The sequence below is a fragment of the Xenopus tropicalis genome, chromosome 2 (assembly GCF_000004195.4).
Source record: "Xenopus tropicalis strain Nigerian chromosome 2, UCB_Xtro_10.0, whole genome shotgun sequence".
NCBI lineage: Eukaryota > Metazoa > Chordata > Amphibia > Anura > Pipidae > Xenopus > Xenopus tropicalis.
Window position 1 is genome coordinate 159,257,884 of NC_030678.2, and position 144,179 is coordinate 159,402,062.

The 144,179-nt window shown below is 42.4% G+C and overlaps 2 protein-coding genes and 1 long non-coding RNA gene across 3 annotated transcripts; all 3 read right to left on the minus strand.

The window, feature by feature from the left end:
• Window positions 1–18,892: 18,892 nt before the first annotated feature.
• LOC116408715 lies at window positions 18,893–26,932 on the minus strand. The gene is made up of 2 exons (XR_004221174.1): window positions 26,892–26,932; window positions 18,893–19,210 (listed from the first exon to the last, which is right to left on the minus strand). It is a non-coding gene; the product is annotated as an uncharacterized LOC116408715 (long non-coding RNA).
• Window positions 26,933–38,265: 11,333 nt separating this feature from the next.
• On the minus strand, window positions 38,266–71,247 carry ouro1 (ouroboros 1). The gene is made up of 10 exons (XM_031897310.1): window positions 70,521–71,247; window positions 68,806–69,017; window positions 68,642–68,702; window positions 66,503–66,598; window positions 64,777–64,953; window positions 63,182–63,307; window positions 62,020–62,133; window positions 60,907–61,013; window positions 40,012–40,340; window positions 38,266–38,910 (listed from the first exon to the last, which is right to left on the minus strand). The coding sequence occupies exons 1-10, from the start codon at window positions 71,151–71,153 to the stop codon at window positions 38,888–38,890; spliced, it is 1,878 nt and encodes a 625-aa protein (XP_031753170.1). The 5' UTR covers window positions 71,154–71,247; the 3' UTR covers window positions 38,266–38,887.
• Window positions 71,248–95,852: 24,605 nt separating this feature from the next.
• On the minus strand, window positions 95,853–98,370 carry c11orf87 (chromosome 11 open reading frame 87). The gene is given in 2 exon segments (NM_001079309.1): window positions 95,853–97,433; window positions 98,319–98,370. A coding segment is annotated over 1 exon segment (462 nt). The 5' UTR covers window positions 97,335–97,433; window positions 98,319–98,370; the 3' UTR covers window positions 95,853–96,872.
• Window positions 98,371–144,179: the final 45,809 nt, after the last annotated feature.

Here is a 144,179-nt window from a genome sequence, read left to right on the forward strand (position 1 = left end):
CCCGCGATTTTTTCGTCACCATTACGACTTTAGCGTATATTTTCCGCAACCTTTTCCGTCGCCGCCGCGAAAAAATCAGATTAGTTTTTCCGCCGTTTACAATTGCTCAATACGAAAAAAACCCAACTACGACGAAAAAGTCGCAAAATTTTTGTTTCCAATCCGTTTTTTTCCCATTCGGGATTCGGATTCGTGGATTAGTAAATGTGCCCCAAAATCTCAAGTCAGCTATAACACAGTGAAAGTATAAAAAATAGCATTATATATATATGTATATATGTATGTATGTATGTATGTATATATGTGTGTTCATTGGATTCAAACCAATGGCAAATGTTCCCCTGCTGATCTGGCTGACTACTTTGTGACTCAAATAAAATGTAACAGTAGTCAACTGTCCTCAGCCTGCCTTCAGCCTGCATCCTCCCAATCCCACAATTCCCTGCACACGTGATGTCAATAAGGAAAGGAACATCACACTGCAATGCATTGTGGGTTATGTAGTTCCTGCATGCTGTCTGTAAGCTGTGGAGAAATTGTTACAATTTGTAACATCAATGTTTTAGTCCCTCCTCCCCTGCCAGGATTTCAAATGATACAGAAAGAAAAGAACTGTTTTGCAGCTGGATTTCAGCATATAAAACTGAACACTGGTATTTATTCATACAGATTACAGGGATAGGTATATTAGGGGTTTCTGTGTGTGTGGGGCTCTTTAACAAATTTTGATTCAAAAGTCAAAATCCTCCTTTAATGACAAATGGGATTACAAGGATACATAGGATACAAAGGGTGAACGTTATATTTTCCCATAGCACTTTCACGCAGCTGCTTACACTTATTCTGGATTTCTACACTTGATACACCGTTTTTCTTTACGTGGTGATGTATAGCAAATTTAAACACTGTTTTTTTACACAGCATAATAAATATGCCCCTATATATATATACAGTGGTGTGAAAAACTATTTGCCCCCTTCCTGATTTCTTATTCTTTTGCATGTTTGTCACACAAAATGTTTCTGATCATCAAACACATTTAACTATTAGTCAAAGATAACACAAGTAAACACAAAATGCAGTTTTTAAATGAGGGTTTTTATTATTTAGGGAGAAAAAAAATCCAAACCCACATGGTCCTGTGGGAAAAAGTAATTGCCCCCTGAACCTAATAACTGGTTGGGCCACCCTTAGCAGCAATAACTGCAATCAAGCGTTTGCGATAACTTGCAACGAGTCTTTTACAGCGCTCTGGAGGAATTTTGGCCCACTCATCGTTGCTGAATTGTTGTAATTCAGCTTTATTTGAGGGTTTTCTAGCATGAATCGCCTTTTTAAGGTCATGCCACAACATCTCAATAGGATTCAGGTCAGGACTTTGACTAGGCCACTCCAAAGTCTTCATTTTGTTTTTCTTCAGCCATTCAGAGGTGGATTTGCTGGTGTGTTTTGGGTCATTGTCCTGCTGCAGCACCCAAGATCGCTTCAGCTTGAGTTGACGAACAAATGGCCGGACATTCTCCTTCAGGATTTTTTGGTAGTCCGTAGAATTCATGGTTCCATCTATCACAGCAAGCCTTCCAGGTCCTGAAGCAGCAAAACAACCCCAGACCATCACACTACCACCACCATATTTTACTGTTGGTATGATGTTCTTTTTCTGAAATGCTGTGTTACTTTTACGCCAGATGTAACGGGACACGCACCTTCCAAAAAGTTCAACTTTTGTCTTGTCGGTCCACAAGGTATTTTCCCAAAAGTCTTGGCAATCATTGAGATGTTTTTTAGCAAAATTGAGACGAGCCATAATGTTCTTTTTGCTTAAAAGTGGTTTGCGCCTTGGAAATCTGCCATGCAGGCCATTTTTGCCCATTCTCTTTCTTATGGTGGAGTCGTGAACACTGACCTTAATTGAGGCAAGTGAGGCCTGCAGTTCTTTAGATGTTGTCCTGGGGTCTTTTGTGGCCTCTCGGATGAGTTGTCTCTGCGCTCTTGGGGTAATTTTGGTCGGCCGGCCACTCCTGGGAGGGTTCACCACTGTTCCATGTTTTTGCCATTTGTGGATAATGGCTCTCACTGTGGTTCGCTGGAGTCCCAAAGCTTTAGAAATGGCTTTATAACCTTTACCAGACTGATAGATCTCAATTACTTTTGTTCTCATTTGTTCCTCAATTTCTTTGGATCTTGGCATGATGTCTAGCTTTTTAGGTGCTTTTGGTCTACTTCTCTGTGTCAGGTAGCTCCTATTTAAGTGATTTCTTGATTGAAACAGGTGTGGCAGTAATCAGGCCTGGGGGTGACTACAGAAATTGATATTGAAATTGAAAATTGAAATTGATAAACCACAGTTAAGTTATTTTTTAACAAGGGGGGCAATCACTTTTTCACACAGGGCCATGTAGATTTGGAGTTTTTTTTCTCCCTTGATAACTTGAACCTTCATTTAAAAACTGCATTTTGTGTTCAATTATGTTATCTTTGACTAATAGTTAACGGTTTTTGATGAGCAGAAACATTTAAGTGTGACAAACATGCAAAAGAATAAGAAATCAGGAAGGGGGCAAATAGTTTTTCACACCACTGTATATGTATGTATGTAGACTAAGAAGTTAGTATGTATCTCAGAAATAAACTTTTTTTATTGAGAAAGGTTCCATAAGAGATTCCCATAAGAGGCAGTTTGACATCCCCTGAGAAACTCTTTCCACCTCCGGGTTACATGAGTTGTATAAAACCCATGGTGGTGTCAAGTGGTACTACATGTTTTGCTTATGTTTTTAATACAGGTATGGGATCCCTTATCCGGAAAACCTGTTATCCAGAAAGTTCCGAATTACGGAAAGGCCATCTCCCATAGACTCCATTATAAGCAAATAATTAAAATTTTTGAAAATAATTTCCTTTCTCCAGATGGAGAGGAGTTTGCACTTGGATCTCTTGCCTTGAACACAAAATAGCTTCTATTGCATGTATTCATGTATGTGAATACAATCACTGTACATTTTGGCACCCCCCCCCCCCCCCCGTAATGATTAGACCTTTGTTATAATGTTATATTATCTATTTATTCCAATGCATTGACCCTCTGCTGTGCCATTAATGTACTGTGACAATGTACAGGGCTGAATATACAATTACAGGTATGGGACCTGTTATCCAGAAAGCTTTGGACCTGGGGTTTTCCGGATAGTGTCTTTCTGTACTTTGGATCCCCATACCTTAAGTCTACTAAAAATAATTAAACATTAACTAAATTAAGTAGGATTTTCTTGGCTCCAATAAGGATTAATGATATTTTAGTTGGGATCAAGTACAGGTACTGTTTTATTATTACAGAGAAAAGGGAATCATTTAACCATTAAATAAACCCAATAGGACTGTTCTGCCCCCAATAAGGGGTAATTATATCTTAGTTGGGATCAAGTACAGGTACTGTTTTATTATTACAGAGAAAAGGGAATCATTTAACCATTAAATAAACCCAATAGGGCTGTTCTGCCCCAATAAGGGGTAATTATATCTTAGTTGGGATCAAGTACAGGTACTGTTTTATTATTACAGAGAAAAGGGAATCATTTAACCATTAAATAAACCCAATAGGGCTGTTCTGCCCCAATAAGGGGTAATTATATCTTAGTTGGGATCAAGTACAGGTACTGTTTTATTATTACACAGAAAAGGGAATCATTTAACCATTAAATAAACCCAATAGGGCTGTTCTGCCCCAATAAGGGGTAATTATATCTTAGTTGGGATCAAGTACAGGTACTGTTTTATTATTACAGAGAAAAGGGAATCATTTAACCATTAAATAAACCCAATAGGGCTGTTCTGCCCCAATAAGGGGTAATTATATCTTAGTTGGGATCAAGTATAGGTACTAAGTTATTATTAAAGAGAAAAAATCAATTTTAAAAATTAGAATTATTTGCTTATTATGGAGTCTATGGGAGATGGTCTTCCCGTAATTTGGAACTTTCTAGATAATGGGTTTCTGGACACGGATCCCATATCTGTGTCACTAAATTAATTAAATTAAAGATATACCTACATATCCTACCCAGTAGTTAATAATTATGTCTAAGCTTTTGCAATGCAATTAAAAAGTTTATTGCTCTAACTTCTCTGGAAACATATTTCTATTGAAAGAAAGTGGGGAAGCAAGAATTAGCAAATGGAACGGTGAGCGAAATAATACTTTTTCCTGTTGGATACTGAGTTATTTGCACATTCTTAATATTTTGGCACTTCAGGTTTTGAGTAATAAATGTATAACCTTGATGGATTCGATAGACAAAGGAGGAAGGCATCATTAATGCGAATGTGGGAATGATGGAGGGCATCTAGATCAGTAAATTACAGTGCAATGACATAAAAGACTTTGAAGCACCAAGAAAGCATTTCTTATGGGACATTCTGTACAGTCTTGTTCATCAAAGAATGCATCATCTCTCCTCTCGGCTCTCCGAATTACTCAAGGTGCCAAAAGAAGACATAAAAGAAGTACAGATTTACAGAATATTAGTTCTTTTATTTTGAACCACTGCATTTTTAGGCTTACAAATATGCTAAGGGGAAAAATGTTCCCTATTGATTAGCAGGGTTTGAAATGTTTTTATCAGAAATGTTTTTAGCAGTAGGTAGTGAGGGGAATCCCAACAAGGGGCACAGTGAGCTCTGCACTTCATAAATGACTATGTTCCAAATGCAATTTTTGTTTTTTTTGACAATGATAAATGTCATTTTGTGGAATGTTTAGACAGTGACCATTCTCTTAAAAAGTCCCAAATTACAATGTTAGGATGTGTCATGGCATTTCCACAGCATATTGCTGAGATTAGCCAGACTGAAGGTTCAGTACAACACCTTGGAGGAGTGAAGGCATCACAGCTCTGAGCTGAGGATCCATTTCTATTGCATATATTATACATATATAGGTTTTGTATTCTGATGCCTGTTCTGTAACGTGTATATAAACCAGCCTTTAGCACATTTTGTCTCTGATTCCACAAACTGCGGGACAACACATAAACATGGAGGGTGCATTTCCCTACCCATAAAGCTGATTTAGCCGTTTGGTGTGTGTGAGGGCCAACTTTGGGCAATGAGATTAATGTGTGAGCACAGGGGTCAAAGCCAAAACAGACTTGACACAGTGGTTAGTCTTGAATGTCTTATATTGAATGTCAAGGCTGGTGGTACAGGGGCAAGATCTGTGGTTTGTGGCACCACCCTAGAAGTAGTGCCTGAGATCTTCCACCATATGAGCTGTGTATGTTTGGGCACTGGTGCCACGGCCTGCAGGTAGTGGGTCAGATTTATATTAACAGTATAAAAATGTTCAACTAGAAACTTTAGCCTCTGTACAACCCTACAACATCCCCCAAGTATCAGGCTAGAAAACTATATATATGTGTTATTATACTACCACAGGCCATAGAATTTCAAAGGCCAAGTGCTTTTATATTGGTAATGGAACTCTGATACACAGGGTCAGACCGGGCCCCCGGGCTGGTGGCTGGGGCCCCTGCAGGGGGTTAGGGGGGGGGCGCTGTGGGGGGGGTGTGGGTAATGCAGCCGGCGGGGCACCTTGCAGTCCGCCCCTGCTGATATGAATTCTAATATTCTCATATTTTTCAACAGGGGTACTTTATTTATTATAATATACAAGTTTAAAGCAAATGTCCTTAGGAACCAGGTCAGAAAGAATGCTGGGACAAAAGTAGGTAATTCTGGGGACTGTTTAGAGTAATTTTACTCATAGAAAAAAAAAAGGTTTACTTATTCTTTAAGAGCAGTGTTTGCCAGTCCTTTTCTATTCTCTGCCCTGGGGGCTCTGGCATATGAAACAATGTAACACAAGGCAGGAGACTGACAGACCTGTATTGCTGGAGGAGACTGACCTTTGCAACATTTAAAAAGTAACAACCAGGGGTTCAGCAAATGCTGCTTTCAATAGCAATTACATTTACTTTTAAAGTACTTTTAAAGCACTAGTAATGAATGTAATGAATTCATATTGGAAAAATGTCAGCATTCACAGGATTTTCAAATGCAAAATTAATTAAAGAAACTTGATGTTTTGGTCCCTCACAGGGATCTTTGTCAGGCAATCGGCAGGATATGGCCACACCCACGCCGTACAGCTCATCTAAATACCCTATACAGTGAGATTTGGCGCCAAAGTTTACGTTGCTTAGTAACCCAGTGTAAACAACACATAGGCACAATACACTGATCAGATAAATGTCTGGGCAAAAGAATTTTATCTGATCAGTGAAATGTGTTTCACTCATCACTATTCAGAATACAAGAATGATATAAAGACTATGGAAATTGGGTTTTCACATTATTTTGACAGCACCAACCTACTAATATATCTGGCACAGAAGTTATTTTTACTCTGATTAGCCCAGCGCCGATGTCCTCTCCTCTCCTAGGGTTGGGAAACTAAAATGGGCTTGCATGGACAGTAACACCACAATCTACACGTGTATGGGGTTTGATGTAGAGAGTGCTACTCTGAGACAATTTGCATTTGGTTTTCATTTTTTATCTGAAGGTTTTTGATTATTTAGCTTTTTGTTAATTGGAATTTCAGCTGCTATCTGGTTGCTAGGATCTAATTTAACCTAGTAACCAGGCAGTGGTTTGAAAAAGAGACAGCGATATGAATAGAGGAGGGTCTAAACAGAAAGATACATAATAAAAAGCAACAGTAGCAACTAGTAGTAACTAAAGGAATACATTTTTGGCTGTTGGGGTCAGTGACCCCCCATTTGAAAGCTGGAAAGTGTCAGAAAAAAAGGCAAATAACTTACAAACTATAAAAAATGAAAACTTGCAAAGAACAGGCCATTCTATAACATAAAAACTAACTAAAAGTTAACCTGAAGGTGAACCAAAACTTTAAGGAACAGCTAAATCCTAAATCTGAATGGGTGCCCAGTCAATGTGTAAATATGCGCTGAAACCAATCCATTACTTTGAAAACAGTTCTTTTCTCTTAATTAAATGCAGGGCATAATGATAGCCATCTTGTATTTCCTATAATGCCCCACCCTGCTTCATCCATTCCTTTCCTTTAGACTTATCATTATTATTATTAACATTTATTTATAAAGCGCCAACATATCCCGCAGCGCTGTACAATAAGTGGGTTTCATACATTGGACATACAGAGTAACATATAAAGCAACCAATAACCGAAACAAGAGGGGAAGAGGGCCCTGCCCAAAAGAGCTTACAATCTACAAGGAGAAAGGGTTGAGACATTATCGCAGCCATCTTGTATTTCCTATAATGCCTCACCCTGCTTCATCCATTCCTTTCCTTTAGACTTATCGCAGCCATCTTGTATTTCCTATAATGCCTCACCCTGCTTCATCCATTCCTTTCCTTTAGACGTATCGCAGCCATCTTGTATTTCCTATAATGCCTCACCCTGCTTCATCCATTCCTTTCCTTTAGACGTATCGCAGCCATCTTGTATTTCCTATAATGCCTCACCCTGCTTTATCCATTCCTTTCCTTTAGACGTATCGCAGCCATCTTGTATTTCCTATAATGCCTCACCCTGCTTTATCCATTCCTTTCCTTTAGACGTATCGCAGCCATCTTGTATTTCCTATAATGCCTCACCCTGCTTTATCCATTCCTTTCCTTTAGACGTATCGCAGCCATCTTGTATTTCCTATAATGCCTCACCCTGCTTTATCCATTCCTTTCCTTTAGACGTATCGCAGCCATCTTGTATTTCCTATAATGCCTCACCCTGCTTTATCCATTCCTTTCCTTTAGACGTATCGCAGCCATCTTGTATTTCCTATAATGCCTCACCCTGCTTTATCCATTCCTTTCCTTTAGACTTATCACTTAACAAGGCCCAAGTAAGACTTAGGACACTAATTCGCACACAAACACAGTAGGATGACTTAACCAGAGCCATTTAATACCTATTTTAGGGTGGGAGAAAAGCAAAGACCTCAGGGCTGCAAAGCAACATATATAAATTGTGCCTTTTAGATCACAACTATGACTATGACTATGGCTGTACCACACCACTCTGCAATGCCAGGCAAAAATCCTAGGAGAAACCCCCGAGTGCCATGGTTTTAATCCACTTAGTTATCTAGCTTAGACAGTGTTAAACCCTACTAAGTCAGCATATAGCTACAAAAAAGTCATTTTTTTACTCTACATGCCCTCACAATAATGTATATGTTATTTTAAAACAACTTTTTTTGTTCATCTAATGACTGCAGAAGGATAGAGAAGAGCATATCAGCATCCGCTCATTATGTTCTTATTCTGCAAGACAATGGAACAATAGTTATATATTCATTTTCTGCAAGCGGAATAAGGTCTGACTCATGCACTGAATTATGCAGCATTAGAGAATGCCATTGAAGTCGGCCAAGGGGAATTTTAGACTTGCTTTTAGGACACTGAATTCTAAGTATAAAATTGGGCTTTTTGGTTAGTGCCACTGCAAAACACCAAATGCTGGTACAATATATAGAGTATAGTCATTTAGTAAGTCACACTATGTGACAGGAAGGGACTTTTTGGTCCATAATAATTGTATACATATGCTTTCCTCCAGCAACAGAGAAGCTGTTGCAGGAAGTTTGGTGAATGTAGGAGGAGGAAAGGGGGTCAGGTGACAGAAGGTCACTTCTTCCTTCCTCCTGTCCTGGAATAGCAACATTTGGCTGGGGCCGGCTCTGTTGCTATGTGGACAGATAGGGACAGTTTTAAAAGGCGGAGACACTTGCTGGGGGCAATTTTCCATGGGGACAGGGAATCTGAAACAGGGCCATAAAGGTGGCCATACATGCTACGACGGGTATAGGCATCCGTCATTCAGGGACTGCATCAACGAGCCAATGCAACTAAATTTTTAAACCTGCCTGATCAAGATCTGGCCAATTTCAGGCCAGATGTTGGTCGGGCAGGCTCGTCATTCCTGCCCATACACAGGCTGATAAGCTGCCGAATCGGTCAGGGACAGATATCGGCAGCTAGAATCAGCACGTATATGGGGACCTTTACTAGGGGTATGCAGCAGAGGTGGCTGCCCATGGTGCAACAGTGTCAGGAGTTACCTCAAAGGGGGCAGTGAGACAATGACTGGCAGCTGGTGTGAAAATGAGCAAGTGACCAATGAGTAGGCGTGGGCATAGGTAGGGGGTTGTTTCAAGCAATTGCCAGCTGATGCCAGTTTGCAAGCAAGCTATGGTCTGGCACTACACATAAAACAAAAGACAGGAACACTAACAGCTAATTTACAAACTGCAGGCTGGGGTGCAAAGTGCAAGAAAGTGAAACAAACTGTTTTGCACACTTGTACTCTGCCCTACACTTTTTTGAATGGCTGCCGGTGTCTTAGTTCCAAAACAGAGAGCTGTGTCTGCCCCATGAATACAATAGGGTGGTTATATAGGCCTGCATTGGTGCCACCCTCACTCCACCCAGTACCTCACAGTGGGGCAGAGCCCAGATATACTGCAACAAATGCTTTGTGAATGTGCACTGGGGGAGATTTTAGTCCCCTTAGTTCTCCAGCAAAGACTTAAGTATAGGACCCGTCTAGTTACAAAGGATTACAATTAAAATTAAAACTCAAAATCTATTACAGAAAAGTAAAAAAAAAATCACAATTATTCCTACATAGTAGTAAAAATGCTGCTACAATTTGCTTTAATCAAATTTCAGTTTATTAGTACCACCCTAAAATATATGTGCAAAAAGTTACCCCCAAACATTATAAGAATCTGTCCTTCATCATGGTTCATGGGCAATATAAGTGCATTTGCACTGCTGAGTCCCCCCTAATCATGGATCGGTGTTTCCTTATTGGACAGGTGGTCAAGCCTGTGGTTTTGGGGTAAACAGGTAGCAGCCTGAAGCTTAGCACCCAGGAAAAGCCATAGGTACATATTTTGTTGCATTGGCTGTACCCTGCAGATTGGCAAAATCTGGTTGGTTGCTGATTTGCTCTTGAAAGGTTTTGTATACTGTATAGGAAAGTTGCTTTCATTCTGAAAAAAAATGTTTTTGGGTGGAGAAGACCCTTTAGTGTGTGACTATGTTGAATATATTATATGCTATGAATTGTTCCCAGTATTATTGGAAAACCTAGTCTTCCAACCCCTGAAAATGTCACCCTTCAGTTATGCTGACCATGAAGAAAACACTAATTGGCTCGACTGTGGTCAAAGGGCATTCCCCCCTCTTCAGGGCTGTTCCCCTCTCTCCGATCTTCCCATACCCCACCCTGATCTGCCTATACCCCATCCCAGATCCACCCATACCCCGGCCCCTATCTGCTCATACCCCACCTCTGTTATGTCACCCCTGGCCTTCCTGGACCACAGGCCGGAAAGATTTTGGGGAAAAAGGTGGTAACCCTACCCCTCTCCATTCCTCCATATTTTATCCCACGTCACTGCTGCTCTTACCAATTCCTTTTCCCTACACTAACTATACATTTCTGTAATGGGTTTATTTTTTAAACCAAATCTTCATGCGGTCAGATATAATTTTTGATATTGAAACATAAAAGGAGACCATGTCTGTGATGATTACATATAAAAATATTTATTACACGATATCATTTTATTGCAACCATTACACAGAGTTATAGATGTAATTCCTGGCTTTGGGAAGAGTAAGTTCTTTATTCTTCGTAATTTAGTAATAAGAGTTTTAAGCTTTATGTCTGCATATTTGATTTGGCAGCTTACCAGTAATTGGCAAAAATAAAAGAAACATTAACCTATGAGGCCACCAGGAGGTGCCAGAACACCCCAAGAGGGCGTTGGGGCACATACTATAAGTAGAACCCTGCTGTAGGTAGGACATGACATTACCTTAAGTGGCTGACGTTTTTCTCACTTGAGGTTTTGTTGATGGTGGTAGAAAAGCAGAAAATACCTTTTTGGGTGTCACTTATTAATGTTTCGTCAGATGATCATGAATGTCTTCTTATAACTGAATCTGTTAAAACTAAAACAGAGAAGTTTTAACTCTTACTCAAAGTATAATGAGAGGACAAATGAAAATGTCTCTGTTGTTTCTCCCTGACCAGTTATGCACTCAAAACCACTTATTTATTAACAAAGATACAACCTACCAGCATCCAAGCCCACTGCTTTACTGCATCATACAGTACAGTCTCCCCATCATACAGTACTGTCTCCCCACCATACAGTACAGTCTCCCCACCATACAGTACAGTCTCCCCACCATACAGTATAGTCTCCCCATCATACAGTATAGTCTCCCCATCATACAGTATAGTCTCCCCATCATACAGTATAGTCTCCCCATCATACAGTGCAGTCTCCCCATCATACAGTGCAGTCTCCCCACCATACAGTACAGTCTCCCCATCATACAGTGCAGTCTCCCCATCATACAGTGCAGTCTCCCCACCATACAGTACAGTCTCCCCACCATACAGTACAGTCTCCCCATCATACAGTACAGTCTTCCCATCATACAGTACAGTCTCCCCATCATACAGTACAGTCTCCCCATCATACAGTACTGTCTCCCCATCATACAGTACAGTCTCTCCACCATACAGTACAGTCTCCCCACCATACAGTATAGTCTCCCCATCATACAGTATAGTCTCCCCATCATACAGTATAGTCTCCCCATCATACAGTGCAGTCTCCCCATCATACAGTATAGTCTCCCCATCATACAGTGCAGTCTCCCCATCATACAGTGCAGTCTCCCCACCATACAGTATAGTCTCCCCATCATACAGTATAGTCTCCCCATCATACAGTATAGTCTCCCCACCATACAGTACAGTCTCCCCACCATACAGTATAGTCTCCCCATCATACAGTATAGTCTCCCCATCATACAGTATAGTCTCCCCATCATACAGTGCAGTCTCCCCACCATACAGTATAGTCTCCCCATCATACAGTATAGTCTCCCCATCATACAGTATAGTCTCTCCACCATACAGTACAGTCTCCCCACCATACAGTATAGTCTCTCCACCATACAGTACAGTCTCCCCACCATACAGTATAGTCTCCCCATCATACAGTATAGTCTCCCCATCATACAGTATAGTCTCCCCACCATACAGTACAGTCTCCCCACCATACAGTATAGTCTCCCCATCATACAGTATAGTCTCCCCATCATACAGTATAGTCTCCCCATCATACAGTGCAGTCTCCCCATCATACAGTGCAGTCTCCCCACCATACAGTACAGTCTCCCCATCATACAGTGCAGTCTCCCCATCATACAGTGCAGTCTCCCCACCATACAGTACAGTCTCCCCACCATACAGTACAGTCTTCCCATCATACAGTACAGTCTCCCCATCATACAGTACAGTCTCCCCATCATACAGTGCAGTCTCCCCATCATACAGTGCAGTCTCCCCATCATACAGTACAGTCTCCCCATCATACAGTACAGTCTCCCCATCATACAGTACAGTCTCCCCATCATACAGTACAGTCTCCCCACCATACAGTACAGTCTCCCCATCATACAGCACAGTCTCCCCACCATACAGTACAGTCTCCCCACCATACAGTACAGTCTCCCCATCATACAGCACAGTCTCCCCATCATACAGCACAGTCTCCCCATCATACAGTACAGTCTCCCCATCATACAGTACAGTCTCCCCATCATACAGTACAGTCTCCCCATCATACAGTACAGTCTCCCCATCATACAGTACAGTCTCCCCATCATACAGTACAGACCCCCCATCTTACAGTACAGTCTCCCCATCATACAGTACAGTCTCCCCACCATACAGTACAGTCTCCCCATCATACAGTACTGTCTCCCCATCATACAGTACAGTCTCCCCATCATACAGTACAGTCTCCCCATCATACAGTACAGTCTCCCCATCATACAGTACAGTCTCCCCACCATACAGTACAGTCTCCCCATCATACAGTACAGTCTCCCCACCATACAGTACAGTCTCCCCATCATACAGTACAGTCTCCCCACCATACAGTACAGTCTCCCCCTCATACAGTACAGACCCCCCATCTTACAGTATAGTCTCCAGAACCATTTGCCATGGGGAACGAGCTCTGTCTGACCCACATATAGATCCCCAGGGAACCCTAGCCCATGTTCTCGACTCCTTATCAGGCTGCTAATTTGTTTCTTATTTGCAAATGTTCACTTTAAAAGGCAGCAGATCTGAGGGCTGAATACAGTATCCCTCCCTGTGAGGCTCTCTGTAGAGGATAGTTAATACCATGCCCCTTTACCAATAATCCGCAGCAATGCTTTTATTCTTTTAACGCTAGGCCAGTAAAAGTTGAGTGGCCTTTAGTGGCCAATTATAGTGAAAGGATTGCAGAAGCACTTCATGGTTTGCTGAACATTGGCTTTTGTACTAAGCTTGTCTCAGGCATGAGAGAAACCTAATTCATATATCTTTCTCTAAATGTTAAATTGTTCCACACCGCACTTCTTTATTAGTATGGGTAACGTCATGGCTCTCTGTGTTATATCATTTGCCTATACCCCCACCCACAACTGTAATAACTTAGGGAATAGAGTAGTAACATAGGCAACAGTTTCCCCAATTATTCTATAGCAACCAATCAGGAGTTACATTTTACTGCAGATGCACAAAAGCCCAAAATCTAAACCTACAGTTTAATTTCTGTATTAACTTAAAACTGTAGAAAGCCGTAAAGAAACATGATGTTACAGGTAATATCCTTTATTTATATTGATGTAAAATAGCTCAGAGTGCTCTTCTAAGCCATCTACTTATTTTCCTTTTGCTTTTTGAGATATGTGTAGTCTATGCACTTCTTATATAATGTATTTTAGACAACAGCGCCACCTGCTGTACATCTTGGCTGACAGATTACAGTCAGCTGACGTTTTCCAGGACAGTTCTAAGCAAAACAGCATCCGCAGATGTTTCTTTTTTAATTTTTTAACCAAAATGAACTGCAGGTGTCACTGTTGTTTCAAATTTAATATATTACCAGGGTAAAACTGCTAATATATTGAAAACAAGAAAAAAAAATAATGAAAATTACAAAAGTGCTGATAGATCAACTATCTGTTAGCTAAATATTCATTCTGGGGGTATAGGTTTCCTTTAACAATACAGTAGAATAACATACTTGTTCTTTCAAAATGACAACCTACCTCCTAGGGGGAGATTTATTAAGACACAAATGTGTTTTCGCCGATTCGGAAAGGTTCTGCCGCTGTTTACAATCGTTCGGTACGAAAATTTTGTGACTTTGGGATCGCCAATACGATATTATCGTGACTAATGCGATTTTTTCTTAAGCTTTTTTGTGATATTTGCGATCTTCAGAAATTATTGTATCCAATCCGAATTTTTCCCATTCGGGATTCGAACTCGTGTTTTAATGAATTGGCCCCCTACTGTATTGATGTCTCTTTACTTTGACATGACGCAGAGAATAAAAAACTCATGAGAAGGCAATTAAAACACCCCCCTTATACCCCACTATTTGGAATTTTAAGACAGATATCACAAACTTTAGGTATAGTTATATATTTTTTACTGCTGAAAATGGTTTGAAATGTTTGCAGAGAGAGCGTGGGATAATCAGAGGGAAGGGAAAGGATTACCCAGCTACAGCATTTTCAGACAGCAATTGCCCTGGCTATTGTAGTTCTATGTTGGCATATTATTGTCACAGCTGTGTGCCCGTGCTAGTCATGCTTTTTGCGGGCTCTGCTATATACTTAAGATAGCCAGTTTATATTGTCTCCAAAATTGTTGCAGCTGCTTTAGACTTTGGAAGAGCTACATAAGTGATGCTGATTTCCCATTCCGTGTGATGCACAGAGATTGTTGCTAAAATTGGACTCTAATTGTGCACCGTCACTTTGTCAAACATGACCTTTTTTGTTTGCAAGCTATTTTTGAATGTCACTAAAACAGATTTTATTTTTTCTTTTCCATTTTTCTGTAAACAGAATACAGTATATGGTAAAGTCGCTGTACCAGTGTGCAATGCAGGCCCAGACTGGGATTCAGAATAGGCCCTGGTATTTCCAGTACACAGAGGCCCAAACAGCCCCCCACCAGCCCAATAAATAGTGACTATGGCACCTTACAGCAGCCCCTCTGGCATTTACCTGAACCCACAGATTGCCAGTCTGAGCCTGGGGGAATGTACGGCACAGGTGCAACGGCTGTCAGGAACTAGACATTGTACCCATGCACTAAGGTATTTATGAATAGAGGTTCAGTGGAGGAAAGATGGTTTGTAATAGTAGCAGTGCTGTTTTTTATTTATTTCAACATAAAACATCTTGGTTTATCTAGCTAATGCTATGCTGCAGATGAAGGTGATTACATGCATTTATTAAGTGCAGGGCAGGGTGCAAAGTACAAAAAACAGGGGCAATTTATAATGGTTTTTGCACATGGTTTTGCTCTGCCCTTTGCTGTGTCCCCCACCCCATGAATACTCCATATACTCCCATCAATGGCGTAACTAGACATTCCCGGGGGCATGCAGCCGGGCAACCCAACCACTCCCCCCCTCTGACACCAGTGCGAGCATCAAGGGGCCCCGAGGGGGCACCCTCTGCACCCCTGGTATTTACGCCACTGACTCCCATGAAGGGAGTGTATGGAGGTATATAGGGGTCCCCATCCATATCCAGTGGTATAACTATAGAGGAAGCTCCCTGTATTATTATATTATAGCTTTAGCGAATCCGCCTCCCCACTACTACCTGAGAGCTGTTAGATGAGGAGAGGGGATGTGAGGCAGGGGTGAGTTGGAACGTGAGGGTTGGGTGAGGAGAGGAGAGGGGATGTGAGGCAGGGGTGAGTTGGAACGTGAGGGTTGGGTGAGGAGAGGAGAGGGGATGTGAGGATCAGGTGGGTGCAGAATGGGGTGGGTAACGATTGCGTTGCGTGCCAGGCTCCTCCAAAGATGCCACCGTCCCTATCCCTATAGAGTACTTATGCCCAGGGTCTGCAAGTAGGGGTACCCCTAAATATATATGGCTAAATATATATGGCTCAGTGTCAGGAAATAAGCAGAGAGTTTTTTTCCCATTTGTAACAGCAGCGAAGAAAAAAGAAACCCCCAAAAAACACAGGAGTACATTAAATAAATGTTAACAAGACTAGAACTTTGTGCAGGCAACAGAACTGAGTTACAAAAGTGGAATATATATGGAAAATTACAATCCTTTAGCACAAATGCATCTATTCATCTATCTCCCAAACAAACACAGAGAGAGGAAAGCGAGCTTGAGAGTTGGAAATGAAATCCAAAGAATAGACACAATGAATATGTCGTATTATTCCTGTGAGAGTTACGCAGCTTCCACTATCACAAAAACACCGAGATATTTAAATGCATTAACTGAATTATTTATAAATTCATATACAAGATACCTGATCATTCTTTTATGAGTTTGCCAAATCAAAGGCAAGGGATCTGCAGTGCGAAGCCTGATTTGTGAGAACAGCGGGCGCATCAGAATCAAGAGTTTAATGTAACTATTGTGGTTTCGAGAGAACAAAATCTCAACTGAACCAGGTTCCTTAACTCTAAAAGTTCATTTTATATCAATGCTGCATGGCAATTCAATGGCTTAATGAAGTTTAAACTTCGGCAGCCCCCTACCATTAGATATTGCAGGTTACATAGGGGATGGTGGGAGTGCTCCAAGGCTAATTATAATTAAGCAGTAAAGAATAATGGAAAAGGGGATTGATCAATGCACATACCCTGGCCCCATGTTTTATCAGTAATTTATTCTGTGCAAGTGCATACATTCTCAGAAACAGGGTTTTTTAATTACAAGATTATGATCTTAGACTAAGGGAATCCTGTAATGGGTTAATGTAGTATGTTATATCAGTTGTTATTATTACTACCAGTCACTAGGTTCCCCTTGAGTGTCACTAGAAAGGCAAGGGCATTGGTAGGCTATATATGGGGGAAAGCAGTTGGTCACTTTCCCTCTGGCTAGTGTAAGAATATAAGAGTGGATGAGGTCAGAAAGCCCAAAGACATGTAAAGCTGATCCATATAGTCAGGTTAGCTAGTGATAGGTCAGTAGGGTTGCCACCTCACCCATGTAACACTAGCAACATATTAAAACCATAGGGGGTAAGGTGGCAACCCTATAGGCCAGATATGTGGAGCTTACTATAGATGGTGGGAGATAGATGAGCAGCTGAGGCTTCACCATGATGGAAGGAAGGGGGCAGCACCCTTGTGGTACCTTGCCAGTCATTAACTCTGTGTATTGTACAGCCCTGCGGAATATGTTGGCGCTTTATAAATAAATGTTAATAATAAAAACAATAATAATAATAATAATAATAGTACATTGTGTATAATACATTGGGAACTGAGTGCATAACTGAGAACTGGAGAATCTGTGCTAGTGACTGTAAATAAAGATGTAATTGAAGTTTCTGTAAGCCATGTAGGCCTACAGTGTCTTCCAGTTTGTTTAACTATGTTCAGCTGCATCTGCCCCCCCCCCCCCCCCATAATGAAGATGTGTTCCATAAAGCATATTTTGGCCATTCACTGCCTTACAAACCACCATATGGTGGGCCCAACTATTTACCTCTGGTCATATTTTTAAGGGGCCCCATTGCAGGTCACCCCCCACACCGTGGCGCATGTGTTTGAGAATGAAAGTTGAGCCCAAATACCTTGACCCACTGATGATATTATTAAGAGAATGGGGCACAAGGTAAAGGGTGAGGGGCAGGCACAGCACTAAGGCAGCTGTTCCAACCATAAAGACAACTTTTATTACATTCTCCCTCGCTTCGTAATTTCTGTTCCATTTATACATCATTGACCTTGAAAGGGGGGGGATGAAATGCTGATCCTTTTAACTTTTGCTGAAATTTATGTTCATTTGCCCCAACACATTCTGTGTATGGGGCATTATTAATTCCTCCTTTTTTCCCTGTTTATCAGGCACCATAATGTGCTTCAGTATTTATTAGCCATTCCTCTAGTTTATGACAGACCCAAGGGACACTGCTAAAAATTTACTATTTATGAACCTGTCTCCAGCAACTCTCTAAAAAGTGCTAGCAGAATTAAATAGCGGATTGGGAGAGATAAGAAATGTTAAAAAATGCAAAGCAAACGGGAAGCCAATGCGAGGAAGTCTTCATAAATCATATTGGGCAGGTTACCAGATTCTGCATTTTAATTCTGGCAGCCATCATAATGCCGACGCTTGCCCCATAGTTTTCCATTCACTTGGTTAAATGATGCTAACCATAGATTTTATCTACAACAAAAATATTGGAAAAGGCAAGGCCATCTCCCATAATAAAACAGTACCTGTACTTGATCCCAACTAAGATATAATTACCCCTTATTGGGGCAGAACAGCCCTATTGAGTTTATTTAATGGTTAAATGATTCCCTTTTCTCTGTAATAATAAAACAGTACCTGTACTTGATCCCAACTAAGATATAATTACCCCTTATTGGGGGCAGAACAGCCCTATTGGGTTTATTTAATGGTTAAATGATTCCCTTTTCTCTGTAATAATAAAACAGTACCTGTACTTGATCCCAACTAAGATATAATTACCCCTTATTGGGGGCAGAACAGCCCTATTGGGTTTATTTAATGGTTAAATGATTCCCTTTTCCCTGTAATAATAAAACAGTACCTTGTACTTGATCCCAACTAAGATATAATTACCCCTTATTGGGGGCAGAACAGTCCTATTGGGTTTATTTAATGGTTAAATGATTCACTTTTGATAATAATGCCGACGCTTGCCCCATAGTTTTCCATTCACTTGGTTAAGTAATGTTAACCATAGATTTTATCTACAACAAAAATATTTGGAAAAGGCAATGCATTTGGTTTCATCAAAGCTTATTTTTATGATAAGGAATAAACATAGTGCATTATTTGGAAAGCAGGCCATCTTATTGAGCACTAACAGCAAGGAGGAAAGATGCTCTACATGCTTGCCCCGATCTCCATCTGGTAAATTAAAAATGCATTTCACCAATTCCTGGCTTCCCGGTCCTTCGGCGCTTCTCCATCTGTCAAGGCGGCTCGTCATTTTTCACATTCTGTCACTCTCCTAATGGCTTCCTCCGATAAGTGTCTGTTGTACTTAAATAAAGATCCTGGGTACAGCGCAGGCAAGTCATCTGACAGACTGTAAGATCTATAACACAATAAATATAGCTATCATTAACAACAACACATTGAATTAGATGTGACACAGCGCTGAGCTGCAGCTGACAAAAGGTGGAAAAGAGAGGAAAGAGGACCAAAGAAGACAAAGACATTAATTAATGGTCATACCTGTACATATATATCCTGTTTTGGGGGTCTTTGAAATTATAATGAATCATTTGTGGTTTATCTAGTGCCAGTGTATTCTGCAGCACAAATTCCCTATCACGCATATAAACACATAGGTATGGGATCCCTTATCCAGGAACCCAACAGTCAAAGCTCCAAATTATGGCAAGGCCATCTCCCATATTAAACCAGTACCTGTACTTGATTTCAACTAAGATATAATTACCCCTTATTGGGGCAGAACAGCCCTATTGGGTTTATTTAATGGTTAAATGATTCCCTTTTCTCTGTAATAATAAAACAGTACCTGTACTTGATCCCAACTAAGATATAATTACCCCTTATTGGGGCAGAACAGCCCTATTGGGTTTATTTAATGGTTAAATGATTCCCTTTTCTCTGTAATTATAAAACAGTATCTGTACTTGATCCCAACTAAGATATAATTACCCCTTATTGGGGGCAGAACAGCCCTATTGGGTTTATTTCATGGTTAAATGATTCCCTTTTCTCTGTAATAATAAAACAGTACCTGTACTTTATCCCAACTAAGATATAATTACCCCTTATTGGGGGCAGAACAGCCCTATTGGGTTTATTTCATGGTTAAATTATTCCCTTTTCTCTGTAATAATAAAACAGTACCTGTACTTGATCCCAACTAAGATATAATTACCCCTTATTGGGGCAGAACAGCCCTATTGGGTTTATTTCATGGTTAAATGATTCCCTTTTCTCTGTAATAATAAAACAGTACCTGTACTTGATCCCAACTAAGATATAATTACCCCTTATTGGAGGCAGAACAGCCCTATTGGGTTTATTTAATGGTTAAATGATTCCCTTTTCTCTGTAATAATAAAACAGTACCTGTACTTGATCCCAACTAAGATATAATTACCCCTTATTGGGGGCAGAACAGCCCTATTGGGTTTATTTAATGGTTAAATGATTCCCTTTTCTCTGTAATAATAAAACAGTACCTGTACTTGATCCCAACTAAGATATAATTACCCCTTATTGGAGGCAAAACAATCCTATTGAGTTTATTTAAGGTTTAAATGATTTGAATCAAATTATAAAAAGATCCCTTATTTGGAAAACCCTAGGTCCCGAGCATTCTGGATAATAGATCACATACCTATATAAACCATATGTCAGTTTTAGTCAGTTTTACCTGGAACTAATTGATCTGGTGTTTCTTTATTTTGTTGACAAGGATTTTGCCACAAGATCACAATAAGGGCTATGCACAGAAATCTGTCCCATTTGGGGTGTTTTAATGTCAACTGGTTGATAAGATTCTCAAATATGATCCCAACATTTTTAATAAATAAATTAGACTCTTAAGTGGTTGGTTTACCATTAAGTTTATTTAACAGGTTCATTAATCAGCCTTTGTACAGGATCCGTATTTGGCTAAAACAATTGGATTCAGTGCATCCCTAATACTGACCCCATAGCTAAGATTTTGTTTTATGAATTCAGGATCTGCAGTGAACTGAATCAATGTGTGGATGTCTCTCTTTAGAGACATTCTATTTCTGTGCTCCTATGGCCACAGGGCCAATGGGAAGCTTTGTGTCAGATTCTCTCCTAACAACTAAAAAGAGATGTTACCATCAACAACCTTTTGCAAAGGGAAGCTTATAATGGAGTCCCAATACATACTGTAGATGTCAACACCGAACATTCCAAGTGTTCTCTATTAAAGGTTTTCCCTGATTTTAACTCAACCCTAATCATGACCCCTAACAGTAACTCAGCTTTACCTTTAATCAAATATAAACCATGCCAGTTGTCCAAGGCCCAAGCAAGGGTCATTCTAGAGCAGATAACTTTCTAGATGAGGCCACGAAAGGCAATAATATTTAATGCCGCAACTGCAGGTTTTTGCAGTCTATCACAAAGGTGGCTGTTTCAGTTATTTATATCATAGCAAATGCTTTGAGAGGGATCTGGGGAGAACAGCAAGACAGCTCAAAGGTTTTCTTCAACATATAACAAAAGTGGGGTATTATTCTTTCTCATAAAACCCACTGGTGCCACTTACTGCACAATAACAAACAGAAGGGTTAGACCTTATGGACACATAATGTGGGGAGTCCGTTGAGCTATGAGGGTGGTTGCTGGATTCCCAGGACGCATAACATGTTCTATACCAGTGCTGTCCAACTGGCGGCCCGCGGGCCGCATGCGGCCCGCGACCCCCCTCTGTGCGGCCCCCCACCTGTCTGGCTGCTTTGATGGCTTACTCTTGTGTAAGCTTTAAATGGTATCAGTACTGTGATTAACTGCCCCCCCTGCATGGTTCTCACCTCAGATTCAGGCTGTAATCAGGCTGTATTGTTTATACATGTAATCCCCTGTGTTGTTCACACCTTTAATCTCTGTATTGTTAACCCCCTGCAGTGTTCACACCTCAGGCTCAGGCTGTAATCACCCCCATTGTTCCCCTGTTCACACCTCAGGAGCAGTAGAAACCCACAAATAATCCCTGCATACTACAAAAAGAACATATACTGAGGTGGTACTGCAATTAAAAAGTTTTTTAATATATAGTTATTGTGCAGACTGTAGGAGCAGTGCCAGCATTGTGTCACTGTATGTTGCCTGTGTGTGCCATACACACCTGCAGCATAGGGCAAGCAGAGTATGGCACACACAGGCAGGGTAGGGAAGGCAGAGTTTGGCACAAACCAGCCAAGAATGGCACACACAGTGAAAGTATGGCACACGCAGGCAGGGTAGGGAAGGCAGAGTATGGCACACGCAGGCAGGGTAGGGAAGGCAGAGTATGGCACACACAGGCAGGGTAGGGCAGGCAGAGTATGGCACACACAGGTCAAGTATGGCACAAACCAGCCAAGAATGGCACACACAGTGAAAGTATGGCACGCAGGCAGGCAGGGTAGGGCAGGCAGAGTATGGCACACACAGGCAGGGTAGGGAAGGCAGAGTATGGCACACACAAAGACAGGGTAGGGCAGGCAGAGTATGACACACAGGCAGGGTAGGGCAGGCAGAGTATGGCAGGTTTTTGCTGTACTACAACCATTAATATGGGTATGGTCATGTGATAACATGGGTGTGGTTTCAAGTGGGTGCGGTTTCAAAAAGGGGAGTGGTCAAAACTGGCTTCCATTATCGGCCCTCCACCACATAGGTCGGAAAAATTCCGGCCCTCGGTACCACAGAAGTTGGACAGCACTGTTCTATACAATGTAATTCAGCACATATATACAGGTATGGGACCTTTTAGCCAGAATGCTCAGGACCTGGGGTTTTCCAGATAAAGGATCTTTTCATAATTTGGATCACCATACATTGTCTGCTTAAAAATAATCATTAAATAAATCATATTGGATTGTTTTGAGAAAAGGGAATCATTTAACCATTAAATAAACCCAATAGGGCTTTTCTGCCCTCAATAAGGGGTAATTATATCTTAGTTGGGATCAAGTACAGGTACTGTTTTATTATTACAGAGAAAAGGGAATCATTTAACCATTAAATAAACCCAATAGGGCTGTTCTGCCCCCAATAAGGGGTAATTATATCTTAGTTGGGATCAAGTACAGGTACTGTTTTCTTATTACAGAGAAAAGGGAATCATTTAACCATTAAATAAACCCAATAGGGCTGTTCTGCCCCAATAAGGGGTAATTATATCTTAGTTGGGATCAAGTACAGGTACTGTTTTATTATTACAGAGAAAAGGGAATCATTTAACCATTAAATAAACCCAATAGGGCTGTTCTGCCCCCAATAAGGGGTAATTATATCTTAGTTGGGATCAAGTACAGGTACTGTTTTATTATTACAGAGAAAATGGAATCATTTAACCATTAAATAAACCCACTGACCACCATAAAACAGGAAGTTTTGATGCTGCAAACCGGAAGTGACATCATCAGAAGTGGGCAGGGGTAGAAGAAAAAATTTAAATATGTTTAAAGAATAAATCATAGATAATATAGAGTAGAAATATAGATAAGACCTGCAATCTGACCTGAAACCCTCAGACCTATATCTGAAAATCCTACCCGTAACCTACAAGTTGCGGGTACATGTCCCAGTGGCTACATGTTGACTATAATGAAGTACACATAGGCTGTGTCTTTTCAATATAGGTGGCATGTCCAAGCAGGTCTTTGCATATGGTACCAAAGAGCCAATGTGGGCATCTGGAGAATGAGGAATGATCTGTAACATATATGTAGTTTAGCCAATAGCCTGCCAGTTACATATTTAGATGATGTATTTCATCACCTTTGCTTTATAGGAAGCCTACATTGCCCTACTTTCTGGTACAACATTATTCTTAGTAGCTTTCTCACCATGCTATCAGCTCCTAAATATCAACGTTTCTATTTTTGGATAACTAATACCAGTATAGAATGTGAATATATTCTATTTTTGGAATTCCTGCATACTTTTAATCTTCGGTACATATTTTCCAAAGAATTAGCATCCTGTTATTCCTCAGTCTAAAAATATTGTCAACCGGGTCAGTGCTTGGCTTGATGAATGCTACCTGTTGTCGCTGCTCTCCAGGGAAAGCTGCATTGGCAGAAGACTAATAGCTACATACATGCCTAGGTTTATACTTATTTTAGCTGCTTATTATAGGTTTGCTTTCCAGAGGCAGAAACATTGAAACTGGGTTGCATCAAGCATAAAAATATAGAGCAAACTCTGGTTCTGTGTATTCTCCCTCTAGAAAAAGATTTTACATGAAAATATTGCTCACTCCGTCCAGCGAATCATTTGTCAGAGATAAGCTTCATGGATCATGCCAGCCGGTCGTGAATCCCTCGAAAGGGCAGTTGTTTTGTTCAATTAGTTATAGACGTGCTAGTGTCTCCATGGGGGAACCCAAGGTGCTGGAATTCATAGAAAGGGATCCCTCTGAACTGATTATAGGAAGGGGGGAGGAAAAATCTAACCTTAGCCCCAACACATAATGGGGCACAACAAAGCAGCAGTTGCAAGTAGGCATGGGGGCACATTTACTAAGCCTCGAATCCAAATCCCGAATGGGGAAAAAACGGATTGGAAACGAAAATTTCGCATTCGGATGCTTTTGGACGTTCGTGGATTAGTATATGTGCCCCATGGTGTAAGATAGAAATTTAAAATGACTAGAAACAGTATTTTGGTTCAGAAGAGACTTCAATATATTGAAATTGCAGCACTCCCATTTCATATTCATAAAACCGACTTTATTTTACATATGGCACAGGCACAGCAAGTTTTGGACCTCCTGGTCTTTTCTCAAGCTAACAAAGAATCATCTTGAGAAAGGACCTGGAGGTCCCGAAACATTGTTGTGCCTGTGCCACATGTAAAATAAAGGTGGTTTTATCAATATGAAATGGGAGTGCTGCAATTTTAATAGATATCAGTTTGAAAGTATGTGGAGGTAAAGATATGATGCTGCGTGCACCCCTCTGATAAACCTCTCACAAGTGTGCGGGAAACCCATTGTATTCAGAAGTGACTTAAGGTCCCCATACACGGCCAGCAACCTATGGGTGGGTGATATCGGGAGAATCCAGGGTAATTCAATCGTTTGGCTCTGGGGCCAAACGATCTAATTATAACGACGGGCATAGGAAAAGTCGGTCCGACTAGATTTTCTAACCTGCCCGATCGAGATCTCGCTGATTTCAGGCCAGAGTGCACATACACGGGCCGATGCGACTATCGGCCCATGTATGGGGACCTTTACTCATTTGTTTTATGCAAAGCATGAGGAATACTGGAGAGGAAGCCCACGATTGCTCCTAAAATTTCCATTTATATGGAATACACTAGAGACTAAGCCTGTGCAGTTTCAACCACAGCTAAGGCAGTATGCTGTATGGACTATCAAATGCAGACCATTTTCACCCTTGTTGGGGTTAGGGTTGCAACCTGCCCAGTATTTCACTGGTCTAGCCGGTAAAATACCAGCTAAGGCTGGTTTTACAAATTTAGCAGTAAGTAAATTAATAATAACTAGTCCTTCGGCCCTGGCATGTCTCTTATCTGCCCCAAATCCCCTCCTGATCCACCCCAAATTCCCCTATGATAGTGATATTATTGGAATCTCCGTATATGTCATTACCATGCCCCTTACATTGCAGTCAAACTGGAGTGTTGGGGCCCACCAGGGCTGGAACCTCAGGGCCTCCTTCTGACATTGGCGTACTTCACACCACATTTCTTTTGCCTTCTGGGGAGCAGGCTTGGACAAAGGATCTGGAAAGTGGGGGAGAGGGGGCACCCGGGGCGGGGGAGCTGGGGTAGCCTGCGCAGGGGAGCAGGCTTGGGTCAGCAGAGCCAGGGCCCATGAGGGTTAGACCCACTAATTTTTTTCCTGGTGTCCCTCCAGCGCAATCTGACCCTGGACCCACCCCCACCCAGGCGGGTCCAGGGTCAGATTGGGCTGGAGGGACAGTCCAATGTGTTGGCTGAAAGGTAGCAACCCCAGCTGGGGCTCATCAGAGAAATAAATAGTATTTCCGGTGGGTAAGCATCAGCTAGGCCATTGGTAGAACAGCCATTCTTTTTGAAGCCCAGTTGACAATAGCAGACTTACAAGTGGTTGTAAAGCATACAAGGATGGTTCTGTAAGGAAGGAGTAAACAAGGAAATATATTCAATAACATTTGTCATGAACACAAATATATATTTAATATATATTTTTTATGTGTTTATGTATTTATTTTTACATATAAAGGTTGTAACTGTTCACACAGCACCTGAAAAAAAATTATTTCTTGGCAGCCAATGCTAGAAAGCCTTGAATCTATTTTGACCCCTATATAACAACCCATCTTACCTGTATGTGCTTAGTAGACATGGGACTTTTAGCCCTATCGTATTTATATATTCTGCAGTAGAACTTCCAAAGCAAACACGTTTTCTCCAGCGCAGGGTAACTGAATATTACATTTAAATCAATACAAAAAACTTTTTTTTTTTGTTACTTGCCCGGTAATCCACTTTGTGCAGAGGTGTATTCTATTCTTCCAATTACAAAACAAAAGCTATGGTTTTCATAGTTATTATGAAAAGATTGATTTTTAGATGTACGCCATGGCTCTGGAGTCAGTTGGGGGGGGGGAGTCAGGTTGTCAGGTGGGTTCTGTCCCCACTCTATTCTTTAAATAACAAGCTCCTCTGTTTCTATTATTTCTGGGACATAGTACAGGGGGGCTCATTATACAAAGCTTATTAGGTGTCCTTGCTTTGCAGGGGGGATTACAGCCAATAAAAAGCCTTCTTTGAAACTGCAGACCAGTAAATGCTCCCTGTTTGTTGGTGACTAGGAAAACTGGAGCAATTCCTAGATTTCCAGACATTGTGAGGGAAGAATTTGGGGCAAAGTTTAGCATTACACTTGAGGGACACCCCCAAAACATGGTTATGTGTAGACTTGGGGTGAGTCCCACTCTTTACTACACGGTGTTTAAAAAAACGATACCCCCAGAATGAATACTTAACCAACAGATAGTTTATATCATATTAAGTGACCTATTAAAGAATCTTACCAAACTGGAATATACAGTATATATCAGTTAATATTGCCCTTTTACATCCTTTCCCTTGAGCCACCATTTAGTGATGGGCTGGGTGCTCCCTCAGAGATCAGCTGACAGGAAATAATGCAGCTCTGACTGTAACAGGAAGTAGTGTGGGAGGAAAAGGCAGAACTTTGCCCAATCATTGGCTGATGGGGCCTAGCATGTATGTGTGCCTTGGTGGCGAAAAAAGTATATTTTTAGGAAAATGGCTTATTTAGATGAAGCAGGGTTTTACATATGAGCTGTTTTATCCAATACATTGGTGGGGGGTATAATTTTCTCTTTTACTAGAGCAGCAGTAGCAATAAACCAATGGTTGCTAAGCCAGAACAAGACCGGTTGCTTGGGTAAGGGAGGGTGTTGTTGATGAAGGAATATTTTCAAGTCACAATAATGTTCTGTAATATCAACAATCAAAGCTGAGACATTCACTCTCTGGGGAGCCCACGGAGCTCATACCGCTTCATTTGCCACAAATAACTTTTATCTAATCATGCAGCGGCTGAAGCCTTTTCCCCATAAAATAGTGCAGAGAAAGGGCAGTGTTTAACAGATTAACGGTACATCAGGTACCGACAGTGAAAAACAAAATGTGCCATAAACAACATACCAAAAAATACAAAATAAAGCCAGAAACGAGAGTGGGAAGAGACAGTTTTCATCACATGAATAAAACGTTTTTGAAGTTGAAAAGAATTTCAACAACATTTTGCAATGAAAGGGGTTGGTCACCATTTTACCATGATGTAGAGCAGTGCTGTCCAACTGTCGACCCCCCTCTGTGTGGCCCCCCACCTGTCTGGCTGCTTTGATGGCTTACCTTTGTGTAAGCATTAAATGGTATCAGTACTGAGATTAACTGCCCCCCCCCTGCATGGCTCTCACCTCAGATTCAGGCTGTAATCCCCCTGTATTGTTTAAATATGTAATCCCCTGTGTTTTTCACACCTTTTAATACCTGCATTGTTCACCCCCTGCAGTGTTCACACCTCAGGCTCAGGCTGTAATCACTCCCATTGTTCACTTCTTCACACCTCAGACATAGGTACTGTAGGCAGAGTATGGCACATACAGCCAGCATAGGGCAGGTAGAGTATGGCACACACAGGCAGCATTGGTCAGGGAGGGTATGGCACACACAGGAAGGGTAGGGCAGGCAGAGTATGGCACACACAGTCAGGGTAGGGCAGGCAGAGTATGGCACACAGAGGCAGTGTAGGGCAGGCAGAATATGGCACACACAGTCAGGGTAGGGCAGGCAGAGTATGGCACACAGAGGCAGTGTAGGGCAGGCAGAGTATGGCACACACAGGCAGGGTAGGGCAGGCAGAGTATGGCACACAGAGGCAGCATAGGGAAGGCAGAATATGGCACACACAGTCAGGGTAGGGCAGGCAGAGTATGGCACACAGAGGCAGTGTAGGGCAGGCAGAGTATGGCACACACAGGCAGGGTAGGACAGGCAGAGTATGGCACACACAGACAGCATAGGACAGGCAGAGTGCTGCCTGTGTGAGCCATACACTGCCTACCCTATGCTGCTTGTGGGAGGTGAACCTGGCAGGGGTTTGTTGTGGGAGTTTGTTAGCAGTTGGAAATAGCCATTAAATGGTCCGTAAGGTGTGTAATTATGTACTGGGGGTTGCTCTGCTATCCACAGGGGATGAGGAGGCATATGGAATTTAAGGGTATATCTTAATATGATATAATTCTTTCACATATGAATGATGGTTGATATCCCCACAGTAAGGACCAAGCATTTGGGATTTTGCTGTGCTACCAACATTGTGATAAAATAGGTGTGGTTTGAAGTGAATGTGGTTTCAAAAAGGGGAGTGGTCAAAACTGGCTTCCATTAGCGGCCCTCCACCATGTATGCTAGAGAAATTCCGGCCCTCGGCACCGTAGAAGTTGGACAGCACTGATGTAGAGAATAAAATTCTGAGACAATATGCAATTGGTCTTCGTGTTTTATTGTGTTTTCTTTTTAATTATTTCATTTGTTCAACAACTCAAGTTTATCTGGTTGCTAGGGTTCAAATTATCTTAGCAACATGGGAGTGGTTTAAATAAGAGTCTGGTATAATTATAGGAGAGAACCTGGATAGAAAAATAAGTAATAAAAAGTAACAAGAAAACGAGTTTTTTTGGTGTTTTGAAAGTTGAAAAGAAAAGAAGATGGCAAATAATTCAAAAACTGTAAAAAATAAATAATGAATGTGCTGCCCCAGCAGTTAGTTATTGTATTATGTTTAATGGTTTATATGCATAGAAATTGTTTTGCTTCCACCTAGTGACCAAAGTTATATTGCAACATGTTTATTTGCTTGTCTGTAAACCCTCCCATCCCTGATGCGTGACATCAGTTCCTCCCATCATACTTTTCATCTTCCCGCTTTCCATGTGTGAAGAGCTACTCCGGAGGTTAGGGGAGCAATATTCATTTTGACCTCCAGCATTTGTTTATCCGCTCCAACTAGGGTTGGCATCTCTCCTGCCTGGAAACTCGAGGCAGGGAGGCGGGTGTGGCGGCCCGCTGCCGCCATGGGGGCAGAGCTATAATGCGGCAAGTGTCCGATCGCCACATCAATCTTAGAGAATCCTGTTTGGTTTTCCAAACTGGGAAAACAGAGCAGGCAGTTTTTACCCGGACAGCCTGGTTTTCGGTAGGTCAAAACTGGACTGGTGGCAACCCTAGCTCCAACATTTGTTCTTCCACCCCAAAATTAAGAACCTTTGTGGATTCCAAATGTCTGGTGAGTTCTGCTATCTGGCAAAGATTGCCTGCAATGGTTGCATCAAGCTCTTTATAGATATAGGCCCAGGGAGAGAGGGCCCAGGGGAAACCAGGGTCGGACTGGGCCCGGCGGGCCCCAGCTGCCCAGACCCGACCCTGCTGCCGATTCCCTGTTGCCGACGCTTTTCACATACACGCATTCAGGGGAGGACGTCCGGCGGTGGCACCTGCGGGGGGTTAGGGGGTGCGTGGCAGGGGCCCCTGTGGGGGACGCAGCTGGCGGAGGCACCTTGGGGGGGTGCAGAGCCCCTGGGGCAGTAGCCCCAGTGGGCCCTGCACCCCCCAGTCCGACCCTGGGGGACTATCACAGCAAGTGGAGTCAGAATAATAAGGGCAAATGAAAAGTTGCTTAGAACTGGCCATTCTATAACATACTAAAATTTTATTTAAAGGCAAACCACCCCATTAAAAAGTGCAAAAAATTAACAACAATTTATCATATGATCTTTAGATTTTAATAAATACTCTGTGAGACAGTCCACTGGGACTTACTGACTGCCGGCCTATAGCACTTACACCCCATAATCATCTCAAAGTGTTTAGACTGAGTGGCGCCTAGCGCAACTATGCAGAGGTGCAAAGAACGCATTTTGATGCAAGTACCTTTAATGAATGGGGTTTTATGTGCAATTCACTGCAAGAGAAGCGCAAGTTTCTCACTGTGCTTGCAGACGTGAATGCGGGTTATTATGCGGGAAAAGTACAAAAATCCCCATGTTTTTGCATGCTTTTTTGCTGGCATCGCTAAACTAGCTAACCCACACATGAACTGCTGAACTACAAACCCCAACATCTTGCAACAACTACATCTTCACTGGACTGTGTTGTGCGGAGCCCACTGGGTTTTTTCCCAGTGTCCCACTGGCCCTGAGTTTAGCTACATCCACTGTTGCATATGATAATAAAGGGAACGTAAATGGTAGAAAGCAGCGTTATGTTAAGCAACCCTATGGCTGCGCTTGTTGCCCCTGTATGTGCCCTTATTTCACGTTGCTGTTCTCTGACTTTATTAGCTTCATCTCTTAATTTCACTGATATGAGTCTCTAAATAGAAACAAATTGCGTATTAAAATAAAAGGCAGTTACTGGAAATATTCCTTAAGCAAACGTCCCACAAAAGCACTGACGCTGCTATAATCATCACAGAATGGGTTTTCAGGGCCTTGCTTAATGGTCGCAGCCGGTACAATTCTGAATTATTTGTTATATGTTACATAAGCAGAGCTAATGGATATAAACAAGGTCTCGAATGCTTTCAAAGTGATTAAAAAACGGTTTTAAGCCAGAAATCTGTAGCATCTGTTGGAGAGTTCATGGTAAAAAACAAAGTAATTGAAAGTAACCTACCGGGACCAGTAACTAGGGTTGCCACCCAGCCGGTGTTTTACTGGCCTATTGGGTAAAACACCTGCCAAGGCCAGTATTACAGACTTACTGGAGACACATATGCCCACCCGAAACTTACCCTTTCTCTTCCTTCTCTTTCCCTCATTCTTCACGAGACACTAGTGATGTCATAGCTCCGCCTCCCTAACAGCATCACTCCACCCCTCCTACATCATGGGCCGACCCTTTTGTCGCGACCCCCCCTGCTGGATGCAAAGTTCATTTTAAGGAGGCAACCATACCAGCGCTGGGCCAAATGCTTAAGGTCCCCATACAAGTGAAAATCCACTCGCTTGGCGAGGTCGCCAAGCGAGCAGATCTTCACCCGATATCCCAGCCTATGGGTGGGCGATATCAGGGAACATGTAGGCCAAACAATTGAATTATAATGGCTGCAATGGGGCAGTCGGTTCGGGGACCACATCAATGAGCCTATGCGGTCCCCGATCCAACTAAATCTTTTAACCTGCCAGCTCAATATCTGGCCAATTTCAGGCCGATATCGGTCGGGCAGGCCCCTCGTTCCTGCCCCTAAACAGGCCGATAAGCTGCCGAATCGGTCTAAGGGACATGTATTGGCAGGTACAATCGGCCCGTGTATGGCCACCTTTACTGTGCCTAAGGAAGAACACATTGCTCATCGCCCCTCCCTCCAGCTCCTCCCCCTCCACTATAAATTGCCTAGCAACAGCTCTGCTCAATGAATGGCAGGAGAGGGTCAGGGAAAGTGTGGGTGAGAGTGGTGACAAGCGGATTGGGGAAAAAGCGGGACCAATGGTGGCAATCGGTTGTGGCATGCCGCCCAAGCCCAATCATTTAAAAATGATTTATTTTTCTCTGTAATAAAACAGTAGTTTGTACTTGATGGTAACTTCATGAATCCATATTGGAGGCAGAACAGTCCTATTGGGTTTATTTAATGGTTAAATGATTCCCTTTTCTCTGTAATAATAAAACAGTATTAAGATATAACTAAGATATAATTACCCCTTATTGGGGGCAGAACAGCCCTATTGGGTTTATTTCATGGTTAAATGATTCCCTTTTCTCTGTAATAATAAAACAGTACCTGTACTTGATCCCAACTAAGATATAATTACCCCTTATTGGGGGCAGAACAGTCCTATTGGGTTTATTTAATGGTTAAATGATTCCCTTTTCTCTGTAATAATAAAACAGTACCTGTACTTGATCCCAACTAAGATATAATTACCCCTTATTGGGGGCAGAACAGCCCTATTGGGTTTATTTCATGGTTAAATGATTCCCTTTTCTCTGTAATAATAAAACAGTACCTGTACTTGATCCCAACTAAGATATAATTACCCCTTATTGGGGGCAGAACAGCCCTATTGGGTTTATTTCATGGTTAAATGATTCCCTTTTCTCTGTAATAATAAAACAGTACCTGTACTTGATCCCAACTAAGATATAATTACCCCTTATTGTTGGCAGAACAGCCCTATTGGGTTTATTTCATGGTTAAATGATTCCCTTTTCTCTGTAATAATAAAACAGTACCTGTACTTGATCCCAACTAAGATATAATTACCCCTTATTGGGGGCAGAACAGCCCTATTGGTTTTATTTCATGTTTAAATGATTCCCCTTTCTCTGTAATAATAAAACAATAATAATGCCCAAAGCATTCTGGATCACAGGTCCCATACCTGTACTGTTATCCTGCACTGCACACAAAAAACCCATCTGCAGTCGGCCATTTTTGTTGCAATGTGTATATTGCTTTTCTCAAAGGGGCATTTCCCCACACAGGTTGGAGCGGCAGAGCAGTTGGTCGGTGCAAGCAGGAGGGGGGGGGGGCGGCTCGCTTTGCTGGGGAATTGTTTCTCCCAGTTGTTCCACGTTGCTTTGATAATGCAGACCGTGCCATCAGTGCATACATTATTGATAAGACAAATGTATGTCTGAAATGTCCAGTTGACCATGAACCTCAGTTATGACACATACTAAGTGCCCTGGGATCCTCAGCCAATGAGAAGCACACGGGGCTAAAAGTAACTGTTTTTTCACATATATCACAGATTCCTATGTTAAAGGGATTCCCGGGTGGTTATGGAGTCATCAAAACACAGCGGCTGGGAATCAGGGCCTGTGCTTTAGGCATGAGCAGCTTTATCTGCCATAACCTTCCTGTACCAACGTAGTACCGCAAGTCTTTACAATTAGATTTTTTCTTTTTGCAATTTTGTAAAAACATGAAAGCAAATTTTTTATCACTTTATTTTGCAATTTAGTAACTGCCACTCTGTAAAGACTTGGGGGCTTTCTATGGCTGCACGTTACCTTTTGTGTAAGATACACCCTTTTTTATGATTGTGCTCCATTATACCCATGGCAGGGCAGGCAGTGTCCTGTTACTGCAATTAAATGGAACCTCACTCTTCTAGTACTACTTTATAGAGATGGCATTCATTTGTACCAAAGAGGGGACTGGTTAACCAATTGCTGATTGGTTGCAAGGCATGAAGTTGACAGTCAATGTAGTGGTCGGTCTTTAGCTTTTGCCTACTGTAATGTGAGCCATAGTTTCACTAACACAACTACAGAGTGCGAAATGTGCTCCAGCCCCCCTGTGCCAGTGCCTGTACCCACCCTCCTACTTACATAATTGTATAGATTGCACCACCGTATTGTCAGTGAGCCCCATGGGGGGGACATTGCAAGAGAACATTGTCTAATGTCTCATTTTATTCTTTTTTTTTATAATAGTTTTTATTTATGCTTTTGAACATTAAACATAATACAGAAAGTTAAATTATACAGTTACAGTGTCATGCAGCGATCATTTCTAGCAAATATGTTTTGCATCAAAAAGAGTGATAACAAGAGAACCCAGCAGGTGTTTGATAAAGGTAATTGTATGAGGTGCATTACAGTAACAAGGTACAGTGCTTTGCTAAAGTATTCATGTTTTGTTGCCTCACAACCTGGAATTAAAATGGATTGTTTTGAGAGTTTGCACCATTTCATTTACAGAACAAGCCTACAACTTTGAAGAAGTATTTTTTTTATTGTGAAGCAAATAGGACAAAGTAACAGAAAACGTCAGCGTGCATAACTGTTCAACCCATTAGTCAGTACTAATAGTCACTACTTTATAGAGCCCCCTTTTGCGGCAATTACAGCTACAAGTCGCTTTAGATAAGTCTCTATGAGCTGGCCACATCTGGCCACTGGGATTTTTGCCCGTTCCTCAAGGCAAAACTGCTCCAGCTCCTTCATGTTGGATGGTTTTCGCTTGTGAACAGCAATCTTCAAGTCTGACCACAGATTCTTAATTGGATTGAGCTCTGGACTTTGACTAGGCCATTCCAACACATTTATATGTTTCCCCTTAAACCCCTCTAGTGTTGTTTTAGCTGTATGCTTTGGGCCATTGTCCTGCTGGAAGGTGAACCTCCGTCCCAGTCCCAAATCACAGACAGACTGACACAAGTTTTGCTCAAGAATATCCCTGTATTTAGCACCATCCATCTTTCCCTTGACTTGGAGCAGTTTCCCAGTTCCTGCTGCTGAAAAACATCCCCACAGCATGATGCTGCCACCCCATGTTTCACTGTGGCAATGGTCAGGCCCGGATTTGCGGAGAGGCCGCAAAGGCCCGGGCCTAGGGCGGCACAAATTTGGGGGCGGCATGCCGCCCCGCCATCTAAAGCTTTTTCGCCCATACGGAGCAGTGGGGACCTCTCCCCAACTGCTCCGTATGCGAATGCTTACACGCTGTATCGATCGCGCATGCGTGCGGGGAATGCCGATGGTGCGTTTGCGCATGCGTGGGGGTGCCGATGGTGCGTTTGCGCATGCGCGGAGCAAGACGGACTGGGGCGGCCTTGGGGCGGCGGGATTACAAATCCGGCCCTGGCAATGGTGTGGGGTGATGGGATGTGATGGGATGTGTCGCGTTTGCGCCAGACATAACATCTTCCTTGGTTCAATTTTAGTCTCATCTGACCAGAGCACCTTCCTACATACATTTGGGGAGTTGCCCACATGCCTTTTGGCAAACTCAAAATGTGCCTTCTTATTTTTAAAGGAACAGTAACACCAAAAAATGAAAGAGCTTTAAAGTAATAAAAATATAATGCACTGTTGCCCTGCACTGGTAAAACTGGTGTGTTTGCTACAGTAACACTACTATAATTTATATTATAAGCTGCTGTGTAGCCCCGGGGGCAGCCATTCAAGCTGGAAAAAAGGAGAAAAGGCACAGGTTACATAGCAGATAACAGATAAGTTCTGTAGAATACAATGGTGTTTTATCTGTTATCTGCTATGTGCCTGTGCCTTTTCTCCTTTGAATGGCTGCCCCCATGGCTACATAGCAGCTTATTTATATAAATTATAGTAGACTTTCTGAAGTAAACACACAACTTTTACCAGTGCAGGGCAGCAGCACATTATATTTTAGTTACTTTTATACACTTTCATTTTTTGGTGTTACTGTTCCTTTAACGTTAAGCAATGGCTTTTTTTCTGGCCACTCTTCCATGAAGCCCAGCTCTATGCAGTGTACGGCTTATTGTGTTCAAATGGACAGATACTCCAGTCTCTGCTGTGGAAGTCTGCAACTCCTTCTGTACTGCCTCTCTGAGTGCAAAGCACTGTATATATAGATTCCAGTTTCCCAAGAGGTTATTCCAGTTGGGTTATAGGGTTAATGTCTAACCAAGTGGCTGAGATCTTTTCAAATTTCTTTGGGCATCCCTGGGCTTCGTAAGTTAGCTTAACCATAGGGAGAACATTATTAACTAGTTTTATCCAGTCTGGTAAAAGAGCTCGGTTTAGTGATCTTGTTTTATTTAAAGGAACAGTAACACCAAAAAATGAAAGAGCTTTAAAGTAATAAAAATATAATGCACTGTTGCCCTGCACTGGTAAAACCGGTGTGTTTGCTACAGTAACACTACTATAATTTATATAATAAGCTGCTGTGTAGCCATGGGGGCAGCCATTCAAGCTGGAAAAAGGAGAAAAGGCACAGGTTACATAGCAGATAACAGATAGGTTCTAAAAAATACAATAGTGTTTTATCTGTTATCTGCTATGTACCTGTGCCTTTTCTGCTTTGAATGGCTGCCCCCATGGCTACATAACAGCTTATTTATATAAACTATAGTAGACTTTCTGAAGTAAACACACAACTTTTACCAGTTCAGGGCAGCAGCACATTATATTTTAGTTACTTTTATACACTTTCATCTTTTGGTGTTACTGTTCCTTTAAGGGTATTATGTCCTCTACTAACCTCAGCAAGCATACTTCTGGAGAGCAAGGGCCCGGGAAGCCTAACTCAGAGGTCAGATATTCTATCAGTTCTCTCCAGTCAGTAGCAAGGTGTGAGCAGGACCAAGTCATATGATAGAAAGAGGCACCTTGTTCCCTACATTTAGGACACTTCTTCTTCTGGGTTACGTCCTATTTTTACCAATTACCTTGGGTTGATATACAGCTGATGTATAAACCTAAAGTGAATTAATCTATCTCTCAGGGAGATCAGATCACAGTACAGGGTATCTGTTATTTCTTCCCAGGACTCAGTACAGGTATGGGATCCCTTATCCAGAAACCCGTTATCCAGAAAGCTCCGAATTACGGAAAGGCTCGGATAGACTCCATTTTAATCAAATAATTCAGAATTTTAAAACTGATTTCCTTTTTCTCTGTAGTAATAAAACGGTACCTTGTAACTGATCCCAAATAAGATATAGATATAAGATATAAATAATCCTTATTGAATGCAAAACAATACTGTTGGGTTTAATTAACGTTTTATTGATTTTTAGTAGACTTAAGGTATGGAGATCCAAATTACGGAAAGACCCCTTATCCGGAATACGCTTGGTCCCAAGCATTCTGGATAATGGGTCCTATATCTGTACTTAATTAGCTTGCCACTTTGTTAAGGCTTTGGCAAAGGAAGGAAAGGAGTTAATTAGTGACATATAATCTAGAGATCAGTTTGCTGTGCTGAGGATCACGGAGGGTCAGTTCAAATGGGGGAGTATAATATTGCACAGTGAGAGTCGAGAATTGGACCCTAAATTCACAGCGGAGATGCAGGTAATGGTAGAACTGTATATCCTGATATCCAGTTTTATCTTTGATTTGGCTAAATGTAGGAAATGCATTTTCCATCAGAAGGTCTCATTTTATTCTTAGGTGGGAAAGTCTCCCATAACTGTATTCCTTAATATTTGTGTATGAGAGCAGCTCTTATTTATACCCCTATGAAACAAGCCTACAGCTGTCTCACTTGGCAGCATGGGACTGAACTTATCCAGAACAAGAGGCCTAGAGCCCCTGTGCTACAATAAGTTGCACACTAACTACTAGACACCCAGAAGGAAACCATCACTGCTGTTGAGATATCCAGTAATTTGCCATTGCCTGTATTCTACAGTCCTTTAATATCGAGTCGAGGGATACTGGGAGCTACAAGTGAATGACAACACTCTGTAGATTATAGAGGGGCAGGTCAATAAACCATTATCTTTTGTGTGGTCCGGTGTTATGTAACTGTTAAGTAATACATTCCCAAATGTGGTTGCCAATAACCAATGCTTATCTCCCAATATAAGAGCCTTTGTACCCCATGGGGACGATGTGTCAGATACCATTATATGGCCACATTTAAAGAGCTGGTCACTTTTAAAGAGATCTGGGAGCTGAGGATAAAATAGCAATGGCTACTTGCTTCCCTCTAGACCAATGATCCCCAACCAGTAGCTCGGGAACAACATGTTTCTCCCCAACCCCCTTGGCTGTTGCTCCCAGTGGCCTCAAAGCAGGTGCTCATTTTTGAATTCCTGGCTTGGAGGCAAGTTTTGGTTGCATAAAATCCAAGTATAATGCCAAACAGAGCTGCCAGTCCACATTTGGCTACCAAATAGCCAATAACAACCCTTATTTGGCACCCCAGGAACGTTTTTTATGCTTGTGTTGCTCCCCAAATCTTTTTACATTTGAATGTGACACTCAGGTAAAAAAGGTTGGTAACCCCTGCTCTAGATGTTGTTGAACCAAGATGGCCACCTGTGAGTAGGTGTAGGCAAACCACATAGGTGGGAAGGTAAATGTATAAATGGGAACAAATTTATATAAATAGTCCAACAAATAAGGCACAAATAGGAACAAAGGTTGAATGTTTAAATGCTTTAATTTCTTTACAATTCTGGGGAACTACAACCTGATCAGAAATGTCCTATACACTCCATTACAAAGCCTTTGCTGAAGACTGGAATAAACACTTCTAGCAGAAACACCGTGCCTTAGGATTGTGATGGCACTTTTCAAATTTTTTTTTTCCGCCAGCGTGTCAGTCACAGTAATCGTGAATCTGGCGTTTTCATTATAGCAGACATTTAGCCTGACACATATAGTCGAGGGCCCTTTTCAGTTCAGCAGTCCGTGGCGCCGAGTACAATTTCCGATAAAGGCGAACGTCCTGCCGTTCAGTAATTAGAGATTTATGTGGCAGGCTCGGGGTTACATGTATAATTTATCTTTCATTTGAAAATAAGCGCTCAGTATTTAGAAGCAGGCAAGAAAAGAGCCTTTTTAATTTAGCGCAAGAATACTCAGAGGATTAGCACACCGCACAAGGTTCAAATAACAAAGGTTCCCTTTATTAGAAAATATGAAAGTAGCAAACTATGGAAAGCCGAGGGTCTTCCGAAAAGTGCAGATATAAAACCAGAAGTCATTCAGCAGGTTGGAATCTCTGGGAAATTTGGGGCAGATGGGGAGACTTTACAGCTCTTCAGTAGGCGGTAGAAGAAGATACTGAAATTAAAACATCAGTGTTAGAAATGACCATCATTGCCAATATAATAACATTAAAGGGAAACTACTGCCTCAACATCTTCCTGCAGAATTCTGCTTTGTACTCTGCTTTCGGGTTTTTTAAAAATCTTAATTATGGAGAGGTACACTAGTTCCCCAATGGAAAGCCTCCTACGGTTGCCACCAGCCTGGTTTTTGAAGGACTGTTTGGTCCAAAACCTCCAGCCTGGTTTTGAGGTTAAAAAACCAGTATAATTATTCCCATAGCTGCGACCTGTGATGTCATAGCTCTGCTCCAATGTCACAGCCTGCCACCAAGAGATAATGGTCCTCCCATAAACTTCACTGGAGGACCCCTGGTGTCACCAACCTGCCACTGATGTCCATTTTATGATTAAGACAAAGGTGGCAATCCTATATCCCCTAACAAAAAAGTTGCCCTCCTCCCATAAAGAAGGGTGTGGTTAGAAGACAAAATGCCTGACTTTTCAGGGAGGCAATTCGTCAAAAGGTTAAATTCTATGGAGTGGATTGGCTGCTGGCAATAGCTCAGTAAAGATACTGCAAGTCAGATGTAGGGTAATGTATAGCCGGGGGGCGGCCTGTACATTAGAGTAGGCAGGAACTGACTGATATTTCCAATCTCAAACTGGATGTTTTTTTTGTCTCCTGGGGCTCAAGGTGGGGCAAGAGGTGTAGCAATAGTTATCTTGGGTATTTCACCATCTTAACATGCCCAGTAACCAATATTATTAGCTCATATCTGTGATGTCACAGCAGTACAGTTATAAGAATAATATTCTATCATGTTTCAAGGGCTATTATATGATAATGCCTTCTCCCAAGCCAACACATTTATATTATAGTTTATAATTCAGCTTGTAGTTCTATAATCTGTATACTGTAACTTCAAAAGATCTTAGAATTCTTTATACATTTATTTGTTCTTATATATATATATATATATTAATTACAAGTAATTAGCTCAAATGTACATCTCCTGCCATTTTCTGTAACTACAATGCTGTAAAACATTTTTATAATACAAACTATGGGGAATGTGAAGAATACATTACTATTACCATAATTGTAACAACTTACGTGAGCTGGAGTTCAAACTGTAACCTCCTGTAAAACTGCCGCTGCCTAGTCCACCACCAAAACTCAAGCCTCCGCCCAAGCTTAGTCCACTGCTGAGACTACCTCCAAATCCGCCACCAAGGCCTCCACCAAGACCTCCGCCAAGACCTCCACCAAGGCCTCCGCCAAGACCTCCGCCAAGGCCTCCACCAAGACCTCCGCCAAAGCCTCCTCCAGCACCCAGACCTGCGCCACCTCCAAGGCCAAATCCAGCTCCACCACCTCCGCCAGCTGCTCCACCCACACTAGATTTGGACATCTGCACGGTAATGCCACCTCCACTGCTGAGCCTGAAAAAGAGAAGGCAAGTGGTATTAGTTATTATACATGACACTTCTAGATTTTATTATAACCAACACAAAATCTATATCCTACAAGTTGTGAGGCCAGCAGGCATAGCATAATGTAGCATTTGCAATAAACTGAGGGTATAGTTTCCCTTTTAATTCAAACTTGTGGGTGAGCAGTCTACCTGCTCTGTAGGTTTTAGTGCAATCACAACTATAGGGCATCTTGAACATCAACATCTACACCGGTCAGATAACTGTATTGGAATAGCCCTGCATACAGCTGATAATGTATAGCCTTATGAGCTATAGGAAGCCACCAAGGAATTCTGTCACCATATAAAAGCCATTAAGCCACAAACTGAGTGATTTTATACAGGCCACAGAACTCCACGGAGACTTGGAATATCCTTATACACGACAGCAGGGGAGCACCAACTGTTATATAACATAAGAGATTAAGATTAATGGGAATGTTGGTACCCATCCTTTATTCTGACTTTTAAATATAGATTGCTTACATATGCTGCATTTTACTGGCGGATAAACATCATTGCCCTAGATATTCACTGATAAAGGAATGAGAAATGAATCTTGCAGCTAAGTGTTGGGGACACCTAGACAGTTCCTCAAGTACATTCATGCAGGATAGAATACACCTAGAGATAAAACTTATTCATTGCAAATTTTAGAATGTTTGCCTTAGAAAATATATTTCCGAAGGTGCTTTCATAGCTCCTTGTTAGTAGTCTGCTCCAATAAACAATGTTTTTCTAGTTATAGGGGGGTTATTTACTGAGTGAGGGCAGGGAGCAAAGTACATAAAGTGCAGCACAACAAAATGGAGTGCAGAGACCTTGGTTAACCTCATGAATACAAAGCAGCCTCTCAACAAAGGGTTGAATGGAGGGTGTTGTTTATACAGTGCTCATTATCTCTACTGAATTAAATCAGCAAATGAAAAGGGAGGTAGCAAAAGTGTAAAAGCAAATCAAATCTCTGTTTTATAATAAAGAAAACATGTATAATTTTATATAAAAAGAATAGTTCAAATTTTTTCATTAGTAGAATAGGTGGAATGTATTTTCAGCATAAGACAATTTATTCTGCTCATGTTAAAAAAAAAAGCTGCGTGGAACCAGTTTTTGAGACCCACGTCCCGCAACCCACGACCCAGACCCGTAACCTGTATTTTAACTTGCTTTAACTCTCTACCCAATCTGCAACTGCCTTATACGCAACCCTATCCACGACCCGCTGACCACCATTAAACAGGAAGTGCTGTTGCCGCAAACTGTAAGTGACATCATCAGAAGTGGGCGGGGAAGGAAAACCATTTATTCAATGTTCAAGGAGTAAAATATAGATAATACAAGTAATATATTATAAGATAAGTGCTATGGAGAAGACCAGCAACTCGACTCACCGACCGACATCTATACCCGCTTCCAAAAATGCTACAAACAACCTGCTTTTTTTTACAGTTACCCAGAGGACTAGTAAAAGTAGTGCCTACTACCCCTATGAGCATTAGGATTGCTCATTTAGCTCTGCTTCTCAACAAAGCACCACTTTATAATAAGGCCACTGTGGGCAAAAACATATAGCATTAGCACTGTTCTCAGTGGCAAGGATCTGGCAAGGATTCAGAGAGGGACCTGAACAGATGCATAGCAGTTACTGAGCTGAGACTGAACGTAGTTGAATGTATTACAGGCTATTAATGACCGCCATACTTCAGTGCTGCACTGTTTGGGATAAAGTGACTGTTACAGACTCCATGTCACTCCACTGTGAGCTGCCATGATGTTCTTCCCTGTTCCACCAGCTCCGGTTTCTAATGAGCAGAGCCAAGTGCCAGTGGGTTACAAACAAATGAACAGGAGTTAACGACAGCACTGACAGAAACGGAATAAACTGTTAATGCCATCAATACTGGGGGGGGAATACTGATAATGCGGCTAGCAAAACACGTCTCAGAATATAAACTTGGCTCTGTACACTCCCTGCAGGCTCCGGGAGTTTTATTCACACTCTTATTCTCCGCTCTAGTATCACAAGCCGTGAATAAATATCATTCAGAAAAATGACTCTGCATTCCACTCTGCTTTCCATGAACGTGTTGCAGAGCTTCAATGCCTAGATAGGAGATCCGCTGCGCTGATTTACAGCAGGCTAGGGGCTGGCATGTCAATGGGCAGCACACATGGGTAAATGAGCCCCCTTGGATCTGTATTTTGTGCAAATGAATAAAAAGTGCAGGAGATGATTTTAACTACCACACACTGCAGTGCAGATTTAATAATCAGGTCTCATCAGCTTCTATGACAGGTGAACCTCATTTTCTGCTTGATGATCCTATGCTTAGCTTCTCAACAGCTGCCCAGAGCTCACTGAGCATGTGCAGTGCCACTGACGCTCAAAGGAGGTCCAAACAAGATCCAAGATGGGGAGCTGCTGTGGGCAACATTGAAGGCCTGGATCATTACTGTTATAGGGCTGCTAAATTTCTGGTACAGGTATGGGATTCGTTATCTACAAAGCCATATGGAAAACCATATCCCATAGACTCCATTTTAATGAAGTAATTCAATTTTTTTTAAATGATTTCCTTTTTCTCTATAATAATAATAATAATAATAATAATAATAATAATAATAATAATAATAATAATAATAATAATAATAAAACAGTACCTTGTACTTGATCCCAACTAAGATATAATTACCCCTTATTGGGGGCAGAACAGCCCTATTGGGTTTATTTAATGGTTAAATGATTCCCTTTTCTCTGTAATAATAAAACAGTACCTGTACTTGATCCCAACTAAGATATAATTACGCCCTTATTGGGGGCAGAACAGCCCTATTGGGTTTATTTCATGGTTAAATGATTCCCTTTTCTCTGTAAGAATAAAACAGTACCTGTACTTGATCCCAACTAAGATATAATTAATCCTTATTGGAGGCAAAACAATACTATTGGGTTTATTTCATGGTTAAATGATTTTTTTAGTAGACTTAAGGTGGCCATGCACGGGCCGATTCCAGTCCTTTAGACCAATTCGTATGGGCACCAACAACAGGCCTCCCTGACCGACTGGCCCGTCAGGCAGATCTCATTTGGGTAGGTTTGATTTTTCCGGGGACTGCATCGGCTCATTGATGTGGTTCCCAAACCAACGGCACCTATACCCACCATTTTAATTCAATCTCCTAGGGCCAAACAATTGAATTAGCCCAATATCACCCACACATAGGTAGGCGTATCGGTAGAAGATCTGCTCACTTGCCGACCTTGCCAAGCGAGCAGATCTTAGAGTGTATGGCCACCTTTAAGGTATGGAGATCCGAAGGACAGAAAGATCCCTGATCCAGATCTTCAGCATTCTGGATAAAAGGTTCTATACCATAACACTAAGTTCAGTATATAAAATGCAGAGCTTTTCTAACCATATTCATTTTTAGTATTTAGTTCTCCTTTAGGGCAATGGCACATAGGGAACTTGCCTGTGTTTGACTAAATGCTCCCAGTTGGCCTTTCATTGACCTAATTGGTAACTGGCTAGACCCTGGGTAAGGCAATTATGGCATTGATCACCCCGAGCGATAACTGCAAGTGAACCTGCAAGGTCCAGCCAATTACCAATCAATTTAAAGAAGGGGCAGTTGCAAAGCTTATGCTGTCTGCCCACCAAGCTGGAAATCACACAGGAAGTCAAAAGATGGCAATTGCCCCATGTGCTGTTACCCTTAAGCAGGGATCCCCAACCTTTCTTACTCGTGAGCCACAGTCAAATATAAAAGACTTGGGGAGCAACACAAGCACCATAAAAGTTCATGGAGGAGCCAAATAAGGGCTTTGATTGGCTATTAGGCAGCCTCTATGCACCCTATCAGCTTACAGGGGCTTTATTTGGTAGGAATCTTGTTTTTATTCAACCAAAACTTGCCCCCAAGTCAGGAATTCAAAAATAACTCCCTGGTTTGGGGGCACTGAGAGCAACACTCAAGGGGTTGGGGAGCAACATGTTGCCCCTGAGCCACTGGTTGGGGATCACTGACCTAAAGTAATACTTTATTGATTCAGATAAATATCACCATTGTCTGATACACAGGCAGATGGACTTACTATATATGATTGGGTGGAAGTTGAAATAAATATATATTCCCCCAACAAAAGAGATATCAATATTTATATACAGCAACTAATAAATAAAATCACTCATTGTTTCCACATATAAAAAAAGTCTATTTTGGTTGACAGCGCCCTTATCCTTATCCTGAGACTGGCACCTTTTCTATTTTGTTACATTTTGTACATGATCTGCCTTTCTCCAGTGCCTGTAGTAGGAGAGAATGTTGGATAGGGGTAGCCGGGCTCCTGCATTGCACAAAACTGGCAAAACCACTGCAGTCAGCAAACAGGGGCTGCGGATAGCACACACTCTCTGGCTGCAATCTCGGGCTGTGTTTTTGCAGTAATATTTTACTGGAATCCAACTCTGCTATTTATAGCAAGCCATTAACAAGTGCACAATGAAAAGAACACATTACAGCATCTTGTTCTCCTGCGCTCGCAGAAACCAATCACAATACCCTCGGCAATCACAAAATCTCTAGTCAGCGACTGTATCGAGAAGCATCTTGCCTTTGTTTTTATATAAGACAGGGGTGCTCGGGGTATGGGGCTGTAAATAGGTGCTGACGTGGGAACATTATGCTTATGTGATGCACAGTAAGACAGGGATGTAGATCTAATATAAGTTCTCCCAAGCGGCAAGCCATTCAGGTGATGCTACTGCTGCCTGAAAAGACCTCATCTCCTCACCTGCTAAATGGTCCTTAAGGATTTAATTAGCAAATAACTTTCGGTGGTTTCCTACTGTGTGTTATTAGTTCTCAGAACAAGCTAGTTAATGGCATCAAAACAATGCTTTTAGCTCTACTGCCTGAGTCTGTGTGTGGGGTCCATCCATCGTTATAGTCAGCCAGTGACTTAATTAGTATGGAGCACACCCCACAAACCAATGTCCCACAACATCCATTCTAAACCACCCATTCAAAACCACTGGTGCACAGGGAGTGGGGCCACGAGTTTGTGGTTTGTAAATAATGAGTAGTAATAGCAAGATGGAGCCGATACCAGTGGGAATAATTGCTTCTGAGTATGGACTGTCGCTGTGAGATAGCAGGTATAGTAGGGAGAGATGGTGCCTATAGTAGCAGTGGGATAATAGCCTCTGGGAAGGGACTGTGGCTGTGGGATAGCAGGTATAGTAGGGAGAGATGGTGCCTATAGTAGCAGTGGGGGGATAATAGCCTCTGGGAAGGGACTGGGGCTGTGGGATAGCAGGTATAGTAGGGAGAGATGGTGCCTATAGTAGCAGTGGGGGGGATAATAGCCTCTGGGAAGGGACTGGGGCTGTGGGATAGCAGGTATAGTAGGGAGAGATGGTGCCTATAGTAGCAGTGGGGGGATAATAGCCTCTGGGAAGGGACTGTCGCTGTGGGATAGCAGGTATAGTAGGGAGAGATGGTGCCTATAGTAGCAGTGGGGGGATAATAGCCTCTGGGAAGGGACTGGGGCTGTGAGATAGCAGGTATAGTAGGGAGAGATGGTGCCTATAGTAGCAGTGGGATAATAGCCTCTGGGAAGGGACTGGGGCTGTGGAATAGCAGGTATAGTAGGGAGAGATGGTGCCTATAGTAGCAGTGGGATAATAGCCTCTGGGAAGGGACTGGGGCTGTGGGATAGCAGGTATAGTAGGGAGAGAGATGGTGCCTATAGTAGCAGTGGGGGGATAATAGCCTCTGGGAAGGGACTGGGGCTGTGGGATAGCAGGTATAGTAGGGAGAGATGGTGCCTATAGTAGCAGTGGGGGGATAATAGCCTCTGGGAAGGGACTGTGGCTGTGGGATAGCAGGTATAGTAGGGAGAGATGGTGCCTATAGTAGCAGTGGGGGGATAATAGCCTCTGGGAAGGGACTGGGGCTGTGGGATAGCAGGTATAGTAGGGAGAGATGGTGCCTATAGTAGCAGTGGGATAATAGCCTTTGGGAAGGGACTGTGGCTGTGGGATAGCAGGTATAGTAGGGAGAGATGGTGCCTATAGTAGCAGTGGGGGGATAATAGCCTCTGGGAAGGGACTGGGGCTGTGGGATAGCAGGTATAGTAGGGAGAGATGGTGCCTATAGTAGCAGTGGGATAATAGCCTTTGGGAAGGGACTGTGGCTGTGGGATAGCAGGTATAGTAGGGAGAGATGGTGCCTATAGTAGCAGTGGGGAGATAATAGCCTCTGGGAAGGGACTGGGGCTGTGGGATAGCAGGTATAGTAGGGAGAGATGGTGCCTATAGTAGCAGTGGGGGGATAATAGCCTCTGGGAAGGGACTGTGGCTGTGGGATAGCAGGTATAGTAGGGAGAGATGGTGCCTATAGTAGCAGTGGGGGGATAATAGCCTCTGGGAAGGGACTGGGGCTGTGGGATAGCAGGTATAGTAGGGAGAGATGGTGCCTATAGTAGCAGTGGGGGGATAATAGCCTCTGGGAAGGGACTGTCGCTGTGGGATAGCAGGTATAGTAGGGAGAGATGGTGCCTATAGTAGCAGTGGGGGGATAATAGCCTCTGGGAAGGGACTGGGGCTGTGAGATAGCAGGTATAGTAGGGAGAGATGGTGCCTATAGTAGCAGTGGGATAATAGCCTCTGGGAAGGGACTGGGGCTGTGGAATAGCAGGTATAGTAGGGAGAGATGGTGCCTATAGTAGCAGTGGGATAATAGCCTCTGGGAAGGGACTGGGGCTGTGGGATAGCAGGTATAGTAGGGAGAGAGATGGTGCCTATAGTAGCAGTGGGGGGATAATAGCCTCTGGGAAGGGACTGTGGCTGTGGGATAGCAGGTATAGTAGGGAGAGATGGTGCCTATAGTAGCAGTGGGGGATAATAGCCTCTGGGAAGGGACTGGGGCTGTGGGATAGCAGGTGTAGTAGGGAGAGATGGTGCCTATAGTAGCAGTGGGATAATAGCCTTTGGGAAGGGACTGTGGCTGTGGGATAGCAGGTATAGTAGGGAGAGATGGTGCCTATAGTAGCAGTGGGGGGATAATAGCCTCTGGGAAGGGACTGGGGCTGTGGGATAGCAGGTATAGTAGGGAGAGATGGTGCCTATAGTAGCAGTGGGGGGATAATAGCCTCTGGGAAGGGACTGTGGCTGTGGGATAGCAGGTATAGTAGGGAGAGATGGTGCCTATAGTAGCAGTGGGGGGATAATTGCCTCTGGGAAGGGACTGGGGCTGTGGGATAGCAGGTATAGTAGGGAGAGATGGTGCCTATAGTAGCAGTGGGGATAATAGCCTCTGGGAAGGGACTGGGGCTGTGGGATAGCAGGTATAGTAGGGAGAGATGGTGCCTATAATAGCAGTGGGGGGATAATAGCCTCTGGGAAGGGACTGGGGCTGGGAGATAGCAGGTATAGTAGGGAGAGAGATGGTGCCTATAGTAGCAGTGGGGGGATAATAGCCTCTGGGAAGGGACTGGGGCTGTGGGATAGCAGGTATAGTAGGGAGAGATGGTGCCTATAGTAGCAGTGGGGGGATAATAGCCTCTGGGAAGGGACTGTGGCTGTGGGATAGCAGGTATAGTAGGGAGAGATGGTGCCTATAGTAGCAGTGGGGGGGATAATAGCCTCTGGGAAGGGACTGGGGCTGTGGGATAGCAGGTATAGTAGGGAGAGATGGTGCCTATAGTAGCAGTGGGGGGATAATAGCCTCTGGGAAGGGACTGTCGCTGTGGGATAGCAGGTATAGTAGGGAGAGATGGTGCCTATAGTAGCAGTGGGGGGATAATAGCCTCTGGGAAGGGACTGGGGCTGTGAGATAGCAGGTATAGTAGGGAGAGATGGTGCCTATAGTAGCAGTGGGATAATAGCCTCTGGGAAGGGACTGGGGCTGTGGAATAGCAGGTATAGTAGGGAGAGATGGTGCCTATAGTAGCAGTGGGATAATAGCCTCTGGGAAGGGACTGGGGCTGTGGGATAGCAGGTATAGTAGGGAGAGAGATGGTGCCTATAGTAGCAGTGGGGGGATAATAGCCTCTGGGAAGGGACTGTGGCTGTGGGATAGCAGGTATAGTAGGGAGAGATGGTGCCTATAGTAGCAGTGGGGGGATAATAGCCTCTGGGAAGGGACTGGGGCTGTGGGATAGCAGGTGTAGTAGGGAGAGATGGTGCCTATAGTAGCAGTGGGATAATAGCCTTTGGGAAGGGACTGTGGCTGTGGGATAGCAGGTATAGTAGGGAGAGATGGTGCCTATAGTAGCAGTGGGGGGATAATAGCCTCTGGGAAGGGACTGGGGCTGTGGGATAGCAGGTATAGTAGGGAGAGATGGTGCCTATAGTAGCAGTGGGGGGATAATAGCCTCTGGGAAGGGACTGTGGCTGTGGGATAGCAGGTATAGTAGGGAGAGATGGTGCCTATAGTAGCAGTGGGGGGATAATTGCCTCTGGGAAGGGACTGGGGCTGTGGGATAGCAGGTATAGTAGGGAGAGATGGTGCCTATAGTAGCAGTGGGGATAATAGCCTCTGGGAAGGGACTGGGGCTGTGGGATAGCAGGTATAGTAGGGAGAGATGGTGCCTATAATAGCAGTGGGGGGATAATAGCCTCTGGGAAGGGACTGGGGCTGGGAGATAGCAGGTATAGTAGGGAGAGAGATGGTGCCTATAGTAGCAGTGGGGGGATAATAGCCTCTGGGAAGGGACTGGGGCTGTGGGATAGCAGGTATAGTAGGGAGAGATGGTGCCTATAGTAGCAGTGGGGGGATAATAGCCTCTGGGAAGGGACTGGGGCTGTGGGATAGCAGGTATAGTAGGGAGAGATGGTGCCTATAGTAGCAGTGGGGGGATAATAGCCTCTGGGAAGGGACTGGGGCTGTGGGATAGCAGGTATAGTAGGGAGAGATGGTGCCTATAGTAGCAGTGGGGATAATAGCCTCTGGGAAGGGACTGGGCTGTGGGATAGCAGGTATAGTAGGGAGAGATGGTGCCTATAGTAGCAGTGGGGGGATAATAGCCTCTGGGAAGGGACTGGGGCTGTGGGATAGCAGGTATAGTAGGGAGAGATGGTACCTATAGTAGCAGTGGGGGGGATAATAGCCTCTGGGAAGGGACTGGGGCTGTGGGATAGCAGGTATAGTAGGGAGAGATGGTGCCTATAGTAGCAGTGGGGGGATAATAGCCTCTGGGAAGGGACTGGGGCTGTGGGATAGCAGGTATAGTAGGGAGAGATGGTGCCTATAGTAGCAGTGGGATAATAGCCTCTGGGAAGGGGCTGGGGGATAGCAGGTATAGTAGGGAGAGATGGTGCCTATAGTAGCAGTGGGGGGATAATAGCCTCTGGGAAGGGGCTGGGGCTGTGGGATAGCAGGTATAGTAGGGAGAGATGGTGCCTATAGTAGCAGTGGGGGGATAATAGCCTCTGGGAAGGGACTGGTGCTGTGGGATAGCAGGTATAGTAGGGAGAGATGGTGCCTATAGTAGCAGTGGGGGGATAATAGCCTCTGGGAAGGGACTGTGGCTGTGGGATAGCAGGTATAGTAGGGAGAGATGGTGCCTATAGTAGCAGTGGGGGGATAATAGCCTCTGGGAAGGGACTGGGGCTGGGGGATAGCAGGTATAGTAGGGAGAGATGGTGCCTATAGTAGCAGTGGGGGGATAATAGCCTCTGGGAAGGGACTGGGGCTGGGGGATAGCAGGTATAGTAGGGAGAGATGGTGCCTATAGTAACAGTGGGGGGATAATAGCCTCTGGGAAGGGGCTGGGGCTGGGGGATAGCAGGTATAGTAGGGAGAGATGGTGCCTATAGTAGCAGTGGGGGGATAATAGCCTCTGGGAAGGGACTGTGGCTGTGGGATAGCAGGTATAGTAGGGAGAGATGGGGCCTATAGTAGCAGTGGGGGGATAATAGCCTCTGGGAAGGGACTGTGGCTGTGGGATAGCAGGTATAGTAGGGAGAGATGGTGCCTATAGTAGCAGTGGGGGGATAATAGCCTCTGGGAAGGGACTGTGGCTGTGGGATAGCAGGTATAGTAGGGAGAGATGGTGCCTATAGTAACAGTGGGGGGATAATAGCCTCTGGGAAGGGGCTGGGGCTGGGGGATAGCAGGTATAGTAGGGAGAGATAGCCTCTGGGGGATAGTAATATCTGGGAAGGGATTATTCATCCTAGCTACTCAATTTAATATCAATTTGGAAAGAGGTAGAAAAGGAAATCAGATAATTAACAGGTAAAAGTAAAAAGATTTTTTTCATAAAAAGAATTTGTTAAGAAATTGTTGGAACTAAAATATTGCATCAACACTTTAGTTATTCCCCTGGTTGGTAGAGGCCACTAATGCTCAGATCTGAGTATAAATGAAGACTTTGCGAGTACAAACACAATACACATAGCTGTAGCCCTGAGAGGGATTACTCACTGGCACTAGGTATAGCTACACAATCCTTTAAAAACTTGTTCCATTCATAATGGCACTCATTAAAGAGCAACTTAGGTATATGGTGATAAGTAGAATATCTAATTAATGTTTCAGAGTTAATTAATGGGCTTTTTAATAAATAACAAAGGCCTTATCAATATATTATGATGTTAAATTGGCTCTTAACTGTAAATAACTACATTTGTATGCTGTATTGGCCCTCTGGGAGCTAAATATCCTTTCCTTGGCTCCCATAATATAAAAGAGAATTTATTCCCTATTGTAATTAATACAAATATTTATTGTTCTGTGGCCAAAAAAAGGCACAAGGCTGCTGTATAATATACAGGAATGATGTGCCCATTATAATAATCTAACCCAATGGGATATCAGTTACCCTATGAATGCACAAATGGTTCCATCATACAATATGTTGGTTCATTGTTTCTTAAGCTGTACAATTTTCAGTGAGCCATGTGACTTATTACATCACTAAACACCATTTATAACTGATAATATCACTAAGCACCATTTATACGGATACATTTGAAAGAATAATCATTGCTTTAATGTACAGAAATGGGATAAAAAAAAGCTCAGAATAAAGGCCTTCTCTCTACTCTATTTTAATTCAATAATTCAAATTTTTAAAAATGATTTCCTTTTTCTCTGTCATAATAAAACAGTACAGGTATGGGACTCATTATCTGGAAAACCATTATCCAGAAAGCACCAAATTATGGAAAGGCCATGTTACAAAAGACTACAGTACAAAGGTAAATCAATTAGAATTTTCAAAACAGTACCTGTACTTGATCCCAACTAAGATATAATTACCCCTTATTGGGGGCAGAACAATCCTATTGGGTTTATTTAATGTTTAAATGATTCCCTTTTCTCTGTAATAATAAAACATTACCTGTACTTGATCCCAACTAAGATATAATTACCCCTTATTGGGGGCAGAACAGCCCTATTGGGTTTATTTAATGGTTAAATGATTCCCTTTTCTCTGTAATAATAAAACAGTACCTGTACTTGATCCCAACTAAGATAGAATTACCCCTTATTGGGGGCAGAACAATCCTATTGGGTTTATTTAATGGTTAAATGATTCCCTTTTCTCTGTAATAATAAAACAGTACCTGTACTTGATCCCAACTAAGATATAATTACCCCTTATTGGGGGCAGAACAGTCCTATTGGGTTTATTTAATGGTTAAATGATTCCCTTTTCTCTGTAATAATAAAACAGTACCTGTACTTGATCCCAACTAAGATAGAATTACCCCTTATTGGGGGCAGAACAATCCTATTGGGTTTATTTAATGGTTAAATGATTCCCTTTTCTCTGTAATAATAAAACAGTACCTGTACTTGATCCCAACTAAGATAGAATTACCCCTTATTGGGGGCAGAACAATCCTATTGGGTTTATTTAATGGTTAAATGATTCCCTTTTCTCTGTAATAATAAAACAGTACCTGTACTTGATCCCAACTAAGATATAATTACCCCTTATTGGGGGCAGAACAGTCCTATTGGGTTTATTTAATGGTTAAATGATTCCCTTTTCTCTGTAATAATAAAACAGTACCTGTACTTGATCCCAACTAAGATATAATTACCCCTTATTGGGGGCAGAACAGCCCTATTGGGTTTATTTAATGGTTAAATGATTCCCTTTTCTCTGTAATAATAAAACAGTACCTGTACTTGATCCCAACTAAGATATAATTACCCCTTATTGGGGCAGAACAATCCTATTGGGTTTATTTAATGGTTAAATGATTCCCTTTTCTCTGTAATAATAAAACAGTACCTGTACTTGATCCCAACTAAGATATAATTACCCCTTATTGGGGGCAGAACAGCCCTATTGGGTTTATTTAATGGTTAAATGATTCCCTTTTCTCTGTAATAATAAAACAGTACCTGTACTTGATCCCAACTAAGATATAATTACCCCTTATTGGGGCAGAACAGCCCTATTGGGTTTATTTCATGTTTAAATGATTCCCTTTTCTCTGTAATAATAAAACAGTACCTGTACTTGATCCCAACTAAGATATAATTACCCCTTATTGGGGCAGAACAGCCCTATTGGGTTTATTTCATGGTTAAATGATTCCCTTTTCTCTGTAATAATAAAACAGTACCTGTACTTGATCCTAACTGAGATATAATCAATCCATAGGTTTCATACCTATATAATAAACCAACTTAATATGCCATTACTGAGAGACCAGCATATTGATCTCTGCCTTTACAGAGAGAAACTGACTTCTAAAATCTCTTTATCCAACAATAAGGAGGGAGTAATCTCATACAGAAAAGCTGCCTTTGGACAGTACACTGATAATGTGTTCTGGTCAGTGCTGGCTCCTACCATTTGCTAGTTATTAGTTCATGTATTTTCTGCAAGAGGAGTATTTATTAGGAAAGAATTTTCCATTTCTATATTACACGAGCATCAGATGATGGGGTTTTGTTGACCTTTATCTGGGTTTTTGGTCCTTTCTATAAACGACTATATGCCTACTGTATAAGGAATGCTCAGCAGCCAACAAGCTATGCACTTATCTGCCATTACCCTTATTGCAAGTGAATATTAACACTGTAGGAGAGCTCTGGAAGGAGATAAGTGGTATTATGAAAACTATACACAGATCAGTGGCTCAGACAAGGCAATATCGGCCTAGCCAACCAGTATTGCCGTTACAGATGAGAAAGGAGCTCTGCTGTAGGTATATTATTATACTCTAATCTCTCAAAGTTTCAATAAACAAACACAAAAAGCAAATATAGTAATAAAAACATGTATTGCTCCTTGTGTTTGGCTGTATGGAAACACGAGGCGGTGAGACTCACATTGCGTGCTTCTCTAATGGAATGGAAAGCTGAGAAAGAGGTTGCCGCTCCATGAAAGCAAACACTGTGACACCCTATGTGAGATTCCATAACGAGATAGAACGGAATATGTGATGGTGATTGTGCTATTTTTCAGCCAGCTGGAAAGAACATTACTTTCTGCCCTGATTTCTATCTGGGGCCGCTGGAGACACTTTACAAACAATTTCTCCTATGAAGTATGCCTGCTATGGTGTGACGCCGATACATTTGCTGGAAAATAAGAATGGAAAATAAAAATTGCTTGTATTTACTGAGGCTCTTGTAGCCTTTTTTTTTTGTAATCCTGTTGCTGAAAGTAGACTTTCTGTGATCCCTTCTTGGCAGAAAGTTTTGTCGCAGGGGATTTTCTATCATTGCCTTTTTCAGATTATTGGCACTAACGGCTCAGACTGAGGCCACTACTTGAACCCTACTTTTTCTTGCTGTGTTCTTATAGTTTGGGGGTAGCACTTTAGTATGTAATACAAAGGCCACTTCTAAGCAACTTTCCGATTAGTCTTCATTATTTGTTTTTCATAGCTTTTGAATTATTTGCCTTCTTCTTCTTTGCAGCTTTTAAATGGGGGGGGCACTGACCACGTAGCCAAAAAACTTGCTCTGTGAGGCTACAGCTTTATTGTTACTTACCCAGGCCCGGATTTGTGGAGAGGCCACAAAGGCCCGGGCCTAGGGCGGCAGAAACCTGGGGGCGGCATGCCGCCCCGCCGCACCAAAATCTAAAAAGTTTTGTACACATACGGAGCAATGGGGGGACTTCCGTATCCAAGTTTGGCCCACTGCGCATGCGCGCGCAAGGCGCCCCGCCCCCCGTTCACGCATGCGCACGCAAACCCCTCTCCCCCTGTATCGCACATGCGCACTGGGGGGGTGGGGGCGTGCGACCGGGGGCGGCCTTGGGGCGGCCAATTTGGAAATCCGGCCCTGTACTTACCTACCTATCACTCTCTACATCATACTAAAAGTTAACTCACCCTTCATTGTTCCTTTACTGTGATTTATGCTGCCTGCCCTGACATGCTGCCTGCCTTTGGATTCTGACATCTTCTGACTGCCTTGGTCCTCTATTGACTACAGTTCTGAATATCAACTTAAAGGAACAGTAACACCAAAAAATGAAAGTGTATAAAAGTAATTACAATATAATGTACTGTTGCCCTGCATTGCTACAACTGGTGTGTTTGCCTCATAAAGACTACTATAGTTTATATAAGTAAGCTGCTGTGTAGCCATGGGGGCAGCCATTCAAAGGAGAAAAGGCACAGGTTACTTAGCAGATAACAGATAAACCCCCATTATATGGGGCTTATTTACTAGTTATCTGCTATGTAACCTGTGCCTTTCCTCCTTTTTCCAGCTTGAATGGCTGCCCCCGTGGCTACACAGCAGCTTATTTATATAGTAGCTTTTCTGTAGCAAAAACACCAGTTTTTTGCAGGGCAACAGCACATTATATTTTAATTACTTTAAAACACTTTAAATTTTTTGATGTTACTGTTCCTTTAAGTAAGTCTTTGACAGTCAAGGTTGTGTTTAGGGGATACAAATAGGGGAAACTATCCCATGGTCACACAGCATTTGTCGGACTAGGAGTAGTCAGGCAAGTTAAGCATTGTTGACAAGGCCATCTTAATAAATGGGTAAAAGGGGCATTTCCCCAGGCCCCACGAGGATAGGAGGCCCACTTGCACATGTTTCCCCTGGGATAACTTTTGGCAGAAGCATCCTGCAGAGGTGGCAGACCCTTCATTTTAATCACCTAGAAGAGCTCTACAGTGTGGTTATTTTAAGGGGCCTTGAGCATTGGCGCCCTCTGACTGCCACAAGGGCAGTCCCTCATAGCCTCCCCCCAGCCTAGACTAGTGATCCCCAACCATTGGCTTGTGTGCAACATGTTGCTCCCCAACCCCTTGGATGTTGCTCTCAGTGCCCCCAAACCAGGGAGTTATTTTTGAATTCCTGACTTGGGGGCAAGTTTTGGTTGAATAAAAACAAGATTTCCTACCAAATCAAGCCCCTGTAAGCTGATAGGGTGCATAGAGGCCCCTAATAGCCAATCACAGCCCTTATTTGGCACCTCCATGAACTTTTATGGTGCTTGTGTTGCTCTCCAAGTCTTTTTACATTTGACTGTGGCTCATGAGAATGAAATGTTGGGGATCCCTTGCCTAGACTAATAAAATTTCAGCTCAACATGATGAGAGTTTCAGTTCTAAAATTCCCACTTTTACGCACAGACATAGATTTGCCCAATCCCAGTAAGTAGGGCAGACACTGAATTATACCCACTGGAAAAAGATAAATGTTCCTCATTTAACAAGTGGAGTAAGGGCTGCCATATGCCCTTATCTGATATCTGATAACAGATAAAAAAACAGATGAAAGCTAAAGGCTTAGGTGGGGTAAAGGGGCAAGATCAAAGGGGAAAATTGTAGACCGTGCATGAAAACATGGGAAATAAAATGGAAAGTTATGCCAGGCATACTGGATCGGTGGATGAAAAGTGAAGGACACAAGGGAAATGACAGATTTAATGCATGGGATGAAGAGAGAATGGCAAAAAGAAAAAGGCTGAATTCAATGTGGAAGGTAGATGAAACCAGTGAATTGTTAGTGGTAGGGTATATGGTGCACTTTCCCCTATCATTTCTTTTATATATTCAGAATATGTTCCTTTTTTATCTTTACAGTTATTTAAGACATATAACATATTTTGTCATTTGTTGTGCATAGTATTCAGGGGTTAGGTAGCCTTGCCTTTGGGGCACAGTGACCTAGTCCTTGCACTGACTCATGGGAAAGAATGGAGGCAAGTAAAATAAAGAAAGATAGCAGGAGTAAGGCAAGATAGGGGCGATAATAAATGTATATAAGCGTTGCCCAGCCTACAGCATTTCAGTTATTAAAGTACCTTTCCTAACTCCCATCAACTGGCTGTCAGAGGTGCTGGGAGCTAAATGGCCACAGGCTGGACATTTCTACTTCATAGTGTATTAATAAAGAATAAAGTCTGTTTTGCCCTTGGCCCAGCCTCTACTAAACACTGCCCTGGCACCAATCCATTTGCAGATTTTCTTGCTAAACTCTCATTTTTCCCCAATCTAAATTGCACTTATAAATTATTGAAATCGGATGGCAGCAGATAACGTGATGGCAATTTCCGTGTCTCATAAATACATGGATTTTGGAACGGAACTGTCAGCTCATTATTCCATAAGGCAACCAGTTGTGTTGCACTTATCTTGATGGTACCGCACTCTCCTCCAAGCTCTGCTCATGACAAATATGCGCTGCAATGAGAATCTCACCAGGGACCTAAGGAAGTCGCTTATCAAGCTGCCCTAGAACTGAGCCTGCTTGGCTCAAACCCTGAGAAAGCAATAGCATATGGAAATGATTTTACAGCTATCTCTCCTGGCCTAAAGGCAGAAACCATGAATCAAGTTGTAATTCAGTATGAATACAAAGTATCTATATACTTTTAATAAGGTCCCCAACTCCCCCTTTTGCCGTAAAAATGATCCTAAATTTACTGGGAGTAGGTGATTTAGCTGAAGAAAGGCATTACAAGGGGAAAGTCAGAAAACTACTTTTTTTTAACCCTGTCCTTAATGGACTTGGTATAGATCAAAAAAGAAGAACCTAAATGAGATTCTTTGGTATTGGCAGTGAGATCTGCAGCAGCATGAGGTGCCGACATTCTTAGCCAGTGAACAAATGAGAATGTATTAGGTTTGCCAGTTTTGAATAGGCCAGACTGAACCGTTCTTGGTCTGTCCAGTTCAGCAGAGCCAGTTCAACCCTCACAAGAGTATGCCAGTGGAATCCCTGATGTTCCTAACCCCTGCTCCTGGTCTACCCAACCCCTGCCCCACAATATTACTGACTCTTGACTTCCCAACCCCATAACTGAGTGTCATTGTTTACTGTTGAATAATAATTCAGGAAACAAATATGTTTAGAATAGGAAAGGTTTAGAGTTATAACTGATAGAGAAATATTTGGGTTGCTTATTTACCAAAGTCTTTGGAGGTGCCAGGCACCGTAAAGGCCTTGGGTGGCAATGGAAGGTTGCCCCTAGAAGTGGCATACGTATAGAAGAAGCAGACCCTGTGACAGCCTGGGGGTGGAAGAGATACCGGGGGACCAGATGAGCACTGACTGGTCTGATTTTAACAATCTACCTTATTCTCTTTTCAAGTAATTCTACTTTACATTCATCTGAAAAAAACGCTGTCAGTTATGACCTATAAAAAGTGCAAATCAGACAGCTTTTCACTAGAATCGCCCAATTATGATGCACAAATTTGCTGAATGGACACTCAGCATAAAATGATCCATTCAGTGTTTAGGCATAATCTTAACAAGCCATGATATACCTTGCACAATAAAGCCCTGATAACAAATAATGAGCTCAGAAACATTTCCCAGACTACATAGCCATACAATAGCAACCGATAGGCTGTCAGGGCGCGCCATTAAATAACAATCTGCTAGTCATTTTTTTCCCTATCCGAAAATGGAAGTGAATAAAAGAAATCCATACAACAGTAATAGCTATTCTGAGCTGCACATCCTATTCATTTGCTGGATAATGGACTCTTATGTTCTGCCAGTTCAGACCCAGAGATGATAAAGATATTAGGGATCATTTAGGAAGGGCTAGAAGCAGGTTCTTCTTCACACAATTGTGGTTTTTAAAGCCCCATTCATATAACAATTGCACCTAGCACTTACCTAGGGTTAAGCAGGTGGTAAGTATAGGGCACCCTAGTGCCAAGCATGGCCAAAATCTCCTGCCTTGCACACAGCAAATAATGGATACGCTAGAACTGTGCCAGGGAATGCCCATATCCAGCCCAATTCTGTATGCAGTGCTGCCAAATTCATTCAGTGCCCATACAGAAAGGGGGGCAAACCATTGGACTACATTCTGCAAGCAGTTACACCTCCATTTCCTACTGGGACAAGCTTGAAATTGCACAGATAGTATCTATGTAAGCTGTTAAAGTGACCTATTCTTTGGCAAGCAAGATATAGTGCAAACATTATCTAAACCCACACTAATTATTCTCATTATTATGTCTATATAATTAACATTCATTTAGTGGGTAGTTTATGCCTCTAATGTTATCCTTTCAGTGTACTTTATCTTCATGGACAGTGTAACTAGAGATGGAATTTAGTTCCGAAACCTTTTCTCTGTAATAATAAACCAGTACCTGTACTTGATCCCAACTAAGATATAATTACCCCTTATTGGGGGCAGAACAGCCCTATTGGGTTTATTTAATGGTTAAATGATTCCCTTTTCTCTGTAATAATAAAACAGTACCTGTACTTGATCCCAACTAAGATATAATTACCCCTTATTGGGGCAGAACAGCCCTATTGGGTTTATTTAATGGTTAAATGATTCCCTTTTCTCTGTAATAATAAAACAGTACCTGTACTTGATCCCAACTAAGATATAATTACCCCTTATTGGGGGCAGAACAGCCCTATTGGGTTTATTTCATGGTTAAATGATTCCCTTTTCTCTGTAATAATAAACCAGTACCTGTACTTGATCCCAAATTTGGAGTTCTTTTTTCTATTTCAAGGATAAGTTTTAAATAAAACAAGAAAAAAGGGGTACATATGCTCATAAGAAGAAAGAGTTTACATCAAATCTCACCCGTAGTATAGTTGGGCCCAGGTGCTCAAGTTTTAAATGTTTTATAAGTTTTATAAGTCTTAAAATGTTATTCTTGAACCAACAAATGTATTTTTAGCTGTAATATCGGTGTGTAGGCGCCATCTCAGTGCATTGTGCCTGAGTCTGAACTTTCAGAAGGAGCCAGCGCTACACATTAGAACTGCTTTCAGGTAACCTACTCCCATGTAACTGGAGTCCCAAGCCAAACTTGGATTTTTACTATTAGGTGCTATTTGATATCTACCACTAGGCGGGGCATGGGAGCACTTTAGCAACAAAGGGGTCATGTAGATGCTATCTTGCTACCTTCCCATTGTTCTGCTGAAAGAATGCCTTTAAAGATCCCTATTTTCCTGCCAATCCGTACAATACATTTGCATCCAAAGCCTTTTGAACTTGGACCTTTATGCATACAGCAACCAAGGGTGATCACTAAGTGGACTGTGACTTCTGTTATATCCACCAGTGCCCTTGGCCCATCTCTGATGCCCCTAATCCATTGGTTTTTAAGTTCAAGCCCCACTTAAGGCCTAACATCTGGCCAAAGCTGACGCAATGGGTACATATACTGTCCCATCGGCCATTTGGCCACAGTTCAAAGAACATTTAGGGCAGCAAATACATATTCACCACATATCTAACCCTAAATGACCTTCAAGCTGGGCTTTTTGATGTTTCTAGGAGTACATTAGACATTCTCCCTAATTCTCACCCTGACTGGCCTTCAGGCTGATCCCCCACTGCCACTGATCGAAGCCTACACAATGGGGCATGGCCACAGTATGGGAACCACTGCTCTAAGCTGTACACTTCTACACTAGTCATAAAATTGAATTTGGGTATATAATACTATACTGAAGTGCTCAGGCTGTAATTCCAAAGCTTATATTGCATTTACAACATCCATAATCATCATGATGGGATCCTAAATTAATACTCCTTCCATGTTTAGTCTGTTTTATAAGATCTGCTCAGTCATTTCTGTGTATATCTGGAATACAGACTACTCTGCAAATTTTGGGTAAAGCCTTGAATTCAGGTCTAATAAAGCTTCTCCGTTAGCTAAGAAGGAACAGATGAAGGGAAGAAGAAAGTTACAATAAATCTGAGCAAAACTCAAGACACTAATGGTGACTTAAGGTCATTTGCAGCAGCGCTCATGAAATACTCTCGCAGCCATATATATTTCTTAGTGTCCCTAGCACAGCAGGTTCTCCGGACATTAAGATTCTGCTACCTGAAATGACTTTGTTACATTTAATTTTTATATGCCGAGCCCGTAATGTTTCACTTGAAAATTGGTATAGCAAATTGAATTGCAATCTGACACTTTTATTGGCTTTCACAAAAGCAATGGCTATCCTGGCTGAGCTCATTACAAAGTCCCAGGGAGTGTGGAGCTGGGCACATCAACCATATTTGTAAGGGTGACCTAAGGTCTAATTGATATGTCTGGTGATACTAACAATGTTTTTTATATGTTATTTTTTACCTTAGCTCTTCACTATCCATAAGTTTCTTGTAGGCTGTAATTTCAACATCTAATCCCATCTTCACTGCCAACAGGTCCTGGTATTCTTGACCATAATGAGCAATTTGCTACAATAAAGAAATATACAATGCAGTTCAGTTACAGACATAAGGGGTCATCACTTATGCAAAGTGCAAATTTGAGAACAATTGCCATGTTTTTGTCCCATGTAATGCAGTATTTTTCCCAGAATTCTAGCACTGTTGCATTTGCTGGGGGAGTTGAGTCTGGTGCAATTGTGGCTGATGAGTCAAAACTGACAGAAGTGAACTCATGCTTTAACCTAATTCAGCCACATTTGGCATTATTCCTGGTGTTCAGCAAGAGAGTGACCTGTCCTGCCAATTCTTTAGATAACACCCAATTCTTTAGAATACTGCACATATTGATGTGGGGCACTGAGAAAACTCTTAAATTCCGCCTGGTCTGAAGTGATGAGCGACCCTGTCCTGTTTCACTTCTCGAATCTTTGAAAAGATTCGCAAAACGGAGAAAAATCAGCAAAGCAGCAAAATAAAAATTGTCGCATCCATAAAAAAAATTACACGTGCAACATTTCTTGGTGCACATAATTTTTTTACGCATGGGACAATTTTTTTTGACATGACTGACAATTCTTTGTCTCCGGCATAGAGGCAGGGCAGTCAATTACTTTCACTTTCCATTCAGCACCTTCTAGATATAATTGCACACCTCACATTTCCCCTCCCTGTTAACCATCTAATTGTGTAGCCAGTGTATGGGTATGGACATCAAGTCCCCCATTCTGGCACATAAACAAGATTTTGGGGTGATACAAAGCTTGCCTACTAAGAGTGTCCACAAAATGGTGCCTGCCTGCTTGCTATGATTGTGAATTCCAAGACTGAAGGACACATGATTTATATAATTAATATAGTGTAAGTACATTTCATTTTGCTTAACAAACATGATAGAAAAGAATTTGGAATTATTTCTTAGGGTGACAGGCCCCTTTTAAGTCATGGTACAAGGACAATCAGACACTTATTCCTAGAGAAGGTGTTTAATATGATTCTCCTTCCCCTTGTGCCACCAGTGCTGAGTGCTCCTTACCTTTCTTATGTCATCGAGCTGAGACTTGAGAGCCGCGGCTTGCTCCTGATATGTATCTGATTCACTGCCCGTGCTGGCCTCTGCTTCTGAGATCTGAGCTTCCAGCTGTACATTCTGCAACACATGGAAAAGCCGGGCACTTAAATATGAGACAAGATTGGGTGATTTATGGTCATCTCATTTGCACGGTACAGCAGCTTAACAAAATCAATACATAAATCGGAGGTGTTTAAAGCTGCATTACCTTCTGGGATGTTTGTTGTAGGCCATTTATCATGATCTAATTGTATGGAGCAAATAAACCTGACCATGAATTCAAATCCTGGAATGAATAAACACTTTGGGCATCTGTCATGATTTACAGTGATGTCAATGCAAGGCTTTCATATTCATGGATGGTTAAGGAATAAGCCCACCCTTCAGGCATTGTTACATGACCAATCTGAAGGGAGTGAAGTAAATCCGTGTGTCTCGCTATCAGGTTATACACTCACAAATATGCATAAATCATTGACTAGAAGGTAGGGGCAGAAAAAAACAGCAGAATAACTAGATTGGAGTAGTATTTAAGGGCAAAACAGGACGGAAAAGACCACACAGAAAAGAAGATTTTTGGCTACCTTTCAGATGTGACTTTGGATGTATTTAGTGCCCATGCCACTTCCATTAAATGTAAATAGGATTCTCTATATGGCACACATTCCCCTCTACAGTTACAGTATGTGTCTTTTATCGCCCCGTTGTAGCCCTTTTTATTGTACCTTTAGCCACTGGTTTGCCAGTCAGTGTCGGACTGGGAACCTGGGGCCCACTGGAACTGCCACTAGTGATTGAATTTTTTTCCCAAGTAAAATTCCATGTTTTGCCATAGGCAAATTTGTGAAACCGTGGCGAAAATGTTTGCTGCAGAAAAAAGCCACATGAAAAAAATGCTGTGCTATAAACACCCAGTGCCCTTTATGCATTTGCAGTGAGAAAAAACTGAAAAAAAGTGAATATGAGTTCAATGTATTTTGTGCAGAGAAGAAACACAGTGAAAAAAACGCCCAACACATTTTGCATAAAAAAAACCGCTGCAAGAACACATCCATTGACTTCAATGCGTGCGGCAAATCTTTTGGGAACGACACAATACAAGTAAATAAACTATAAATGATCTCACCAGGGTTTTCACACGTTCTATTTCACGCTGTACTGATTCCACTTGGAGTTTTGCCATCCTGTACTCGTCCTTGAACGATGTCAGGGCTTGGACTGATGACTGCGTAGAACCCGATGCCAGAACGATCTTTTGGAATCAAAGAAAAATTTCAGTTTCAATAGAAAACAACTACTAAACAGAGGAGAGAAGGGAATCCAAGCAAGAGGGAAAGCCTGAGACCTCAGTTTCACAACAAGCTAAGTAAGGAATGGGCAACCCATGATTCCCAGGAGCTACTGGGAGTTTGTAAGTCTGACTTCCTGGATGTAAAATTTAAAATGATCTATGCTAAGAACCTATCCCGGCACTGTATCCATCAGTCACTGGCTTGTAGAGCAGGCCCTGAGCGTGTTAATTAAGCCATAAAGGGCACAGTGGAAATCATGCATGATAAACACACGAAGGGAAAGTAATTGCGTGTAGCTCTGTTTAATGTGAGAGTAAATGTATAATTTACACGGTGTCAACACGACTGATTTTAAAAGTAAACATCATGAAAAAACCTATGCTGGTTAGACTGGTGCATAAAATGAGTGTTGTCTTTGCTTGGATATATATACGCGAAAGGGGAAGAACACCTCACTTTTTTGTATTTATTATGAATACTGTGATCTAAGTACCGCCTACATTTATGCGCGCTATGATTTTCCTTTGGCGTAGATGGACTAGAATAGCACTGAGTGCCAACTGTATTTATTCTCATTGTTAAGAGATACTTTTTAGTGAGAAGATGAGTAGCGTCAGGGCAGCCAGACTGAAGGTCACTAAGCGCAATGGATAGCACCCTATACTGTCGTTTTAAGTAATATGGGCCGCCCCCTGGGATTATATGAAGGCACATACACGTTATGTCACATCAGCCAATTAATGGGCAAAGTTTTGTCTTTTGCCCCCACCCTACTTCCTGTTACAGTCAGAGCTGCATTATTTCTGGTCATGTGATCTCTGAGGGAGCACCCAGCCCATCACTAAATGGCGGCTCAAGGGAAAGGGTGTGCAAAAATGTTAGGCTATAAACTGTTGGTTATGTATTCATTCTGGAAGTATAGTTTTCCTTTAATGCCAACTAAGGGGGTCAGTATGTCTTTCTTTCCTAGTTACATCATGGACTAAAGGCCAGTTAGAAAGACACTTAAGAAGAACACTTACAGTATTTGCTGCCATAGATGCAGGGTTGGACTGGGGGGTGCAGGGCCGACTGGGGCTTCTGCCTTGGCGGCCCCTGCACCCCCCAATGGCCCTCGCTGCAGCCTTTCAACCCCCCCACCCATCCGACCCCCAAGCGCACCTAAATTAAACATATGGTCAGCGCGTCTGGGAAGGCAGGAAGGAGATCTGTGGCTCGATATAGTGACCTGCTGGGATTGGGTCTGAGGAGCCGGGGCCAACCAGGGCCGGGGCCCACCGGGTTTTTTCCCAGTCCGACCCTGCATAGATGTTTCTGAAACAACTGGTACTCCGAGCGACAACTCCAGTTGACTAGAATCTCTAAAAACCACTAAACACTGCTTAGCATTCCCCAGGCCCAGGCTGAACCATGAGTTGTGCATACTGACCTTGCTCTCGGCCGCTGCAAAAGCTTCCTGCTTTGTCTTTGCCACCAGGGCTTCATACTGGAATTTCATGTCTGAGATGGCCGATGTGAGATCTGCGGCTTGTGCATAGTTGTCGAAAGAGATGGAGATGGCGGCCTTGGTGCCACTGGTGACGATAGTCTGCACTTCCCTGACTTTCTGTTAATGAGAAAAGCCATTGGTTAGGGCCAAGGAAAGAGGAGCCCAATGCACATGTCACTGAGAGTGCTGCTGTGCCCCAAGGCATCAAAATGATTCACAGTATACCGTATATACTCGAGTATAAGCCGATCCGAATATAAGCTGAGGTACCTAATTTTACCTAAGAAAACTGGAAAAACGTATTGACTCGAGTATAAGCCTAGGGTGGGTAATGCAGCAGCTACTGCTAAGTTCCAATAATCAAAATAAATACCAATAAAATTAGGGGCATCAGTGGGGTATATGTTTTTAAATATATATTTCAAAGAAAAACAGTAAACTAGCTCTGTAAGCGGAGAAGAGGTTCAACAAAAACAATAGGCACTGGAGGGTCTGGTTACAGGTGGCCTAATTTGCACACAAAGGACAGAAGGTGCTAGTCTGGAGGGACCCATGGCACCCAACTCTAGTATAAGCCGAGGGTGACTTTTTCAGCACATTTTGGGTGCTGAAAAACTAGGCTTATACTCGAGTATATACACTAATAGTGATCTAGTGGGGCAGAAAAGGATTCTTATGGACACAGTAGTGCTAACCAAGGCCCCATCATTTGTGCTGACCACAAGTAGAGAGGTCTTTTTGTATCTGAGTCATTAATTCTATGAAGCATCCAATTAAAATTAGTCAGAAAGGGCTGGGGGTTAACTCAGTGCAGCATATACTTCATTAAAGATCTTGGAACCCGGTAAAACATTCAATGTAGTAAAACTACTAGGGAATTAAACCCAGAAAATGCCAAACTGTATCCAAACAGGGGCAGAGTGGAATTTCTAGCCCAGCCCACTAATTCTGTACTATGGCTGATATCACTGACAGGAAACTGAGAAAACAAAAGCAACAGTGACATTTAAACATATGTGTTTATGTTACTGCAAAAAACACACTGATTTATATTCTGGATGCCTCTGTAAGGCAGGTTCAGTTCTTAAATTCTTCTTATTATAAGGTATATTTATTTTGTCATTAAAGGGGTTGTCCACCTAGTATTATGTATGATTTAGTATTATGTAGAGAGTATTTTTTTTGGCAGCTCTGTAGCTTGGGGTTTTAGCAGCTATTTGGTTGCTAGGATCCACGTTTCCTTAGCAACCAAGGAGTGGTTTGAATGAAAGACTGATATATGAATAGGAGAGGACCGGAATAGAAAAATAGGTAATATAAAGTAACAATAAAAATTAAACTGTAGCCTCACAGAGCAATAGTTTTTTTGACTCAGGGGTCAGTGACCCCCATTTGAAAGGTGCAAGGAGTTAAAAAAGAAGGCAAATAATTCACTATGAAAAACAAATAATGAAGACTAATTTAAAAGTTGCTTAGAATTGGCCTGTCTTTCGATAAGATACTAAAAGTATGAACTACCCCTTTAAATTAGAAAGAAAAACCAAATAAGGAATACAGTTATACACAGAATACTGAGAGTGCCCTCGATCATGTGCATGTAAGTCACATACAGCAGATGGAGTCAGTTGCTCCTTTGTTGCTGTTTGACCTTAGAGCCTTTACTTACTGAGTCGTACAGCTGCTTGGAAAGGGTTATCTGATCCTCAACTCCCGCTAGTTTTGTCTGCAAGTCGAAGATTGTCAAGTACAAGTGGTCCACGTCCTGAAAAAGAATTGGTGGGGGAATATCAAGCTCTGTCATGGTCAGGAACTGCATTTTATTGAAGAACATTTTTTAAAGGGAAACTATACCCCCTAACAATGTAGGTCTTTGTAAAAATACATTGCATAAACCAGCTCATATGTAAAACCCTGCTTCATCTAAATAATCCATTTTCATAAAAATGTACTTTTTTATTAGTATGTGCTATTGTGTAATCCTAAATACAAAACTGCCATTTTAAGAATTAAGGGCCGCCCCCTGGGATCATAGGATTCACAGTGCACACACAAACAAGCCAAGGGCACACATACATGCTAGGGCACATCAGCCAATTAATGGGCAGAGTTCTGCCTTTTACTCCCATACTACTTCCTGTTACAGTCAGAGCTGCATTATTTCCTGTCAGCTGATCTCTGAGGGCGCACACAGACCATCACTAAATGGCGGCTCAAGGGAAAGGATGTAAAAGGGCAATATTTACTGATATATATTCCAGTTTGCCAAGATTCGTTAATAGGTCATGAAACATGATATAAACTATTTGTTGGTTAAGTATTTATTCTGGGGATATAGTAAAAAGCCGTGTTAAAAAAAATGGTGCTTAGTGATGTCATTAGCTCTAATCATTGTTTTGTGATGTCATGTGTGCAACATGGCTGAGTACATTCTGTGCAGTACGAGAATGAATGCGCTCCTGCCCTGGCTAAATATTTCTAGAGTTGGAAGATTTCGACCATACTGTCCAACCGTCCTGGAGGTTAGGATTGGTTTCGACAGAGCATACTGCAATCCAGTTGGATAAAACATATTCTGTTTTATTAGAAATTTTAATCTGCTGATTGAGGAAAAGGCTACATCACTGGGGGAGGTATACCCCGCACCAGCCCGGGTAGCTTTGAATGAGCGATCCTCTCTCTTCTCTCGCCTTCTCCTTTAACCATGAAATAAACCCAATAGGGCTGTTCTGCCCCCAATAAGGGGTAATTATATCTTAGTTGGGATCAAGTACAGGTACTGTTTTATTATTACAGAGAAAAGGGAATCATTTAACCATGAAATAAACCCAATAGGGCTGTTCTGCCCCCAATAAGGGGTAATTATATCTTAGTTGGGATCAAGTACAGGTACTGTTTTATTATTACAGAGAAAAGGGAATCATTTAACCATTAAATAAACCCAATAGGGCTGTTCTGCCCCAATAAGGGGTAATTATATCTTAGTTGGGATCAAGTACAGGTACTGTTTTATTATTACAGAGAAAAGGGAATCATTTAACCATTAAATAAACCCAATAGGACTGTTCTGCCCCCAATAAGGGGTAATTATATCTTAGTTGGGAACAAGTACAAGGTACTTCAGAGCTTCCTGTAATTCAGAGCTTTCTGGATAATATATTCCAGATAACGGATCTGATACTTGTATAAGAAGTTACATCTGTGTTCTGTGGCCTTGAGCAGCTTTATGTGGCCATGGATCTCCCCTGTGCTGACTATAATATCCATATATACTGGTATATAGAAACAGTATTGCATTTATATATATCAAACTGCATGTAATTGTCAAACTATGCATTAATAGTGAACCTTGCTGAAGCTTTAGGTCAGGGCTCTCTAGTAGAGGTAAGACAGGGTGTAAAAGAGTCTTTATTTCATATATGTATTTAGAATAAATAGGACTCTCCAGCCTTAGCTTGAGTGTCAAATCAGTGTTTTAAAATAACAATAATAACTCTCTAGAGATATCAGGCATTATAAACCACAGTGGAAAATCCCACATATGATCTCCCAGCCTGGGGCTGTCAGGGAATGCTGGGAGCTGTAGTTTACTCTAAGCCAGTTCATACAGAGTCTACCAAATAACTAATCACAGCCCTTATTTGGTACCCCTGGGTACATTTTTTATGCTTGTGTTGCTCCCCAATTTTTTTATGTATTTTTTATCAAAGTACTACAGGTAAAAAAAGTTTGGTGGTCCCTGATCTATACAGTGCTGCTGGGTAGGGGTCGGCTTTATTGCATTGGTTTAATAAACAGATGCACTGACCTCTTTCAGAGTAGTCCATTCAGTCTCCAAGTCCTTTGTTGCTCCGCTGTCTTCATCAAATCTGCAAAGTTTCCACGATAGGTTAGATTTTTCTCACCCTAGGGAAACTGGACAGTGTGCTGTAGGCCGGACAGGCCTGTGTCACACACATAACCGACACTTACTTCACTTGCACTTCCTCGATGATCTGTTTGTAGTGATCGACTTCTGCCAGTATCGCTGCTTTTGTTTGCGACAGGGTCTCAATCTGGGCTTTGTAACCAGCAACAGCAGTGGTGGCAACGATGGAGGGGGAAGCTGGTGCGCTTGGATCGCTCCTGTTATACACAGAAATCTGAGCTCTAAGGATGGCGTTTTGTTGCTCCAAACTGCGGACCTTGGAAGAAAAGAATGCACAGCTCCAGTAAGCTTACTATATGCACCCAAATTTATTGTGACAGCTGTGCAGTAAAGTGCAGATGATCTGCTGAAAATAAGAAAGGCTCAAGGCTGCCAAAAACTAAGTTATAGTTTGGTCTAGGCCCATCCACGGAGGGTCTTCATGTGACTCCCTAAAGGACTGCCCCCAGCCAACCCTTTAGAAACCACTCCATATGAGGGTTACACTAATTACAGTGTTTGGTTAAGGATTTGACTGGATTCCTGCACTTCTGCAAGATTCCAGATCAGCAGGATCCATAGTATTAAATGCAACTGAACTTGCTAGAAAAGATCTGTGCAATGATTGGTTGCAATGTTATGCTCACAGATGAGTCCATTTTGTCCACTGTCTGAATATTTCAATTAGTTTGCAGATTCCCTTTCAGTATTCAGGTTTTGTATCTAGGATTTGACACTCTAACCCGCAGGTGTGGTGTAATGGATACTAGCCCCCCTTGGAAAAGATTGGCCAGCACTTTAACCTGTTCCCCCAGTCACAATTTTCTTCATAGCACTGACAGTAAGCTATAGGCATGGGTTACAGTACACCAAGGGATTTATACAATAATAATGATACTAATGAAACGTACAGGGAGCCAGAGACTTCTCTAAATAAAACTCCCTGGCATCATTTAGCTTGGAGTATAATGGCAACCATAGCATGCATAGCTTTACTTCATCTTCATTAATGGGTGAGATGCATTTTATATACTGTATAAACTGAAATGTATTTTATATCAGAGATCAGTGTAAAACAGAACCCTACCCAGGCAAAGATAGTATAAATCACCCAAAAGATGATGCCCACCAATGGGTTAAACCCCACAGTGCAAATGCAACATTCTGCAATTAGATTTAAATGTATTGAACCCATACTTAGGGGATACACTCTAAAGTTGTTTAGGGGCAATATTTAGTCTTTAGTATTATATTCTGCCCAAGTCAATATTTAGACTCCTATAAAGTATTAGATTCTGCCCATGGGCACATGTAATGTAAAAACAACTTAACATGGATTATCTGCAGCTGTTGGATGAAACTGGGAGGCAATTGTGCCTATTTTAATGAATCACATTTAAACCCAATAACAAGTTTTGAGGGTCATTTTTCTACCTACTTGGGGATTTACAGAATGATTTATCATTACATTATATTTTGCTGAGTAAATTGGGGCATATGTTTAAATACGGTTTTGGTCAGATGAATAAACACAGATATGGATATACATTAACCTTAATACTTAAAATAACCCATGTCAATCTGTTACTGAATACTTATAGAACGCTGTAACCTGTATTTATATAAGGAGGTTACCTTCCCTATGTGTCCTGGTACAAGTGAATTAAATCAGACAGGAGACAAACTGCCACCCATTGGGAACCTATCTCCAACCTGTATCATTGAATGAAAGCCCTATAATGCCCCCTTTGGGACTGGATGCCCAGCTGTGCCCACCTACCTTATCAATGAAAGCTGCAAACTTGTTGTTGAGGTTCTGGAGTTCTTCCTTTTCCTTTAAGCGAGTGACTTGCACGGTGTCCACAGAAGGCAATGATGGGTCAATGGAGGGGATGTCAGGGATGCTTGGCCCAGGGCCACTACCGAGACCCCCAGGACCAGCTTTAGCACCGAAAAGAAAGGCAGGGCTGACTCCATAGCTTCCTACTTTAAAGCCTCTACCTCCCAGGCGGCCTTTCAAGACACCAAAAGCGCCCCCTAATCTACCGCCGGCACCCCCAATCCCCCCACCTAAACCCAGACCTGCCCCACCAAAACCTGCCCCCCCACCAAAACCTGCCCCCCCACCAAAACCTGCCCCTGCTCCAAGCCCAAAGCCGGCTCCAGCTCTCAGCCCAATACCTCCTCCTCCAAAGCCTCCTCTGAAGCCAAACCCTGCGCCTCCTGCCCCTGCCCCAAGTCCAACCGCTCTGGAGAGTCCAATTCCCCCGAATCCCCCACTAAATCCTGCGCCGAATCCTGCCCCAAATCCACCAGCCCTAGCACTTCTGCCGGCAGAGAAGATCCTGTTGCCTCCATAGGATGCGCCATAGCGCACTGCAGTGCTGCTCACTTTCACTTGCTTCTCAGTCATCGTTTCGGCCAAAGATGCCCTCTCCAGAGACAAGCCAGCTACTCTCCCCGTCCCTTTATGTACCTGGGCTACACGGTTCGGGAGAGACGCACAAACTCACCTTCTCATTGGCCCAAACTCTTTTTTTCATGCAGTCATCAAAAATGCCCCTTCTGGATCCAAACTCCAAAGTACTGTGCGCTGCTACCCCGGGGGCTTCTAATTAGCAGCAATGGACTTGGGCTTGCAGGCAGCGTGAGGAATTAGGAATATGCTGCTACACACAATCTAAATGGAAGCATTTGGCCCTGGGCTATAGCGTTGCTTTTAGTCTGCCTCAAGGTTGGACAATGTTTCAGCTTGTTAAAAGCATTTTATTCACAGTAGCATCTTTATTTATTGGATGGTCCCAAGGCTCCCTATCTCTGCAGTGCAAACATCTGAAGCTATAGCCTTGCCACGTATCCTATGTGTATGGGGGCCTCCAAATCAAACTGACTTCTGCTACATTGTTTCAACAGTCAGACCCAAAACCAGCAAGGGACACCAAAATACTGTTTTCACTGGCAATTACACTGACAAATTATTTTAAATCCATTGAAATTAACCTAAAGTAGAACATTGTTTAGATATACATTTCTCTTGTTATGCAAAAAATCCAATAGATTCAGGGTCGGACTGGGCTGCAGGACCCAATCCCTGTTGTTGCTTCCCAGCCATCGATGTCCTTCCCTGACGAGTTTCACTTACGCACACTCAGGGGAAGATGTGGGGCAGGGGGTTAGGGGGGCATGGTGAGGGCCCCTGCAGGGGGTTAGGGGGGCATGGTGAGGGCCCCTGCAGGGGGTTAGGGGGGCATGGTGAGGGCCCCTGCAGGGGGTTAGGGGGGCATGGTGAGGGCCCCTGCAGGGGGTTAGGGGGGCATGGTGAGGGCCTCTGCAGGGGGTTAGGGGGGCATGGTGAGGGCCCCTGCAGGGGGTTAGGGGGGCATGGTGTGGGCCCCTGCAGGGGGTTAGGGGGGCATGGTGAGGGCCTCTGCAGGGGGTTAGGGGGGCATGGTGTGGGCCCCTGCAGGGGGTTAGGGGGGCATGGTGTGGGCCCCTGCAGGGGGTTAGGGGGGCATGGTGTGGGCCCCTGCAGGGGGTTAGGGGGGCATGGTGAGGGCCTCTGCAGGGGGTTAGGGGGGCATGGTGAGGGCCTCTGCAGGGTGTTAGGGGGGGCATGGTGAGGGCCCCTGCAGGGGGTTAGGGGGGCATGGTGTGGGCCCGTGCAGGGGGTTAGGGGGGCATGGTGAGGGCCTCTGCAGGGTGTTAGGGGGGGCATGGTGAGGGCCCCTGCAGGGGGTTAGGGGGGCATGGTGTGGGCCCGTGCAGGGGGTTAGGGGGGCATGGTGAGGGCCTCTGCAGGGGGTTAGGGTGCATGGTTGGGGCCCCTGCAGTGGGTGCAGGTGACACGACTGGAGGAGGCACCTTGGGTGGTGCGGGCCCTAGTGAGCCCTGCACTCCCCAGTCTGACCCTGAATAACAACCCTAAAATATGTAGTTTTGTGTGTCAATGAGTGTCCCTTACAGTGACTACCTACTTTCCTGTATCATTTAAATCAGTGCTGTCCAACTTATTACAACCTATTATGGGCCAATATTGTGCAGCATGTTGGAGGGCCAGATTCAGTTAAAACGATGATGCCATGTAGTAAAGTCTGTACAACACCTGAGCAGTCTGGGGGCCATAAAAATCTTTGGAAGGGCTACATGCTGCCCAATGGCCTCCAGTTGGACAGCCCTGAATTACAGCATATTATGTTATGAGCCTTTTTCTATACACACTATAGCCTGATCCAGGGAATGCCAACAAACTCCTAGCAGATGAGATGCCAACTAAGCTTCCCAGGGTAAGTGAAACATTTCATTACTGACCCCAAAATGCCATCACATCATTACTGGGAACAATTACTTCTAATTAGTAAATTACATTTACACAACAAAATCAGTTTTGAACCCCAGTCCTATCACTCATGACCAACTCACTCCCCTGGAGAAAACAACCCCAACCCTGACAGTCTAACCTCATAGTTTAACCCTTCCATCCCCTTTACCAGTTTAGTTGCAGTCTCTGCACTCTCTCCAGCTCATTAATATCCTTCTTAAGGACTGGAGCCCAAAACTGCCCCCCATACTCAAGGTGAGGCCTTACCAGGGACCTATAAAGGGGCAAAATTATGTTCTCATCCCTTGAGTCAATGCCCTTTTTTATACAAGACAGCACTTTATTTGCTTTAGTAGCCACAGAATGACACTGCCTGGCATTAGACAACTTGTTATCTACAAAAACCCCTAGATCCTTCTCCATTAAGGATGCCCCCAACACACTACTATTCAGTAGATAGTTCGTGTTTATATTATTCCTACCAAAGTGCATAACTTTGCTCTTATCAACATTGAACCTCATTTTCCAGTTTGCTGCCCAGTTTTCCAGTTTTGTCAAATCGCTCTGCAAAGCGGCAGCATCCTGCATGGAACTTATAGTTTTGCACAATTTAGTGTCATCAGCAAAAACAGAATGTTCAGTTCCCACCTCCAGGTCATTAATAAACAAGTAAACAATCAAAAGGCCAAAGACAGATGACTGCGGTACTTACTAGCAGGGGTCTGTCCAATTAAAAAATGTTCCATTTTCCACCACTCTTTATAATCATTCAGCCAGTGCTCCAGGCCAACATTCCTTAATTTATTAATTAACCCTTTGTGAGGTACTGTATCAAATGCTTTAGCAAAGTCTAAGTAGATCACATCCACTGCCATTCCAGATTCAAGATTCCTGCTCATCTCCTCATAAAAGGCAATTCAATTCGTAGTTCTTAGTTTTTATCAGGTATACTATAGAAGAAGGGTTTTCATGTGCCCAAAGATTTCTTTGACTGTAAAGGTCCCCATACACGGGCCGATTCTAGCTGCTAAAATGGGTCCCTTAGACCGATTCGGCAGCTAATCGACCCGTGTATGGGCACTACCGATGGGCCTGCCTGACCTATATCTGGCCTGAAATTGGGCAGATCTCGAGTGGGCAGGTTAGAAAATCTAGTCGGATCGGGGACCGCATCGGCTCGTTGATGCGGTCCCCGGACCGACTTTGCCTATACCCGTCGTTATAATTCGATCGAATTATCCTGGATTCTCCCAATTTCGCCCACCCGTAGGTGGGGATATTGGGAGAAGATCTGCTCGCTTGGTGACATCTTCAGGAAAAATATCCTTTTGATTATATTTAATAAATAAAATATGAACATGTGTTTTGGTGCTATGTGTATTTCATTGTGTTGCACTGTGTATCAGACACATTAAGCATAGGTCATAAACATAAAAGACACATTCTTAAAATTTTTAGAAAGTCTATATTTCATACAAAATCATGTTTTTGCAGGTTTCCCCCTCTAAAGCATAAAAAATAAGGTATGGGTAAAATAAAAAAGATTAAGCGGTCAAGCAAACTGGTACAGCAGAATCTTCTGATTAACTGCTTGACCTATAGATTAGTAGAATACAAGCCTAGATACCGAACAAATTGGCAAACATTGGGTTCTAATAGGTTTGGGTGTTTCATCTACATCTTTGGGGCATGTGGTTTATGGCTATTTGTAGGTAGTTACATGTCATGTAACGCTTATAAAGGTTGGGATTCACAGACCATTGCATCCTGGGAATTACTAGCTGCAGGACCCATTAGTAAATTACGAATCGCAGATTTAGAATTATAGATTAAGGAACACTGATCATAAAGTGCTGGTAAAGCCATTTATTTATTCATTTATACCTTCTCCTATTGATAAATGTATAAACATTCACCTTTTAATATGTCCATTAGACAAGTACAAAGGGAGCATAGGAATAAGTGTAGCGTAGGAATAGTGGCGCGTTTATAGCCACCGAGTCCAATATTGATATTGATCCTGCCATTTGGAATGAGTTGGGTTCACAAGGCTAATGTGACTTTTGGTATTTCAGGGATAGAGTTAACAAAGAGCAATTATGTAGAAGACAGGGGAAAAAATTATAAAATCAATGGGAAAAAAATAAGTTCACTGTGGTCCTTATGTATGTGACTTGAGAAGGGAGCAATTGCATAATCCATCACAGCGTAGGTCGGAAAGGTTTAAGCACAGCCTTTCCAGCCATTTCTTAGAGATGCTGCGGATGTAGATGGTTGGAATCTTCCATTGTCTTCTTTAGAATGACCTCCATGGTACAGAAAAGGGGGGCCTGGGGCTCTCCAAATCCCCAGCAATAGTTATGGATACACAGAATATAGCACCATTGTCCCTGCTAAATCAATACCTCCCTCACCTCCAGCTTCGGAATTAGTCTCGCTTGTTCACCAGGGAGGTCCCACTACCAATATTTCCTAATGAACTCCCCCTCCGTTTATTAGTGTCCTTTCCTCTGTGTTGCCGCTGGGCCTGTCTTGTTGATTCCCCGCACGTCACACTGCTGTTTGAGTGCAGATATGGCCATTAGATAGATGAGTTAATGGCAGGCTATTTAACATTCCATTTATCTTTATACAGTATATTTATCATTAAGCCCAATGATGCACAGAAAACAATGCACACAGAAGTGCTTGGGGAACTGCCTAATTTACTGTAACACTTTGTGTTTAGCAGAGGAAACAAGTACACTGAGACGGTCATGCTTTTCATTATACTTACTAAACCAATTAATGTCCCTTTAATATGATTATGCACATTTACAAGTTAAACTGCTCTTCGCCAGATTAGTCAGAAGGCAATTCTTTAATCAGTTTTGCATTTTTGGCTTTGAGGTTAGTATATTATATGGCATAAACAAAACAAAGACAATTGTTTTCATAAGGGTACTCCAGATTTATGATGGTTGCTTGAGAAAACAGGTCAATAGCAAGGGCCTTTGTAATAGCGAGTGCTACGATTGGTTATAATAACATCGGTCCAGGGACAGGGCAGTGTGTAGTTATAATGTGCAGCTTTGTCATTGAAACCTGTGAATATGCTGATAATGATAACTAAAATCGCTTTATTCATTGAACAGCTGATATTTCCTTGGTAAAGAACCAGGGGGTGTTCTTCCTATGGTTCCCAGAAGGTGGGAATTGTGTGAGGCAGTAGTCAAGCCCTGGGGATGTCATTACAGATGTCCTAGTAGGCTCATTCTAAATGGCTGCTAGGTAAATAATTTGCAGCAGTCAACAGTCTCGTGTATTGGTGTAAGTCTACAGATCTCAAGGCTATGTGAGCTGAATAGATTTAGGGAGCAGGGTTGAAGCAAATGGTGGACTATTCTGAGACTGGGATGTGAGAGTTGGAGGGGAATAGTTGGCTCTTGGTAGATCAGGATCATTGCACAATGGGAATAATGTATTATTATAATTTTATATTTATAAATATATACATTTTTAAATAATAATAGCAATTCTGGTGTCATTAGACCTCCTGTATGGGAAGCAATTTCTTGACAATAGGTGCCTTTTAAAGGACATGTAAACCCCTTGCAAAAAAAATGTAAACAGTGAACAGCCTCTTTCAGATCTTTCCATACCTGAGACTCCAGTTGGCTTTTGCCAAGAAGAACTACTGGAAGTTCTGGTGAGAATAGATGAGAAATACAATACACTAATGACTATAAAAACATCCTAAGGGGCCGAAGTTATGCACCTTTAAGCTTGGAAGCTAAAACTGAGAGGGTTTGAATAGAAGATGAAGGCTAAAAATCATTATAAGATCAAGCACCATTGCTGACGCCCCACCTTACCCTGTATTTGGAAGATCATGGTGGGGCTCTCAGTAGGAACCAAGGCACTTACACATAACTGTACAATTAGCTACTCAAGCCTTATCCTGTTTGCATCATTTTTATGCACCTACAAGAAATACAATGGAATATATTCCTAAATGGCCGTGTTCCTTCCATATAAAGGAGCTCTACTTCATGGTGTCCCCATTGCATATTTATTTTCTATTATCCCGCGAGCTATCCAGAGAGCATAACCTGATTTTATTGATTCCATTAAGGGGCATTTGCCGTTTTTCTTTTATTACATGTTTTAATACAGTTAACATTGTGATTGAGCATTACTCGCCTGCCTTTTCCAATCAGTAGCTGAATGGAATCCGTCGCACAAACAGATCCCTCAGGTGCTTTTGTATGTGAGTGCAAGGAGGCAGCTGCACACTGGGGAAGGATTGAAAGGTCACTCAGACATCAGGACTTGCTGCCTGCTTGTTCTCATATAAAAAAAACACAGTAGTATGGCGGGGGGGGGGGGGGGGGGGGGAGCACCACTGTTCTTTTGTTACACCAGAGAAGCAGCCTATGAAGTGGCCCAGGGGAATAAATAGCCCTGGATCAGCTTTTTTGAGGTATCTGTTTGGGCAAGCCCTTCCTAGTAACCTGCAGGTTTGCACGTTTGCACATTTGGGGAGGCAGAGAATGCTCGTTGTTGTGAATTACTAATAAGTCCAGGGGATACTAAAATGATGGACTTCCTTCTTGGTACCTCCTAGCTCCAATATATTCCTGATTGGTATTTGCATTTATTCTCAATGGTGTAAGACACTAGTTTCCATATTGTCATAGCTTCCCACTGACAGACAAAGATAAAATAAAATAAAGTGTAAGAAAGGAATTCCTAACTTTAAATAAATAGCCCCTGCACCAGTAATGGCCACCAATGCTATCAGCAACTACATACACCTGTAGTATTGGACGTTTTTGGTTCAAGCCTTCCATTGGATGTTCAACCTTTGGTTAAGGTGCCATAACAAGTTTACGGATATCACCCCTCTCACCCCTCTGCTCCACAGTCGGATTTACATAGGAAGTCTCCAGCGGTGGGGAGATTTTTTTTATTTAGAAAAAAAATAATCTATTATTTAGGTACCCCAGGGCCCAACCCTAAAGCTGCTGCCCTTGGATCTGAATGGGTCCTTGGGTGCCTATATATAAATATGGCCCTGCATCTAGGGAAGAAAATAGGCATTCTCCACATATTTCACCCTAATTAACCACAAGCTTTTTTTTTTGTAAAATAGAATATTTTTCACAAATTTCACCTTCAGGCTGAGTACCCCCTGCCCCTGCTCTATTTCCCCTAGGGGGTCACGTCCTACACTTTTACACACTGCTTCAGTATTACCAGCTATCAAGGAATGAAGCCATCAGAGAAATGCATAAAAACCTGAGTCACGTTATCCCTGAATTGTTTTCAGAGGTGGATTTCACTTTTGGCCTTGGGTGGAACACTAAACATGGGTGTCCAGCTTCTCTCCCAAAAGTTCTGGGCTACTTTATTTATGCAGTGTTCTTGCAATAGAGGTGATCTTCTAATTCCCTTGGGCATATAGGACTGGTAGAGGACAAACTGGTCCTTGAATCCCCTTTCCTCATTCCTCTTGGTCCTCCTGGACACCCCATAAGGGTAGGATGAGGAAGGTGGCTTGGTCTGAGCCAGCATTCAGCCATCTGTCTGTTGCTGGGAGGTTATCCATTTCAGGTATACCGTGTATTTTCAAAGGTTATTCAGTGTAACAACCACTGTCCTGTTTTTCCAGACTATAAGGCTGGGATCCTCAACCATTTTCACTTGTGAGCCACATTCAGATGTTAATAGTGTTGGGTAGCCACACAAGCATGAAAAAAGTTCCTTGAGGATGCTAAATAAGGGCTGTGATTGGCTATTTGGTAGCCACATGTGGTCTGCTGGCCTGCAGGAGGCTCTGCTTGGAGTAAAACTGTGTCTCTGGGCTTCCGAAACTTGTCTCCAAACCAGAGATTTAAAAATGGCACCTACTGTAAGGCCCCTGGGAGTAACATCAAAGGGGGTGGTGAGCAGCATTTTGCCCCCAAGCCACTGGTTGGGGATCACTGTTATAAGGGAACTAGGACTGTGGATCATGAATTGTTGGGTACTTCATTGGGTTTATATATTTTTATTTATCCAATTGCTGGGGTTAAATAATTGCAGAAGTCAGAAATCATTAAAGGGGAAGTTCACCTTTAAAGTTGCTTTTTGTATATATAGAGGAAACTATTATAGAATATTTTCCATTAGTCCTCATTGTATATTTTGTGAAGTATGATGGACAGCACAGCGGGTGGCAGCGGGTGGCAAATTCAATTCTGACTTGGGCACTATCTACATGGAGTTTGTATGTTCATTGTGGGTTTGCTCTGGTTCACTTCAAAAACATTCAGGTAGGTTCATGGGCTCCGGATAAAACTGGCTGTGTGAATTTGGGAGAGTGTAGAGAGTGTTATTCTGAAACAATTTGCAATTGGTCTTGTTTTTTTTATCTTCCGTGGTTATTGAATTATTTAGCTTCAAATTACCCTAGCATCCAGGCAGTGTGGATGGAAGTGTGTCTGAATAGAGAGCTTATTATAATTATTAACATTTATTTATATAGCGCCAACATATCCCGCAGCGTTGTACAATAAGTGGGTTTCATACATTGGACATACAGAGTAACATATAAAGCAATCAATAACCGATACAAGAGGTGAAGAGAGCCCTGCCCAAAAGAGCTTGCAATCTACAAGCTTAGTAATGAAAAAGAATAATAACAATGTAATTGTTGCCTCAAAGATGATAAAGATAAAAACTGAATACCTATTGAAAAGTTGCAAAAAACATACTAAAAGTTAATGTAAAGCTGAACCACCCCTTTATTTTGTATTAATCATCTTTCTATTATACTTACTCCTATCTATCATACACGCTTGTTTCTAGGGTAATTACATCTTAGCAACCAGATAAAATTGCAAGACTGAGAGCTCCAGAACAAAAAAGCAATTTAGCAAAATGAAAAATAGAGTGACCCCTGATAATAGCAAACTGAAGCAACGGTATTTATGCAGCTAAATTCCTCTGATTCCTGTTGTAACTGGCCCCTCTGATATACGCGATATACAGATCCTTTACATTGCCGCTACAAACTGCCAGAAGGACACAATGATAAATGTATGAATCCCAAAGGCATCATTTTAACCCAAGAAATACCCAGAAGCCCTGCCTTTGCAGCCTGTGGAGCTGAGCCAGCCGAGTCGCTTGGTTTGCACAGGAACTTCTAATTGATATTATTTCTTACTTTAGAGAGCTGCCATGGTGAATGTATTGCCGTGTCACTATGAGTTAGTAGATAATGTGGCGTGGATGTTAACTTTGTTCATTTTGTAATAAATGTAGATTAAAATAAACGGTGAGGCTGAGCATGTTCTACACGCACTGTATATCAGAACAAATGCCCGGCCTTACATCCATCCATTAATAACTAAATACGAAGACAGAGAAAAGTTTAACCCAAACCAACTTTAGTTTGTGAGGCTGGGGCGGGCTGTTATGGCCCAGGCAGACTCTGCTGCACACTAATGGGGTGAGCTGGAGGGAGGGGCATTGCCGTTACATGCCCTGCCCCTCAATAGGTTTTACCGCTTATTTACATTGCCCATTCTGTGTGCAAAAAAGTTCAGAATGGTAAATTTTTTTTGTGTGGGGCATTGTCAAAATAACCATAGACCTCCATACTCTGTTTCAAAGTCTGTGACTCCCTTCACTAATACAAAGTTGTATTAATAAGGGGTGGGAAAGGGCAGATAGATGTCCCCCCTCCTACCCCCTACTTTCTCTTTACCTTGTACATAATTCAGCCACAAATAAAGAGCAGCCAAGCGAGCAGAGGGAAGGCGGCAGGAGCAAAGAGAAGGGAGCGTATATGTTTGAGTTTATAAGCCAGGGCCCCCGAATAGTTATTTGTGGCACTACTTAGTTACACCACTAACTAACAGGCATGCTTTTGCCCTCCTTAGCACTCATTCTACAATTTCCTTATGTGCTGCACGCTAAAGTGAATGCAAAGTTAAGTTGAGCATATTAACACTATTTTTTAAAAGAGAAGGAAAGGTAAAAACTAAGTAAGCTTTATCAGAAAGGCCTATGTAAATACCGCCATAAACACTTACAGTAATGCTGCATTGAGTCCTCTATCAAAAGAAACACAGGATTTCTTGTCTCTTTTTTTGTAAACATGATGTTCCAGTGTCTGACTTCCTCTCTCAGAGACATCCTTAATTCCTGAGGCCAGAGTCTGTGCAGTTCTCTCCTCTCTCCTGCTCCCCCTCCCACCAGAATGCTAAGAACTCCCCCCCCCCCCCTTAGGAATATGTGATCTGAGCTATAAGGGCTAGACTGCAGGCAGGAAGCTACATAAAATGGCAGCTGCTATCTTAAGCAAACAGAGAAAGCTTCTAAAGCTGTTTACTCAGGTATGGTAATGGTTTCTGCAAAATAAATATATTGTTCTAGGTGGCACTAATGTGGCAAATCTATTGGCAGTAAAATGCAAAAACGACTTTCCTTCTCCTTTAAAGGTACTTGTGCCCAAACACGCTCCTTGCACTTTTGCATAGTCATGCTGCCCACCAATGCACCAGCCCAGCCTGCTAGGATGAACAGTTCTGGTGAACCCTTAAATAACCATCATCCTGGATGTAGGAGTCATTTCAGGGTTCCCCATAGGGTTGTGCACAACAGCCATAAGAGTGTTGCAGTAAGTTACTCACATGCTAATTAATCTGGGGCAAGGTGCAGAGCAAAGGTATGGCCCAGACATAGGTGCTTTCTAAAAGAGGAGAGATTTTGCACCATTTAGTAAATGTGCTGTCCAACATGTACATGCAGTGGCAAAACTATGCCACAAATGTCACACAGCATGTTGGAGGGCCAGTTTGAATAAAAAAGATGATGTCGTATAGTGAAGTCTATGGAGCCTCTAAGAAGACTGAAAGGGCCATAAAAATCCTTTGAAGGGCCACATTCAGTCAATGGACCTCTAATTGTACAACCCTGCTCTAAAACATTTGCCTTTTGCCAGCCTGTGCCTGGGACATTAATAAACATGGTCCCAATTCCCTTAGTGAATCTAATTTTTCTTAAGTCTCTGTGTAGATGGCTGTTCTGTATATACCCCATTATCACTCTTGGCTACAGTTCATTAGGGCTATTGCTAAAATAAATGATAAGAAGAATCTGAGAGTATGGGGTCTCTGGGGAATGGACTGAAGTTTGCTTACTGAGCAGTGTCTGTAACCTTGAAGTAGGTCCCTATAGGCTAGAACAGAGCTGTCTAAATGGTGGCCCGTGAGCTGGATATGGCCCTCCAAGGTATCTGATTGCCGTTGGGCTCCATAGACTGCTGTGTATGTAATCATCAATTTGATATAACTTGGCCCACAAACAAGTAGTTTGTCAATTAATGCCCACTACATGGGAAGAGCTGGGCAGCAATGGGCTAGAATTTGCAGTATCAGAAGTAGCATGAGTGTGTTGTTAAATTTCCTTTGCTATAATACACACATTCCCATATGCTGCACATTTATATAATTATTTAATCCCTCATCTTTGTCTCAGGCTTTGAGCACTATAGAAGGGAACCTCTGCTGCTTGGTGAACTGTCCCTTTGCCCAGTATGTGAGGTACTAAGCTTTGTATCTGTGATCTGTCCTTTGTCCAATGCAGAGATATACTCAACCTCATTTACTACTGGAGGGCAGTGCACAAAGTGTAATTTTGCCACTCAGATCACCATGTTTTTTCCCACAATTTAGCAATCTTTCCCAGAATTCTAGTGTCATTTCATCTGTTGTACCTGTATGTTTTCATACAGTTGCAAGTTATGGCTAGTATTTTCAGAGTGAGGACGGTACCATTACTGGCGTGCCACTGCTTGGTGTCAATAAAGGCATAGAGAGCAACTTGCATGGCTAGAAGGGACCTCATTGCAACTGTACAGAATCACAAGGAGCATAATTGAAAGAAAATACCTTTTATGAGTGGCATCAACTCACACACACATTTGCATTCATTTTAATGCAATGCACTTGTACTTGAGGTTGAGAGTCAGGCATCATATATTTTATTTTAACTGCACTCTGTCAGGCCTAGACTTGCAATCTGTGAATTGAGATACAAAGTTTCTCAAACGTAATTAGATAAGTAGGTTTTTGGCTGAGAACCCAGAATACTCAACACCTGCACTTATAATTATAACTAATAAGCTACAAAGATCTCTTGGGGGAACTGAGACTTGCAGCTTAAATGGCAATTAAACCTTCATTGCAATTAAACAAGACCCCAAACCCCCCAAAATGTGTACATAACTGGCAAAATTTTGTAAAATGGGAGTGGCATTTAGGGGTTGTGGTCACATAAGTGGGGGTGGCATTTCTTTTTGTCCCTCCTTGCATTTTTCAAATGTTGGTAGGTATGCCAGAGGGGCTGCTATAAGATGCCAAAGATGACAGACACTTTTTTTTGGGCCTGGGGGCTGTTTGGGCCTCTGTTCTTGAAATGCCAGGGCCTATTTTGAGTCCCAGTGAGGGCCTGCACTCTGTTGTTTATGACTCCCCATATAATAACTGTACCATGTACCTGTGCATTCCTGGGAAAGCTGTTTAATATTATACAGAAGCTTTATTTACATATATTTATCACTGATAAGAACATTTGCATTAAGCCCCTGCTGCAGCTCGCACGATGTTAACATTCTTTGTAGTCATCAGATCAGCTGCCTCATGTTCTGCGGGTTGTCACATGTAAAGCATCTGAAATCTGGAAATCTGCACTCAGCTAAAATATATTTATTCCCTGACAGGTCCCTTGGACTCGCTAAGGGAAGCACCTGCCGCCTACTCTTACCTGCCGGGAGGGCAAATCCTCTGTTGTCCCCAGGGTCCTAATATTCGGGGCCCTGACTTATAAATAGTAATATTGATAAATATTTTCTGCCCCAAGGTGGAGTATGTAGGAGGAGCTAACAGCAATGAAAATCCTTGGAAATTTTTTGTAAAGGCACCAGGCATTATGGAAACTAGCATTCTCAGCAGTCTTATCACTCCTGGACAACTTGTGATACCTTGGAGCAGACTGATGCTATATACCAGGGATCCCCAACCTTTTTTTTACATGTGAGCCACATTCAAATGGCCAAATAAGAGGTATGATTGGCTATTTGGTAGCCTAAAGGAGACTCTGTTTGGCATTAAACCTGGTTTTTATGCAACCAAAACTTGCCTCCGAGCCAGGAATTCAAAAATAAGCACCTGTTTTGAGGCCACTGAGAGCAACATCCAAGGGGTTGGTAAGTAATATGTTGCTCACTTCTATATACATATATATATATGGTCCAAATCAGACCTAAAGGAGTCTATGAAAAGAGAGTGCAGGTAAGAGAGACCAAATTGCTGTGCCTACTGTATAGGCAATGTCATAGACTCTCAAGCAGGGAGGGCTGGAGCTGCTGTATTTTGGGCCAGTGCCACCCTAGGTACCAGCCCTAAGTGTGTCCTCAGCTGTGACGTCATGTCTGGTTGCATGTGACATTGCTTCCACTCATGCGCTATCATGTGCCTAATACCCCTAACCTCCCCACCTCCACTGCTGAATTTAGACAGAAAATATCTGGTGCCTGGGGAGAATTTTTTTTAATACAAAAAATACAATATATAGGCACCCAATCTCTCTTGTCTACGCAGGGCCGTATTTATGTATAGGCACCTGAGGGCTGTGTCTAGGGCAGCAGCTTTAGGCGGGTGGCCCTCAGATGCCTTCAGTTTAAAGTGACTGAGAACCAGCCTTCAGTCCCTTTAAACTGAAGGCTGGTTCTCTTTGCTCGAGCCTTTCTCATTGTGTCAGGCAGAAGTAAGTCGAAGGTGCATTAATATTCCCAATTTCCCTATACAATACTATGATGAATCGACTACTTTGACAGTTTGCTAATTATGACATTTGCTTGGTATCTACTTGTTGTGCTCAACTTCAATAAAGGCTTGTTAACCTGACTACACTTTACACTCAAGCACAGGCTCACACTTAAATTTCTTATTGTGGTGGAAGTAAATGGGCAATACACATATTTAAGTTACATATTGCTTCTTCTGATGCTTCATATATCCTTCAGTTAGAAATATAACGGAGCTGAGAATGGTATAGTTCGTATGTTTGCATCTCCCCCACCCTCAGGAAATCTCTAGTTTTATTGCAAGGACATGTAAACTACTCTGTACTTTCCTGAAAATGTTCCCAGATACGGCACAACAATTGCATACAAAAGTTATGGAAAATTTGGGGACATGCTGGGGACAATGCTTAGATATAATAATGATCCTAAGATGTCCACCTTTTTATTATAAGATTTGCTCAACCCTCCACTCTGCCCTAACCATGATTTAGTCAGGGAAAGCGAACTACTCCAATTAAAGTAAGACTAAAGTAAAATAATACATGTCTTCAAGGTGCTTTTTTGTGCCAATACAGGGTCATTTTAATAAATGGGCAAAAGGGGCATTTGCCCAGGGCCCACCAGGATAGGGGGCCCACTACCACACCTTTCATCTGGAATGCAGCAGCATCCTGCAGAGATGGCAGAGTTGGAAGAGCTCTACAGTATTTTAATTTATTTACCTTTTTTCTTGTGGCATCACCATTTTGTCATTTATTCTGCCCCCAGGGCTGTTGGTCCAGGGCGACACACCTGGAGATCATGCCTACTTCAGTAAGTGCAGACCATTTCAGTAAGTGCAGACCATTTCAGTAAGTGCAGACCGTTTCTTCCCTGCCTGCCTTATTATACTATTATATATTGATTTTTGGTGCTTGAGGGTTATTCTATCACAACTTTCTTGGGGCAATGGGGGCCCACCAGTGAATCTTTGCCCAGGGCCTGCTGTTACCTTCCCTGCCTATCTGGGATGTTCCTTTCCCAAATAGACTATAAAAGCAGCCATAATGTGCTCTATGGTATGAAGATAAAAAAGCTCCTACATACAGAATAACCCATGGTCCAACAATTCTTTTAAATATGTTACATTTGCCTGTAAGAAAGGGAGACATTGTAGTTAATAAAACTGAGCAAATGGCACTAGAGAGCACATTATGGCTGCATTTATAGTCTCTTTGGGAAAGGGACATGCTGCAGAACTTGGTGAAATCAGTTTTTGTTAACATTACAGTCAGTACAACATAAGCTCCATTAGGCATCACTAGCCGGAAGTGGAAGTGATTCTGCTGCTATAACAAACGGTGGGTTTAAATGATATTATTCTGACAGTTACTTACTTTCATACATACTAATTCTCCATTTACTAATATCTAACATTGACAGGTGTAGGACGTCCCCCCACGACTCAGTCAAAGTGGTGAGCTTACACGCTGCCAAGCCACTTATCTTCTTCTTCCTTCTTCTTCCGCCTCCCTTTGTCACCAAGAAGAACAGAGATTACAATATCTGAGAGATTCAGGAGTCAGGGCTTTGGCTAAACTGAATCAATAGGTTGCTGAGTTGCTGTGTCTGCAGGCACAGGGAAATAAAGCATTAAATGTATGGGCCTTTAGGGGGCTGAGTTTAATACTGGGAACTGGATGAACCATTTTGTTTAATAAAGTATGACTTTTTCTCAAGTAAAATAAGTTTAAGTAACTCGGGTGATATTAAGGACCCGTGGGTCCCAGTACCATAGTCTTATCATCTTCTAACATTAACCCCCCAATCACTACCATTTTTTGAATCCCACCCTCTCTTTTACCTCATGGTGGGTAGAACTGACCCACTCTTACTGAACTTGTTGCCCTAATCTTCCAAAAATGCAAAGTCTTTGTTGACTTGAGATTAAAGGAAAACTATACCTTCAGAATGAATACTTAACTAACAGATAATTTATATTATAATAAGTATGCAATTAAAGAATCTTATCAAGCTCATATATTCATGTCAGGTGTCAGGTCACCTGACAGGAAATGCAGGTTCTGACTGTAACAGGAAGAAGTGAGGGAGTAAAAGACAGAACTCTGTCCATTCATTGGCTGATGTAATTTAGTTAGGGTCGCCCCTTTTTCCCCATAACACTGGCCCTCAGGTGAGGGGCAGAACGTGCTTTGGGCGTGGGGCTGGGTGGGAGTAGAGGCAAGGGTAAAGGACACTGATTAGGGTAAAGGGTTCACCTGTAATTAACTTTTAGTATGATGTAGAGGGTGATATTCTGAGACAATTTGCAGTTGGTCTTTATTTTTTATTACTTATGGTTTTCCAGTTATTTAACTTTTTGTTCAGCAGCTATCTGGTTTCTATGGTTCAAATGACACCAGCAACTAGGCAGTGGTTCGACTGAGGGACCAGAATATGAATACGAGAGCCCCTCAGTAGAAAGTTACTGTAAATTAAAAAAATGACAATAGCAATAAAACAGTAGCCTCAATAACCAATAGTTTATGGGCTTCTGTGGTCAGTGACTGCCATTTGCAAGCTGGGAAGAGTGAGAAGAAGAAAGCAAATAATTCAAAGGCTATAAAAAAATAAAGACCAATTGACAATTTACTGAGAATCGACCATTCTATAACATACAAACGTTAACTTGAAGGTGATCTACCCCCATAAGAAAGTGCAGCAGGTAGAAAAGGAATATATATGTGGATGACAGGTTGCCTGTTCCCATATACATTATTAACATTAACAGGAGTGTCAGTGGGTTCAGTGGGATACATAGATGGCTGTTAGTGTATTTTTGGAATGAAGGAAACACTAAGCTGCTCTAAACAGATCCACCTGGGCCCTGATCCTCAGCGCTCCCCTTCCAACACCAAATAGACACTCACATTCCCCACATCCCCCCCCCATGAAAGTGTTTCATACTATAAATCGTATAGCTCCCACGTTCCCCCAGCAGGACCAACTCTGTGGGAGAGTTCATTGTGATGTCCTATATCTGAGCCCTGATTTATGGTGACAGGATTCAAACACTTACAATTCACTGAGCTGCAAAAACTCTCCCCGCATTGCTATGGAGAGCGCCAAGGATAATATGCATGTATATTTAATATATTAACACATTCATTATTTAAAATATTTTTTTTCTTCTTTCTTGGTGGGAGGCAGAACTGATGCATGCAGATGATTTCTATGGAATCGCTGCTTTGGGTTTTGTTAGGATTTTTTACTCCCAGCAGTGCAGTGTTATTTTCATTCTATTCGTACAATAAATGTGAAATTCTAATATATATGTGACACTCAGCTATTTGTTCTTAGTAGAGAGTACTCCTGCTTGATTTTTTTCTATTGAGGAAAGCAGGTACGGTCCAACCTACTCCATTGTTGGAAGGAACCATGGGTGAAAATCTGGCAAACGAAACATGGAGGTTGCACTCACAATTGCACTTCACACTTGATATAAATGAGCCCTTGTATTTTTTTAAAGGGGATGTTTGCCTTTGTTAAAGTACAGCATGGAGCTTGATTTTCTGAGCCAATCTGCAATTTTTCTTCACTTCTTATTTTCTGTGATTTTGTAATTATTTTACTTTTTGTTCAGCAGTTCTCCAATATGGAATGTTAGCAGTTATCTGTTGCTAGGGTCCAAATTACCCTAGCAACCAGTATAAGAGACTTAAGGTTCCCATACACGTGAAGATCCGCTGGCTTGGTGAGGTCACCAAGCGAGCGGATCTTAACCCAATATCCCCACCTACGGGTGGGCGATATCGGACAACATGTAGGCTAATTCGATCGTTTGGCCCTGGGGCCAAATGATCGAATTATAATGGCGGCAATGGGGCAGTTGGTTCGGGGACCGCATCAATGAGCCGATGCGGTCCCCGATCTGACTAAATCTTTTAACCCCGATCGATATCTGGACAATTTTAGGCCAGATATGGGTCGGGCAGGCCCCTTGTTCCTGCCCCTACATGGGCCAATAAGCTGCCAAATCAGTCCAAGGAACCGATATCGGCAGCTACAATCGGCCCGTGTATGGCCCCCTTTAAATATGAATAGCGGAGGGGCTGAACAGAAAGATGAATAAGAAGTACAACTGTAGCCACGCAGAGCAATCGTTTTTAGGCTGCCGGGGTCGGTGACCCCCATTTGAAATAATTCCACAACTATAAGAAATAAGAATAGAATTAGCCATTCTATAACACACTAAAAGTTACCTTAAAGGTGAACCACCCCAATGCGGGGCTTTTAAATAATTATAGTATCAGTAATATCAGTGTAAGCAGCTGTCCAATACACATTCATTAAACATTTCCAATGGTTGTAAAATGATTTGCAAATGTAATTGCCTATTGAAAGCAGCAGTTTGCATTCTTTGCACTGCTGGTTCTGACTCTGACTTTAAAATCCAGCAGAAACCTGCTGATCAACAGACCTAGAGGAGAACTGCCTTCTGCTACACTGAGAGAACAAAAAGGGATACCCAAACGCTGCTTTCTATAGCAATTACATTTACAAATACCCTTAAATCTGCTGAAAACCTCATGAATGAATGTATAATGGAGCACCGCCTAGAGTGATGCTATCTTTCATTAAACAAACATTTTTTGGGTGGAGTTTCCCTATAAGCAAAAAAATATATTTCAATCACAACCCTCAAACAGCCCCCCAAAGAATGAAGAAAAACATTAGCCAATCTCTTATGCAACAAAGTGAAGCCAGCTACTCAACACATTTTATACTGAATCCCATTCATTACATCAGGTGTTCAGCCTATACCCATGATCCCCAACCAGTTACTCGTGAGAAACCTGTTGCTCCCCAACCCCTTTGATGTTGCTCCCAGTGGCCCCAAAGCAAGTCTTCAATTTTAAAATTCTGGCTTGGAGGCAAGTTTTGGAAGCATAAAGACCATGTGAACTGCCAAACAGGGCCTCCTGTAGTCCTCCAGTCCACATTGGGCTATCAAATAACCAATACCAGCCCTTAATGGTCACCCCATAGGGAACTTTTTTAAGCTTGCATTGGTCCCCAACATGTTTTATATTTATATGTTGCTCAGGGATAAAAAAGGTTAGGGTTAGTCTATACCAGTGATCGCCAACCAGTGGCTCAGGGGCAACATGTTGCTCACCAACCCCTTGGATGTTGCTCTCAGTGCCCCCAAACCAGGGAGTTATTTTTGAATTCCTGACTTGGGGGCAAGTTTTGGTTGAATAAAAACAAGATTTCCTATCAAATAAAGCCCCCTGTAAGCTGATAGGGTGCATAGAGACTGCCTAATAGCCAATCACAGCCCTTATTTGGCTCCTCCATGAACTTTTATGATGCTTGTGTTGCTCTCCAAGTCTTTTTACATTTGACTGTGGCTCACGAGTAAGAAAGGTTGGGGATCCCTGATCTATACAGTCTGGTTCATGTTGTCAGAACATAGTTACTGCTCTCTGATGCCTGTAGGATTAAATAATCCATGAAAGTAGTTTGCATGCCTGCCCAATAAAGCAGTACAGCTTGGAACTTTGAGCTTTCACTCATTGGTTGAACAAGATATGGGCGCTCATGGAAATCAATTGCTTTCCTCACTATTGGTGCCCACACTCCAATAGTTTTTTTTTTTTAAAAATAGCCCCCTAGTTTGAAAAAAAGGTGATTTGTAGATAAAAAACATGGCAATGTACATTGCAGCATGTTCCTAAATGACCCTATCTATTTATCTATCTATCTATTTATCATCTATCATCTATCTATCTATCTAACATATCTATCAGTCTATCTCTTCAGTGACAAGAATAATAATCAGAGTATATCTAGTATAAGTAAATCTAAAGCAACTGGACTTGTTTGGTAATCATTGAAGACGTTTCACTACTCATCCGAGCAGCTTCTTCAGTTCAACTGACTGGTATGGGAAGTCCTCAGCATATATACTCTTCCACTAATCCAATCCACCAATTCACAGTGGCACATTGTAACTCTTTAGAGAGATGGCACATGGAGTGAATGCTGTGGGGTTACTGTGATAGGATTACCATGGTATGATGCAACTCATAGAGACTTGTAAGAGTTGCATGAATGAATGTGAAGTGTTCTGAAACTGCCGGGGTTCAGATGTTAGAACAGCATTGTATTTAGCAGTCAGGTGGTGTTGAAAGCTCCCGCCTCTGTTTAGAGATGGCTTCTCCACCTTAACATTAATGGCCTCTTTTACACCTTGTTCAAACCAGTGGTCTTCTTTGTCCAAAATTTGGACATTGCCATCTTCAAAGTGGTGTCCCTTGTCTTTTAGTTGTAGTGGAAGAGTTTATATGCTGAGGACTTCCCCTACCAGTCAGTTGAACTGAAGAAGCTGCTCGGATGAGTAGTGAAACATCTTCAATTATTACTCAACAAGTCCAGTTTCTCTAGATTTACTTATACTAGATATACCATGACCTGGATGAATGAAAATCTTCACAGTCAATAATTAGAGTACTGTAATTAAATAAGGGACTTCAATATTCTTTACAGAGCAACTGCAGTTTACTGGTACACCCATAAGGTTTTTTCTGAATGAAGTAGATGAGAAAAAGATACAGTAATACCTAATGTGATATAATGATAATATGGTATTGGCCAGGCAGTCTGTGTGTCACTTTTCTGAAGGAAGGCATAGCTTATATTACAGATAAGGGAATGGTTCTACAGGGTGTCTCTACAGTCTGGAAAAAAAGCATTACAATCTCCATGGATCAATGCAGAGTTTTATGGCCTAATACATTTCTAGAAATAAGTGGGAATTACATTTTGCCAGTGAGTGCCTACACAACAGGTTGGCCAACTGGGACTGAGTAAAGTGATTGTTTAATCATATGAAATATAACTGCTCCTTTGACAACAGAGTGCAGCTTCCATGCGAGCACTTGGTAAATGCATCCGAATATAATCATTTCATCATGACAGAAAACATAACTAAATGCAGAATCTTCATGCTTGGCTTGGGTTGCTTTCCAAGAATTGCGCACCATACAGCCACTTGATGGGTTTATGTAGTATGTATGAGCCTAAGGCTCAAGGACAAACGAGGAGATTAATTGTCCCTTGAATAATCTCCTCCAGCAGTGGCAACTAATCTCCTCGAATGCTTTCCTATTGGCGAGAATGTAAAACGCCATTAGGAAAACATATGTGATAAGTCATATATACAGGTCTGTTCCTGATGTTGTTCCCCTGCAACTCTCTGCACCCCTCTCTGCACCCCCAGTTACCTTTGGCTGTCAGAGAGATGAAGGGAGCTGTAGCTTAACAACATTAGGAAGTGCATGGATGTGCCTACATTACTGACCACATCTGAAAAGCACACCAAATGGTAATTATATATACTAAGCATGGGCCTGTCTAGCTTTCCCTTCAAACCATTTGATTGTTCTTTAGAAAATGCAGGAAACCATAAACTTAACATATTATGTAAGGATCCCTAGTAAAAACTTTCTGTATGATAGATAGATAAATTGATCAATGGGTAGATCATAAACAACTCCATAAAAAGGTGGTAAATAAGTAGATGAATAGATATATACATAGAATGAATAGATGACAGATAATATATAGATAGATCAATGGATAGACATTAACATATACATAGAAAGATATATAGTAAATAAGTGAATGAAAAGATAGCTATTTAAGTAGAATGATATATAATGATATCTATGTTAAAGACAGACAGATAAATAGATAGATAGACAGATAGATAGATAGATAGATAGATAGATTGATAGATAGATAGATAGATAGATAGATAGATAGATAGATAGATAGATAGATAGATAGTGAGCGGATCAGCATAGAGATAATAAGAGATGAATAGAAAGACAGATGATAAATTAGTGAATAAATAGATAGATATATATGTACAATGAATAGAATGGGTAGATAATAAACCAATGAATAAAATATAGACAGTAAATAAGAGGATGACTAAATAGATATATACTTAAAATAAATAGACAGATGATAGATATAAGAAAGATGATTCATTGATAAATAATGGAAAGTTAAATAGGAAATAAGATTGAATTGAAAGATAGCTGTTAAATAAGTGGATGAATAGATAAATATATACACGTAGAATATATTTATGCATACTGTATGCATGTATGTATACAATAAATAAAAAGATGATAGATAGATAGATAGATAGATGATAGATAGATAGATGATAGATAGATAGATGATAGATAGATAGATAGATAGATAGATAGATAGATAGATAGATAGATAGATAGATGATAGATGATAGATGATATAGATAGATAGATCAATAGATGCAGCACTTGCCAGCTATATAGAAAGGGACTTTGCTAAGGCCACACAAAGCTAAGGAAAGAAATGAGGCTTTGTTGTTTCCCCAGTGAAACCAGCACCACTAACAAGCCTGTGCCTGGCACATTGCTGCACACACCGTAGTGACATTTTAGCGCAGTACAGTTGATATTTCCCAGGAAAGCTGACACTGCAGCTCTATTATCATCTCATGTGTGTGTGCTGCTTGGGTTATTCTTTCTTTACCAGCTTGATGGTACTTTTAGCTTTAATGCATACCTATGGCATTGGCACCACAACCGCTGCATCACTCCCAGTGAGCCCAGACAGGTTAGCAATTCTGTGCCAGTACCTCACTATGACTTTCCTATTGGCCCTCTCTATCTTACAATATAGATCTAATCGTGAAGCCTTTGGGATTGATTTTGCTACTGTGTCCTGCTCTTTATGTACCCTTCAGCACATCAGCCAGTAAGGACTGGCGCTCAATGGTACAGCATCAATCAGCCAACATAACACAAGCAATGATGGCCAGGGGGCACCTAACAGTTATTTCTTCAACAAGTACAATCTCCCATAGGAGCTCATTCGTTTGTATCCATTTTAACATTAAATTACATTACAGCGTGAAATCATTCTTCATTAGATAAAACTGCACCAACAACATCTACAGATAAAGCCACGGTTCCGGTTAGCTTGGCTTCCTTATATTAATTACATGGTGCAAATTGCTGCAGAGATAACTATTCACCATAGCCAGATGCACCACGTCTGGGTAACTCTGAATTTATAAACACTTGCTGCACTGTTCAATGCCAGTCAATACTATATTATAGTCCCACAGATCTATTAATACAAATATGGAAAGAATCTAATGATACCTGAAGGTATTGCATGCCCTCATCATTAGTATCCATTTGAAGAAATATGTAGTAAAAAAGGTTATACTGTCCTTTAAAAGACACAGAATTTTCTTTGGCACAGATAAATGGATGGTATAAATCTTTGTCTGAAGGGGGCTGAGAGTTGCAGTTTCACAATAGTTCCAAAAGAGGCCTATTCTGAGCCTGTCAATACCTGGATTTGTGATCTGCTTGCACGCTTAGCAATGGTGTCCCTGTTGGCCAGTGTGTTGGAATAGAGGGACGTACAGAGACTTGGGTTCAGCAGGAGCAGTAGTGCAGAACAGCTCCGACCCATCTCATACATAACAGTGATTTAGGTAACGTTCCAGCCCCACACAGCATCTCCTCATGTCAGACGTGAGAATAATAATAATAAGCAGCCACTGCTTCCGACTCTAACTCAGGGCACAATGAGGAACACTTCTAACACCAGCATCGATTAATATGGATCTAACCTAAAGCCTTGGAAGATTTGTTACTAAGCTACAGTTTTAGTGCTATAATTTATAAGCGTCATTTCCCAACCCTTCTTATCTCTTTGGCACCCCTCCCCCCCCATCTAAGTCTCCAGAATGGATGGGACTCTGAGACCGGTGACATGACATATGGCCAGGGCTCAGGCACTCTGTGCTCCTCGGTGCAGGGAAGGGCATTATATGTATTGCAAGGGTTAGTCTGCATTTACCTTCAGGATAGCACATTTATCATCGTGTGAGTTAGTGACCCTTCAGACGTAGATTGCAGGGGCATAAGAAAAAAACGAAATGCTTTCACGTCTATCATTGAAAATATGAGAGCTACAGTAGGAATGAAATTGATAGAAATTAAATAAAACATATGACTTGAACAGCTTTGAGTGGTAGAAGCCTTCAGGAACAATACACAGACTACATTGCCCCTCTAAGGTGGTTATTTTGATGCTAGGCATCCTATTGGATCAAGGGCCATACAGCTGCCAACTACATGGGTTGCCACGTAGCATGCATCCCTGCTACAAATACGTGGCTCTGAATGAGACCGAGCAGTAACTGCAGCCCCTCTGACTTCCAGATCTGCCAGTGTCTCATCCACAGCTAATGCACAAATGGCATGTTCTGCCCAGGCACACCGACTGCACCCTGGCATCCCTTAAGGTGGCCAAATATCTGCCCAGGTAGACCGACTGCACTCCGGCATCCCTTAAGGTGGCCAAATATCTGCCCAGGTAGACCGACTGCACTCCGGCATCCCTTAAGGTGGCCAAATATACCCAGATGGTTGAGCAAAACTGATAAAACTGAACCAACTACATACATCACCTTTAACTGCAGATTAGGTCTTGCTAGGGTACATTATAATCAGTAAAGTAAAATGAAGCTCTTGTGAAACTATTGCTCAAAGCAGAAGTGGGAAAACTGAGAGTTGTGGTTCACCACAATCTATACCTCAACATGTTAATTCTACTGCACCTACTCTAGAATGCCTTTCTAAACATGGAGTGAGTCTCATTAAAAGATGTGTCAATGTAAAGCACAGCAGGGATATATTTAACTGTTCGGTTACTCTCTGGCTGCCATAGGGGGAAATTGTAGCATAAATCAATGTAATCAGTTACCCATTGCCTATGCACAGCACCACTCGCTCCCATAGAGAGCAGACCCAGCACTCCTAATCCTTCCCCTAGCCTGCAAGCCTATTGGCAGCCCATAAACAGAGCAGGGAAAATGTACAAAAAAAAAATGCAGCAGCTTAAGATAGAAAATTTATTCCTATAACAATAGAAGCTAAATCCATGCTACCGAACTCAGTTTCCTGAGAAACCTCCAATATCAGTAGCAGTATAACATAAACATATGTCAGAGAGAGAGAGAGTGCATAGTACAAGAGCTATGTTTTGCCTCGGTGCCAATTAGGAGTTAACTTAAGGGCACATGTTGTTTAAACATAAAAATTGGGTAACTGCATAACTGCACTTCAGGACTTCACATCACCCAATAATGCTTTAACAAAAAAATAAAAGACTGTATATCTCCATGAACAGGATCAGTTCGGAGAATGAAGCAAAAGGTGCTTGTGGGAAACCTTCAGAATAAAGATGTGGGTCTGAGGCTGCAGGCAGGACATTCTGGCATTCAGCACCGGCACCGGCGGACAGCTCCATAGAAATCAAACGGGGGGGGGGGGGGGGGGGGGGGGGGGGGGGCAAGAAGCAAAGTGCGCTGGTACGCTCCACTACTGGGCTTAAGCTCCACAAGGCAAATATTGTACTTAGAAAAGAAGATTATCAGTAAAGGTAACATGATTTGGGGGTAGGGGGGTTATTATATGCTTGAGCGAGTTTATCTGTTTCTTTATGGAGAATTCTCTCTAGGAAGCCTCAAGCCACAATGGTGCTTTATAGAGCAGACACTGGATCCCACTGTAATATCCCTGGGATTTGGTGTTGGTGGATGGTGTCTAACAGCGAGTGGCTTGGCTGTCGTGTTACTGTATCAATCACCTTCAGATATCTTATAGCGGAGGAGAAATGCGGGTATCCTGTATGAGATCTATGTACAGAGCAAATGGGATTTCCCCCAGGCAGAATGACATTACATTTGGTAGCATTGTGCGGCTCCGTCCCCCCGAAAAAGAATAAAAAAAAGCGAAGCCTTTCATCGCACGTATCATGGGTAACGCAATGTGGTCTCGATCATGCGCTGAAATAGTTCGTTGGAATTAATTCTCCCAATATGTACAGGATATTTAGCGCCTCTCTGTGCATCGGGATCATGACAAGACCACGGATTGCTGCAGGTGTTCTGTAGCTCTGTCCAACCCTGACGCTTCCAGCTGAGGCTCCTCATTAACACTGGCACCCAGATCCAGGCGAATGTGCTCCTTCCTCTGTATGGTAGGGGAGGTAGGACTGCCATGGGTGCCCCCTCTGCCCATTCCATGCAAGTGGCCTCTCTCCGCCTTGGGGCTGCAGTGGTCTCTCTCATACTCCTCCTGAGCCTTCTCTATTTTGCGCTTCTTCATTTTGCTTTTGTGCATATGGAAGGTGCTCAGGGATAGGACCACCAAGCAAAAAATGACGGTCGCCAGGACTATCAGAACCAGAGTGGAGGAGAAGGACTGAAGAAGGGGTTCCACCTCGGTAACGCAGCTGCTGGAGTTGGAGGCAGTGGTCCTGTTTGCCAGACAAGGGGGCACAGACAGCCTCAGCTGCTTAGAGATCCTGGCACTCATTGAGAAGGTTGGCACCACCGCTGGCCTCTTGTACCAACTGGGACACAATCAGAGAAGCAACCGATTCCTTGCACCTTGGCCTCGGTGGTTAATAACTGCCTGCGGGGGGAAACAGGAACGAATTAACGTGATTAGGTTGAAATATGTGCCCCAATCCAGCTCCAATTGCTCCAGTTACCCCCCCTCCCATTCGGATGAGCTGGGAATAATTGCGCCAATGTGCCTGAGGAATCTCATCCAATGACTCCGCACACACAGCCCAGCAGATGCCAAGTTGGACAGGGGAGAAGCCACTAACTGCTCGCCCGAGTCCGTCCCTTTGTCTCCTGCCCAGCCAGCCAGACTAGGCTGCAAAAACACAAGTAAATCAGCGGAAACTTGACAGGGAAAGAGCCATAAGTTACAGCCACTTGCCCTGCCAGCGCCAGGGAGCAGCCATCCCAAAGCGACTCCCCATAGAGCCGGTGTTTCCCTGCGCTGTACCCCATCCAGCCCCGGTGTATGCAGCGCTGTACCCCATCCAGCCCCAGTGTAAGCAGCGCTGTACCCCATCCAGCCCCGGTGAATGCAGCGCTGTACCCCATCCAGCCCCGGTGTATGCAGCGCTGTACCCCATCCAGCCCCAGTGTAAGCAGCGCTGTACCCCATCCAGCCCCGGTGAATGCAGCGCTGTACCCCATCCAGCCCCGGTGAATGCAGCGCTGTACCCCATCCAGCCCCGGTGTAGGCAGCGCTGTACCCCATCCCCTGGCACAGGGGCAGCCCCGGTGAATGCAGCGCTGTACCCCATCCAGCCCCGGTGTATGCAGCGCTGTACCCCATCCCCTGGCACAGGGGCAGCCCCGGTGTATGCAGCACTGTACAGTAGCACCCCCCCATCCTACACTAAGTTAGGGAGCTGGGGGGGGTGCTTGTATTGGCAGGGTGCTGGGGCGCTAGTGGCCGCAGGAAGGCTGGGAGCTAATGCCGGAGCCAGGCGCTTACCTGTGGGTACAGTAATGTCCGTACTGCTGCGGCTCCTGCTCCCACCGCTGGCTGCACAGCACTGAATGAGCGGCAGCTCCGGAGCCCACAGCCTATTGGCTGCCTGCGCTGTGCTGACGTCATTCTGCCACTCTACTGGGCTCCCTCTCTGCCTGTGCCCGGAGCCTGCAGTAATCCCTCAGCTATGGGGGCACCTCTAGCGGAACCCCCACTCACAGGGCAGGGCACCCCAAAACGCAGGAAATACTATGCTATCTATTATCTATCTTTCTATCCATCTATTATCATCTATCTATCATCTATCTCTATCTATCTATCTATCTATCTATCTACCTATTATCCATCTATCTATCTATACATCTATTATCTAGCTATCTACCTGTCTATCTATCTATCTATCTATCATCTATACATCTATTATCTAGCTATCTACCTGTCTATCTATATCTATCTATCTATCTATCTATCTATCTATCTATACATCTATTATCTAGCTATCTCCCTGTCTATCTATCATCTATCTATCTATCTATCTATACATCTATTATCTAGCTATCTACCTGTCTATCTATCTATCTATCTATCTATCTATCTATCTATCTATCTATCTATACATCTATTATCTAGCTATCTACCTGTCTATCTATCTATCTATCTATCTATCTATTTATCTACCTATCATCTATCTTTCTATCTATCCATCTATCTATCTTTCTATACAATGAAAGTGGCCTGCACTCCAAATCTCTGTGTTTATTCCATAAATTGCATAAATGTTTCAGCACCTGCTTGGGGCCTTTTTCAAGGTTAAATAATACAAAGAGAAACATACCATTGATACCATGTATTATCATCTATCATCTATCTATCTATCTATCTATCTATCTATCTATCTATCATCTATCTATCATCTATCAAGCTATCATCCATCACTATCTATCTATCTATCTATCTATCTATCTATCTATCTATCTATCTATCTATCTATCATCTATCTATCTATCATCTATCTATCTATCATCATCCATCTCTATCTATCTATCTATCTATCTATCTATCATCTATCTATCTATCTATCTATCTATCAATCTATCTATCTATCTATCTATCTATCTATCATCTATCATCCATCTCTATCTATCTATCTATCTATCTATCTATCTATCTATCTATCTATCTATCTATCTATCTATCTATCTATCATCTATCTATCTATCATCTATCTATCTATCATCATCCATCTCTATCATCTATCTATCTATCTATCTATCTATCTATCTATCTATCATCTATCTATCTATCTATCTATCTATCAATCTATCTATCTATCTATCTATCTATCTATCTATCTATCATCTATCATCCATCTCTATCTATCTATCGATCTATCTATCTATCTATCTATCTATCTATCTATCTATCTATCTATCTATCTATCATCTATCTATATCTATTTCATCTACTGTATCTACCTTTCCTAGCCCTGACACTTACCATAATTAAAAGCATGGGACCCTCCAGCTGTTACCTCCCATCATTCAACCTCCTGATTCCCTGGAAGCCCACAGGTTGGGCTGTGCTACTGCACTTGAAGATGGACAGTAATCATTTTATTTACACATGGGGGGGGGGTATCGCATACAGTAGGGGTGAAGGGCAGCTCCGCCATGGCCCTGCTGTACACTGCTCCTCCTGCAGCACCTCCCTGTTTCCCACTGCCCAGGAAAGCAGCCAATGCAGCAGATGAATAAGTCAATGAGCAGCAGTCCGTGCAGAGATCCTTATTCATTGCTGCTGGCAGGCTCCCTTGTGAAATAATACAGGCTCTGTAACACCTTGTCCAGCAAGGGAAGCCTTGCACTATGGGTACAATATGTCACCTGAGCGCTGTCCCTGGAACACTCCCTTTAATAACTCACATGGAACAACCAGAGACAGCTATACAGCATGTCAGTGTGGCTAATGTGTTCTGATGCACAGAAACTGGCATTACACAAGGTATAATGTCATAAGAGCTACCCACCTACATGCCCTGCTCCCGGGCCTGGGGGTGTATAGTTACCTTATAGGGCTGATCCTTTAGGGCAATGGCACATGGGGCAATTTCAAGCATTTGGTACTTCTGCCCCAAAAGCTACAAAATCAGCCCTTAACCTCCAAAACACAAAAAAGTGATATATATATATTTATAAATATATATATATATAATAAAGGGTTTAGTTACTGATGATGGGGTATGTAGGGATTGAGTCTGGGTTACCCAGTGGGGCTCTCAGGGGCTGGGGCCCACCAGGTTTTTTCCCAGTGTCTCACCGTCCCAGTCTGACCCTATATACCCCCTACTATTAAACATAAGGACCTTTCACATCACATGCTGGATTGTATCTTTCTGCAATTACAGAACTGCTCAGCGCCAAACCATATCCTTACATGTTACAGTAGGGGGACACCTTATGTGACAAAGCTGATGCTGCAGGGCTGATCATTTAGATGCAGAGCACACTATGCTGAGCCCGGTATTATATATTGTGCGTTAGTCTCTGAGCTCAGTAGCAGCACAGAACATGTGCAGTGAATCAGTAAAAAAGAACATGGGGGGCTACTGGGGGCATCTTCATAGGCACAGATCTTCCCTGCTAAAGGGCTGCCATAGACATCTACATAGCCATAGGGTATAACATTCCTAGACTTATTCTTCATTGAGCATTAGTTTCCCTTTAAAGGAACAGTAACATCAAAAAATGTAAGTGTTTTAAAGTAATTAAAATATAATGTGCTGTTGCTCTGCAAAAAACTGGTATTTTTGCTACAGAAAAGCTTCTATATAAATAAGCTGCTGTGTAACCATGGGGACAGCCATTCAAGCTGGAAAAAAGGAGAAAAGGCACAGGTTACATAGCAGATAACTAGTAGATAAGCCCCATATAATGGGGGTTTATCTGTTATCTGCTAAGTAACCTGTGCCTTTTCTCCTTTGAATGGCTGCCCCCATGGCTACACAGCAGCTTACTTATATAAACTATAGTAGTCTTTCTGAGGCAAACGCACCAGTTGTAGCAATGCAGGGCAACAGTACATTATATTGTTATTACTTTTACACACTTTCATTTTTTGGTGTTACTGTTCCTTTAAGACGCCGATCCTGTAGATAATATGATCCATCTCCCGTTTAAACATGCTGCTCCGAGGGGAAGCAGATGCCTTTTTGCAATACATGCCCCATTGATAATATATCTTATCTCCCTGCTGTGTGACATGCATCCAGTACAAGCCTTTAATATGCCTTCATACTGCAGATAATTCCATCAACACAAACTGCCAAAAATTGTGAGTTAACCTTTGCGGTTTATCAGTCGCTTCATGTACTCGGCAATGCCGCATTAAGGCAAGCACCCCATTGGCCCGCCAATGCCTTATTGAAGTTATGAATGTTTCCCTGATAGCGGTAACAAGGCCATGATATGTGCGGAGTGTCTCCACAAATTATGTCAGAGGCCCAATGTTCTGCTGCCGTTTGCTTTGCTCTTCCACAATATATTATCTGCACGGCTCTCCATGGCTCTGTATGGCTTCTAATGAATGCACATTGATATGAGAGGCTGCCAAGGTACAGTCAAAATAGCTGATGAATAGCTGGGCCCTCGGAATTGATTTGCTGCCTTACATTCGCCTCGGAACTCAGTTTAGCGCATTGAAAGGAGGTTTTGAATATTCCTTATCTCTTATTACAAGAAATGCATTTTCTGCTATTTCACTTCAAGCTTCTCCAATCTTTATTTATGGTCTGGATAATACTCGGGGCATTAAAGGCTGTCTGCATAGCAAGTGCTACACATATTGCATATTTAATATCCATTGCACAGGATATCAGAGGTGACAAAGAGGATACAGAATAATATCCTTCTTTAATTTGAGATATACAGTGTTGTTAGGTAATAATCACTTTTAATGAGTTTTCCCCAAATTAAGTAGTAATTGCTTTATACAGTGATGAAGCTTTGACTGTATCAGCAGCGTAATGCTAAGAGTGTAATCCCAGGGCGGCCATAGCCTTCACTGAGCTGTGTTATATCATTAACTGCACCCTGTTCATACTCCTGCTACAAAGTAGCATCTCTATATTAACCCATAGCAGTCAGAATGTTGCTTTCATTAGGCCAATTCATCAGTCAGAGCAGCTCAGTGCATTGCTATCTATAAGCAGCGTCAAATTGGGGATTGCTGGGCCCACTGGAACTGCCACCCAGGGGCCCCTGCTGACCAAGCTGCCCCCACCAAGCACACATAGCTTATACTTAACTTTGCTGCGCTCAGTGCAGGAATTAGGTTTTTTAGAGAAAAGAGATTGAGAGAGAGAGAGAATAAGAGATACCGGATATCCAGAACTACACTATGTTATCAACTAAGGGGACCAAATGTTGGACCACAAAGGGGGCTGCCACCTACAGAAACCAATAACCTGTGCTCCAATGTAAGAGAACTGGTCATGAAATAACCGAATGAATGCAAAGCAATTAACTAACCATGCTAGGAGGCTCAAAAGCAGGGTCGGACTAGCCCACCGGGCTACCGGGAAAATACCTGGTGGGCCCTGCCACCTGTCCACACTTGGCTCCAGGGGTGGAGTGGGGAGCGGTAGTGGGCCCTTGGGTGGCCCCCTGGAGCCCCAGTGACTCTGCTCAAATGGAAATCATTTGTGGGGAGGTTGGGGTGCCTGTCCCACCAGGGGTGCTGTTGCCATGAGGCATCTTGAGAAACTCACAAAAAAATCTCTACTGGAGCCAAAATTCTGATTTAAGTTGGAATGAGGGAAGGAGAGCAGGAGGGAAGGGGGAGCAGGATGGAAGAAGAGCAGGAGGGAAGGGAGAGCAGGAGGGAAGGAGAGCAGGTGGGAAGGGAGAGCAGGAGGGAAGGAGAGCAGGTGGGAAGGGGGAGCAGGATGGAAGAAGAGCAGGAGGGAAGGGAGAGCAGGAGGGAAGGGGGAGCAGGAGGGAAGAAGAGCAGGAGGGAAGGGAGAGCAGGAGGTAAGGGGGAGCAGGAGGGAAGGAGAGCAGAAGGGAAGAAGAGCAGGAGGGAAGAGAGCAGGAAGGAAGGGAGAGCAGGAGGGAAGGGAGAGCAGGAGGGAAGAAGAGCAGGAGGGAAGAAGAGCAGGAGGGAAGAGAGAGCAGGAGGGAAGGGGGAGAAGGAGGTAAGGGGAGAAGGAGGTAAGGGGGAGCAAGAAGGGAAGGGAGAGCAGGAGGGAAGGGAGACAGGAGGGAAGGGAGACAGGAGGGAAGGGAGAGCAGGAGGGAAGGGAGAGCAGGAGGGAAGGGGGGAGCAAGAGGGAAGCGAGACAGGAGGGAAGGGAGACAGGAGGGAAGGGAGAGCAGGAGGGAAGGGGGAGCAAGAGGGAAGGGAGAGCAGGAGGGAAGGGGGAGCAAGAGGGAAGGGAGACAGGAGGGAAGGGAGACAGGAGGGAAGGGAGAGCAGGAGGGAAGGGAGAGCAGGAGGGAAGGGGAGCAAGAGGGAAGGGAGACAGGAGGGAAGGGAGACAGGAGGGAAGGGAGAGCAGGAGGGAAGGGAGAGCAGGAGGGAAGGGAGAGCAGGAGGGAAGGGAGAGCAGGAGGGAAGGGAACCCAGGAGAGAAGGGAGAGCAGGAGGGAAGGGGACACAGGATTGAAATGAACGCAGGAGGGAAGGGAAAGCAGAAGGAAAGGGAACCTATGAGGAAAGGGAAAGCAGAAGGGAAGGTTGCAGGAAAAGCAAAGAGCAGAGAGAGGTGGCAAGGCCTGAGTTGAATTCCCATCGAAAGTAAAAAGGGGTCCCTTGTGCCAGCAAAGCTCTTCCTTTTTAGGGAGCAGACGGAAGGGAGTCCCCCCACCAGGGCTGTAAAGATTAAAGGGTGCTCTTGTTGGGGCTTAAAAAGCCAAAGGTGCAAATTAATACCAGGATTGGGCAGTATGCATTTACTACACTCTGAAGTCATAAGCCAATCAATGGCAAAAGTATATAAAAACACATTTTAGCTCTATAGAATCAATCACCACCTCCACTCTCAAAGCTGAATAAAAAAGAATTACCCTTTGTCCAACTGTCAGCAACTTCTGCTTCGTCATATAAATGCACTGACTGATGAATAAAATACACCGTATCTGTAGCTCCTTAATTATGGGCCTTGTTGTTTAGGGGCCTCAGTCTTAATATGCAAAATCCATTAATAAGGCAAAAATGCTTTTAGGCAGGTTTTTTTTTCTAATTTATTAGTTTGACAGGCAAATGACAGTAAGCGTAAGTGGCCTACACAATCCCTACAGCATTCAACCTTGGCAATGTCATTGTAGGCAAGAGGTGCATGGACTATTAATAGGCAGTAGTCAAACTAACCGCAGCCACATGTGCATATCCATAGCATGAACTGGAGTATAGAGAGAATGCATGGAGTGGGATACACGGGGGGTTACTGAGATACGTAAAACACCCGAATATGTCATTTTATGTTAACAGACCTGGGGGACCTTTTACTATATGGCCAAATGCTATTACTTTTGCACAACGCATTCCCCCAGCAATGGAACTGGAGGGGTCTATCATAATCATTTTAATTCATTTTATTACATTGCTATTGAAAAATATGCTCCTAAGGGATCCACTATCTTTGTGGCAATGGCCAGAGTAAAGGTGGGCTGTGCCATTATTGTTCTGGGTGTTTGTTATCCAACGATAAGCACAACGTTAGGAGATTTCTTGGTTGCTTCTTTTATTGCCATTCAGTGGCATAACTATAGAGAAAGCAGGCTCTGGGGCGGAGGGCTGAGGAACATGGGGGCACAGACCACGGGGTCTGCTTCCTCTATAGCTTTAAGGAACCCCCCCCCCCCACCCAGCTGCTCTCTTACCTGAGGGGACCAAGCTAGAATGGCAGCTGCTATCTAATGTCTTGAAGGACTGACTTGCATGTACCTCATGCTCTAAACCAGGGATCCCCAACCTTTTATACCCATGAGCCACCTTCAAATGGAAAAAGTGTTGGGGAGCAACACAAGAATGAAAAAAGTTCCCGGAGGTGCCAATGAGAGCTATTATTGGCTATTTGGTAACCCCTATGTTGACTGGAAGCCTACAGAAAGCTCTGATTGGTAATAACATTGGGTTTTTATGCAATCAAAATTTCTCCTAACCAGAAATCCAAAAATAAGCCCCTGCTTTGAGGCCGCTGGGAGCAACATCCAAGGGGTTGGGGAGCAACATGTTACTCACGAGCCACTGGTTGGGGATCACTGCTCTAAACCTATACTAGCAGTGGTTTGACTGTTTTGCAGCCAAATAGGAGTTACAAATATATTAAACATAAAAGAATATATTATGAAAACATTTCCAGTATATACATGAGGGATGTCCCACTGGCAACTCTCCAGCTGTTGTTGAGCTATAACTCTCACATCCCCCAACACACATTAAGAAGCATGCCCTTACCGAGATCGTTTTCCCCAGTTGTGCCAAATGAGCCCTCAAATTTGGTCAGCCATGGAGCACATTGTGAGCCCAGCACTGTCCTTAGGATATTGGCAACCATACACTGGGCAACCACATACACTCTCTGCCTAATCAGCCCTTGGGCCAAGAGATGGAGAGCATATGGAGGGGCCACACACATCAAGCTGCAGTACCAGCTCTCAGCATTAGCATCAACCAGCCTATGGGTTGCAACAGAACAGCGGCATAGTCTGATGGCTGCTGCAGATAATATGGAATTCTTTTGCACTACCTGGCTTCAGCTGTCATCCCAAAGCTGATAAACTCCTTAAATCAATATCTAGGCAAACACAGAGCATAATCCTGCATTATCTCTATTGAAAAGGGGTGAGCTATGCCACATCTAAGGGCTCCATGTCAATAAGGCAAAGCTTTATGAATTCATTATATTTTCAAACCCATAATTAGACAGTAATTTCCATTCGCCTTTTCTCACAGCACCGGTGGAAATCATTTATTGGCCCATTACTCTGAGATATCTCTGAACCAATGGTTATAGCTACGATCTGCTGGAAACAAGCCATTGGTGGGTATGTTCTTCAGTGTATATAATCATCATTTACATTTGTTCTTTATTGTACTCTTCAATTTGTGTTTTACTTATGGTCAATGGTATACTATATTTATTCCTGTTTACTTTTAGATTGTAGGCTCTGTAGGACCCTCTTTACTCCCTGGATTGATCAGTATTTTTATGCCATTTGTATGCCTGACGTATATTCCCATTTATTGTGCAGCGCTGCAGAATATGTTGGTACTTAATCCGTGTTTATTTTTGTAATAATAGTAATTTAGTTTGGGTTAAACTGGCCCCACCTACTGATAAATGTATTTTAGATTTGAGTGCATCAAAAGAAACATAGGATTTCTTTTCTTCTTTTGTGCACATATGATCATCTGTGTCAGACTTGCTGCTCTCAGAAAAAATCTTTAAGGCACAGCATGAGTCTACTCAGTTTGCTCCTCTCTCCCCCTCCCTTCTCCTCCTCCCTCTCCCATCATCTCTCACTCCCCCTCCCAACTGTGCTGTGTAATCTGAGCTACCAACAGCTAGAGCTGCAGCACAGAACCTACTGAGACCAAGCTAAAATGGCAGCTTCTATGTTAAACAAACAGAGGGAGCTTTTAGGGCTGTTTACTCAGGTATGCTAACATACCTCCCAGCTGTCCCAATTTTCGTAGGACAGACGTGATTTTAAGAGCTCAGCGCACAGTCCCGGATTCTTATTGAAAAGTCCCTTATTTCCCTTTGATCTCCTGCACTGAAAGCCAGAAAAGATTCTCAAACTTAATTAGATAAGTAGCTTTCAGCAGAGAGCCCACAATACTCACTATCTGCACTAATAAGCTAAACAGGTCTCTTGGGGGAACTGAGACTTGCAGCGTAAAAGGCAAAACTGTAATAACACAGAAAACAAGAACCCAAACCCCCAAAAATGTGTTCAAAAATGGGAGTGGTATTTAGGGGGTGTGGTCACAAAAATGGGCATGGTCAAAAAAAATATGGCATTTCTTTTTGTCCCTCGTTACATTTTTCAAATGTTGGGTGGTATGTGCTAAAGCTTTCATCAGAACAATTATAATTAATAAACGTTTTAGCTTCCACTATTGTGACTAATCTATTGGCAATAAAATGCCTTTCCTTCTCCTTTAAATACAACTCTCCATGATGGGGGCCACTTAGATTTATAAGGGTTTGCACCCAGTCTTTTACCTGCCTATTAGTGAAAGTTCTCCACTGGGCGCCCACAGACCAACGACAGTCCCACGACAGTACATGGCATGTTAAAATAAAGAGGTTGCTGATTTGATTTCATTGCCCTATATTACCTAAGTACATCAAGGACGTGCCCTGTGCTTGCCTCTCTAGCTTTGTAAATATCCTTAACACAGCAAGAGAGAAGATTGTATTGTTAAGGGGTCACTGGGCGTCATTTATCAACAGCCTGTGGGCAGTAACCCATGGCAACCAATCAAATTGTTACACTCATTGTTCTACCTGCAGCTGGCTGAAAAAGGTAATAACTGATTGGTTGCTATGGGTTACTGCCCATGAGCAAATTTGCCCACTGTTCATAAATAAGCCTCACTATAGTCCAAGTCCCACCCCTCCAATAGATCAGAGTCTTTTGCACAGATGTATGACCCCATAAAAGCCTAATATGCTTGTAACTGTACGTCGCCAAATACACTCTGTAAAGAGAACTATTGTATTTTACTGGGTAGTTTAGCAGGGATATGCACTTTCTTTACCCACAAATTAAATAGGGTGTCAAATATGATTTACATTTTTCAAAATAGACTGTGTGTTCAGCACATTGCTCCCCTTTCCCAGTAGATGGCACTAATTTTTCAAGATCCATTTATTTTGTAATGTTAATAAAAACAATGTAAAGATTTAAGTATCACCTATTAGTAAGTGCCTATTGGACCCACCACTGAAAAGATTGCCCCATGCTGTGTACAGTCCCCCTGTTTGGCTATTCCCCAGATAAATATCATTATAATAATAATATATATAATAATATAGGGATAATATAGGGATTAATTGAAATAATTGCATAAGGATTTCACTCCATCTTGTAGATTGTAAGCTCTTTTGGGCTCTCTTCACCTCTTGTATCGGTTATTGATTGCTTTATATGTTACTCTGTATGTCCAATGTATGTAACCCACTTATTGTACAGCGCTGCGGAATATGTCGGTGCTTTATAAATAAATGTTAATAATAATAATAATAATGTTTGTTATTATTGCAGCAAATGAGTTGACTAATGCAACACGTTTGGTTAGAGGGCCTAGCAATGCCTGTACTATATATGATTTCTTTATTGGACAGCCATAACTGGGTTACCAAACCGTGATTGCCTTAATCAGGACACCCAGGAAGCACCATTGTTCAGCAAACTAAGGAGGAATTGCTCAAGTACATGTGGGGCCCACTGGGCGGCAGTATTAACACACTGGCGTCTAATCCATAGGATGACAATCAGGTCACAGTTGTGGCACTGGGCCAAATACACTATGCAGAACCCATTATTTACTTAAAGCAAAACCCAGTTGCAGCTGTTCAACTACAGCTCACATTAACTTCAATCAGCAAACACAGTTTAAACAGAAGAAAGGGAAAGAAGAACGTAACAAAGGAGAAACTCAAGCAGTGGGTACAAGGGAGATGTTTAGGCAGTGGTGTAACTAGATGTTACTGGTACCCACATCAAATTCAATTTTAGGTCACAAAACATTGGTAAGTTGGCCCATTCTACCGAGATATTTTATAATTTCTCATTCATTAAGGCCTCACTTGGCTTTCTACATTTCTGGCCCCCCTCTGCAACCATAGGGCCAGCTTCCTCTGTAGTTACAGCCCTGGGAAAGGGGTTATGTACGACCTCAAGTGCAATAGCAGCAGTTCAGCAAATTTCTTTTCTGTCTTGTGTGTAAAACTTGATTTATTAATGATGCTTGCACTTCTGTATAATCCCTGGAGCTGCCGTCACCTCTGGAGCAAACATGAGCTTCAGGGTTTCCTCAGCACCATGCAAAAGAAGGGGCAGCACGCTTGTGTCAAAAAGAATCAGATGCACGTATCACCAAAAACCAAAATTACATCAACTAGTCTTTCAGCGCAATTAAGTCCAATTTACAGTGAAGTGGGAGCACAATGGCTCTCAACAGGTAAAAATGAGGCACAGTGCCTCCTCAAGACCACAAAAATGCTGGAATTCTATGGGAAAATGCTGGATTATTGGGGAAATAATGCTCAACATTGCACTTGGCTTTCTACACTTGAGGTTGTAAATGAGCCCTGTTTGTTGCAGTAAATAATGGAAATTTTATTGGGGTGATTTTGGAGGTTTAACATTTGGTGCAGTCTTAAGTAGCTTCAGTTTTAGGTGCCCCCTGGGATTAAATTGCTATGGAGCATTTTAAAATCTGAGGGTTAGAAATACAGGCAACTCTCCCAAACCTGCCCGAACTGACCCATACCTGTGCATTGTTTGGGACTGGTGGGACACCATACATCAGGGGTCCCCAAACTTTCTTACTCGTGAGCCACAGTCAAATGTAAAAAGACTTGGGGAGCAACACAAGCACCATAAAAGTTCATGGAGGTGCCAAATAAGGGCTGTGATTGGCTATTAGGCAGCCTCTATGCACCCTATCAGCTTACAGGGGCTTTATTTGGTAGGAAATCTTGTTGTTATTCGACCAAAATTTTTAGGAAGCTAAAAACCAAAGAGGATTAGGGTAAAACTGTGGGTTGTGGGTTGCAGGCTGTGGACGCAGGTTGGGTCTGGGTTTTAAAAATTGGTTCTGTGCAGGAATCTAGTTACCACCTGTCCAGTATTGGCCTTGATAGCCTGGTTCCAAATGAGGAAATCCAGACAGGACTTTTCATGACTGTTGTGGCAATTGGGCCATCACCATTTGCCATGTTAAAGCCCCCCACCCTGACATCATTGCCCTGCCCCACACACAAACTGTGATGTCACTGCTCCTCCCCTGTCACGTCACCATCTGTCCCCCCTGCCCACAGTGCCCGGAGCCAAAAGGTGGCAACCCTATAGGGGATACAGAGAGCAATACGCAGGGTGGTGTCTCATTGGTGATGCCTATTCACACTTCTTCAATTCACTGTCAATCTTCTGGCGCGGAGGACAAAGCTTGATCCTAGAATTTGAAAACACCCCCTTGGTTCATACAGTACATTGCCATTACTGCTACATTTCAGCCAATGTAAGGGCCAGAACTAGGGGTAGGCAGAAGAAGCAGTTGCCTAGGGCGCAATGATTGGGGGGCGTCAGGGAGGAGCCTCTCCTGCCTACCCATAGTCATCTTCCTCTGTTATTGCCCCCGCGGCTTGTCATTACGCGGTGGGGGCAATGATCCATTGCATCGCATCGGAAGGTGCAGGGGCGAAGTGGCCGGATTGTCTAGGGCGCCCGATCGGCTTGGTCCACCCTTGGCCAATGTCATTGTAAACCACTGGCCACACTTTTTATCTTGACCCGCGCACATTAAGAAATGCACCCTTCTGTTCTACTGTTCTGCACGAGAATGAAACGATCGTCTGGTCACTTAAAGGAGAATTCTACCCCTGAACAATGTAGGTCTCTATAAAAACAAATTGCATGAAAGAGCTCATATGTAATTCCAGTTTGGTGAGATTCTTTAACAGGCCACTTAATATATTAACTATCTATTGGTTAAGTATTCATTCTGCGGGTATAGTTTTCCTTTAATCACTCTGCAATTCCCGCCGCTTCCTCCGATTATCAGAAAATAAAGCAACTGAACAGTAATTGAAGATTGTCTACACGAGGGCTGGATACTCAGAGCAGAAGCCAGACCGCTGCTGAAATTACCGCCACAAAAAGAAAATGGCTGCAAGATGCGCGGGGGTTTGCTGAGTGCGCACAAAATATGGTCTCAAATGCTGATTGGGGAAAAATAACGTTAAAAGAGTTTGTGAAGAGCTAAAAATGAACATCGGTGATTGCCGTTTGCTGTTGGGATAATGTGCAGTGTTATAATTCTGTTGTGATTCTGGTGCCTCAGAGAAACCCAGCGTGCAGCCACAAACGCTTGCTAAATAATGGATACCCAAGCGGAGACATTTCCACTACAGTCAGGCTCCTTGCTATTTACCTGCAATGTATTATTTACATACTGTAACACCCCACGCTGAGCCCTTGAATCCACACATGCAAAGAGATGAAGAATTCAGAGCTGGACTAATTGTGTGTTTGATAGCGTCATTATGGAATTATTATAGTGATGCTATCATCCCCAAATTTCAGATATTTCTAGCTAAATCGGTGCATCGGTAATTGTATTCAGGTTTAATAAAATGAAAAAGAAGTTGCCAACGTTATCTTATCTGCTAATTTATAACTCGTCGTTGTCTTAAAGGGGTAGTTCGTTCCCCATTCAGGTTATCTATTAGGCCAGTGACACATGAGGAGATTAGCCATCCCGCGATTAATCTGCTCTAGCGCTGTTGACTAATCTCCTCTGAATGCTTTCTTACTGCTGGAAGGAAAATATATCTGTTGCTTCAGCTTACTACAGTCAGCCTAAAGGTGCCCATACACCTTCAGATGTCACCAAGTGAGTGGATCATCTCCCGATATCCCCCACCTACGGGTGGGCCATATCGGGAGAATCCAGGGTAATTTGATCGTTTGGCCCTGGGGCCAAACAATTGAATTATAACAACGGGTATAGGCAAAGTCGGTTAGGGGATTGTATCAACGAGCCGATGCAGCCCCCGATCCGACTAGATTTTTAAACCTGCCCGATCGAGATTTGCCCGATTTCAGGCCAGATATCTGTCGGGCAGTCCCGTCGGTAGTGCCCAAACATGGGCCGATTAGCTGCCGAATCGGTCGGCCAATATCGGCAGCTAGAATCGGCCCGTGTATGGGGACCTTTAGTATGTTATAGAATGACCTATTTGTAGCAACTTTTCAATTGGTCTTAATTTTAAGTTTTTGAATGATTTGCCTTCCTCTTCTTACCCTTTTCAGCTTTCAAATGGGGTCGGCTAAAAAACTATTGCTCTGTGATGCTATAATTTTACATTTTATTTTTACTTTTTATTACTTACCTTTATATTTAGGCCGTCTCCTATTCATATTTCTGGCTATCTTTCAAACCACTGCTTGGTTGGTAGGGTAACTTGTACCCTAGCAACCAGAAAGCTGCTGAAATTCCAAACTGATGAGCTGCTGCAAAAAAGTAAAATAATTAAAAAAAACTGCAAATAATAAAAAATGAAGACCAATTGCAAATTGTCTCAGAATAGCATTCTCTACATCCTACAAAAAGTGAACCTTTAATAGCACCATTCCATTCACAGACTGTAAAAAATGCTTGGCTTCAAAGGGGGCTCTGTTCCTCTAAAGTCTAAACCAATGGTTCCCAAACTGCGGGGCTGGCCTTCACTTGGGAAGTGGGAAGGAGCTTGAAGGCAAGTTAGGGTAAGGTTAGGGGAGAAAACCTATTTGCTCTGTTAAATACATCTATAAACCCAGCTTCACGGTCAATTACACTGACATGTTGTCCCAGATAAGGAGGCCATACACGGGCAGATTTGAGTTGCCAATTTGGGTCCTTCAATTCAGCATCTTATCTGCCTGTGTTTGGGGCCCTCAGACGGACCTACCCAACCAATATCTGGCCATATCAGGCAGATGTCGATCAGGCATGTTTGATTTTCCCATTGGATCAAGGACCACATTGGCTTTGTGCATGGCACCCTTCCTTCCTCCTGCTCTCTCATGTCTACCCCCAGGCTGGGGGCGAGAGAGAGTGGGTGTTGGGAAGGTGGCCGGGGCTGCTAGGGTTTGCAGGGGGGCCTGATTGAGAGTAGTTATGCTGCTGCCCACTAAGGTGCACTTTAGTAATTTGAGTTGCTGCATGCTACCATAGAAAAAAATAGGCAAGGACTTGATATCCAGTAGTGACTTGGACTATATCTTCCCCAGTTAAATTGGGTCTTAAGGATGGCCTTAAGGCCCTATAATCCTGAATTAATGCAAGCAACAGTCTTCAGAAAGGATCTAAGGCCACTGTGGTCTCTAAGATAGCTGGATCTTAGCCATAAGGGCTGTGACAGACGGGAGATTAGTCGCCGCTCGACAAATCTCCCTTGTCGGGGGCGACTAATCTCCCCGCAATTCCATCCCATCGGCGGTGGGATGGCATGCGCGGCGATTTGCCGAAATTGTTGCCTTGAGACGTGAATGCCATCCTACCAGCGATTTACATTCTAGCCGGTGGGGATGGCATATCGGGGAGATTAGTCGCCTGCGACAAGGGAGATCTCCCCGTCTGTCACAGCCCTGAAGCAACACAGAACTGCTGCTTTATTAGAGAAAGGAAGAAGGTTGAGCACCTGACAACCTTATGCAACACAATTCATTTTTGCTAAAGACACTGCCCCTTTAAGAAAAAAAATTCTATATTAGAATGATTAGAGGTTTATGTAGGAATCAGAATATATTTGTTGTTTAGTTTCATTATGAATAACGTGCCGCGCAGACTGATTTCTGCACAGAAGGCCATAAATGTGCCGCCTTGTTTAGTGCCTTCAGTTTCCCTTTCAGCGCCCGGCATGAGCAACTAAATAATCCTATTTTATTTATATTGAGCCTTTCAACCAGGTTTCATGTTTTATCTCCAAAGTGCTTTACAGTAGTGGGGCTGGCTATCTCAGGATGCACACTTGCCACGGCTCTTGCCGATTAACTGAAACGTATTAAAAGTGGAGGGAAAAAAGGGAATCAAACTGCAGCGTTGTTATCCGAAGCAAAACAGCAGGTTTGTTGCCATTGCTTCTGAGACAACAATGCTACCCTGTGATCCAATAAATCTCTGGGGGGATTCCGCTTCCCAACAGATCAATGCACAGAAGGCAGAAAATGCTTGCACTAAACAAGTGGGAAAAAGATTTTTTTTAAAGACCACGTAGTGATTTTGGGCAGTGGGAATGGTCGCCCTATTCTGTAAGGTCAGGGATAGTGTGTAGTCATCTGTGCAACATACATTGTATTGAGCGGGTTGTGTGTCTCACTGTAGCCACTACGCTGGGGTTCCAGCCTTTCCAATTCAGCTCTTTATTGAGCAGCTGCCAGTTGGTCAGTTTGCTTTTTCCAATGAATACAGCTACAAGCGCGTGTATTTCATAGTGCAACCAGCGAGGGGCTGAATCCGCCAATGTTTTATTAATTACATTCTATGCTATTCACAAAATCAAATTAAATTGTATCATCCAAAAAAATGGTGTCCAGTGATTTAAAGCTAAATGTTTCTCTTTAAATTAACATTTAGAATGTTGTAGATAGTACCAGTCTGAGATAATTTGTGTTGGTCTTTGGTTTTTTTTTTTGCGGTTTTTGAGTTATTTCGCTTTTTGTTCAGCAACTCCCCAGTTTGAAATGTTGGCAGCTATCAGGTTGTTAGGGTCCAAATTGCCCTAGCAACCAGGCAGTGGTTTGAATGAGAAACTAGAATATGAATAGGAGAGGCTGAATAGAAAGATAAGTAATAACAAGTAATAATATTGTAGCCTCGCAAAGCAATAGTTTTTTGTTGCTGGGGTCTGTGATCCCTGTGATTTATTTATGAAAAGAGTCAGAAGAGGAAGGCAAATAATTCAAAAACTATAAATAATGAAAAAAAACGAATACCAATTGAAAAATTGCTAAGAATTGGCCATTATATAATGTCATGATGGAACAGTAACGTCTGGCATAGAAAGGCTTAGGCTTTCCAATTCAGTAAGTACTGAAGGTGTGACAGGGCCAAATGAATAAACATTTCTCATTGGATAAGGGTTGTGACCTACCTCTTCCCAACCTGGATATCAATGGCCCAGACAACTGGGAAAACGTATGGCTTTGGGGACAGAGCTTCATTGGGAGGTGTATATTGTTATTTTTTCTGACCCCCTAGAACAAGACTCACATAAGGTCATTCCGTAGGTCATGTATGTAGGTTTCTGTATTTTTATTTTTTTGTAACTATCTACTATCCTGTATGTTATTCTGCAATATTATCTGATTTTTATGAATAGTTTATGCACTGTCCACATTGAATTATTAAATATATTATTTAATAATTGTATATTTACTGCTCTAAATTAACCTTTTATGTGAAAGAATGTGTGTACCTTAAATGTGTCTTGACCCCTTTTGCTAGTTGGAAGGAAAAGTGTGTCTGCACAGGCTAGAGAGAAACTGCGTGGTTAGCGTGTTAAACTTTACAGCTGCACACTTTGTAACGTTAGTCTGTGGTGGCATTCGTGACATATAACAATATAACATACTAAAAATTAATTTAAAATCTGTATGTCCATCTATTTATTTTTAAATATACGTTGTACCTTATGTGTTACCCTCTATTCCTGCCAACAACAGATACTTTTAATTAAGTTGGGGGCAGCAGCCCCATATTCCGGTCTCAAGCTGAGTTGAACTTGATAGATGCTCAGTAAACTATATCCAGGTATTCTGTATTAAGAGAGATCCAAACTCAAAAGGTTTGTTTTCTGCATAATGAAAGCAATTGCTTTGTAATGCATAGTAACATAGTAAGTTAGGTAAAAAATACACACGTCCATCAAGTTCAACCTTAATGCCTATATATAACCTGTCTAACTGCTAGTTGATCCAGGGGAAGGAATAAAACCCCATCGGAAGCCTCTCTAATTTGCCTCAGAGGGAAAAATTCCTTCCTGACTCCAAGATGGCAATCGGACCAGTCCCTGGGGCAACTTGTAGTAAGAATCTCCTTTCTTATAAACAGAGTGGGTGACCTTGTGCCTGCTGGAAGGACCTACTGGTAAATAAAGCTTACTATATGGTCCCCAAATATATTTATACATAGTTTTGATATTCCCTCTTAAGAGCCTCTTCTCCAGTGTAAACAGACCCAACTTGGCCAGTCTTTGTTCATAACTGAGACTTTCCATACCCTTTACCAGCTTAGTTTCCCCTCTTTGGACCCTCTGTAGTTCAATAATATTGAATTGAAACAAGTTGGTTGTGATCAAAAAAAGATTTTCTTGTTCAGATACAGCAGAAGAGCAGAACTTGATATGGCAGGGCTGAAGCTAAGGGTAGGAGAAGAGTTGGGGGCACACATACTAGTTTTAGCCCATCTCCCGGTTGCTGTGGTGGTGGGGCGCATACGGTGGGGGCATGTTAGGACAGACACTTGCTTTGGGCACTCCCTACCCAAGGCCTGACACCGGTGCATGGGGTCCTGAAACGTGGAATTTACTTGCCAAACTGTGTTTAATTTACAGGCATTGGCTCTAAACTTCTGAAGAAGGAAACCACTGGAAAAGCAAATCCATGTTTCTAACATGCTGAGCAATGTGATTAAAATACACACTAAAGAGAGGGAGAGATGTGATTCCAACCAACATCAAATGAATTTATTCAGGAGACATTTCCTTTCATCCCATGAGCAACGCGCCTGTCAGCACGTCATTGGCTTCAGATCCGCCATGTTTGTTTCCAGTAGAGCGATCCGGAAACTCTGCATGTATCATTTTCTAATGACCATAACAGCACAATATTGTCATTCCTGTCAGACCCTGTTATTTGTATTTGGGTTCTCTCAGTATACCTGTGAAGCTGTAGTGATCATGTGTTGTTTGGAACATATGTTAAACAGGCAGATAGGTAATGGATCCTGAATATCAGTACGGTATTTTTTCCAGAGCAAACTCTTTCCCTGACATAGTTTAAAGACTATAGTCATGCATATATACTGCTGCTAGCCCAGATACCAAGCAGGGTCGGACTGGGGGGTGAAGGGCTCCCGACCCAGGGGCCCTACAGGTGCCCCCAGCCGAGCACGTCCCCTAACCCCCCCCCAGGGCCCCCCACCTGACGTTCTCCCCCAAGCGCGAATATTTGTCGCGTCAGGGAGGAGCGGTCGGGAGGGGGAGTGCTGGTAAGGGTCGGGTCTGGGCCAGTCCGGCCCAGTCCGACCCTGCTACCAAGAGTTGCCTAGGAATGTCATGTGATGCATTATCCATGCCCCTTGAGCTGAGTCGGCCCCCTAAGTTTGGTGAAAGAATGTTCCAGGCCAGTTCTGTGCAACCATAATATTTACTATAGTTCTGTGCAACCAGATATTTACTATAGGGGCCATATTATAACATTATGATGTGTAAGTGGAGCCTGTCCATCTTGAGCCCAGTTGTGCCTATTGACTAGTGATGTGTGAATCTTTCCCAAAAAAATTGCGAAATGCAGGTACCATGTGACTTTTTTTGACGCAACTGCAAATTTTTCACTGCAGATGTTTTGCAAAACAATTCACCAATGGTGAAATATGGAATTTCGCTGCGAATCCATGCCTGGCAAAAAAATTTGCTCATCACTACTATTGACACAGGCCGCTGGGCAAACCCTGGGGCTAGCACCACCTCCAAACCAGGCGGTTTCTCCAGGGTTCCTAATTGGCCTGCACCAATCACCGCAGCACAGTTGCACAAAAAAGATTTTGCTGAGAATAAATGCATTGGATAATGAATGTATAGATAATGAATATATGGGATACTGGTTTAGTAGCATAGTTTTTCCATGCTGCCTTGCCGTGCTTGGGTGCTATAGGTTTAATGCCTAATAGAGGTATAGGACCCGTTATCCAGAATGCTCGGGACCAAGGGTATTCCGGATAAGGGGTCTTTCCGTAATTTGGATCTCCATACCTTAAGTCTACTAAAAGATCAATAAAACATTAATTAAACCCAAAAGGATTGTTCTGCCCCCAATAGGGGGTAATTATATCTTAGTTGGGATCAAGTACAGGTACTGTTTTATTATTACAGGGAAAAGGGAATCATTTAACCATTAAATAAACCCAATAGGGCTGTTCTGCCCCCAATAAGGGGTAATTATATCTTAGTTGGGATCAAGTACAGGTACTGTTTTATTATTACAGAGAAAAGGGAATCATTTAACCATTAAATAAACCCAATAGGGCTGTTCTGCCCCCAATAAGGGGTAATTATATCTTAGTTGGGATCAAGTACAGGTACTGTTTTATTATTACAGAGAAAAGGGAATAATTTAACCATGAAATAAACCCAATAGGGCTGTTCTGCCCCCAATAAGGGGTAATTATATCTTAGTTAGGATCAAGTACAGGTACTGTTTTATTATTACAGAGAAAAAGGAAATCAATTTTAAAATTCTGAATTATTTGATTAAAATGGAGTCTAAAATGGGTTGGGCTTTCCGTAATTTGGAGCTTTCTGGATAATGGGTTTCCGGATAAGGGATCCCATACCTGTACATTAAGTCACTGGGGCTTATTTATAAAGACAGGGCAATTTTGCATCTTGGCAGTAACCCATGGCAACCAACCATTCATTGATAGATTACTATAAGTTACTGCCCTTGTGCAAATTTGCCCAGTCTTTATAAATGAGCCCCATCTCCAACAATTTGGTACTGGTGGGCTCTGAAGACACGGGCCCTTTCAAATCCTTTGTATCTTCCTGCTGATTTATGTCTCTCTAGAATGAAAAATATGAAGTGTATGTACAAAAATAGTTGCATTGATTTGTCAACTAAGTCACATGACTTTGACACAAAATTCTAATTTGCAGAATGACCCAAGCAGTGTTGAAGGGGCCCTTGGCAGCCTTGGGGCTTTGCATGCTTTCTTAAATACCTGTGCAGATACTGTTATGTTCAGGGCTACCATCGGGGGGGGGAGAGGAGGTACTGTTGCGCCGGGCCCGTGAAAATCTTCTTCCGAAGGGCGGCTCGTCGCGAAAGTTACGTAAATTGCGTAAGTTATACATAAGGTTACGTGAAAGCTCACGCAATTTATGCAACTTTCCCAAAAGTTGTCTAGAAGCTTAAAAAAACTGACATAACTTGCCTAGAAACAACCGCAAAAAATCTTCTGCACTCACCCATTATCAATATGTAGAAATAGGACATTAGGACATTTCTGTGCATTCAGCTACTAAGAAATGCCTTCCCCCCCCACCCCAAAAAGAGGGATTGTTTGTCCGTCCATTGCAATATACTTCAAGCTGGCCAACTACGTCAAAGTCATCCCTTCTGGCCCCCGCTATTCCCAGCTACAGTCAGGTGATCCCAATGGAGCCAATAAAAGGGCAACCATATGGGAGTTTTAACCTTATAAGCAAGCAAGTTGCAGGTAAAACTTAGTCCCTTTGCTCAGTACTAATCTTAAATTACTTATATAGGTCAGTTAGTGTAGGACTGGCCAGAAGGGATGACTTTGACGTAGTTGGCCAGCTTGAAGTATATTGCAATGTACGGACAAACAATCCCTCTTTTGGGTCTGGGGGGGGGGGGAAGGCATTTCTTAGTAGCTGAACGCACAGAAATGTCCTAATGTCCTATTTCTACATATTGATAATGGGTGAGTGCAGAGGATTTTTTGAGGTTGTTTATATGTATTTTGTGGTCACACCCTCATTGCACCCCCGCCTAATGGTTTACAATTTAGTGGTTGAGCACAACTTTCCCTTTTTCTTGTGTTATAACTTGCCTAGAAACATAGGTAACTTGTGTACAAGCAAAGGGCAATGCAGAGAAGGGCAGACAGGGGCACCCCCAATGAATTAAACAACTTAAAGGTAAATTCTGCTTCCCCCAATGAACTGACTGACTTATTAGCACATTAATCTATTTATATGAACTGCTTATTATAGTGTAACATCAACTGTTTATTTTGGAAGATATTTACTGAATTTTATTAGTGTCTACATGAGGTTCCCAGCAGGGGAATACTGGTTATTGGGCCCCACAGCAATATCACTGGGCCCCTACACTTACAGAATTTATGTAACTTGTTCAAAAATGGACGGATAAACTCCACTGCCCCCCGCATCAAAAATGTTGCGTGCATCAATAAAAGTTGCGTGGCAACAGGACAGATTCGTTCATCACTAATTGAGGGAATGTGAAATAACACTGCAGGCTAGGGCCTGAGCTATATAGAGATATTGCTGGTGGGGGACCCTGCTGACCCCCTCTTTGATGAGAGAATAGACCCTGAGATGTTCCATTGCATTCGGTCATCCTGTGCCGGAACACTTAAAGAGCAAAGCCACAAACACAACTCTCTCTCTATATAGGACATTTTATTTATAAAGATGATTGTATAAAGTTAGCTATGTACATAAAACAATGTTATAATATAAAGAAGGGCATGGAATGTTATGGAAACAATGCGCATGGCCTTGCCTAGGGTACACACATAAAGTACATTGCAGATAAAATAATACCATTACAAATAAAACAATACCTGCCAATAATAAACTAAAAACGTGATACAGAGCTCACTTACATTAAAGCCAGGATAAAAAAATACATGTAATAGTTTAAAGAGCCCCATACATCTGACAAAAGGGCGTTCCCCGAAATGTTACTGGGTGACTAGTGATGAGCGAATCTGTCCCATTTCGCTTTGCCATAAAATTCACTAAACGGCAAGAAAATTCGTTAAACGGTGAAAAATTTGCGAAACGCATTTGTCGCACAATTTTTTTTGTCGCCCGCATCTTTTTTGTCGCCCGCATCTATTTTTTTGTCGTCCACGTTTTTTTTTACACAATCACGCCCAATTTTGACGCGACCGGCCTTTTTTTGACGCGCAACAAAAATTTTTTCTATGAATGGCCCTGTGAGCTGATGCTCAGGATGGGAAACAAGGAAAAGCTTGTTTAATTCTCACAATAATCCCTTAGGTTCCTGGGCAAGTTATTTTATCGCCCAGTGTTTCAAGGGATTAAAACGGGTTGTTGGAAAGGGAACCTGAGAAATGATATGTTTCACCATAAACAGCAAATCAATGGAACTGGTGCTGATATTTTAAAGGGGATCTCTTCTGTATAATTAAAAAAACATTGTTGGAATATTTACCCCACCCCTCCTTCAGTTTACAGAAATAAGTCTGGCCTGCAGATTAAAAGGAAACCATGATACTCTGTCTGTGCTCATAGTGACCATATCCCCACCCCCTTTAGCCCACAGAGTTATTTAACTCCTCCCTCACCTTGTTCTGTAGTGATGGATTCTGGGACTTGGGAGTCCCTTTGCTTTCCATAGTGGGCACTACACATAATTTTTTCACAGTTATGGAAGGTTTACATAACCAGCAGAAGTGGTATTTAACAGGGATTTATGGTTTGCAATAGTGGTGGGGCTTGTGGGAGAGTTGTGGGAGAGTTGTGGGAGGGTTTGTTATATCATGGGCATGTTTTCCGAGCGTCGTAACAACTATTTGCTGCCCCCACCCCTACAAAAAATAAATCTTCGGAGCAAACCCTTCCGATCTCTTATTAACCCTACCTGCACTTGTACTTGTGTATAAATCCCCACTCCCCACCAGCTTTCCTACCAGAAGAAGCAGACTGGGTCACCCTGTCTTCGGGTCTCTCCCACGATCATCCTGTCTTGTTACACCACTTTTGTATTATGTTCATGGCTGAGATGGATCTGGGTCAGAAAGCAATTTTGTTTCATTGGAGCTTCATTCTACTTGTTGGCAGGGCCCTGCACCCAGGTACCCAAGTGACTAGTGGGCAGATAATTGGGGCCACCTGAGGGCAAATACCTGGATATTGTAGTGTGGGGCCCCATGATTCCTGATGGCAGCCATGCTTTTATAACTCATGGAGCACTTCAAGTAGTTATAGTTAAAGTCTATGTTTTGCAATGGACCTTTCCGTTGTACAGCGCTGGTACCAAATTAAATAAAAAATGTGAAGTAAATTTCCTAAATTACCTTTCCAACTCTCCAGCCCCTCTGTGGATATCCCCTCGGAGGTATTTGATTGAACGCCGTGCATTGTAATTCCTCCATTATTTAGGGAGCAGCTTCATATTCATGTCATTACATACTGTAGCACAGACTTCATGCATTATTATTAGTATAGAGATATCTTGTTCCTGTAAGGCAATGCCCGCTTTGCTAATTTAAGTGCTATTTTTGATTGCATACATGGCATAATTATGTTCATTATAGCTGATTGCATTAGCCATCGAACAGGAAATGTTTTGACAGCAATACTCGTACTAGCGATCGCTCGTTATTTACATGTGAAGTGTGACAACATATTTATGGATCAGCCAGAATTGAGATTTAAATCGCTGGCATGAAATCATTCACTTTGCCTGTTGCAGTCAGCAAGGCACCGTTTGGCTGCTATAGGAAGAATGAGTAACAGAATTATTGCCCTGATTACTCCCCTTTGCCCTGTGGTACAGCAATCATTTATTATAGAAGGACTGGCCAACTTGGGAACAACAACTCCCAGCATCCTTAGTCAGCAGGAGCGGAAGCTGGATCATCACCATTATAAAATAAATACCTTATATATTTACAGAAAGGGGCTCATTGAATCAAATGTTTATTGCATTCCCAAGAACAATTGGCTTACTTATTGTACTGCTGGGATGGGGTTGGTTCTCTGGCCCCATTGTATAAAGGTGGCCATACACGAGGCGATTTCGCTCGTTGTGCGATGAACGATTATATCGACAAACGATCGTATGGCGATCGAGTTCCCATACGATATGCCATCCACGGGCAACGATAATTCGGGAAAGATTTTGTCGCATCATTATCGTAAAATACGTACGATCGTACATCTACGTACGATCGAATGTCGTTGACTTCCGCTGCTGGCAATCGTGACATGCGCAGAGAACAATCGTTGAAAGACAAATGTCTGACACTCACACCAACTGGCAGATTTTATCGTTAAACGACCAAAATTTTTAAACCTGGCCGATCGATTTTGGGGACGATAATGTCGGCTCGTTTAGTGGCCCGACGATCGTTCGTACACCACCAACTATACGATAACTTAACGATAGCATCGGATTGTTCGGGAATCGGTCGTTTGTAAGTAAAAAATCGGTCCGTGTATGGCCACCTTAAGTGACCAGCAGAAAGTTTGCAGAAACAGTCACCTGGTTGGACCTGTTCAAGAACAGTAAGAATTCTGGGAAACTTCTTGCTTCTCCATTGCTTTGGGTGTGTGATGGCTTTACTTGAAGCGATATCATGCTTCTTGTCCTTCCTTTGGGTTCACATGATACAAAGCAAAGAAATTGATGAAATTTTTCTACTTTCCTCTGCAGCAAATTAGAGAGGCTTCAGATGGGTTTTTTTTGCCTTCCTCTGGATCAACTAGCAGTTAGGCAGGTTATATATAGGCATTATGGTTGAACGTGATGGACGTATGTCTTTTTTCAACCCAACTTACTATGTTACTATACCCTCAGAATGAATACTAACAGAACAGCCTATATCTTACCAGGCTGAAATATATTTATATATATATATATTTATATATTGTTAAAAGACAGAAGAAAGACGAGGATCGCTCCCTCATCACAGCTCCCCTGGGCTGGTTTGGTTTTCTTTGATTTTCTTTGAAAATAGCAATTTTCTGTTTAGGATTACCCAATGGCACATTCTATAATTTCATACATAATTTCAGCATAATTAGGACCAAACAGTATTTTGCTCCTGGTGCGGCAAAAAAAACGCAAATGTAATTGTGTTCGCTTTGACATATAGTTGTAGTAGTCAATCAAATGTAATTTGCTGCTAACATGTACAGAGTTGGGACGTGCATTGGTGCAAGTCTGCTGGGCGTATTGACGCAACCTGCTGAAGGAACCCTGGAATTACCAGCATATTCAAAATGGTTGTCACTCAAGGGTTACACAGTGCCAATAGGCACACTTGGCCATGATTTAGGCAGGGCAGTTGCAATGATGGTTACCAAAGTTCATAGCAATAATAAGTGCAAGATTGGCACAGAAATTTTGCTTGCATATCAGTGCAACACGACTTGAAACTGTGTTGGTAAGGGCTCTGGCACACGGGGTCACCCGTCACAAATGTCCGTTGTTTTGAGTGACTAAACTCCCCGAAATGCCATCCCACTGGCGAAAATGTAAATCGGCGGTGGAATGGCATATGCGGCACCGCGATTTCCCAGAAATCGTGGAAGTTGCCTTGAGAGGAAACTTCCTCGATTCTGGAAATTGCAGCACTGCATATGCCATCTCTCCGGTGATTTACATTTTCGCCAGTGGGATGGCATTTCGGAGAGATTAGTCGCTCGCCACAATGGAGATTTGTCGCAGGTGACTAATCTCCCTGTGTGCCAGAGCCCTAAATGTGCTTGTGTGCCACAGCTAGTGATAAAACCCTATAGACTCCAATGGTGCAAAAAATAATTATACAAAAATCAGTCGCTATGAAAAAACACCCATTGCCTTCAATGTGTTTTGCAAATTTTCACCATTTTGCACATCTTTCAGCAAAGTCAAATGGGGCTGATTCACTCATCACTAGCCACAGCCCCTATAGAAATAAACTGCCTGTTAGAAATGGGGGCTGCTATGCAGGATCTTGTAGAGCTTTAAGCTTATTTCATATGGAGGGGCAGGGACACCGGCAGGGAGAGTAATGGTGCTACTGCAGTCAGGTACCCCATGGCAGGGGTGCAAAAGGTTTGGGACTTGTGGGGTGTGTGGGGTTTGGTTAGATTGGTGCAGATCTGGGATAATGTGGGAGTTGCCAGTGTGGATCAGGGGCAAGGACATGCGAGTATCTTTTTTTGGAGCCCCATTTTAGATGTTGCCCGGGCCAACCAGGGGGCCAAGGTGACTAGTTTGTTAATAATTTGGGCAGGAGGTCCCTGATAATATATAAGTATGGGACCCCATGATTACATAAGCAGCATATGTAAGATATTTGATCTATATGCTATATAATGTAGCAGTACAAAGTATATGATTTTATACAGCATGTCAGCTCAATACTCACATTAATCCCGTTAGTGACTCGAGTATAAATAACCATGAAGCAAGAGGATTTCTAGGGTCACTGTGGCTTGAACCAATACCCAGTAAAAGTTTGCTAGTTCTACACTTTAGCAAATTATAAATTCCGATGCAATCAGCACCACAAAGATCAATGCTTCCCACCATTTACAATCAGAGCTTTTCCTAGGACAGAGGTTTCTAGCACTTAAAAGATTGAATGTAACAATTTATTTTCCCGGGATTATCCAAGCCTATTCTTCATTTTGCTTCAAGTAGTTCAACATATCTGATGCACATATATATACATATATATTCTAGTACCGGCCTGTTTGTGCATTCTTCCAGGGTATTCTCATTTGACAGAATGCTGGCATTTAGCGCGGTGTGGCAGATTTCCAAATGAAATAAAAATGAGATACAGGGGGAAAGTGTCCGCAACTGCAAAGTGAAAATGACTGAATCAGTAATTACATGCGCTGTCTGAAAGGACTGAATACACAAATCACATTACCATGAATTTTACACCATTTACGGTTAGTTCTAGCAGATCTTAGCTTGCCAAGCTGCGACGTGCCTTGTGCGTTTGGACGCGATAAACTGACCGATTCTACATGAAATCATATTTACATGCCACTTACTTAGATTTACACTGATTTGCTCCTATTTAGCTGCTCCCTAGGACTGACAGCTGGAGTGGATACTATTGCAAAGGGAAGTAACGCAGTTGTAATGTAATTTATAGAGATCTACATGTAAAATCTATATAGGTGCAGTTGCAGTACCAGAACAAGGGGTTGGTAGAAGAGGCACGTGCCTAAGGTGCAATAGTGGGGGCAAGGGGGCACTGGGCACATATCTCCTCTGCCTGCATTCCCCCAGTCTCAGTCCATCTAAATCTTGCGGTCTTGGTGCATGCACGGTGGGGACACTGATGCATGTTGGGGCAGAATCTTGCCTTGGGCACCCTCAACCATAGGCCTGGCACTGTGCAGGTTTGTGTGATTCAGAACAGGAGATGAGATGGATGCACTGGTGCCAAGAGCAACTACAGGGTTCATTTACAAGCACAAGTGCAGTGTGCAAAGTGCAATTTTTGGTGCATGTTACCATGTTATGTACTAGGGTGGCCACCTCGCCTATCGCAGAGGAGGGGCATAACATCACAGGGATGGGCCGTACCGTCGTGGGGGCAGGGCTATGATGCAGTGATTGGCAATTTGCCAATCGCTGCATCAATCTACACGAATCCTGCCAGGTGTTCCAAATTGGGAAAACCTGGCAGATTGTTTTGACCCGGACAACCCTACCTAAAAGTGGGCTGTTCAGGTCAAAACCGGACAAGGGGCAACCCTATTATGTACCCACAATGCAGCCTGGATTTTGCACAGGCTGTTCACTTTGAAACTGTCTGATATGAGGACAGGACTCTGCACCAATTAGCAAGACAGTCAGACAATCACTGGCTGCCACATCATAGCTCTTCCCCATGATGTCATCAGTCCCACCATCATCAGCTCTGTCCCTGATGTCACGTGTCCCCTGCCAAGACTTTCGGTGATGGAAAAGTGGCAACCCTAGGTTTTTCCCACAATTCTAGCATTACTGCAGACGTGAGGTGGCAATATGCCTGAAGCAGTTGCGGTCAATGTGTTATAACTCATGCAATTGTGCTTGCACTTTAACCTGAATCAGTTATTTTATGCTGAAAATGTTCAATGTCAGGATGTTGTCATTTCCAGGCACTCCTTGGTGCTCAGGGTTCCCTTGCTTCCGCCTGTCTCACATAGACTCCATTTTAATCAAATAATTCAAATTTTTTAAATCAATTTCCTTTTTCTCTGTCATAAAAAAACAGTATCTTGTATTTGATCCCAACTAAGATATAATTACCCCTTATTGGGGGCAGAACAGCCCTATTGGGTTTATTTCATGGTTAAATGATTCCCTTTTCTCTGTAATAATAAAACAGTACCTGTACTTGATCCCAACTAAGATATAATTACCCCTTATTGGGGGCAGAACAGCCCTATTGGGTTTATTTAATGTTTAAATGATTCCCTTTTCTCTGTAATAATAAAACAGTACCTGTACTTGATCCCAACTAAGATATAATTACCCCTTATTGGGGGCAGAACAGCCCTATTGGGTTTATTTCATGGTTAAATGATTCCCTTTTCTCTGTAATAATAAAACAGTACCTGTACTTGATCCCAACTAAGATATAATTACCCCTTATTGGGGGCAGAACAGCCCTGTTGGGTTTATTTAATGGTTAAATGATTCCCTTTTCTCTGTAATAATAAAACAGTACCTGTACTTGATCCCAACTAAGATATAATTACCCCTTATTGGGGGCAGAACAATCCTATTGGGTTTATTTAATGGTTAAATGATTCCCTTTTCTCTGTAATAATAAAACAGTACCTGTACTTGATCCCAACTAAGATATAATTACCCCTTATTGGGGGCAGAACAGCCCTATTGGGTTTATTTAATGGTTAAATGTTTCCCTTTTCTCTGTAATAATAAAACAGTACCTTGTATTTGATCCCAACTAAGATATAATTAATCCTTGGATGCAAAACAATCCTATTGGGTTTATTAATGTTTTACTGATTTTGTAGTAGACTTATGGTATGGAGATCCAAAATACAGAAAGACCCCTTATCCGGAATACCCTTGGTCCCGAGCATTCTGGATAACAGTTCCCATACCTGTATCTTTAATGAATGGTGTATATTTGTGCAACAGCTGAGGCAACTCCACTTCATAAATGAACCCTTATAGTTATGTGCACGGAGCGTCTTTGGAGGCAAGAACCTGAACGCATGGCACCAACGCAAGCAACAACTGCGTTTATTTTTGTGCTACTGCAGCTGTAATTTCTGTAACTAACTTCAGGCATGCACAGTAATGAAAGCTGGTTTATTGTGAGTTCCTGAGCAAGAAAATGATTCTCCCTTCTGTGGGCCTGACACCATGTTTCCCTCCCATAATAATACAGTTTCAGCTTCTTTCAGACAGAAAAATATCCCAACATGTGAGATAAACACCAAGAAATTCTAATTAGTATAAGAGCTTATATATGAACGCAAGCACAAGTACAAACTGCATAAATGCTCTCAAAATGGCACATTTATTCTATTTGACATTTAATGGCTATTCTAAAGCTACGTTAACTTATATGTGCTCCTATTGTAAAGCTATGTGCATTTATATTTGTTCCTCGGGAAGCTGGGCTATTTTGTTTGATGGGAGGTGAGCCTGCCTGCCCAGGAGACTAGCCGTCTATTAGCCTTATGGTAGATGAGTCGATTCAGGGTGCTGACTATTGCATTTTCAAGTGCCAATTGCACCCATGGGTCCAGGGGATTGCCATAGAAAGGAACGGGAAGGGGGTGAGATTCAGAGCTTTTTTCACCTGCCCACCAAGCATTTTCTCACCATAGACTCCTGGTGACTCCTCGTGGTGCATTTACAATGCAGTGTGCAAAGTGGATAAAAAGGCCATGTTTGCCCTTTGCCCAGTTCATGGAGCATTGTACAAATAGCCACAGGTCGGAGAGCAGACTGAGCCTAGAATCGAGCATGGCCTGCATTAATGATCATCTTTATTAGGAACAAGAAGAAGAAAATCATCAAAAGAAAGGGCCTTGATACATGTGTATGATGTCACAGAACCTCCTTAACAGAAATCCCCCCCAGATAGGGCAACATAAAGTAAATTGTGCTCAACAGTGTATATCCCACAAGGGACCCTAAAGTGCATTAATATATAGCCCACAGTGTACCAACACTGCAGCAGAAACCCAGAAGCCAGGGTTGTAGGGCTGTACATCTGCCTTAATGTTTAATTGTTACACAGTGAAAGTAGTGCTCTCCACTCTCTCTAGCCCCACCTTGAACGTGATCTGCCCAAATGTTGCTCCTGATCCAACCAAACACTGCCCCTTTCACCTCTTTTTCTGCAGTCTAGCCCCCCACCAACGGTGGCCCAGCCAAAATTCATACAGACCTCATTGGGCAAAGCAAGATCCCATTATTGCCCATAGGGCGTCACATAGCACTTAGTGCATCAGAGCATTCGGTCGCCAGCTTTCAGTATGATTAATGGCTGCATAGGCTCATTACACTGCAGATATGACTTTAAAACACTTATGGCCTGAATAATGTTGTTTCCGGTGATTACATTCTGCTAGGCACAGTAAATGTCTTTAAAATTTGTTCAGACCTTCCTAGCATAAATAGAGTACAGGATTTTACTTTTCCCTAGTTTGTACAAGAGCGGCCAGGACTACAACTCTCATATTGTATTCAATATCAGTGGCATAAATAGAAGTTGCTGAGCCCTACAGCAGAATCTTTGAGAGACCACCCCAAACAGCAGGAGGACATACTTTATATAGATATGGCACATGAGTTGGGCCCTGCCATTCAGCGGGCCCCGTATTTTCCTGTCCCCCCTGCGGTCAGAGTTGGTTTCCCCTACTGTATCCTCCCTGCACTGATCCATACATATAAACATGCTTGATCTGGAAATCCTGAATGATCTAAAACCTAAGGCCGACCGGACAGAATGCAGTTGTTACCAATCAGCAGAGGAAAGTTCTAAAGCTTCCGTCCTCTGGGGAAGATCCGCATTCTCTTCTCGCTCATTGATCTTTCCTTTCGATTGTTACTGTGTAGTGACAATTTTCGCTTCTGTGTTTATACATTATTAATAGGGAATATACTGAGAGCATTGTGGGCCAGGCGCCTCTATTACAATATACTGAAAGAGAAATGCTGAGCTATATTTGTAAGCAGGGTTTGGCTTTTTATTCTGTATTTCCTTTAGAGAGTAAACTATGAGATTGTGTCTATAGACTATACCTTTCCTAGGAATTTAGGTTTACCCATAAGATTCTGAATAATGCTAAGAAGGCTACAGAGATCACAGAAGTTGGTGTATTTTTGTATATGGGGTTGCACCCCTAGAAACCAATCAGAACATTCCTTTCATTAGTCTAGCTGGATTGTGAGCTAGTGAAAGTCCCTGTTATTGGACCTTTAGGGATTCTCGTTGGCTGTGCTCCTGGTCCCTACCAGGGTTTAACTAAAGCATCTGGAATGCGCAACCATATCATTTTCCCCACTGACCGGTGTGCTATGTGTATTGCATCACCAGATGCTTTAATAATCCAATCTGTAATTACTGTAAACTGTACATTATTGACCCCCATATTCCCCTGAATTATTTATTCCTGCACTCTTGCATATTGGGTAACTGTCTTGCAGAATTCACGATTCATATAAGGGGTTGAATAGAAGACAAATGAAGGCTAGGGAACAATATTAGAATTTCCTTTATCCCATAGGTTGAGGTATGTATCTGGCCATACACTATAAGATCTGCTTATTTTAGTGACCCCCCCCAGGGCCAAACAATCAGATTACAACAACAGGAGACAATTTGCAATTAGTCTTCATTTTTTATTATTTGTATTTTTTTGAGTATTTTACAGTTTGTTCAGCAGCATCCCAGTCTGGAGTTTCACCAGCTTCCTGGTTGTTAGTACCTAAATTACCTTAGCAACCAGGCAGTGGCTTAAATGAGAGACTACAATATGAATAGGAGACGACCTTATTAATTGAAAGCAACAATAACAAAATTGTAGCCTCACAAAGCAATGTGTATTTGACTGCTGGGGCCAGTGAACCCCATTTAAAAGCTGCAAATAGAATAAGAAGGCAAACCATAAAAAAAAAAGGAGGACCAATTGAAAAGTTGCTTAGAATTGTCCATTCTATAACTTACTAAAAGTTACATTTCTGGTATATGTCAGTTTCAGCAAACGTTTGACTGATAATATTTTCTGTCTGCGGCTGCGCTGCGCTCGATCCTATTGTTTGCACATTCAGCTGCGCTTTTGCCTGTAACTTATGAGAAATCATTACTACTGTGTAATATTAATAACCATTCTGGGATGCTCAGTCATTTATCATTGTCTGTTTGTGAATTGATTCTATGCAGTGAGTGGGCCGATGTGGGAATAGTGGGAAGAGTGAGACTATACACTGATCAACCCCCTTGTGTACAGTAAATACAAAGGCTCAAGACACAGAACATAAAAACTCATTCATCCTGTTGCAGAATGGTTTTTGCTCAGCCCATTGTGTTGCAATTTAATTCTCCACTGAACAAAAGCTGAAATGCATTTTTTTTTCCACTTTTGCCTTATACATGCTCCTTTGCACCTTGCTGTGCCGTTCAGCCTGCGCTGATGAATAGTACACGATCGCATCCATGGGCTTAAGGGAACCTTGGGATTAACAGCCCCCTTGGCTTGCATTGTGGGTAAAAACATCATCATTTGCACCCTAATATTGCACTTTGCACATATCCCTGTATTCCTACTTTATTATCTTATATCCCCAACTGTACATTTCTGTATTTCCTACATTGTGTCTCTTTCTCATATTTTTCATTTTTGATGCATCCTGGAGGTCACCAACATTTTATGTTACCAGTTTCTATTCCTGCTGTCTGCGCCTAGTGCTCATTCCAGATCTGCCCCAATAAGATTCTTACTTTTACTGATTTGCCATATGATTTCCAAACTATACAAGTACAGTATATTTATATCATCTCATATTAAAGTGTGCCTTTACTACTATTTTTGACCACTCAGAATTAGTCCTGAACTAATAAAGCATATGAATAAGTGCTCCTAACGCACGAAACGCGTCAGGCACACTTTTGTTTTTAAACATGATGAAATAAAGTACAGAATTTTAACGGATTCCTTGTGTCCGAAGTGTGCTCGATGTCCTTCCTTCCACTCTGAACTAATAAAGGAAAACTATACCTCCAAAAGAATACTCAACCACAAGATAGTTTACCATATTAAGTGACCTATTAAAGAATCTTACCAAATTGGAATATATATATCAGTAAATACTGCTTTTTTACATCTTCTCCATTGAGCCGCCATTTAGTGATGGGCTGGGTGCTCCCTCAGAGATCAGCTGACAGGAAATAACGCAGCTCTGTAACAGGAAGTAGTATGGGAGCAAAAACTTGGTCCATTCATGGGCTGATGTAACATATATGTGTGCCCTGTGAATTGTATGATACCAGGGGGCGGCCCTTAGTATTTAAAATGACAGTTTTCTATTTAGGATTACCCTAGGATTGCAGACTCTGCACAGGCGGTACAGGAGCAGGCCAGAGCTAATTAACCAGCAATACAAAAGTTGCACAATTGTCTCTCTGTCTTTCTCTCACACGCAATGTTCCTTTCTTGAAGCCTCCAAGAACCCTGTCATGACAGGCAGAGTACAGTTAGACATTGCACAGCACTTTCCTCTCTCTATAAACCTCCCCCTCCTTTCGTTGCGGTTTCCTCACATACAGTTCCCAAGCTTCACCCATAGGCTTCCCACTCACCTGAACACTATAAGGTTCCTACCTGGAGCACATTCACCTCAGGGCTCTACCCCAAACTCTTATTCCTCATTGGGACTTGGGCTGTCCTTGCTATCTACCCTCACTCTCAGCGAGCTCTTAAAGGAGAAGGAAAGGCTAATAAAGAGTTAATCTCAAGCTGCAGGCATACCTTCAGTTCTCTCAATAGTGCCCTTAAGTCTCCCCATATTTCTCCCGTTCAGATGATCAGAAGCCAAACAGGAAGAAAAAACACTGTGTAAAGAAAGTTCCCATAATGCCTCGCTCCAGCAGCAAGACCAAGACCGGTGTACATGCTCAGTGTGTAAGACTATGGGGCGGATTTACTAATCCACGAATCCGAATCCGAATCCGAATGAGAAAAATTCAGATTGGAAAACGAACATTTTGCGACTTTTTCATATTTTTTGCGATTTTTTCGTCGCCGTTACGACTTTTCCGTAAATTGTCGCGACTTTTTCGTAACCGTTATGACTTTTGTGAATTGTCGCAACTTTTTCATTGCCATTACGACTTTCGAAAATTGTCGCAACTTTCGTATTGAGAGCTCGAAAAAGTCGCAAAGTACCGATCATTACGAAAAAAACGAATTCGGGCGCTTTTCGGACGTTCGTGGATTAGTAAATGTGCCCCTATGAGTAAGCTTCCTGCTCATTGGCTCAGATCCACATTCTAAGGTGGGGAGGGAGTTCTTAGCATTCTTGAGGGAGGGGGGAGCAGGAGAGGGGAGAGAGCTGTGTGTCTCTGGCACAGGAAAACAAAGAGACAACGGGCCTGATTCACTAAAGGGCGATAAAAATTATCGCACGCTTTTTCGCGTTAAAAAACGCAAAATAACTTGCGCGCGATTCACCATAGTATTATCGCATGGGGTATTTCTCGCACTAGTTTTACCGTTTTGCGTTAATTTCCGCGCTGAAAAGAATACGATCGCATGATTCACTATAACTTTTGCGCGCTAAATATCGCATTCGGCTATACGAAAATTAACACCTACTACAGGCAGGCGAAAAATTATAGAAAAGTACAGTAAATAATTTTTTGCAATGAAATATGGACTTACAGTGTTATTTATTCAAGTCTGTGTTTCCCCTAGAGTGACGCAGCCGCCAGTTTGCAGCGAAATGTTCATTTTTAATACAGTAATTTTCCGCAAGTATTGGCGTGTATGGCTAACATGGCGTGCGTTCATTAGCGCAACTATTTCTATTTGGCTACAAGTGATGAAATGTTTCGCCAGGCATGGATTCGCAGCAAATTTTTGGACGTGCGTTGAATTTTTTCGCGGCGGATTTTTTCATGCGTTTCGCAAAACAATCCGCCAATGGCAAAACGCATGAAAAAATTCGCCACGCAAAAATTCACCGCACATCCACAAATTGATACAAGTGTCAAAAAATAATAGTCACAGCAACAATTTTTTTGCCCGCACAACATTTTTGCCGTTTCGTGGATCTTTCGAAAGATTTGCTAATTTTTCACTAAAGAAACCAGAACACATTCGCTCATCACTAGTGGCTACTATTTATAAGCATCTACTATTTATATGATACTATTTATATGCTACCATTTATATGTGGCTAATATTTATATACACCATTTATATGCGGCAACAATTTTTATACACTATTTCTATGCTACCATTCATATTCGGCGATTATTCGTGTAATTTAGCGCATGTACAGGCAAATACCGCATTGAAATAGTCTTTCGCGAGTTAAATAACGCTTGCAATATCGCGCGTAAAAAAGCGCGAGTATGCTTATAGTGAATCGTGCGGAAAAATCGCCAAAATTAAGCAGCGGTAAAAATTTTAGCGCACAATAAGAATAGCGCACGTTTTATCGCCCTTTAGTGAACCAGGCCCAACAAATCCTGTTTCTTTTGACAGAGGACTCAGTGCAGCGTTTCTGTGAGTGCTTATGGCTGTATTTACATAGACCTTTCTGATAAAGCTTACTTAGTTTTTACCTTTCCTTCTCCTTTAACATCAGCTCTCCATCAGGCAATCCTGACAAGGCCCGCTCCTGCTGCTCTAGCTCAGAATGGCTGCACTCACTGTAGATGGGAATAGAGAATTGCTTTGCTGTACACCTCCTTAAATAGGGTGCTGAAGGGAACTCCCCCTACAGGTCAACCCTAATGGTTGGTACCATCTATTGTAAAAAAAACAAACAATATAGCTTTATATAAATAAACTCTTATTTCGCTTCCTTAGAAGCTGTTTTATGTAATATATTGCATACATTGTTTCCTCCTGTTCACACAAACAGGCCCCTCCCACCCAATAGATTGGTTTAAGCTTACATAAGGACAGAGGTAATTAGAGCTGAGTGGTTGCTAATAAGTGCTGGACACTAACTTAAGGTGGCCATACACGTTAAGATCCACTTGCTTGGCGTCCTCGCCTACGGGTGGGCGATATCAGGCAAATTTAGGCTAATTCGGTTGTTTGGCCCAACGGTAATGGGCGGGTTTCTGAACCACATCAACGAGCCGATGCATTCCCCGATCCGACTAAATTTTTAAACCTGCCCGATCGATATCTGGCTGATTTCAGGCCAGATGTTGGTCGGGCAGGCCCGTCATTGGTGCCCCTACACGGGCTGATAAGCAGTCGAATTGGTCTATGGGACCGATATCAGGAGTTAGAATTGGCCCGTGTATGGCCACCTTCACACCTAGCACATTACCTTGTGCCAATCTGGCTAACCTGGCCTCTTCACTTGTGGAAGATACTGGGAAACTGGGATTTTACAGCGCAATGCCTTCACCTAGTGGTCACTATGGGTTACACCTCAGAGCGGTCCCACTAGTAAAATTAAATACACTGAGATTTGCAGTAATAAAAAACTTTATATAACAATAGATAAATGTAACAGTATATAATAGAAATAGTATCCACTCCTGCGTAACAGGCACACAAACAAAACCTGCCCTTCCCCAGGGGCTCCACATTTGAATCCTTGCCAAAATCCTACCTTAGGTGGTTTACTCACTGGGGTGCTCAGAGGCAGACACACTAGGGGGCACATTTACTAAGACACGAATCTGAACTGAATTGGAAAAATTCCGATTTGAAAATGAACATTTTGCGACTTTTTCGTATTTTTTGCGGTTTTTCTGCGTCTTTACGACTTTTTCGTTACCAATACGATTTGCGCAAAAAAACGCGAGGTTTTTTTCATAGCCATTCCGAAAGTTGCGCAAAATCTGCCGATTTTTTCGTAGTGTTAAAACTTGCGCGAAAAGTTGCGCCTTTTTCGTAGCGTTAAAACTTAAAAGGTGCAACGTTTCGCGCAAGTTTTAACGCTACGAAAAAAGCGCAACTTTTTGCGCAAGTTTTAACGCTACGAAAAATCGCCAGATTTTGCGCAACTTTCGGAATGGCTACGAAAAACTTGCGTTTTTTCACACAAATCGTATTAGTAACGAAAAAGTCGCGACATTTTTCCGAAAAAAATCACAAAATACCGATCATTACGAAAAAAACGCAATCGGACGCATTCGGCCCGTTCGTGGCTTAGTAAATGTGCCCCTAGGTGTCACAGACACTCTCTACAATGGCAGCAGTCACCTCCAGGGTATCTAGCAGCTTGGCAGGGAACAGGGTGGCCTCTCTGTGCAGCTGGAGCTCTAGGCCTTACCTCCTGGCTGAGCTCAACATAAGCCATTCCTGTCTGTGTTCCTGGACAGTCTCTTTTACTCTGCCTGGGAGTTGCTGACATTAGTGATGAGTGAATCTGTTCCGTTTCGCTTCACCGAAAAATTCGCAAATCTTTCAAAAGATCCGCGAAACGGCGAAAAATTTGCGAAACGGTGAAAATGTAGTGTGGCAAAAAAAATTGGCGCCCGCGGCTATTATTTTGTCGTATGGCTATTATTTTGTCGCCCGCGGCTGTTATTTTGTCGCGCAGCTATTATTTTGTCGCATGGCTATTATTTCGTCGCGCGGCTATTCTTTTGACGCCCGCGACAATTTTTGGACGTGCTGTGAATTTTTCCGCGGCGAATTTTTTCATCCGTTTCGCGAAACAATCCGCCAATGGCGGAAATTCGCGTGGGGCAGGTGTGAGTATATAAGAGATTACTAGGGTGGTAGGAGTTGGAAGACCACAAGGACCCACCAGTTTTTTTTTCCCAGTATCCCAGTGGGCCAGCCCCTGTATAGATACCCTTACCCATAAAGGGTCACTGATTGTGCTATTTGTCCTGATTCTAAAGTCTAGAATGCCTGCAGATTCAGCAGGGACAATAAAATGGGCAAAAAGTAAATATATCTTTCAGAAATACCCAAATATATTTTTCCAAACTTTCTTAATGCAATTAATATTCTACATTGTATTTAGTTAAAAATAAGAATCTGTAAAGAAATTGTAATCTTTGTCATTTGACCCAACTTGTTATTCTAATGCAGGTTTTACTGAGCTCCATCTGAAGAGATTAGAATATCCCCAGCAGGAGAGAGAACTTTACTTCTTAATAATAAACAATTTATTCTTTTTTAATTCCATATTTAGCTGTTTTTCTAGAATTGCAGAATCCTCCCCCCACCAATCCACCCATCATTGTTTATCTACAGTCCCCGCTTTATAAAATCTTTTCTTTCCAAGCTAATATTAGAGATAGGGCTTCCATGGCGGGTATTGAATGAGTGGTGTTTCTCTACCTAAAAATGGAAAATGACTAATTGCTAATGTTACTCATAAAATCTATTCCCATCATTATGAGCCTCAGTCCTGGGTCTTATGTACAAGGGATTAATAGTTAACATGATTCATAATGTCAGTATCTCCATGGGAAACCCATTAATGGAAGGCTTATAAGGCACACTCGCTTTTCTGTAAAACCCACAGTAAAATAATTTATTTTGTATTTCTGCCTATGAACAGCTTTGAGTGCAATAAGGTGGGTGTGGGTTCAAAATAACTTTTAGTATAATCTAGATCTTCCAGTCATCATCCCTTGCTCCAAGCAAATTCCCTTTTTCACCTGTCTTTGAATGTAAGACTAACAAAGCTTTCATTGGTGGGCTCCTACATACACTTGTAACTCCCCATTCTCAAAAAATCTCTGCTACCTTTCATCTCTAAACTACCTACCTATTCCTCTATGATAATAACCTGCTGGATCCCCTACAATATGGTTTTAGACAACAATACTCACAGAAACTGCTCTAACCCAGCTAACTAATGACCCTTTTATCCATTCTCTTGGCCTTTGTGACCCAGCCTTGTGCTGGTTTTCATTCAACCTATCAGATTACTCTTTCAGTCTCTCTTTCAATGGAGCATCATCTTCTCTTTACCTTTTTCTGTTGGGGTTCCTCAAGGCTCTGTCCTGGGCTTTTCATTATTTTCTCTCTATACTCCTTCCCTTGGCAAACCAATCAACTCATATAGGTGCACAAAGGTATATACAATACCCAAATCCTCAGCGCTCAAAATAAAGTTCCAGTGAAGTGCTGTAATGGCTGTGATGTTGCTGCTCCTCTTACAAAAATAACCCCTTTGACTGGGTCTCAAACGTGTCCAGAAAAGTGTGAAGGGAGCGCATATATAAAATGAAACAAAACAACTGATAGTGTAATAACGTTTTAAACCTTTGTTCAGCTAACAAAGCCAATCACCTTATTGTGAATAATAAATATTAATATATCCACCAGTGTGCAATAACTCTAAAGGCTCACCGGAAGGCGATGAAATCAAGCTCTACAGCGGGAGATCAAGGTTAGATGTAGGCGAATCCACAGTTCAAACAGAAAGAGGAAAAAACGCCAAATAGTGTAACATCGTTTAATATAAAATTTAAATTTAAATTTAAAATGTAGAAGTAAGCAGGCGAAATAAAACTCAACGCTTACTTCTACATTTTGTAAGTAGTTTTATTTTTAGCAGAAATTTTATATTAAACACTATTTGGCGTTTTTTCCTCTTTCTGTTTGAACTGTGGATTCGCCTACATCTAACCTTGATCTCCCGCTGTAGAGCTTGATTTCATCGCCTTCCGGTGAGCCTTTAGAGTTATTGCACACTGGTGGATATATTAATATTTATTATTCACAATAAGGTGATTGGCTTTGTTAGCTGAACAAAGGTTTAAAACGTTATTACAGTTGTTTTGTTTCATTTTATATATGCGCTCCCTTCACACTTTTCTGGACACAATCAACTCATATGGTTTCCAATACCACCTCTATGCTGCTGATTAGGGATGAGCGAATCTGTTCCGTTTCACTTCGCCGAAAGATTAGTGAAACGCGAAAAATTCACGAAACGGCAAAAATGTTGTGCTGCAAAAAAATTGTCGCCGGCAACTATTCTTTTGTCGCCTGCGGCTATTATTTTGTTGCCCACGGCTATTATTTTGTCACCCGCGGCTATTATTTTGTTGCACGGCTATTCTTTTGTCGCCCGCAGCTATTATTTTGTCGCACGGCTATTCTTTTGTCGCCCGCGGCTATTATTTCGGACGTGCGGCAAATTTTTCCATCCGTTTCGCGAAACAATCCGCCAATGGTGAAACACAGAAATTTGCTGCGAATCCATGCCTTGCGAAACATTTTGCTCATCACTACTGCCGATATCTCTCCTCTCTTAATCTCAACCCACATCTGATCTTGCCCATTCCCACACCTTGTGTCTCACCCCCTTCTCCTTATAGACAGTAAACTCCTCTGGGCAGGGCCCTCTTCACCTCTTGTATCTGTTATTGGTTGCTTTCTATGTCATTCTGTATATCCAATGTATAAACCCAATTATTGTACAGCGCTGCGGAATATGTTGGTGCTTTAGAAATACTTGTTAATAATGGTAATTGAACTGTTATAGCATCAAAAGTACAAGGCTCCATAGACCAATAGGCCTTTTCTAAAATGTAAAGGAAATAAAACATACATAGCGCCAAAAGGAAAATTTGTCATTAACAGTTTCTTTTCTGTTCTGATATATTTGTTTCTGTTTGCGGGGGATAATTCTGCCTCATCCTTGCACTTTTGATCACAGCCCAAAAATAACCCAAAATAATTGCCTTTCTCATGAAGCTTGCTCGAGCCTTTATAAATGTATAACAATAAGGGAAAAGCATTGTTTTGCTTTTAGATAATGACGTGCATTTTAGAAGGGACATGATTAACCGCAAGAAAGTCAATTAAAAGGAAACGCATAAAACATTTAACACTGAAATATATTTGAAACAGAACGGCACTGTTGTTTTATTTATTAGTAAATCAAAGGCAAATCAAGATCCTAAAAATTCTGCTCCCCTTTGGATAAGTCATGTCAGTTGCAGCCTGTGTGCGCTCATCAGGAATGTTCGGCTTGCTTGGCTTACGTACATTTTCACCAATTTCCGAGTTAGATCTTTAAAGGGGAACTCCAGCTTCCCCACACAACACAGAAACCCCTAATATACCTATCCCTGTAATCTGGTCCTTTATGTATGAATAAATACCATTTTATATGCTAAAATCCTGCGGCAAAACAGTTCTCTTTCTGCATCATTTGAAATCCTGGCAGGGGAGGAGGGACTAAAACATTGATGTTACAAATTGTAATAACTTCTCCACAGCTAATTATTGTTGTCATGCCAACTTTAAGTAAAGGTCTATCCCATGCCACTGGCTGTGAGCGTACCAGTCATGGGTGCCAACGTTACAAACTTATGGCTTAAAATGGCACCAACACCTTGTGATAATTGCTAATTAAAATTACTAGAAAACACATCCCTCACCTCTAACTTCTCATACTGTGTTATGGTTTATAGATCATAAAGGCCTCTTACACCAACCTGGGTTAATCCATCTGTTGCTAAACTGCACCTCCAGCACGGATAGCAGAAGGTAAATAAAGTATGGAAAGGGCCAGCTGTCTATGACATTCACCTTTCCAAAGAATCCCATTTGAATAGCAGAGCCTAATCTCCTAAGGGGAAAAAAGAAGACAATTATATTAGGAGTTTAATTTAGTCTTAACCTCAACTTCCCCTGTGAAGAGATAGGATATCAGTAATAGTGATGAGCGAATCTGTCCCGTTGCACCATAAAATTTGCGAAACTACAAGAAAATTCACGAAACGGCGAAAAATACGCAAAACGCATTTTTTGTCGCCCGCATCTATTTTTTGTTGCCGCGGCTATTTCTTTGTCGCCAGCTCTTTTTTTGCCGTGCCCGCAGCCATTTTGACGCGGCCGCGCCCTTATTTGATGCGACCGCGTCCATTTGGACACAAATTCGCGAAACTGCAAGAAAATTTGTGAAACAGCGAAAAATTTGCGAAACGCATTTGTTGCCCGATTTTTTTGTCGCCCGCATCTATTTTTTGTCACCTGCATCTATTTTTTGTCGCCGCGGCTATTTCTTTGTTGCCAGCTCTTTTTTTGCCGTGCCCGCAGCCATTTTGACACGGGCGCGCCCTTATTTGATGCGACTGCGTCCATTTGGACACAACCATGCCCAGTTTGACACGTGACAAATAAATTCCGCGCAATTAATTTTTTTTTGGCGAATTTTCACGGGAGTTCGCGAAACAATTCCCCAGTGCAGAAATTCGCTGCAAATCCATGCCTGGTGAAAAAATTTGCTCATCACTTATCAGTAATGAACTGCCAACCAATTATGGCAAAGTCTCTCTATCCCCATATGTACAGTAAGCGGCAATAATCAGGAATAGAGAACATTTTGTTGTGATTTTGGGTGTCTGACATACAGAATAAATGCCAAATTATAACACATTTTTAACTACAATACAATCTCCCTAATATTTTCAGTCTCCTAAATACACAAAATGTTAGTCGTATATAGTAATATTTTACATGGCAACAAAAAATGGCGAGTCTCCTTCATCTGTAGTCCTATTGAGTCCCGCCTACCGAAACTAAATTTCCAATATCGTTCCTAAATGAAAATTGGCATCCGTGGTATTTACAACAATCGAATTAACTTTGTTGAATATTCAATATTCGCTCAAGGGAATAGTCACAAATATTGTGTTCATTAGGCTTTGCTTACATTTTCAGCATGGATGCGGTTCTGAGGCGTAATTTCCACAAACATAATGTCGCAGAATGGAAAGAAGGGAAAATATTGATATATCTGTCCAAGCACTACAATATACCATGCTCACATGAGCACAAGAGGATACCCAGATGCCCCCGCTGCCCCAGGTCCTTGAGACCAGAAGTGTGCATGCAGAGAGTGGGGGTTTCCAGTGGTGGGGTGGGTGGCATTGCAGCATTATCAGGTCCTGTAATAAAAGGCACTAAGTTTGCCCAGGAGCAGTTGCCAATAGCAACCAATTCGCAGGCAGCATTTACTGGTCCCCTCTTTAAAATCAAACATCTTATTGGTTGCCATGGGTTACTGCTCCTGGGCAAATTTACTGCCTTTTATGACATATGTGGGTACGGGGGATATTTATCAAACATCAAGATTCCACTTTTTCTTTAAGAAAAAATATCCACGAGAATAGTTGTGCAAATATTTTCCTAAACCTTGAATAGTTATGATTTATAAAAGGAAAAAAAAAAACTCAGCAACCAAAAATTGGAAAGGTTCTGTAGAATTGTCATTAACAATTATTTATTTTTCCAGATTTTTAAAACATTTGAGCTTTTCAGCCTCATTGAAAAGCAATGAAACAATGTGAATCTCGCCGGTTTGCGTTTTTTTCCCAGTAACAAAACACGAACATGGACATTTGGTTGAAAACTTATGTTTTGTCGCTTTCTTTTTTCTCAAATGCTAATATTGATAATTAACCACCTAAATGTATTTTGGCGGGTATCCTGAATCAAGAAGGATTTGGGGTGGGGTTTGTGGATAACAAGTTGTCTAATTCCAGGCAGTGTCATTCTGTGGCTACTAAAGCAAATAAGGTGCTGTCTTGTATAAAAAGGGCATTGACTCAAGGGATGAGAACATAATTTTGCCCCTTTATAGGTCCCTGGTAAGGCCTCACCTTGAGTATGAAGTGCAGTTTTGGGCTCCAGTCCTTAAGAAGGATATTAATGAGCTGGAGAGAGTGCAGAGACTGCAACTAAACTGGTAAAGGGGATGGAAGGGTTAAACTATGAGGTTAGACTGTCAGGCCCGGATTTGCGGAGAGGCCACAAAGGCCCGGGCCTAGGGCGGCAGAAGTTTAGGGGCGGCATGCCGCCCCGCCGCAAGAACATTTTTTAATTTTGCTCCCATACGGAGCAGTCGGGACCTCTCCCCACTGCTCCGTATGGGAGTTAAAAAGAGCGTTCGCGCATGCGCTGGCGCTTTGCGCTTGCGCAATGGGGAGCTGGCGCTTTGCGCATGCGCACTGGGGGCGCGCTTGCGCATGCGCAACGGGAGCGCGTTTGCGCATGCGCACTGGGGTGCGCGTTCGCGCATGCGCATGGGGGACTCCCACAGGGGCGGCCTCGGGGCGCACCAAAGAGAAATCCGGCCCTGTAGACTGTCAGGGTGGGGTTGTTTTCTCTGGAAAAGAGGCGCTTGCGAGGGGACATGATTACTCTTTTCAAGTACATTAGAGGGGATTATAGACATTTTGCAATGAATCTTTTTTCCATGGAAACAAGAGGTGAGACTTGAGAAACAGAACTTTCACTTGAAGCATCGGTGGTTCTTTACAGTGAGGGCAGTGAGGTTGGGGAATGCCCTTCTGAATGATGTTGTGGTGGCAGATTCTGTTAATGCGTCTAACAGTGCCTTGGATGATATTCTATTTGTGTCTATACATTAACCACCCACATAGATTGTAAGCTTTATGGGGCATGCCAAAAATTCACAGAGTGAGGAAACAGTTGCAGTCGTGTAAAAAAGAGTTGCAGTTGCATAAAAAAAAAGCTGCGGTCCCGTCAAAAACAAAAGTCGCACATGCCAAAAAGAGTGACGTGCTAGCCGCATTATTGCTGTTTTCTCAGCAGTTTTGTCGAAATGGGACAGATTTGCTTATCACTATTAGTTGGCTCTAGGTCTTCATTTTCCTTTGTGCAATTTTTTTAATATTTGCCACCAAAAATGTAAAATGCTCTCTAATTTCCATTGTCACTGGCTCTGGTGACCAGAAAACATATCCCTCCTGACACTACATTTTTATTGCAACCTGAGAAAAGTTAAACTTGCCAACCTGAGAGCTTTAGAATAAAATGTTTAACCCTTTCACTGCCAGCCGTTTTGAACAAAGCGGAACTTCTACTGCCAGACAGTTTTTGAACATTTTGCACTGTTTCACTTTAGGGGCCTTTCCTTGGGGGGACTTTTAGTTTACCCAGGAAAACAATATATTGTTTTTTTCAGGACAACCTAAGCTTTTAAAATATGGTAGAATTTTTGTGTAATTCCAATTTTGTAACAAGATATAGGCTTCTAAATGTATAAAAAATGAAAAAAAATTATATTTTCCATAATATAAACACACATACCAGAAAAAAAAAATATTTTATGCATGAAAATACACCTGATTTGGAAAGTCCCATGTCTCCTGAACATGCCAATACCAAATATATATAGTTTTATGGAGATTTCTCACATGTATAGGTCAAAAACTCTCAGC

What these genes read in the sequence shown, in the direction of transcription:
- ouro1 (XM_031897310.1), bottom strand. Translation starts at nt 71,153, where the DNA reads ATGACTGAGAAGCAAGTGAAAGTGAGCAGCACTGCAGTGCGCTATGGC. An exon ending in TTGCAGCGGCCGAGAGCAAG is followed by an intron (nt 63,308 to 64,776) that starts GTCAGTATGCAC and finishes TGATTCCAAAAG; the next exon opens with ATCGTTCTGGCATCGGGTTC. An exon ending in AGCTCGATGACATAAGAAAG is followed by an intron (nt 61,014 to 62,019) that starts GTAAGGAGCACT and finishes TCTTTATTGTAG; the next exon opens with CAAATTGCTCATTATGGTCA.